The sequence below is a fragment of the Pongo pygmaeus genome, chromosome 9 (assembly GCF_028885625.2).
Source record: "Pongo pygmaeus isolate AG05252 chromosome 9, NHGRI_mPonPyg2-v2.0_pri, whole genome shotgun sequence".
Classification (NCBI taxonomy): domain Eukaryota; kingdom Metazoa; phylum Chordata; class Mammalia; order Primates; family Hominidae; genus Pongo; species Pongo pygmaeus.
Window position 1 is genome coordinate 109,655,530 of NC_072382.2, and position 129,440 is coordinate 109,784,969.

Here is a 129,440-nt window from a genome sequence, read left to right on the forward strand (position 1 = left end):
GTATCATGCTAGTAGCTTTTCTTAAGGCATATAATTCTCTACTATGGATGGAAAAACTATGATCCAGAAACCTAGGGCTGCTTGTGATTCTCCCATTGGGTCTTACCATAAACTCCATTGGGTGTCTTTCCCTACTGCCGACACGTTTAAGGCTATAGGATCTGCTGGTTGTTTGGTTCAAGCAGCAAGGCCACTTGCACGACAATACAGACCTGCTTCAGAGCCTTTTCCTTTTCTAGAAACCTGGTACATGGGTAAAACAGCATTGCCTGATTGGACTAACTTGCCTTCAGAATCTGAAGAGACCTAAGATTTGTTCTCCCTTCTTCATGACGGGAGATGTAAGATGCAGCAATTTATTCTTTTTTTTTTTTTTTTTTTTTTTTGAGACAGAGTTTTGCTCTGTCACCCAGGCTGGAGTGCAGTGGTGTGATCTCGGCTCACTGCAACCTCCACCTCCCGGGATCAAGCGATTCTCCTGTCTCAGCCTTCTGAGTAGCTGGGATTGCAGGTGCCTGCCACCACACTTGGCTAATTTTTGTACTTTTAGTAGAGATGGGGTTTCACCATGTTGGCCAGGCTGGTCTCGAACTCCTGACCTCAAGTGATCCACCAGCCTCGGCCTCCCAAAGTGCTGTGGATTACAGGTGTGGGCCACTTCGTCCAGCAGCAATTTATTCTTTACTTCAGGCGAAATATCCCAGCACGCACCTGATCACTTTTCACTCTTGTGTCAAGTTCCTGAGTCTTTATAGGGTTTATTTCACATCTCGGAAGTGAATGTAGCTTCCAGCATCATAAAGACTTCCAGCATTATAGCCACGTCTTGCTTGTTCCACCTGATAGCATGATATCATTTATCAAAATGATGTTGAACAGGATGTTGACATAGTCCAGATCTCTTTGGACTATAGGATGACAGAGGACAGGAGAGTTAACATAGCCCTAGGGCAAAACTGTACATTTCTGCTGTGGTCTATTACACATGAATGCAAACTGTTTCTGATCCTATTTTCTTATGGGGACAGGAAAGACTCTATCCACCAAATCAAAAGCCATAAGCCATGTACCTAGGACCATGTTAATCTACTCTAGCAAAGATACCTCATCTGGGACAGTGCTACGATTGATGCTATTGGTGCCACAATTGGTTGAGTTTGAGAGTCTACTGCCATTCTACAATATCTGTTTAGTGTTTTCAGGGGGAGGACTGGTAAATTAAATGAAGATATATGAGGATTACCAGCCCTGAATCCTAAAATGTCTAACAATAGTCTTAATTTTCACCATCTCCTCCAGTATATATTTATTATCTTGGCCAGGGAACATGTGCACTTTCGGAACCTACTACTTCGCCTTCCCCACCACGCTAGTTTTTACTCCACAATGAAAAGGGGAACAACACACACTGGGGCCTTTCAGAGTGTGGAGGGTGGGAGGAGAAACAGGCTAATGATCTAGTTTGTGCCAATTACCAGGCATAGTCACGTTGCTTAACAATGGGATATGTTCCAGGAAATGTGTTATTGGGCAATTTTGTCATTGTGTGACCATCATAGAGTGTACTTAACAAACCTAGATGGTATAGCCTACTACACACCCAGGCTGTGTGGTAGAGCCTATTGCTCCCAGGCTACAAACCTGTACAGCATATCACTACTGAATACTGTAGGCAGTTAGAACACAATGGTAAGTATTTGTATATCTAAACAAAAAAGGTACTATAAAAATATTATATAAAAGAGAAATAATGATATACCTGTATAGGGCACTTACCATGAATGGAGTTTGTGGCTGGAAGTTGCTCTGGGTGAGTCAGTGAGTAAGTGGTGAGTGAATGTGTCAGCCCAGGACATTACTGTACCTACTGTAGACTTCATAAACCCTATATGCTTATGCTATACTACACTTATTTTAAAAACTTTTTCTTCAATAATAAATTAGCATTAGCTTACTATAATTTTTTTACTTTATAACATTTTTCATTTTTTAAGAACTTTTTGACTCTTGTGATAACACTTAACTTAAAACATAAAATACATCATACAGCTGTACAAAAATATTTTCTTTCTTTATATCCTTATTCTATAAGCTTTTTTCTATTTTCAAAATTTTTTATTTTATTTTATTTTATTTATTTATTTATTTTGAGATGGAGTCTTCTCTGTCACCCAGGCTGGTGTGCAGTGGCGTGATCTCGGCTCACTGCAACCTCCACCTCCCGCTTCAAGATATTCTCCTGCCTCAGCCTCCTGAGTAGCACTGGCCTTTATTTTTATTTTTTAAACGTTTTAAACGTTTTGTGAAAAGCGAAGACACAGCTGGGCATGGTGGCTCATGCCTGTAATCCCAGCACTTTGGGAGGCTGAGACGCGCGGATCACGAGGTCAGGCGTTCAAGACCAGTCTGGCCAACATGGTGAAACGCCGTCTCTACTAAAAATACAAAAAATTAGCCAGGCGTTGTGGTGTGTGCCTGCAGTCCCAGCTACTCGGGAGGCTGAGGCAGGAGAATGGCGTAAACCTGGGCGGCGGAGGTTGCAGTGAGCCGAGATCGCGCCACTGCACTCCAGCCCAGGGGACAGTGCAAGACTCCGTCTCAACAAAAAAAAAAAAAACAAAAACAAAAATCAAAAATCAAAAAACAAAGACACAAACACACACGAGCCTAAGCCTACACAGGATCAGGTTCACCAATATCACTGCCTTCCACCTCCACATCTGTTCCCACAAGAAGGTCTTCAGGGACAATAACACATATGGAGCTATCATCTGTTAGGATGACAATGTCTTCTTCTAGAATAAATCATGATGGACAGAACATACCTGAGGCTACTTTACAGTTAACTTCTTTTTATATAAATAGAAGAAGTACACTTTATTTTATTATTTTTTGTTGTTGTTGAGATAGAGTTTTGCTCTGTCACCCAGGGTAGAGTGCAGCGGTGCAATCTCAGCTCACTGCAACGTCTGCCTCCTGGGTTCATGTGATTCTCCTGTCTCAGCCTCCTGAGTAGCTGGGATTACAGGCAGGCGCCACCTTGCCTGACTAATTTTTGTATTTTTAGTAGAGATGAGTTTCACCATGTTGGCCAGGCTGGTCTTGAACTCCTGACCTTAAGTGATTCACTCACCTTGGCCTCCCAAAGTTCTAGGATTACAGACATGAGCCACCATGCCGGACCTGAGTACACTTTAAAATAACCTTAAATATACTTAAAGTATACTATAGTAAATACATAAGCCAGTAAATACATGAGCCAGTATTATCATTATCAACTGTTACTTACTGTACATAATTGTATGTGCTATACTTTTATATAACTGGCAGTGCAGTAGTTTTGTTTATACCAGCAACACCACAAACACGTGAATAATGTTATGCTACGACATTATGACAACTGTGCCATCACAGGCAATAGGAATTTTTTACCTCCATCATAACTTTACGGTACCACATAACAATATAAGCATTGTTATGTGGCACATAACTGTATGTCTATTTCGATTATACATTTGAGGACTGAGGAAATGACCACTGGATGAGTCTCTGGATGCGGTGAACCCACTGTGAGCCGTAAGCTGTCCCTAAGCAGGGGATCATTTATTACCTGATCCCTGTATGCCCCTATTCTAACAGTGGACCCGTGATGACACTTCAGGTCTCTGAATGTCATCAGAGTCAACTTGGACCTTGTGTCCAATGGTCCTTGTGCATAGTTACCCAAGTAAATGGCTATAGTTCTCTTTGGAAAAGGATGGAGGCAAACATTACTATAATATGTACACTTGCTGAGGTTTTGCAGGGTCTTTCCTTCTGGAGACCTAACCTCTTCTTCTTCTTCTTTTTTTGAAACGGAGTCTCACTCTGTCGCCCAGGCTGGAGTGCAGTGGCGCCATTCGGCTCACTGCAAGCTCCACCTCCTGGCTTCACACCATTCTCCTGCCTCAGCCTCCCGAATAACTGGGACTACAGGCACCCACCACCACACCTGGCTAATTTTTTGTATTTTTAGTAGAGACAGGGTTTCACCGTGTTAGTCAGCATGGTCTCGATCTCCTGATCTCGTGATCCGCCCTCCTCGGCCTCCCAAAGTGCTGGGATTACAGGTGTGAGCCACCATGTCTGACCCTGGAGACCCAATCTCTTCTAAAGTCAGTAGACTCTGGATCTGAAAACTGGCTCAGTTCCAAAAACTGGGCAAGGGATTATGACTTTTTATTGGGGTGACTGTTCTCAACCTCCTGATCATACATCCTTGATTTCTTTTGATCATATAGATTGATTATACCAGTTTGGTGGCCCATCTATTTCATTTTTAAAATTATATTTATTTATGTATTTATTTTTGAGACAGAGCCTCACTCTGTCACCCAGGCTGGAGTGCACTGGCGTGATCTCGGTTCACTGCAAACTCCACATCCCAGTTTCAAGCGATTCTCCTGCCTCAGCCTCCTGAGTACCTGGGATTATAGGTGCAGGCCACCATGCCTGGCTAATTGTTGTCTTTTTAGTAGAGGCAGGGTTTCACCATTTTAGCCAGGCTGGTCTCAAACTCCTGACGTCAGGTGATCCACCCAGCTCAGCCTCCCAAAGTGCTGGGATTACAGGTATGAGCCACCACACCCGGCCTTGGTGGCTCATCTATTTTTATAACACAGACATGTATTAGTTAGGGTTCTCTAGAAAAATAGAACCAATAGGATGTTTACATACAAAGAAAGAGATTTATTGTAAGGAATTAGCTCACACAATTATAGAGACTAGCAAGTCCAAAATCTGAAGGGTGGGCTGGCAAGCTGGAGACCCAGATGAGCTTATGCTGCAGTTCAAGCCTAAAGCCTATCTGCCGTAGAGCCAGGAAGAGCTGATGTTGCAAATTAAGTCCAAAGGCTGTCTGCTGGAGAATTCCCTCTGTCTCAGGAGAGGCTGGTTTCTCTCTCCTATTCAGGTTTTGAATTGGTTGGATGAAGACCACCCACATTGTCATGAGTAAGCTGCTTTACTCAAATTCCATTGATTTAAATGTTAATCTCATCTAAAAACACCCTCACAGAAACACTGGGCAGTAATAATATTTGTGGGTACTCCTTGGCCTAGCCAAGTTGACACATAAAATTAGCCATCGCAAACACCACATTCTGTAACTATCTCCACAAATCTCTGCAAATAAGACCCCCCCCCGCTGACTGCCCCTTTGACCTTGACATACTTTATGATCATTGTGTCTGTATGGTTTCTAAGGATGAAGTGTCGCCAAGTAGACTCTGTTTTAGAGTCGTATCATTGCCAATCCTATCAGGGAGCTTAGTTCTCTAAGGACCTCTTCTAACATCAGCCCTATCCTCTGGAGGAGAGCCACAGTTGACCTTCTTAGTGAGTGACACAGATGCCCCTCTTACCAGGACATTCCTTATTGCCCCGGTAAATGATGTATCTCTGGGTCCTTCTGTGGTACAGAATCATCTAAAGGATTTTTCTACTTTTCTAGAATATCCATTTCAGCATGCCCACTTCTCAGAGCCATTGAACCCTTTCTTCTACTACCTGTCATGTCCCTTAGTCCAGGGTGCCCAATCCCTGGGCCGTGGACTGGTACTGGTCCATGGCCTGTTAGGAACCAGGCTGCACAGGAGGAGGTGAGTGGACGAGTGAGAATTGCTGCCTGAGCTCTGCCTTCTGTCAGATCAGCAGTGGCATTAGATTCTCATAAAAGCACGAACCCTATTGTGAACTGTGCATGCCAGGGATCTAGGTTGTGCACTTCCTATAAGAATCTAACTAATGCTTGATGGTCTGAGGGGGAACAGTTTCATCCCAAAACCATCTCCCCTCTCCACCATCCACGGAAAAATTGCCTTCCACAAAACTGGTCTCTGGTGCCAAAAAGGCTGGGGGCCGTTGCCTTAGTCCATAGCAAGCGTTTAAAAAAAAAAAAAAAGTCCAGGCACAGTAGCTCACGCCTGTCATCCCAGCACTTTGTGAGGCCAAGGTCGGGGGATCACTTGAGGTCAGGAGTTTGAGATCAGCCTGACCAACATGGTGAAACCATGTCTCTACTAAAAATACAAATAAAATTAGCCAGGTGTGGTGACACACAACTGTAATCCCAGCTACTCAGGAGGCTGAGGCAGGAGAATCACTTGAACCCAGGAAGCAGAGGTTGCGGTGAGCCGACATCGTGCCATTGCACTCCAGCCTGGGTGATAAGAGCAAAACTCCATCTAAAAAAAAAAAAAAAGAAAAACCCACCTGTCACAACAATTCTGGCATCTGGCATCTAACTTTAGTTAGTGTGGACATCATCTTTTCTATGTTTCTAGAAGGCATCAACAGGGAAAGTTGGCACTACCTCCTCAGGTTCTTGCCAATACATTAAATCCAATATCCTATGAGAGAGCTCCAAAATCAATAAAATTTTCCTCACTCAATCTTATATTCTGGCCTGCTGATCAAGCATCCTTCAGAGACCAATAGCATGCACAATACCCCAGCACATATTGACAGTCTTATAGCTCTTTTTGGAATACAGTCTCTTTCATCCCTTATCAAGCCGAACACATTCTTAACTGGGTTATACAGGCCCACCTCAGAGATATTGCAGGTTCAGTTGCAGATTGTTGCAATAAAGTGGGTCACAACATTTTTTTGTTTTGTTTTTTTGAGACGAAGTCTCTCTCTGTTGCCCAGGCTGGAATGCAATGGCACAGTCTCGGCTCACTGCAACCTCTGCTTCCCGCGTTCAAGCAATTCTCCTGTCTCAGCCCCCAGAGTAGTTGGGACTACTGGCTAATTTTTGTACTTTTAGTAGAGATGGAGTTTCACCATGTTGGCCAGGCTGGTCTGGAACTCCTGACCTCAAGTGATCCATCTGCCTTGGCCTCCCAAAGTGCTGGGATTATAGGCGTGAGCCACCGCACCTGGCCTTTTTTTCTTTTTTTTGTTTTTTGTTTTTGTGTTTGAGACAGGGTCTCGAGCTATTACCCAGGCTGGAGTGCAGTGGTGCTAGTCTCGGCTCACTGCAGCCTCAACCTCTTAGGCTCAAGCGATCCTCCCACCTCAGCCTACCAAGTAGCTGGGACTACAAGCATGTGCCACCAAGCCTGGCTAATTTTTGTATTTTTTGTAGAGGTAAAGTTTCATCAAATTACCCAGGCTAGTCTCAAACTCCTGGCTCAAGTGATCTGCCCACCTTGGCCTCCCAAAGTGCTAGGATTATAGCGTGAGCCACTGAATCCAGCCTTTTTTTTGTTTTGTTTTCCAATCCTGCGCCTTCTGTGACAGAATTTTTTGTTTGTTTCCCACTGTATATATAAAAGTTATGTTCTTACTATACTGTAGTCTATTAAGTGTGCAATAGCACTATGTTTGAAAAAATAATGTACATACCTTAATCTAAAATACTTTATTGTGAAAAAAGTGCTAATGAACCTAACCCTTCAGCAAATCTAGTCTTTTTGCTGGTGGAGGGTCTTGCCTGGAAGCTGATGGAAGGTGATTGTTGAAGGTTGGGGTGGCTGTGGCAATTTCTTAAAATAAGACAATGGTGAAGTTTGCTGCATCAATTGACTCTTCCTTTCATGAAAGATTTCTCTGAGGCATGCCATGTTGTTTGATAGCATTTTATCCACCGTAGAACTTCTTTCAAAATCAGAGTCAATCCTCTCAAACCCTGCTGTTGCTTTGTTAACTAAGTTTATATGATATTCTAAATCCTTCATTGTCATTTCAACAATGAAGGATTCAGCATCTTCACCAGGAGTAGATTCCATCTCAAGAAATCACTTTTCTCTGCTCATCCATAAGAAGCAACTCCTCATGCATTCAAGTTTGATTATGAGATTGCAGCAATTCAGTCCCATCTTCAGGCTCCACTTCTAATTGTAGTTCTCTTGTTTTTTCCATCCCATCTGCAGTTACTTCCTTCACTGAAGGCTTGAACACCTCAAAGTCATCCATGAGGGCTGGAATCAACTTCCTTCAAACTCCTGTTAATGTTGCTATTTTGACCTCCTGCCATGAATCACAAATGTCCTTAATGGCATCTAGACTGGTGAATCCTTTCCAGAAGGTTTTTGATTTATTCTGCCAAGATCTGTCAGAGGAATTGCCATCTATGGCAGTTACAGCTTTAGGAAATGTATTCCTTAAATAATAAGACTTGAAAGTCAAAATGACTCCTTGATCCATGGGCTGCAGAATGGATGTGAGCTAGCAGGCATGAAAACAACATTCATCTCTGTTCATCTCTGTCAGAGCCCTAGAAGCATTTTTGATGAACTGTAGCATTTTGAAAGAAATCTTTTTTTCTGAGCAGTGGGTCTCAACAATGGGCTTAAAATAGTAAACAATGCCACAAACAGATGTGCTTTGTCTATGCTTTATTGTTCAATTTCTGGAGCACAGGCAGAGTAGATTTAACATAATCCTTTTCTTTTTTTTTCTTTTTTTTTTTTTTTTGAGATGGAGTCTTGCTCTGTCACCCAGGCTGGAGTGCAGTGATGCGATCTCGGCTCACTGCAACCTCGCCAAAGTGCTGGGATTATAGGCATAAGCCATTGCACCCAGCCAATTTAACATAATTCTTAAGGGCCCTTGGATTTTCCGAATGGTAAATAAGTACTGACTTCAACTTAAAATCACCAGCAGCATTAGCTTCTAACAGGAAAGTCAGCCTGTCCTTTGAAGCTTTGAAGCCAGGCATTGATCTCTCTCTAGCTATGAAAGTTCTAAATGGCAACTTCTTCCAAAAGAAGGCTGTTTTGTCTACATTGAAAGTTGTTTATCGCAGTCACCTTCATCAGTCATCTTAGCTAGATCTTCTAGATAACTTGCTGCAGCTTCTACATAAGCACTTGCTACTTCACCCTGCACTTTTATGTTACAGAGACAGCTTCTTTCCTTACATCTCATGATCCCAACTATGCTAGCTTCCAACTTTTTTTTTTGCAGCTTCCTCTCAGCCTTCATAAAATCGAAGAGCGTTAGGGCCTTGCTCTGGATCAGGCTTTGGCTTAAGGGAACGTTGTGGTTGCTTGGATCTTGTATCCAGACCTCTAAAACTTCCTCCATATCAGCAATAAGGCTGTTTGGCTTTCTTATCACACAGAAACGGTGTGGCCTTGGGTAACGTGGCTCTCTGCCACTGAGGCAATCCCTGAGGAAACTGCTAGCTGAATGTTGCCTGTCAACAGCACTGCCAGAATCTGGGGCAATAAGTCTTTCGCAGAGCGATGATCAGAGTAGGGTATCTCAGTGTCCATCTTAGAAGATTATGAATTAGAAAGGCTTAAGGGATATATCAACCACCTGCATTGTGTTGATCATACGTTCCTGATTCAACCATAGAAAAGATTTATGTGGCTGAGCATGGTGGCTCACGCCTGTAATCCCAGCACTTTGGAAGACCAAGGTGGGAACATTGCTTGAGTCCAGGAGTTGAGCCTGGGCAACATAGTGAGACCCCATCTCCACAAAAAATACAAAAATTAGCTGGGAGTGGTGGAATGTGCCTGTAGTCCTAGCTACTAGGGAGGCTGAGGCAAGTGGATCACTTGAGCCTAGGAAATTAGGGCTGCAGTGAGCTATGATCACACCACTGCACTCCAGCCTGGGCAACCGAGCAAGACCCTGTCTCCAAAAAAAAAAAGGAATGATGTGATAGTCAGGGAAATTGGAATACTAAATAATGATATTAAAACATTATTGTTAGTTTTTCGGTGTGATAATGATATTATTTTTCTAAAGAGCTCTTATCCTTTAGAAATACATACTAAAATGTTTATGAATGAAATGATACGCTATAGATTACAAGTGGGTTGGAGTACACATGAAATAAGAGTGACTATGAGTGGCTGGTATGTGTAGAAGACAAACAATGGCCCCCTAAAGATGACCACATCCTAATTTCCAGAATTTGTGAACATGTTACCTTACATAGCAAAAGAGACTTTGCAGATGTTGTGATCAAGTTAAGGATCTTGGGATGGGGAGTTTAACCTTTTCCAGATGGCCGCAATATAATCACAAGGGTCCTTATAAGAGGAAGGCACAAAGGTTAAAGTTAAAAAAAAAAAAAAAAAGACCACGTGTAAATGGAAGTAGAGGGGAGCAGAGTCAAAGACAGAAGATGCTACACTGCTGGCTTTGAAGGTGGAGAAAGGAGCCACCAGCCAAGGAATTTGGGCAGCTTCTAGAGGCTGGACAAGGCAAGGAACACATTTTTCCTGAAACCTTTAGAAGGAGGTTTCAGCAGTCCTGCTGACACCTTGACTTTAGCCTTCTGACTTCCAGAACTATAAGAGAATAAGCTTGTATTGTTTTAAGTCACTAAATTTATTATTTATTTATTTATTTTGGAAACAGGGTCTCGCTCTGTCACTCAGGCTGGAGTGCAGAGGAGTGATCTCGGCTCACAGCAACCTCCGCCTCCTGGGCTCCAGCGATCCTCTGGCCTCAGCCCCCCAAGTAGCTGGGACCACAGGCACCCGCCAACATGCTTGGCTAATTTTTTTGTATTTTTTGTGTAGATGGGGTTTCACCACATTGCCCAGGCTGGTCTCAAGTGATCCTCCTGCCTCAGCCTCCCAAAGTGCTGGGATTACAGGCATGAGCCATCAAGCCCGGCCTTCTTCAACATTTTTTTAAGCCCATATCTTAGTATGTTCTTCCACATTTTATCTCCCTAATACATTTTCAATTTTCTTGTCAAGTTTCTGTTAAAAAAATGATTGAAATATTTTATTGAAATTTTATTGAATATGCAGATTAATTTGGCAGAATTAATTTCATATTAGAGGTGAATGTAACAGGCTGTTCCTGCTAGTCTAAGTTGATTGTGTATACCTAGTGGGAAGATTCAGGCTATCGTCCCTTCTAAGTTTCAGGAATTGAAGGGAGGTCTGTGGTTCTCCAGCCACCCCACCTATGACAGAATGCACAAGTTCTATTCAAAAAGAAGAGAGGGAAAAATGACCAGCTGGGGCCTGGCGTGGTTGCTCACTCCTGTAATCTCAGCACTTTGGGAAGCCAAGGTGGTGGATAACTTGAGTCCAGGAATTTGAGACAAGCCTGGGTCACGCAGTGAAACCCCATCTCTACAAAAAAAGCAAAAAATTAGCCAGGCTGCTCAGGAAGGCTGAGGTGGGAGGAACGATTGAGCCCAGGAAGCTGAGGTTGCAGTGAGCTGTGATCCCCCCAACTGCACTCTGGCCTGGGCAACAAAGCTAGACCCTCTCTCAAAAAAAAAAAAAAAAAAACCACTTGACCTTTCAAGATGCAATCTACAATACAGCTTTACTACCACAATGTAAATATTTTAAGCCCTGTTTGTTCCCTTATGCATATTCTCAATTGGCTCATAATTAGCATTTCTAATTATATTTTCTGAAATCACCAATATATTTTAGATAGCTGACTAAATTATGGAGCTCAGTGGAGCAGAAGAACATAAGCGGAATTGATCCTGAGCATTTTGAAGCATGCCTTGGAGACTAACAAAATAAAACAAAATTTAAAAGTGATGGGAGAAGTGAAGGCTAGTAAAAGGAGCAGCAAAATTTAGGTATTAATGTTGATGTGGGCCAGGAGCAGTGGCTCACGCCTATAATCCCAGCAGTTTAGGAGGCCGAGGTAGGTGGATCACTTGAGGTCGGGAGTTCGAGACCAGCCAGGCCAACGTGGTGGAACGCTGTCTCTACTAAAATTACAAAAATTAGCTTGGCGTGGTGGTGCACACCTGTAATCCCAGCTACTAGGGAGGCTGAGGCAGGAGAATCGCTTGAACCCTGGAGGCAGAGGTTGACGTTAGCCAAGATCACACCATTGCATTCCAGCCTGGGCAACAGACCAAGACTCTATCTCAAAAAAAAAAAAAAAAAAAAAAAGTTGATGTGACCTCATTGCCTAGACTTGTGAAGTCTTGCAGTATTTTAATTTTATAAGTAGTAAGTAGTTTACTAAGCAAAAGTATAGCACAATGCATCCTTTATACTATAACTATTAGATTGCTTTGGCACAGCAAAAATACTCTGACAATTTACTTCAGATATGAATCAATTAACAAATTGAATTTCATGTAAAAAGTAAATCTGTAAATTATATTACTAAAATCTTATTTTCAAATGGTTCATTTTTATCTTGCTAATCGTCTGAACTGAGCATATTTAAAAATAAGTTATGTCAGGCCCAGTGGCTCTCGCCTGGAATCCCAGCACTTTGGGAGTCTGAGGCAGGCGGATCACGAGGTCAGGAGTTCGAGACCAGCCTGACCAACATGGTGAAACCCCATCTCTACTAAAAATACAAAAATTAGCTGGACGTGGTGGTGTGCCTGTAATCCCAGTTACTCAGAAGGCTGAGGCAGGAGAATCGCTTGAACCCAGGAGGCAGAGGTTGCAGTGAGCCAAGATTGCGCCATTGCAATCCAGCCTGGGTGACAGAGTGAGACTCCATCTCAAAATAAATAAATAAATAAATAAATAAAATAAAAATAAAGTTAGATAAGGCTTTTAAGTAATAGTAGCATAAATAAAAAGTATTATTATAAAATTTAAAAATAAAATTCTAGTTAGATGAAGTCTCCCAAATGATAGCATTAATAAAAAGTGTCATAATTCTCCAATGGCTGCTCATTTTTGTTTCTTCTACTTAGTGCCACTTAGACAAGATAAATTGTTTGTCTTTTCTGGTATTTAAAAAGTGAACAGTCATGGATAATGAAACAAGTGTCAGAAGTGTTGGTGTGTGTGTGTTGTGTACGCGTGTTTCTTTGAGGGTCTGTCTGAAATTCTCCTTAAGCCAAGGCAACCTCATCTCAAGTAGATCTTGCCACTGTAGTTAACTGATATTCCACTGGGGGTAGCTGTTGAAATAGAGTTTTGAACACTCCCCATCCCAGCTGCTGCAAACCCGACAGTGGCCACTGAGGGGGCACCAAAGTGGGAGGTTAAGGAGCCTGGAGTTGAAAACCTCAGACTTGCATTCTTTCCAAGGAGAGTTTCCAGCGGCTGGAAAATCTATTTACTGACAGACGAAAGGAGAGGGGTGGGCTTGACTTAGTCACTGGAGCAAACAGGTCTAGAGGATAAGCAAACACGTCCAGTAAAAACATCAGAAAACCTAGAACCATCTCAGGTTAACCACCTGCCCCACGTGAAGAGTCAGGGTACATTGTGGGAGCGAGTCCACAGTTGTAGACCGGGCACAGAGGGACCAGGGTCGGTGGCAGCCACAGGAAAGGTGAAGTGAATGTTTAGAAGAGAAGGGTCCACCTCACAGTACAAGAGAAGCATGCCCTGAGCATTTTGGTCTCTGTTTTCTTTGATTTTATTCTCTGAAACCATCCTTCCGGCAGGAAAAGCCTTGGATCACAATTTGGAAGACCTGCATCTAGTCCCAGTTACATCCATCAATAACACTAGCTAATACAGTGGAAGATAACCCGGCCCTAAGCAAATCCACAGGGTGCAAGTTGGTCAGCCCATCGGGTTGGTTAAAATATCCATTTGTGGCTGGCTGTGGTGACTCCTGCCTATAATCCCAGCACTTTGGGAGGCTGAGGCGGGCAGACCACCTGAGGTCAGGGGTTTGAAACCAGCCTGGCCAACGTGGCAAAACCCCATCTATGCTAAAAATATAAAATTAGCTGGGCATGGTGGCACATGCCTGTAATCCCAGGTACTTGGGAGGCTGAGGCTGGAGAATCGCTTGAACCCAGGAGTGGGAGGTTGCGGTGAGCCGAGATCGCGCCATTGCACTCCAGCCTGGGTAATAAGAGCAAAACTCCGTCTCAAAAAAAAAAAAAAAAAAATCCATTTGTTCCAAAAACCATATACCTAAGCACTGTTTTTTTCAAGAATTGATAACTGGTGGTGCATAAGAATGCGGTTTTGCAATATTTAAAATTTTTAGACAGTTTTGTTATTTTTCAGTATTTGGGGTTGTTATATAAATAGAATAGTGTAAGCCCCATATTATTTTATTTTTATTTTTATTTTGAGACAGGTTCTTGCTATGTCACCCAGGCTGGAGTGCAGTGGCACAATCTTGGCTTACTGCATCCTCGACCTAATGGGCTTAAGTGATCCTCCCACCTCAGCCTCCTCAGTAGCTGAGACTACACCATGCACCACCACGCCTGGCTAATTTTTGTGTTTTCTGTGGAGATGGGGTTTCACCATGTTGCCCAGGCTGGTCTTGAATTCCTGAACTCAAGCGATCCTCCCTTCTTGGCCTTCTAATGTGTTGGAATCATAGGCATAAGCCACCATGCCCAGCCAAGCCCCATATTATTTAATTCATCCTTGAATTAAGTAATATATCATTATTTATAGAAAATATTTATAGCAAATATAATTGAGGCATAAGCTTTAGGCACTGGTTAACGATTGGTTAACAAATGAAGAATCTTGAAAGGGTAAGTGACTATACAAGAGTTAGAGAAGAATAGCTTCAAATTAGTCATTAAAATTTGTTCCCCAGAATTCTCAGTACCCCAGATAAACCCATGCTCTCCCTGGGTTCCCTGCCTCTTCCTGTAAGGATTAGGAGCATTCCCAAAAATCCTGTGGACTTGGGGTAAAAGTGTCCCTCCCCAGCTTCTGCACTTTCAACTATAGCAAAGAAGTCCATTTACTTTTTTATTCTAAGTGAAACTTGGTTCCCTCCTGAAGTCACTGCTTTTTCTGCATCTCTCTCACAAGACGGCTGATGTACCACTGGGCCTACAGTTCATGCATGGGTCCTCTTTGCTCCCACTGCCACTTCCAGATCATCCTCCCTAAAAACACTCAGCTCTGAGTCTTCTGTCAGTCAGCTACTCATGCATTAACGCTCCTTTTCAGTCACGTAATGACTTCCCAGGTCATATGCCCTCATTCTTTAATGAATTTAGATCTTGACTCCAATATCGTTCTCTCCAGCATTATTCCTGTGGTCATTCTTAGTGATTTCAACATCTATATAAAAGATTATTAGTTACTCGGGAGGGTGAGGCAAGATAATTGCTTGAACCTGGGAGGCGGAGGCTGCAGTGAGCCGAGATTGCGCCTCTGCATTCCACTCTGGGCGACAGAGCAAGACTCTGTCTCAAACAAAAAAAAAAAAAAAGAGAGATTATTAGTACCCTGGTGTTTTAGTAAGGTTTCTCCCGAAAGCAAGTCTGAAACAAGGACCTGGGATACAAGTGATTTCTTTGAGAGATAACCCAAGAAGCAGGAATGAGAAAGTAGGGAGAGTAAGATAAAGAAGGAAGAAAAGTGTGCCATCAAGGTCACCACCATGAACAAAGGGGACTCAAGTCCACTGAGATCTCTGGGAAGCATCCTGAGTGCCCCATAAAATTGTCCACCAATGGAACAGAGGTTGGGACACATACCCAGTGACTGCTAACTCTCCTGGTTGGCAGTTGTCCCTGAAAGCATTGTCTTCCTTGTGCTTTGCTGCACTTGTCTGTGGACCTAGCAGGTTCCTGGACCTTCAGAGAAGACCTTGAGGTGAAAGCAGAAAGGAGAGATGCTCTTTTCATGTGGGAAGGTATCGGGGACATCTGAGCTCACATAGAACGTTCATAGCCGCTGATGAAATCAGAAATAGGTCAAGAGGACGTGACTGAACACCGAAAGTGTCTGGTATGCCTGGCTTCTCCATTCCTTAACCTCCACTTTTCTAATGATTCTGCTCTCCTGTTCTCCAGCTCAACTACTCTCTCTCTCTCTCTTTTTTTCTTTTAGACAGAGTCTCACTCTATTTCCCAGTTAGTGGGCAATGGTGTGATATCAGCTCACTGCAACCTCCACCTCCTGGTTTCAAGTGATTCTCATGCCTCAACCTCCTGAGTAGCTGGGATTACAGGTGTGTGCCACCATGCCCAGCTAATTTTTGTATTTTTAGTAGAGACGGGGTTTCACCATGATGGCCAGGCTGGTTTCCAACTCCTGGCCTCAAGTGATCCACCCTCCTTGGCCTCCCAAAGTGCTGGGATTACAGGCGTGAGCCACCGCGCCCAGCCAACTACTCTCAATCTTGATCAGAGTGTAGCCTTTGTCACTACCCATAATGCTCCCAATAACAACCTAAGCTCAATTTCATTCTCCAACTGTCACCTCCTATCTTCAGCCTAGTACCTCTTGAATTTGACTCCGGCAATCCTTAGATTCCAATGTGAATGGACGGTACTTTGACCCTACTGTCTTTTCACTGTTCTTTGCCTCCTAATTCAGCTTAATTCCAAGTGTCAATCATCATACTCCCTTGTAGGTAGGCTCAATGCCCTCCATCATTCTCTCTCACAAAACCCCAACTTTGGTTACATCCAATTCTATGCCTGCACCCGAGTGGCTGACTATGTCTTTTGAATCAAACAGGTCCTGCCACATAGGAGCTGTGAGACCTTAGTTAGGCACATTACTTAACTCTGGTGAATGTTAATTTCCTTAGCTATGCTGAGAGACCTCAATTAAAATTTGGGATAACTAGTCTCAATCTGGCACTTAGGGATGCCCAGGAATCATTATATATTTCTCTTTCCTCTTCCACCATCGTAGATAACAATTTCCCATCTTCTCCTTTTCTCCTTTCTTCTTAAACCTCACAGCATCCTCACTATCAGCTCATGACCTGGCTTCCAACTTCAATTAGAGAAGAGAAGCAATCGGAAGAGAATCTTCACTTCCAAGAGCCTATCTACCATCTTGTGTCTATCCTACTAGTAGGTGTGACTGTCCATGATGCTCGCCAAGGTGCACCTCTCCCCATATGTGCCCTAAGTGCCATCCTCTTTCCTTATCAGGAACATGGTTCTAGCACATTTTCTCCTTTCTATCCTTTCCATCATCATTTTTCCCCTTCTAAATGATGGATCATTCACATCAGCTACCTGACTCTTCCTCTTCTCAGGTGTGAAGTTTAAAAGATACTTAAGGCCGGGCGCAGTGGCTCACGCCTGTAATCTCAGCACTTTGGGAGGCCAAGGCGGGTGGATCACCTGAGGTCAGGAGTTCGAGACCAGTCTGACCAACATGAAGAAACCCTGTCTCTACTAAAAATACATTAGCCAGGCATGGTGGCACATGCCTGTAACCCAGAAGGCAGAGGTTGTGGTGAGCCAAGATCGCACCACTGCACTCCAGCCTGGGCAACAAGAGTGAAACTCTGTCTCAAAAGAAACAAACAAAAAAAGATACTTAAGGTCTCCACAAGGAGGAATTAAATTCCTATGTCAAATGTATTCATCTATGTAAAGTGCATAGAACTGTGCCTGACATATGGTAAGCATTATATGTATTAGGTCTTATTATTAATACATTTACTGAGTGCTTACACGTGCAATACATTTTTTTCTTTTTCTTTTTCTTTCTTCTTTTTTTTTTTTTTTTTTGAGATGAAGTCCCACCCTCTCACCCAGGCTGGAGTGCAGTGGTGCAATCTTGGCCCACTGCAACCTTCAACTCCCGGGTTCAAGCGATTCTCCTGCCTCAGCCTCCCCAGTAGCTGAGATTACAGGCACACACCACCATGCCCAGCTAATTTTTGTATTTTTAGTAGAGACGGGGTTCCATCATGTTGGCCAGGCTAGTCTCAAACTCCTGACCTCAGGTGATCTGCCCGCCTTGGCCTCCCAAAGTGCTGGGATTACAGGTGTGAGCCACTGTAATACATTATATTACAGATACAGACAAGGAAACTTTGACTCATCAGGGTTAGGTAATATACCCAGTGTCTCGTAGCTCATAAATGGCAGGATCTGTTTGGTTCTAAAGCACACATTCTTAAGCATTCTATGAGAAATTCCGGGCCATTGATGCACAAGAATTATTGGACACTGGTGTACAAGAAAAGTCACCTGGGATGCTTAGGGAAAAGGTAGATTTGGGGCCTCACTCCTGACCTGTAGAATCAGAATCTTCAGAGGGCAGAGCCTAGAAATCTGCTTTTAAAATAAGCACCCCAGGTTATTTTGATGTAAATGATCAGCCACATTTGACAAACTCCTTTATATATGTTTTACTGCATACACAGAAAACAAATGAGAAGAATAAAACAAATGGCTAACAGCGGATATTTTAGGAGGTGGGAGAGAAAAGTTTATAGAGAACTTTCATTTTGTAAGGTATTATGGTTTAACATGATGACTAAATTTTCTTAAATTAGCAGGTGATTTTTTTTTTTTTTTTTTTTTGAGATGGAGTTTCGCTCTTTGTTGTCCAGGCTGGAGTACAATGGCGTGATCTCGACTCACTGCAACCTCCCACTCCCAGGTTCAAGTGATTCTCCTGCCTCACCCTCCCAAGTAGCTGGGATTACAGGCATGCGCCACCAAGCCTGGATAATTTTGTATTTTTAGTGGAGACAGGGTTTCTCCATGTTCGTCAGGCTGGTCTCGAACTCCCGACCTCAGGTGATCTGCCCACCTCAGCCTCCCAAAGTGCTGGGATTATAGATATGAGCCACTGTGCCCAGCCAGCAGGTGATTTTTAAAAAGATTTTAAATAAATAAAAGTAAAATTATCCCATTTTCTACTACTCACAAACACTGGTAACATTTTGAATATTTTTTCCAGTTTATCCACTATTCAGTGTAGGAAATAAAACTGTAGCTTTCTTTCTTTACAAAGTTGGAATTCTGGCACATATGTGGAATTTTGCATCCTATATTTTTACCTATTATATTCTGAGCATTTTCCCATGTAATTAATCACATAAGAGGCTATGAAATAAAAGAAGGAACGGTTGCCTTTTATATATGTCTTATATAAATATAAGAAGAAACATATGCTCATTTCTACTTGCCAACGTAATTTCACAAAACCCCTCTTACAACTTAAAAGCTTTGACTTTTAAGGTCAAAGGTGAGGTATGATGGCTCACAACTGTAATCCCAGCACTTTAGGAGGCTGAGGTGGGAGGATTGCTTGAGGCCAGGAATTTGAGACCAGCCTGGCCAATATGGCAAAACCCCGTTTCTATACAAAAATTAGCCGGGCATGGTGGCTCAGGTCTGTAATTCCAGCTATTCAGGCCGCTGAGGTGTGAGAATCGCTTGAACCTGGGAGGTGGGAGTTGCAGTGAGTGGAGATCATGCCCCCTCACTCTAGCCTGGGTGACAGAGCAAGACTCTGTCTCAAAAAGAGGAAGAAGAAGAAGAAAAAAAAGTGTGGAAAAAAAATAGGCACAAAATTTTTTTTCAGTAATTTATATCATACTGCTGAGTGAAAACAAATATGCTAAAGAATATATGTAGTAAACCATGATTTGTGGGGAGAGAAAAAATAATACCTACATGAATGCTTATACATGCACAGAATGTCCTAGGCACTCACAAGAAACATAACCGTTGTCTGTGAGAAGAAAGAATGGATGCCTGGGGGACTGCGGAGGAAGGCAGGCCTATTTAAAAAAAATTTTCCCCAAATATTTAATTATGAAAAATTTTAAACATGTAGATGAGCTGGTTTTACACAGGGAACACTAGCATAGCCACCACCTAGACTCTATCATTAACATTTTACTATACTTGCTATATATATACATATACATACATATATATATATATTTTTTTGAGACAGAGTTTCGCTCTTGTTGCCCAGGCTGAACTGCAGTGGCGCGATCTTGGCTCACTGCAACCTCCGCCTCCTGGGTTGAAGCTATTCTCCTGCCTCAGCCTCCCGAGTAGCTGGGATTATAGGTGCCCGCCACCACGCCTGGCTAATTTTTTGATTTTTATTAGAGACGAGGTTTCACCACGTTGGCCAGGCTGGTCTTGAACCCTTGATCTCAGGTGATCCACCTGCCTCGGCCTCCCAAAGTGCTGGGATTATAGGCGTGAGCCACCACGCCAGGCCCGCTTTATCAACGTTTCTACCCAACCATCAGTTCATCTTATTTTTTGATACATTTCCAAGTAAATTATAAATATAGATTCACTTACTCCTAAATTCTTCAGTATGGATACCATTAAACTTCAAATTTTGTTTACTATTTTGTTTTGAATTAAATGCATAATTTTTTTTAAATTTTATTTTTTTTATAGAGATAGCTACGTTGCACAGGCTGGTCTTGAACCCCTGGGCTCAAGTGATCTGCCTGCCTTCACCTCCCAAAATGCTGGGATTACAGGCCTGGTCCACTGTGCCTGGCTGAAATGCATAAATCTTAAGGGTATACTGGCTGAGTTTTGACAAGTGCATACACCTGAATAACTGAAGGCCCTACCACAATATAGAACATTACATCACCCCAGAAGGTCGAAGGAAGCCTACTTTTGATTGTATTACTTTTAGCACCTTCTGAATTTTGTATTATGTGCCTGTGCTATTTTAAAGAAATAAATATTTAAGCATTTTAAATATTTAAACATTTTTATAACAGTGGGCCGATTCTAAATTGGATGAGAAAGAGTGAAAACAGAAGGAGATGGCAGATAACAAGTGATGGGGGTCAATGGAATGGAGAACTTATTGAAGTCAGAGTTGTAGCAGTGGTGTTTCCAGAACAAGTGAGTTAGGAAAACTGGAATGCTTCGATTGACAGTGGGACGCTGAAATCAAGCTCTCAAAAGTTGTCCTAAGGTTCAGTTATAAAGTTCCTTTCATAAGCAAAGGGTGGCTTGGGTAGATGGAGATTAGGATACTAGTTTACTTTCCCCTCCTACACTCTCAAGTGCACACTGTATTTTTTTTGTTTGTAGTTTTTTTTTTTTTTTCTTTTTGAGACAAGAGTCTCGCTCTGTCGCCCAGGCTGGAGTGCAATAGCGCGATCTCGGCTCATTACAATCTCCACCTTCCGGGTTCAGGCGATTCTCCTGCCTCAGCCTCCCGAGTAGCTGGGATTACAGGTGCCCGCCACCACGCCCGGCTAATTTGTATATTTTTAGTAGAGACAGGGTTTCACCATGTTGGCCAGGCTGGTCTCGAACTCCTGACCGCAGGTGTCTCGGCCTCCCAAAGTGCTGGGATTATAGGCGTGAGCCACTGTGCCCGGCCTCTTTGCAGTATTTATCACAACTCCCACTAAGTAATATTTGACTTGTGTAACCATGCTTAACATTTGGCTACCTTATTAGGCCATAAACTCCAAACGGGCAGGGGTCTTCTCTTTTATTTAATCCTGTATTTCCTGTGCCTAGTTCATACAAGTGCTCAAACAAGTATTAACTACTTGATTGGATTTTTTAAGTAGGCCCATCCCTCTTCTCAGTCCAGAGCTCTTACTTAATTCTACGCATTATGGCCGTATGAAGGTTGTCTGTAAACATGCATAATACAATACCAGGTATCCTGCAGGTTCTACATGTAAATTATACTCTCTCATTGGCCAGTGGTTTGTGGTCTGAAGGGGTAAAACCTGGGGGCTTATGGTTTAGGATCTTCTAGGATAATGCGCCTTCAGAAAATCGAAGATTAATATTCATTCTCTAAACAATCTTTTTTTTTTTTTTCAAACTTTTTTGTAATGACGAGGGTGTTGAACTGGCCTCAAGTGATCCTCCCCCTTCGGCCTCCCAAAGCGCTGAACAATATTTTATCTAAGTGTCAAGCATTCCTGAATAGAAATATTAAGAGTCAACACGCTTGTGCACTCAACACATATTTACTGGGCTCATTCTATGCACGAGTTATTGAAGACAGCTGTTGTGAGCATTTCAGGACAATGCACCTCCCTTAACACCGAGTCCGGGATTTGGGGCGCGGTGCGGGAAAACGCCAGGTCCCGCCAGCAGAGGGCGCGGTCCCGGCCTCGTTGAGGCCTCGGGACCCACCGAGGCTTCCAAGCTCCCACGCTCGCTCCCGAGCGCGTCCCCGCCCTCGCGTCACGTGACGTGGCCGCGGAACCTGAGCTGCGGGGCCTAAGCTGAGCTAAATTCGTTGCAGGTGGCCGCGGCGGGTGCAACCACAAAGGCTAATCCGAAGGAGTCGGGAAGGCTCGTGGAGTCGATGCTTCCTCTTCCAAGTCAGGTCGGCTCCCGTTGCCTTCTCAGCATTCGCCGTTCCCGTCTTCCTGAGCGCGTGCATGAGGTCTTTCGAGTGGGGAAGCTCCGGTGACCATGTAGGGGACAAGAGTGAGGAAGCTCCTGGTGCTTGGGACGAGGTCAGCGCTCTCGGCGCGCTTCTCCAGCGCCCACCACACCCCGGTGCGGGCCGGCGGGCCCTGGGCCCTGGTGGGAACTCCGGCCTCCGGTCAAGGCCTGGCCGGGAGCGCCACGAATTCTCGCGTCGTCTCGCGAGAGTCCAAGTTGAAGGAACATGGCGACGTCTAATCTGTTAAAGGTAAGACCCTCCCTCCAGCTTTGGTTTTACTGTGGGGCCGCCGGGTTTGGCTCTTTGGGAAAGGCACGGTTCAGGTTCAGCTGCGAAATGTGGGAGTGTTCAGGGGTTGTCCACTGACAGGGAAGCCGCGGTGGCAGCCGGCGAGGACGGGAATGCGGGTCTGTGGCCTTGGGGTCGACAGGCTCTGGTGGTCGGTCCCGCCGACTGGCCGCTGGGAGAAAAGCCTGGCTGAGCGCTGGCGAGGAGCGATGCTTTCCAGGGACCAGCTGTGGCCGGGAGCGGGAGATGAATGGTCGTGCGGTGTCCTGACCAGCTGGGCCGTTAGTACTGCTAGGTCTCAGTTTCTTGTGAAGCAATGCCTAAGACGCATCAAAGGAAAAACCAAGAAAATGCTGCCTAACAGGTTTCAGTGACTCGACCCCCCACTTCTTCCATTTCTGTTCTCGTTCTGTCTGCACGAAATTCCAAGTCAGACCAGCAGTGCCTCCCACTCCACCCCCTTCCTCCCTTTACTGCGTGTTACACCTTCCCTCCTAATTCTCCCATTCTTGAGTTCATCTTTTTCCTTAGGAAACTGCTTCCTAACCCCCACCCCAGTTACAGGACACAACCAGATGACAACTGATGAAGCGATACTATCGTTTTAGGGCGCAGGAAAGTTACCTTGTCAAAGACAGTATTTAAAGTTAGTTTTATACAGCAAGGGAGATCTAGGCCCACAGGGGCAGATTCTCCACCAGTTAAAAAGTTTGGAGAAGAATGAGGAAGACTTAGAACTGGTCTGTTCTGTGTATGTGTCTGTAGTAGTTAATCATTTGCCTTAAAAGTACGGACAGAAATGGGGGTAGTGATTAGCTCAGGGAACATAATATTAATGGCAAAAACCGCAGTTACTTTTGCACCAGCCTAATACAAAGGATGAACCACCTCTTCCTGAGGCCTCTCATGCCTTCAGGCAATGCGGATGAATACTAGAAAATAATAAAAAAGAAAATATACAGGAACCTAACCATCATGTCTTCTTTAGACCACTGATATTTGATTGTCTAATAGATGGGACTGTCTCATAAAATGAAGAACAAATTTTACTAAGAGGCAGTACTGTATATCACCTTTTAAAAGGGAGAGGGGCCCTAGAATTAGACTCCCTGAATAGCCACCACTTAAAAGCTGTATGACTTTGGGCGAGTTTCCTTATGAGTAGGACAGCATTATCAGTAGCACCTGTATCATAGGAACATTGTGAAGATTAAATTAGTTAATATATCTGTAATGCTTAAAACCGTGCCTGGCACTTAATTAGTATAATACAATAAATTACTATAACTACTCCCCCTCTTTCTTTAAGAAAACTAATTCGGGGAATTGAGTAACCCATCCCACTCTGCTTTTCTCTTTTATAATGGTATAGCAAAATTCCCATGCTTTACTTCAGAAAGAAAATTTGTGGGCTGGGCACAGTGGCTCACTCCTGTAATCTCAGCTCTTTGAGAGACCAAGGTGGGAGGATTGTTTTAGATAGGTTAATCTTCACAGTGTTCCTACAATATAGGTGCTATTGATAATTCTGAGTTAGAGGTTATAGTTAACTATGATCACGCCACTGCTCTGTGAGACTCTAAATGAAAAAAGAAAAGGAAAGAAAATTTGTTTTATTTCTGAAGACTCCTATTAATGCGTCTGTGTGTTTACATAAACAGTATGCTATTAATTGAAATGTGTTTAAGAAGTAATTTTGTCCGTGATTCTGGGAAATTTTGACTTGTTGATTACCTGGATATAAAGCAAGGTCTTTTTCTCCCCAAAAATAACTCTCAGAAAAGAGTAAGTCACTGTTCTACTTACAAAACCTCACAAAGGATTGTTTGGAGGGGAAGCTACTTTGTTCTATATTAGTTAAGTACTTACCTGTGGAAGCTACTTTGGTCTGTATTAGTTAAGTACTTACCTGTGGAAGCTACTTTGGTTCATATTAGTTAAGTACTTGTGGAAATTCTGAATCTACATCCACAGCACAGACCTGTGAATGGGAAAACTGCCTGAATATACAGAAAACGGGGTACTTAGGGTTTAGGTTTAAAAGCTCACAAGAATTTAAAAAGTGTTTTAACTTGAACATTTACAAATAAAGGGAAGGTGATAATATTTTGAAAAAAAAATTAGTGAGTGACTCAGTCACTCTAGTGAACTTTCTTGATGTGTAACTTAGAAGTTAGAAGCCAATGTCATTAAAAAACCACCAGCTTTTCTTTCTTTTTAATTTTTTTTTTTTTTTGGGGGGACGGAGTCTCGCTCTGTTGCCAGGCTGGAGTTCAGTGGTGCGATCTTGGTTCACTGCAACCTCCGCCTCCCGGGTTCAAGCGATTCTTCTGCCTCAGCGTCCCGAGTAGCTGGGACTACAGGCGCACGCCACCACGCGCAGCTAATTTTTTGTATTTTTAGTAGAGACAGGGTTTCACCATGTTGGCTAGGATGGTCTCCATCTCTTGACCTCATGATCCACCCGCCTCGACCTCTCAAAGTGCTGGGATTATAGGTGTGAGCTACCATGTCCAGCTGCTTTTCTTTTTTAATATTGGAATTTGACTCTAATAATTTTATTGTCTGTTTAAAGCAAGTGGACTATTGCTGTATCTTAGAAGTCTTTCAGCTATGTAAAGATTTGTGTAGCACATTTTGACATATACAGTTAACTGCTTAGGGGTTTTATATCTCTGAAAACCTTTCCATATAACTACTTTATCTTTGTTGTTTTTCCTTACAGAGTGAGTCTGTAGAACATTTGTAGGGATCTGATATTATAATTTTATCTTCTGTTTTAGATTACTTTGAATGTGTAATTGTGATTGTTCCTTTTCTTTTGCAATTATCATCTGGGCCCTTAGTGCTCATTTTTTTCATTTCCAGTTTATTGTTCCACCCCAAACAGCAATTGTTTAAACCTTTTCTTGCTGAGCCTCACCCCTCTTAATTCTTAGTACATTACTTTACCCAGCTATTTGAAGTGCCCTTAACTTCCTTGGTCGATACCAAACATTTTTCTTGTTTCTCCTATATTCTTCTCTGTTCCATGCTACCTCCCAAATTGTCTCATTCTGCTTGTTCTTTTTCAGTCCTCATCTTCCCCCTAGGACTTGGTGGTATATCCCCTCTTACTTTTTTTTTTTTTTTTTCAGTTTCCCTTTTTTCTCCTATGCCGATAAGAAAGTTCATATGTCGCCTCACATAAACTTTTTTTTTTTTTTTTTTGGGAGATGGAGTTTCGCTCTTGTTGCCCAGGCTGGAGTGCAGTGGTGTGGATCTCCACTCACTGCAACCTCCGCCTCCCGGGTTCAAGCAATTCTCCTGCCGCAGCCTCCTGAGTAGCTGGGATTACAGGCACACGCCACCACACCCAGCTTATTTTTGTATTTTTAGTAGAGACGGGGTTTTACCATATTGGCCAGGATGGTCTCAGACTCCTGACCTCAAGTGATCCGGCCTGCCTCGGCCACCCAAAGTGTTGGGATTATAGACGTGAGCCACTGCACTCTGCCTCCTCATACAAACTTGTATTCTGCCTCTGCCTCAAACTTCTATTTCTCACTGTCGCACTTCTTAGAAAAGCAGCCCCCATTTGCTGCCTTTATAATTCTTTGCCCTTTAACTTACTGATATGGCTTACTCTTCTCTCCCACCCAATTGTATAGAACCTGTCAGTCGTAAAAGTACTAGCAACCTCCTGATTATCAAATGAGATTCTTCTCTGGTAATATTTATCCTCTTTTCTGGTATTCTTGCTCATTTCCTCTGCTTCTCTTTTGGTTTTTATGACATTCCCTCCTTGATCTGCTCGCTCTCAAATCACGTTTGTTTTTTTACTGGCTTCCCTCCCCTGTCCCCAATAGAATTATTTCTCAGGATTTTATCTTCAGCCCTTTTCTATCTTTGTATATTTTTTTCTGGGACAGTCTTAACTCCCATGATTTCACTATTTTTATCTCTTAGCTCTGATCTGAGCTCTAGATCAAAATGCAGTTTTCACCATATCACTTTCCTGTTCAGATACCTTTGACGATTCAAATTGTTTGAGATCTTTCCAGCTGGGTCTTCTCCTGATAACTAACTAGTATTCTCTCTCTCTGTCTCTTGTCTCTCTCTCATACGTGTGTGCACACACACCCCTACCTAGCTGGTTACTTGTTGGCTCACTAGCATGCCAGAGGTCGTCTTCTCCCTAATAACTAACTCTTAACTCTCATTCTCTCTCCTTCTAATTGGATCTAGTGAGTTGGAGGCACAAGAAGGCAGTAGTATATAACCGAACTACAAGATAAATCAAACTTTAAACTGAAATATGATTCATACTACTTTTCTCAGTGGACTTTTTTTTATCCTTTAAGAGGAAAGAAAATGGAAATGTAAAGCAGTGATTCAGAGTGTCTATAGAGGCCGGGCATGGTGGCTCATGCCTGTAATCCCAGCACTTTGGGAGGATGAGGTGAGAGGATTACCTGAGGCCAACCTGGGCAATGTAGCAAGACCCTGTCTCTATAAAACAACAACAATAAAAAGTGCCTGTAAAAGTTATTCATTATTAAAATAACTTTATTGACACCCGTATGCAAGGCATCATGGAGAATGCAAAGATATGTAGAACAATGTCCATGCTCTTTGGGAATTTACCATATGCTAAAGGAGAGTAAAAGGTACTAATGATTTATTATAAGGCAAAAGTTTCAGATGTGTTACCAACTGCTCTATGTTCCCTCACAGATTGAGGAAATAATTTCTGGTGGGATGATCAGTGAAAATTTTATGGAGAAAGTGTTGGAGCTGGATTTTGAATAATGGGTAAACTTTTTGTATTGGTAATTAGGAGAAAATTTGGTAGGAATCTAGGCTAGATCAGTTTGGCTGCAGTGTAAGCAGGGCTGCATGCTGTGTTAGATATTCTGTATGAATAGTGTTCCTTGGGATTGTTGCAGCATAGAAACCCAGAATACAGGGAAACAAGAAGAGGGATAGGAGTGAAAGGGAAGTCGGGTCAGATTACAAAGGGCCTTCAGTGCTAGGCAAGGGTTTTGAAATAAAGTTCTATAGTTACTGAGGAATATTTGAAAAATATGTGAGCAGAGATACTCTCAAGCCCTCAATCTGTTTTTAGCTTTTACACATAAAAGTTATTCTATTTTCTGTATATTTATAATCTGCTTGTGAGATTGGCCATGGATGAGGGGCATTTGTGCCAGTGACACCTTGTTCATTGAAACCGTAACCATAGCAGGAGTAATTAAGTCTATGGGAAATACATTTATTCATTGAACAAGAATTTAGTATTTCCTAATTCTAACTAGATAATGATGAACTAGGCAGACAACTCCTGCCCTTGTATAATTTACATTTTTGTTGGGAAGAGAAACAATAAACATAAACAGTTAAATACATACTGTAAGTCAAGTTGTGATAGGTACTATGAATAAAAACCAGGGTAAAGGAGAGAGTGCTCGATGCTATTTTTATTTTTATTTTTATTTTTATTTTTGAGACGGGGTCTCACTGTCTTGCCCAGGTTGGAGTGCAGTGGCACGATCTCGGCTCACTGCAACCTCCACCTCCTGGGTTCAAGCAATTCTCCTTCCTCAGCCTCCCGAGTAGTTGGGATTACAGGTGACCACCACCACGCTTGGCTAATTTTTGCATTTTTAGTAGAGACGGGGTTTCACCGTGTTGGCCAGGCTAGTCTTGAACTCCTGACCTTAAGTGATCCTCCCACCTCAGCCTCCCAAAGTGCTGGGATTACAGGCATGAGCCACCACGGCTGGCTTATTTTTGATAAGATAGTGAGGGAGTGCCTCTGAGGAGATAATATTTGAGGTAAAACCAGAATGAAGCACGGGAGCAAGTCATGTACATATTTAGAAGAATTCCTTGTAGAGGGAACAGCCAGTGTGAAAGCACAGAGTCAGGATCATGCTTGGCAAGGAATATGGGTGTGATACGAAGAATTGAATATTGTTGGTGAATGTGGTTAAGGTACATAACCAGAGAATTCTTTTTAATATGTCTAGTTAAACATAAATGAGAACCTTATTAAGAACTTGTCAGTATTTCATTGGGTTGATAGAAATTGCCCTCTTGAAACGTACATCTAAGAGGGGCATGGGCCTTAGAGCGTCTTTCCCTACTTCCGTGTACTGTCCTAGAGAGATGGTTGCGTTCGACACAGCCTAGGGAGGAAACAAATTTCAAGGGTGTCTGTGTTGGTCGTGGGTAGGAATGGGAGAGGGACTAGTGGACTAATGAGTAACTGTAAAACTTTGTGATACATGTAAATGGTGGAATCTTTCATGTTCTATGAAAATAAATGATTGAACAATTACCATAATCTGGAGGTGATGTATGTTCATTAAAACTTCTAAAAGGAAGTGGCAGCTCAGGATAAATTTTGATCAGTCATTTTTCAGTAGATTAGAGGAGGGGAATTTTAGACTGCCGGAAGGTAGAAAGGGGATACTAAGCATCTTTCTAGTAAAAAGAGAGGTTTTGTTTTTGTTTTTGTTTGTTTTGAGAGGAGGTCTTACTCTCACACAAGCTGGAGTGCAGTGGCACGATCATGGCTCACTTCAGTCTTGATCTCCCAGGATCAAGCGATCCTCCCGCTTCAGCCTCCTGAGTGGCTGAGACTACAGGCACATACCACCCTAGGTCTGGCTAACTTTTTATAGAGATGGGATCTCACCGTATTGCCCAGACTGGTCTCCACTCCTGAGCTCCAGTGATCTTCCTGCGTAGGCCTCCCAAAGTGCTGGGATTACAGGAATGAGCAAAAGAGCTAGTCAGCCAGAGAGGTTTTTCTTTTCTTTTCTTTTCTGTTGAGACAGGGTCTCACTCTGTCCCCCAGTCTGGAGTACAGTGGCGCAGTCACAGCTCCCTGCAGCCTTGACCTCCTCAGGCTCAGGTAATCCTCCCGCCTCATCCTCCCACACCACCATGCCCAGCTCATTTAAAAAAATGTTTAGAGACAGGGTTTTGCCATGTTGTCCAGGCTAGTCTGGAATTCCTGGGCTCAGGCAATCTGCCCCGTCCTCCCAAAGTGCTGGGATTACTGGCGTGAGCTACCACCCCTACCTGAGGTTTCTCTTAATAAATATTTTGCCTAGTGTCCTGGTGAACCCAGTTGTCATTAAAAGCCATTTGCCTCCTGCCTTGGTTAGTAGGTGGAGGAAATAGATGCCTCATATGCTCTGTAAGGAAAGCAGGGCTGGGTGCAGTAACTCACACCTGTAATCCCAGTGATTTGAGAGGCCAAGGTGAGAGTATTGCTTGAGGCCAGGAGTTTGATACCAGCTTGGGCAACCCCATTTGTACAAAAACAAACAAACAAAAAAACAAACAAAAAGCAGGATACAGCTCAGGTTAAAACTTTGGTCAAAGGCTGGTTGCAGTGGCTCATGCCCAACACTTTGGAAAGCGGAGGCAGGAGGATCATTTGAGGCCAGGAGTTGGAGACTAGACTGGGCAGCATAGCAAGACCTACCACCTCTACAAAAATAAAAATTAGAAAACGTTGGTCATATCCATGGAGTACATACAAATAATATCAAAGGTAATTGATCTGTGTAACTGCGGTTTGTTCATTCCATAAAAATCTGAGCATTTATGCTGTACTGGATACCATTTTAAATGTCAGGCTGGGCACAGTGGCTCACACCTGTAATCCAAGCACTTTGGGAGATTGAGGTGGGTGGATTGCCTGAGCCCAGGAATTTTAGCCCACCCTGAACAGCATGGTGAAACTCGTCTCTACAAAAAATAAAGAATAAATACCTGGGGGTGGTGGTGTACAGTTTTAGTTCTAGCTACAAAGGAGGCTGAGTTGGGAGGCTTGCTGGAGCCCAGGAGGTTGAGGCTGCAGTGAATTGAGATCGCACCACTGCACTCCAGACTGGGCGACAAAGCAAGACCCTGTCTCAAAAAAAAAAAAAAAAAAAAAGTATCAGTGATACAATAGTGAATATGACAAAGTTCTTAGACTTTGGGGCTTATATCCTGATGGATGAATACTGACACTAAAGACATAAAGAATACACTTGCATAGTTTTTACTGGTAATTAGGGCAGTACCGAAAACAACATGATAAGAATGTTCAAGGCCGGATGCGGAGGCTCACGCCTGTAATTGCAGCACTTTGAGAAGCCCAGGTGGGAAGATAGCTTGAGCCCAGGAGTTCAAGACCAGTCTGGGCAACCATAGTAAGACCTCGTCTCGACAAAAAATTTAAGAATTATCCAGGCATGTTAGTGCATGCCTGTAATCTCAGCTACATGGGGAGGCTGAGGCAGAAGGATTGCTTGAGCACAGATCAAGGCTGCAGTGAGCAGTGTTCATGCTGCTGCACTGTAGCCTGGGCGACAGAGTGAGACCCTGTCTCAAAAAAAAAAAAAAAAAAAAAGTGTTCCGGAAGGTGGAGCCACTATTTTACTCACTTATTTACAACAGAAAATAATTTTTCCCCAAAAAACTGCTTTTGACTATTTTTTGTTGAATGTTTTTTCTCTTCCTCATGTTGACATTTCAGCCAGATCCTATAGCTTTCCTGGGCTTTTCTTAAAAGCCTGGTTATTCCAAATTAAAATTTCAGTCTTATAGACAATCAGAGTGTCTCTTGTACCATCTCAAGACTTTGTCTCTGGATGTGCAGAGAGGAATGGAGGAAGGGCATTTTTCTTAGGCTGGTTTGGGAGGCCTCTCTGAGGTGGCATTGGAGCTGAGAACTGAATGATCTGCATTCTAAGGCAAAGGTCTTGAGGTGCAGTGATGAGCTTGGCCTGTTTGAGGAACACCTTTAAAAGGTTTCTGTGGCTGGAACATAGTGAGAATTGCAGTAGTAAGAATTACTGGTATTCAAATATATACAATCAGCCCTCAGTATTCATGAGTTCCATGTCTGTGGATTCAACCAACCAAAGATTAAAAATACTCAGAAAAGGCTGGGCGTGATGGCTCATGCCTATAATCCCAGCACTTTGGGAGGCTGAGGCAGGCGGATCACCTGAGGTCAGGAGTTCAAGACCATCCTGGCCAACATGGTGAAACCCCATCTCTACTAAAAAAATACAAAAATTAGCTGAGTGTGGTGGCACATGCCTGTAGCCCCAGCTGCTCGAAAGGCTGAGGCAGGAGAATCACTTGAACCCGGGAGGCAGAGGTTGCAGTGAGCCGAGATCACGCCATTGCACTCCAGCCTGGGTGAGAGAGTGAGACTGTGTCTTTAAAAAAAAAAAAAGAGAGAAACATCATATATATGCACTTGGTATGGCACCCGCACACATTTATTTTTATTAAGCCACCTCACTTTTGTTGAGATAAGAAAGGTTTTATGAATCCCTTATAGATGCAAGTAGTGGACTTGCAATGTAACAGTGGTTATGAGCTCAGCCTCTGGAGCCATACTGCTTGGGTTGGTCTCCAGATTCTGCCATTTGCTAGCTGTGTGATATTGGGCAAGTTACTTAACATTTCTGTGCCTCAGTTTCTATATCTATAAATAGCAGTAATCTCAAAAAAAAAAACCTCAGAAAAAAATTGCGTCTGTATTGAATATGTACAGACCTTTTATTCTTATAATTCCGTAAACAATACAATATAGCAGCTGTTAGCATTTACATTATAGTATGTATTATAAGTAATTTAGAGATGGTTTAAAGTGTATGGGAGGATGTGCATGGGTAATAAGCAAATGCTATGCCATTTTCTATCAGGGACTTGAACATGTATGGGTTTTGGTATCCCGAGGGGTGGGGGTGGGGTGGGGTGGATCCTGGAATCATTTCCCCACAGATACCAAGGGACAACTGTACAGTGGTTTGATTCTTTTGGTTAGTGGGGATTGGCAAATGGGGTTTTAAAATCACGTAACTGGGAGCAATAGTGGCTTCATAAATAGTAAGGGAACCCACACATTCAAATAGCTAACCTCATAATTCACATGAATTATCTAAAATATGCCAACTGGGTTCCTTTGGTAATTAGAGTGCCATTAATTGGATATACAGTCATTTACTGCATATTGATGTTTTGGTCAACAACGGATCACATACATAATGGTGGTCTTATAGGATTATAATGGGAGCTAAAAAATTCCTATTGTCTGGCAATGTTTATTGTAGCCCTTGTAACGTAGTAGTGCAATAACACATCACTCGTGTCTGTGGCGATGCTGGTGTACATAAAACTATTGTGCTGCCACTCTTATAAAAATCTAGCACGTATAATTGTATACAGTACCCAATCCTTGGATAATAGGATAATAAAATTATTGTCCTAATAATAATAAGTGACTGTGTTACTGGTTTATGTATATCTTAGTCCATTTGTGTTGCTATAAAGGAATACCTGAGACTGGGTAATTTATAAAGAAAAGATTTATTTGGTCCACAGTTCTGTAGGCTGGTGAGGTCCTCAGCCTGCTTCTACTCATGGCAGAAGGTGAACGGGATCCTGTGTGTGTAGAGATCACACGGCAAGAAAGGAAGCAAGAGAGTGGGGAGAGGTACCAAACTCTTTTTAACAACCAACTCTCAGGGAACTAACAGAGTGAGAACTCACTCACTGCTCACCACCCTGCCCCCACCCCCACTGGCATTCATCTATACATGAGGGATCCACCACCATGACCCAACACTTTTCATTAGGCCCACTTACAACATTGGGGATCAAATTTCAACATGAGGCTTGGTGGACAAACATCCAAACTGTAGCAGTACATTTACTGTTATATACTTGTTATTTTTTTTTTAGTGTGTGTACCCTCTAATAAATTTAAAAGTTAACTGTAAAATAGCCTCAGTCAGGTCCTTTAGGAGGCATTCCAGAAGAAGGCGTTGTTATCATAGGAGATGATAGCCCCATTCAGGTTAGTGTTCCTGAAGACTTTCCAGTGGGACAAGATGTGAAGGTTGAAGACAGTAATGTTGATGATCCTGACCCTGTGGAGGCCTAGGCTAGTGTGTATGTCTGTCTTAGTTTTTAATGAAAAAGTTTAAAAATAAAAAAGCTTTTTTTAATAGAAAAGTTTATAGAATAAGGATATAAAGTAAATATGTTTGTGCAGCTGAATGTGTTTGTGATTTTTTGTTTGTTTGTTTGTTTAAAATAGAGACAGGGTCTCACCATGTTGCCCAGACTGGTCTGAAACTCCTGAGCTCAAGTGATCTTTGTACCTCAGCCTCCCAGAGGGCTAGGATTAGAGGCGTGAGTCACTGTGCCTGGCCGTGTGTTTGTGTTTCACAATAAGTGTTATTTACAAAAAAGTCAAAAAGTTTTCCAAAAAGAGGAAAGGTTTTTAAAGTAAAAAAGTTACAATAAGCTGAAATTAATTTATTATTGAAGAAAAATATTTTTGTATAATTTAGCATAGCCTAAGAGTTTATAAAGTGTACCGTAATGTCCTAGACCTTCACATTCACTCACTACTCACTCACTGACTCACCTAGAGCATCTTCCAGTCCTGCAGGCTCCATTCATGGTGAGTGCCCAATTTAGGTCTACCATTTTTTATCTTTCATACTGTATTTTTACTGTACCTTTTCTATGTTTGGATCCACAAATTTTTACCATTTTGTCCTAATTGCTTCCAGCTTCAGTACAGTTACATACTATATAGGTTGGTAGCCTAGGATAATAGACTATACCATTTAGCCTAAGTGTGTAGTAGTCTCTACCATTAGATTTGTGTAAGTACATGCTGTTATTTTCACACAACGATGAAATTGCTTAACGATGCATTTCTCAGAACGTCATTAAGTGACACATGGCTGTAATCCACAATCAGTATGGTGGGAACTTCACAAATCTTAAAACAACTAAACTGGTTGTATGGTGTTCAAAATGTTATGGGCGTGTAAAAGTAAGGTGATAAAAAAATTGCCATTAATTCTATGGATGCCATTATTTCTTGCTTTTCCTTCAGCTTGTCTTTTCATCTTAACTTTTCTTACACCTTTGTCCTAAGCAAGATATAGCAAGATATACAGCAATAATAACAAATTCTTTGTTTCCTTGTATTATTTTTAAATTTTATTCATTCTTTAGAGACAGGGTCTTACTCTGTCACTCAGACTGGAGTGCAGTGGGATGATCATAGCTCACTGCAGCCTTGAATTCCTGAGCTTAAGCAGTGCTCTTGCCTCAGCCTCTGGAGTAGCTGTTGGGACTACTGGTGTGTGCCACCACACCCAGCTAATATTTTATTTTATTTTATTTTTGTATTATTTTATTTTATTTTTGTAGAGATGGGGTCTCACCATGTTGCCCAGGCTGGTTTCAACCTCGTGGCCTCAAGTGATTCTCGTGCCTTGACCTCCCACAGTAATGGGATTATAGGCATGAGCCACACCGCCCAGTTATTTATTTATTTATTTTTCAGAGACAGGGTCTCACTTTGTTCCTCAGGCTGGAATGCAGTGGCATGATCATAGCTCACTGCAGCCTTGAACTCCTGGGCCCAAGCAGTTGTCCCGCCTCAGCCTCTGGAGTAGCTAGGACTGTAAGTGTGCCCCACCATGCCCATCTATCTATCTGTATCTATCTACCTATCTATCCATCGATCCATCCATTCTTAGAGATGGGGTCTTGCTTTGATGCCCAGGCTGGTCTTGAAATCCTAGGCTCAGGTGATCCTCCCACCTTGGTCTCCCAAAGTGCTGGGATTATAGGCATGAGCCCTCTCTGTTTTCTTTTAAATGCAACATTTGACATCATTAAAATATTGCCATAATATTGTTTCTATAATTTGCTGTGGTATGTTTTGTCCCATGTGTTATGTAGGGATTTCTGGGTGTTTTTGGGGCAAACCAGTAGGTCAACATTTGTATTATTTTGTTGTAAAGTAAGTGAATTATTTAAAAATGATTCTATTTGAATCATTTTGCAAGCCAGTGGATTTTTCTATTTTTGTTTACATTCTTGTGTTTAAACATTTTTATTTTTTAACATGATACCAAATATTGTATTTCTACACCATTATATATCTGTTCTTTTACTCATGACCTAGTAAAGTGGGATTGTTACAGATACGCTAATTGCTTGAAAATGCACTCCTAAATTTGAATGGGGGATATGCATTTTTTTAAAGCAGTAATATGTTCTAGAAAGATCTATATAACATCTTATATTTCTGGCTGATAACACTTACCCCCAGCCCAAACACATTTTCTTTTTCCTAAGCCAATTAACACAGGACCCAAACGCATTTTTAAAAATTAAGTTATTCTTCTGTAATCCACCCTCCCTCCTTGGTCTGGGCAAATGATGGTACAGTATTTAGGCCTGAAGCCTTAGCTGTGTGCTTTTGAGATATAAATTTTCTAACTTTCTCTGAACCAGTGGTTCAAGACTACAGTGAGCAGTGATGGTGCCACTGCACTCCAGCCTAGGTGACAGCAAGACCCCATCTCTAAAAAAAAGTCAATTATAAAATTGAGTTGTTCTGCTTTTCTTACGGATTGTTTAGTTCCTTACATATTCTGGATGAGAGCCTTTCTTGGATATACATATTAGAAATATCCTTTCTTGGCCCGGCGTGGTGGCTCACGCCTGTAATCCTAGCACTTTGGGAGGCCAAGGCAGGTGGATCACCTGAGGTCAGGAGTTCGAGACCAGCCTAATCAACATGGTGAAACCCCATCTCTACTAAAAATAAAAAATTAGCCAAGCATGGTGGCACACGCCTGTAATCCCAGCTACCTGGGAGGCTGAGGCAGGAGAATGAGAATCACTTGAACCAGGGAGGCAGAGGTTGCAGTGAGCCAAGATCTTGCCATTGCACTCCAGCCTGGGCAACAAACAAAACTCTGTATCAAAAACAAAACAAACAAAAAAAACGCAGTATCTTCTCCACTTTGTGGGCTGCCTTTTCACTCGCTGAATGGTGTCTTTTAATGGCTAAAGTTAATTTTAATATAGTGCAATTTATAATTTTTTTTCCCTTTATGGTTAATGCTTGGTTTTAAGGTCATATGAGCAGTTCAGATTTCTACTTGTATTAATATTTTGTTAGATTTTTAAAAACGAAAACAAAATTTTAAAATTCTTTTTATAGATTGAGTCTTAAGAATGTATCCTGGGTGTCTGGTTGAAGTTGGTGTTTTGAAAAAAGAAAAAAAACAAAGAATATATCCTGGGACCCTTCGGGAGTCCACGTACTACAGTTTAAGGAACACTATACTAGAATGTGAGTTGCTTGAGGACTTTTCATTTATGTGCCCCAATACACAGTAGAGTCTCAGATGTTTGTTCAATGAATAAATGTAATAAATGACAAGCTCCCCAAAATAAGTTTAAACTCTTTTATCAGTTTTATTATTCTTGCTTTTTCCTTAAAATTATTTGTTTGGGTTTCAAAAAATACAAGTATTGCTAGAATTTGTTTGAAATTTTTTTCCTTTATAAAAGGAACCTAAAAGTTTAAAGAGAGTGTGGTATGAAATTTTTTATTTCAGTGGAAAGAGATATTTAACTTCTTGGAAAACAGTGTCCTCTTCCTTCTCCTCCACCATGTTTGAAAAGAAATGTCTTTTATGTAGTGATATTTCCGCTGTATGGTTTCTAGATAATTGTCACTAAATTTTTATAATCATAGATCTTTGCAGTGTACTCTATAAGCCTGATGAAATTAAGCCAAGGGCTGGATCTGGCCCATGGATTAGAAGCCCATTCATTCCTTATCCAGGAAAGGACCGGAGAATAGTTAATTAAGAATGTGGCTTTAACAGAGCTAAACTGCTTGGATTTGATTTCCTGCCCTGCCACTTATTGCCTGTAATTTTTGACAAATAATCTAACTTAATCTCAGGTTGTACAGTGTGCATAAAATGGGAATAGGCCAGGCATAGTGATCATGCCTGTAATCCTAGCAGTTTGGGAGGCTGAGGCAGGAGGGCCACTTGATCACTTGAGGCCAAGAGTTTGAACATGCAGAGAGCTATGATTATGCCACTGCACTCTTGCCTAGGCAACAGAGCAAAATCCTGTCTCAAAAAAAAAATTATTAATAATAAAGGAATAATATCACTGAACACATAGGATAGTTGTAAAGATTAATTCATACTTGTAAACTATTTGGAACAGTACAGCACTTAACACGTAACTAGCAGTCAGATATTATAAAGTAAAATAATCACAGTGATGCAGTGATGTACACATCTATGCTGAAGATTATAGTGAAGTTAATAGAAGATACAAATGCTGAACTAAAATTTGTTTACAGATGTCAGATATTCAAACCATTCGTGGAAATGTAAGGAAAATCAAAAGAAGTCTTTTGTACAACAGATACCACATGTACAAAATTTGTTGGCCTTTATAATCCCCAATTAGTGAAATGCCATATATTTGCAATAAAAAAAAATAGTAGAAAATCTTGCAGTGGAATGGTTAAACAAAGACAATAGAAATGAGAAACTTTTGCTAAATTCCATCCTTCCATAATCTCAATTTCAAGCATCCTACTTGATTGCCTGTTACCACCCTGTCTTTCTGACTCTCTCTAGTGCTTTTATTCCAACAGTCCACCTCCACTACTAAAGCCTTCAGTTCACTGACTCTGCTACGTTATTGTTTAATGTCTTATATCTGTGGTTTATAGTTCTTATCAAATTAGAAAACATTTTTGCATTTTTCTTCAAATACTGTCTACACCCTTACGTCAAGATTCCAATTATGTGTAGGTTAGGTCGTTTGATGTTCCACAGCTTACTGATACTCATTTAAAAAATATTTCTATGATGTTCATGCCATCCCATACCTTTTTGGTTATATAGCATATGTGTAATAGCTGACTTAATGTCCTTGTTTACTGAATGTAACACCTGTGTCATTTCTGGGTCAGCTTCTTTTGATGATATTTTTTCTCTTGGCGATAGGTTATATTTTCCTGTTTCTTTCCATGCTTGGTAGTTTTTAACTGGATGTCAGACATTGTGAGTATATGTTTTAGGGGCTTGATTTTAAAGATTTTCTCTAAATAGTTTTGGATTTGGCTGTGATGCAGTTAGGTAACTTGGAATCAGTTTGATCCTTTTGAACCTTACCTTTAAGTTTTGTTAGAGTGTGTCCAGAATATCACTCGGGGTAGGGCTACTTTGGCTCCACTATAGACTCAATAACTTTCTGTGGACTCTACCCAATGCCTGGCACTTTAAAGGATGTTTCCACTCTGGCTGGTAGCAACACTGTTTCTGGCCCTGTGTGCGCTCTGCTGATTGTTCTGCCCATTCCCATTCCTTCCTAATGGTTCTTTCCCCAGTCTCTTATAGTTTTCTCACACCCAGGTACAGGTTAGTACTCAGCCACAGGCCTCAGGGACCTTCTCTATAGATATCCAGAGCTCCCTTGGTGCCACAAATTCTAGTCACCTCAGCCTTTTCAAACTCTGAACTCTGCCTCTTAAACGTAGTAAAATCCCTAGCCACTGTTTGGGTTTCCCCTCGTTGTGACGAGGCCTAAGAGACACTCTCTAGGCGTATGTTTGGACATTTGTAGCGCTCACCTCGTTTGTTTTTCTTTTCTCAGGAAGCGCTGTCCTGCACTGCTTTTGGTTTTCTAGTTTGTTTAGGCAGGAGGGAAAATCTGGTTCCTGTTATTCTGTCATGATGGGAAGCAGAAGTCTCTTTCTCTTTTCACCTTGAAGTCCATTTTCTCCCCCTTACCCAACATAAATTCTCTTCTCAATCATTATAGTTGTTCCCTTCAATACACTTTTCGCTTCCTTGCCCCTGTCTTGTTCTGCTTGGGAAAAGTGTACAACCCTGGTTAAATCTGTCTCTTCACTTTTCAGTGCCAGTACCTGTGTAGCTGAATGTCACTCGAGAAAAAGACACAACCGTGCTATTTGCACCTTAAATTCATGATCACAATGAGGCCAGTCATACTGCATTTCCAGAGTCACTTATTCTTCCACTTTCCTAGATGTATTTTTCACATCTTTTCTGTCAACATTCTAGCATTTCCTCCCCCATCTTCTCAGGCATTGTCCTTATTTCCACATCACTGGGAAATTAAAGCAATAAAATATGAACTTCTCAGAGTCATACGACATCTGTCCTTGTACCAGCACCTACATGTACATTCTTTTGCCTTCTCCTCTTAGCCTGTAGTCACTTCCTCCACATATGTGCTAGATCCCATTCCCTCTTGCCTATCCAGTGCAATTTAAATTCACTAGCAGTTTCTCTCCCTTTCCCCACATCATCAACATCTCATTATATCCTGGAATGTTCCTGTCAGCATACAATCATACTGTATCCTAGCTTTAAAAAATTATTATTTTGGCCAGGCGCAGTGGCTCACGTTTGTAATCCCAGCACTTTGGGAGGCTGAGGTGGGTGGATCATGAGGTCAGGAGTTCGAGACCACCCTGGCCAATGTGGCGAAACCCCATCTCTACTAAAAATAGAAAAATTGGATGGGCTTGGTGGCAGGCACCTGTATTCCCAGCTACTTGGGAGGCTGAGGCAGGAAAATCACTTGAGCTCGGGAGGCGGAGGTTGCAGTGAGCAGAGATCATGCCACTGCACTCCAGCCTGAAAGACAGAGTGAGACTCTGTCTCAAAAAAAAAAAAAAAAATTATTATTTTTTCACTTCCTCTCACCCTATCAATTACCATGCCATTTCTTTACTCTCTTATACAGGAAAAATTGTGAAGGGTTGTCTGTACTCTTTCTAGTTTTCTTCTTCTCTATTTATTTATTTTTGTTTTTATTTACTTATTTATTTTTTGAGATAGGGTCTCACTGTCGCCTAGGCTGGAGTGCAGTGGCGCCATCATGGCTCATTGCAACCTCCGCCTCCAGGCCTTAGTAGCTGGGATTATAGGTGCCACCATGCCCAGCTAATTTTTTTTTTTTTCTTTGAGACAGAGTCTCCCCGTGCTGCCCAGGCTGGAGTGCAGTGGCACAATCTTGGCTCACTGCAAACTCCGCCTCCCAGGTTCAAGCAATTCTCCCGCCTCAGCCTCCTGAGTAGCTGGGATTACCGGGGCCCACCACCACACCCGGCTGATTTTTGTATTTTCAGTAGAGACAGGGTTTCACCATGTAGGTCAGGCTGGTCTCGAACTCCTGACGTCAAGTCATCCACCCACCCCGGCCTCCCAAAGTGCTGGGATTACAGGTGCGAGCCACCGTGCCCAGCCAAATTTTTTGTATTTTTAGTAGAGACAGGCTTTTTCCATGTTGCCCAGGCTGGTCTCGAACTCCTGGGCTCAAGTGACCCGCCCGCCTCAGCCTCCCAGTGTTGGGATTACAGGCATGAACTATTGCGCCTGGCTCCTCGTTTCTCTTAATTCCACTCTTTATTCCACTCTAATCTGGTTTTTGTCCTTACTACTCTGCAAAAACTTCTGTGGACAAAGTTTCAGTAACTTCCATATTGCTGTTTCAGTGGTTATCTTACCTGATCTGTCAGGAGAAATTCTTAAAATTGATTATTCTGTCTTTCTGACACACCTTATTTACTTTTGTCCAGAATACCGTATTCTTGGTTTTCTTGCCACCTGTGCTCTGGTTGCTCTTTTTGTCTCCTTTGCTAGTTCTTACTTCTCTCTCTGCCTCAGTGTTGGATATCTAAGACCTCAGGCTTGGGTCTCCATCTTTATTTATCACTTCTCTCACAGTGATCTCATCCAATAACAGGTTTTAAAACCCAGCTGTATTCTGATGACTTCAAGTTTTTATTTTCTGATAGGCCTTTTAAATTCTAGATTTCCATATTGGACTGCCTATTCAACATTTTCATATGAATGTCTAATAGATATGTTAAATGTAATACATCTAAAGCCAGTCTCACAAGCTTTCCTTAATAAGCCTGTCAAATCTTCTTTTACTCTAGTTGATGGTAGTGCCACACTTACTGGACAAAAGCCTTAAAGTCATGCTTTACTCCCATTTTCTCATATCTCAGATGCTGTTAGGAAGTCCTGTTAGTACCACCTTTTGGGCATCTAAAATTGAACCACTTCTCATACCTCCTACCTCCATTGCTATCACCTCAGTCCAAGTCACCGTCAGTGCTTCCTAATCCTACACCCAGTTTTAACCCTTGCCCTTATAATGTATTCTCAACATAGTAATGAGGGAGATTTTAAAATGTAAATAAGATTATGACACTTCAGGCCAGGTGCAGTGGATCACGCCTGTAATCCCAGCACTTTGGGAGGCCGAGGCGGGCGGATCACAAGGTCATGAGTTAGAGACCAGCCTGGCCAACATGGTGAAACCCCGTCTCTACTAAAATACAAAAATTAGCTGAGCATGGTGGTGCACACCTGTAATCCCAGCTACTCGGGAGGCTGAGGCAGGAGAATTGCTTGAACCCAGGAAGCAGAGGTTGCAGTGAGCCGAGATTGCCCCATTGCACTCCAGCCTGGGCAGTAGAGTAAGACTCCATCTCAAAAAAAAAAAATAAAAAAAATAAAAAAGATTATGACACTTGTTGCTCAGAATCTTTTAATGGCTCTTCATCTCACTTATAGTAGAAACCAAAGTCTTTATAATGGCCTTCAGGGTCCTACAAGATCCAGCTCAGTAAGATCCAGTAAGCTAAGTTACTTCTATGACCTTATCTGCTCTCTCCACTTTCTTTACTTTGCTCTACCTTGAATACATTAAGCATGTTTCTACCTTATGTTCTTTGCATTGGCTGCTTTCTCTGCCTAGAATACTCTTTTTCCAGATATTCCCCCATTGTCAACTCCCTGTTGGCTTCCCCACGGCCCATTTGTGTGAGAAGAAGAGTGCCTGTGAAGGGATTAGTTGTGCTGTAAGGAGTGAAGGATAGAGGGGCAGGAGTATGGCAAATGTTGAAGTTCTCTAAAGAGCCAGTGAATGAGAGAATTGTAGACCTACTAGCAACTGTTGAGTCCAGCCTATTTGCTGTTCTGAATAATAATGAAAGAATTCAAGAGACTTTGTAGCAAGTTAATAGAGATGAGGCAGCCTTCAGTCAGTCAATGAAAACGTACATAAATCAAGGTTCATAGTCTGAAGATTCTTTTTCTTATTAATAAGGCATTCTCTTTTGTAGATAGTGGATTTGGTGTCCTGCCACTTAGTTATGATTTAATGATATGCTCTTCAGTTTAATAGAGAATAGGTCAAAGAACTACTTGAGCATCATTTTTGGAATTTATTATAAAAGTTTAATAGAAAACAATTATTAAATTCCTTTTAAAATTGAGTACTAGGGGAAAGTGTTTATTATGTGTTCCATCAAAAAGGAGAGCAAAAATATGTTTCCTGGTACTTAACAATATCTATTAGGAGATTTCAGAGCCTAACCAGTGTTTAATTTATCTCTAGTACCTCTCTACTCTGGTACTCTGCACCTTTTATTTTTAATTGCAGGACTTACACTATATTTAATTTTATGAATTACCAAAAGTGCTTGTGGAAATAGACTTAATTGAAATTAGAAAGTATCCTCTTATTAAGAGGGTATTCTTTTTTTCCATGTCAGTCAAGAAAAGTGTGTTCTTTCCATGGTTCTTTCATATTTGTTTATTTGCACACCTCTTCCTCATAGGGAAGAATAAAAGAAGAAAATGAGGGTTACAGGAAAATAATAAAAAGTAGAAAAAGTAATGTGAGGCCAGGCATAAAGTTATTATACAAAGTATATGCCACAGCATCACAATTCTGACTGAATTTCCCAGTAGCCAACACTAAGAGGAGTGCGAAGTTACTTACATGATTCATTTAAGTCCATAAGGTAAAAAGAAACTAGTTGTTCAGGAGAGAAGCATAGCTAATCCCAGTACTAAGTTTTTGGTGGATATCTCCCGCGGGTCCTTATGACAAGAATACAGAGTGGCTGGGCGCGGGGGCTCATGCCTGTAATCCTAACACTTTGGGAGGCTGACGTGGGCGGATCACCTGAGGTCGAGAGTTTGAGACTAGCCTGATGAACACGGAGAAACCCTGTCTCTACAAAAAATGCAAAATTAGCCAGGCTTGGTGGCGCATGCCTTTAATCCCAGTTACTCGGGAGGCTGAGGCAGGAGAATCGCTTGAACCTGGGAGGCGGTGGTTGCGGTGAGCTGAGATCGCGCCACTGCGCTCCAGCTTGGGCAACAAGAGCGAAACTCTGTCTTAAAAAAAAAGAGAGAAAAGAATACAGTGTGATAGAAGCAGGCATCTGGAGCAAGACAGTATATTAACTTTTAGGATGAACTATGTTCGTGAATATAAGCAGCATTTATAAGAGTATGATGTTAATTTGTGGTTCTTAACCTAGTTTGGGTCATAGACCATCTAACATTATTTTTATGTAATTTTATCGTGAATTTGATAAACATGCAGATTGTGGACTAACTTCAAGAGATTCTGATCCAATAGGCCTGAGGTAGGTTTTAGGAATCTGTATGTGTAATCACCACCTCAGATGATTTTCATATAGGTTGTTGTCAGATCATATGTTGAGAAACTGTTTCAGTGTTATAATTTCAGGGAGTTTGCATATTCCATACAATCACTATATGCATCTCAGGTTCTTAACCTGAGCAATATCAACAGATTTGTATAACTGAAAAATAATCATGAGTCTGGGCCTGGTGGCTCATGCCTGTAATTCTAGCACTTTGGAAGGCTGAGGAGGATGGATCATATGAATCCAGGAGTTCGAGACCAGCCTGGCCAACATGGCGAAACCCCGTCTCTACTAAAAATACAAAAATTAGCCAGGTGTGGTGGTGCATGTCTAATCTCAGCTACTCGGAGGCTGAGGCATGAAAATCACCTGACCCTGGGAGGTAGAGGCTATAGTGAGCCAAGATTATGCCACTGCACTCCAGCCTGGGCAACAGAACGAGACTCTGTCTCAAAAAAAAAAAAAAAAAAAATCATGAGTTTCATGGGGTGTTTGGTGCTGGTGTACTAGAAAGTTAGGTTTTACATTTAAGTCTTTAATCCATCTTGAGTTAATTTTTGCATATGGTATAAGAAAGGGGTCTGGTTTTACTTTTCTGCATATGGCTAGCCAGTTATCCCAGCACCATTTATTGGATAGGGAGTCCTTTCTCTGTTGCTTTTGTCAGGTTTGTTGAAGATCAGATAGTTGTAGGTGTGTGGTCTTATTTCTGGGCTCTATTCTGTTCCATTGGTCTGTGTATATGGTCTTATATCAGTACCATGATGTTTTTTGGTTACTACAGTGCTGTCGTATAAAGACACATGCACACATATGTTCATCACAGCACTATTCACTCTAACAAAGACATGAAATCACCCCCAATGCCCATCAATGATAGACTGGATAAAGAAAATGTGGTACATATACACCATGGGATACTATGCAGCCATAAAAAAGAACAAGATCATGTCCTTTGCAGGGACATGGATGGAGCTGGGGGCCATTTTCCTTAGCAAACTAATGCAGGAACAGAAAACCAAATACTGCATGTTCTCACTTATAAGTGGGAGCTAAATGATGAGAACACATGAACACATAAAGGGGAACAGCACACACTGGGGCCTACCAGAGGGTGAAGGGTGGGAGGAGGGAGAGGATCAGGAAAAATAACTAATCACTTAATCCTGGATAATGAAATAATCTGTGCAACAAATCCCCATGACACAAGTTTACCTTTGTAACAAACCTGCATATCCTACACATGTACCCCAAACTTAAAAGTTAAAGAAAATTATGACTTTTGTTGAAATTTATTGTCCAAAACAAATCAGATGGTCCTAGTTCAGTGGCTTACTCCTATAACCTCAGCATTTTGGGAGACTCAGGTGAGTGCATCAGTTGAGCCCAGGAGTTCAAGACCAGCCTGGGAAATATAACAAGACCCCATCTCTACAAAAAAATACAAAAATTAGCTGGGCATGGTGGTGCGCACGTGTAGTCCCAGCTACTTGGGAGGCTCAGGCAGGAGAATTGCTTGAGCCCAGGGGGTCAAGGCTACAGTTAGCTATGATCACTCCACTGCACTCCAGCCTGGGTGACAGACCGAGACCCTGTCTTAAAAACAAACAAAAAACAAATCACATGGTCACATTTAACTTGAAAAGGAGTACTAATGACTAACACATACGGGGTCTCTTTCTCTCTCTCTCTTTGGTAATGTAATTGATTATTATTTTTCCTAATATTGCACTACTTTTACATTCCAGAGATAAACTGTATGATTATGAGGTCTGATTGTTTTGATATGCCACTTGTTTGATTTGATAATATTTATTTAGATTTTTGCATCTTTGTTCTCTGGTAAGATTGGCCTGGAGTTTCCATTTCTTATGCTTTTCTCAACAGTTCGGTGTCAGGGTTTTTTGTTAGCATTATAAAAGGAGATGAGTATTTTTCTGTTTTTTTTTCTCCTCAGTTTTCAGAGTTTGTATAGATTTCCAATATACTTTTTGTGAGGAGTTTAGGACAACTACAAAATTAGATGATACAGTCTCCATATAAAACTATTCTCACTTCTGACACCAACTGTAAGTTTGGGGGATTCCCAAAGCCACTCTCAGGTTTGATAATTCATTAGAAAGGCTCATAGCATTTAGTGAAAGCTGTTGTACCCATAGTTATTTGTTATAGGGAAAGGATTCGGATAAGATCAGCCAAAGGAAGAGACTCATAGGGCTAAGTTTAGGAGAGTTCCAAATACGAGCTTATCTTGCCCTCTCCCCATGTGGTCAGGACACATTTCTCTCCCGGCATCAATGTATGACAGTATGCACGAGTACCACCAAATAGGGAAGCTCACCCAACCTTTACTGTTGAGTTTTGATGGAGCTTATCCACATAGGTGTGATTGATTACTTGCTTACAGGGATTTCAGTCTCCATGTTGACTGACCCCCTGTGACCCCAAACCCGTATCTCAAGTTATATTGTTCGTCTTCCCAGTTGGTCAGCCTCTACCTAGGATTATATAGGTGTGGACAGTCCCCTCCCTGAATTGCATTATTAGCCTATCCAGTATGACCCAAGGCCTCCCAAAGACATACTTTTTAGACGTAACTTTCTAAGTGTCCAGAGATTATCTACTAGAAGCCAAGAAGAAAGACCAGACTGTCTCCTTGGACAAGGCCAAATTCTTTACTAAACACATTTGTACAATTAATTATTCTCTTTTATGATTGTCTTCCTGTGATTCCTCAATAACAGATTAAGCCTGTAGGGATTCCATTATGGAAAACTGGTTCATTTAAATTTGAGCCCTTCATTTCTCTAGCTGTCGCATAAAAATTACAGGATACTTTTTATTTAACTGCATTTAAATTAAACTTCCTTTTATCTTTTTTTTTTTCAAGAATAAAGGTTCTCTTCAGTTTGAAGACAAATGGGATTTTATGCGCCCGATTGTTTTGAAGCTTTTACGCCAGGAATCTGTTACAAAACAGCAGTGGTTTGATCTGTTTTCGTAAGTACCCCACTAATTCTGTTTGCTAGCATAAAGGAAATTTTGGTGATGTCTTTCCATACCCAAATGGAATGTGTAACTCTAAGTTGGTCTGTTTACCTATTAAAAAGTATTACTAGTTATATTGAGGGTCTCCAAGACCTCTCCCAGGTATGAAGATTTGCTAGGGGGCTCACAGGACTGAACATACAATCATACTCACAGCTATGAGTCATTACAGTGAAAGGATCCAAAGCAAAATCAGCAAAGGGAAAAGGTACATGGGGTAAAGTGCAGGAAAAAACAAGCACAAGCTTCCAAGAAGAGTCCTTTCCCAGGGGAGTCACACAGGACACACTTAATTTTTCCAGCAATGATTGACAGCGTGTGATATGTTGTCTACCAGAGAAGCTTATTGGAGACTCAGTACTCAGGGTTTTTATGGGGGCTGGTCACATAGGCAGTCTCTCTCAACATGTACCAAAATCAGTGTAAACCATATTGTTTATATAAACAGTTTAGGTACAGTGAGCCACTGTTATTTCAGGAAAGTGTAGGAAACTGTTGACCATTCAAGTTCTCAGATGCCAGCCAAGGGCTAATCTTACAAGCAGGCATTTCTAGGGGATGCAGTCTCAGGGGTGCTGGTTTAACTTTTTGCCATTGGCCAACTTGTCTTTACAGCAAAATTATGTCAGCATGCCCCCATGTAGCAGGACAAGACCAACCTGTAGTATTGATTTCAGTTGCCCCCAACCCCCCCGCCACCTTTTTTTTTTTTTGAGATGGAGTCTTGCTGTGTTGCCCAGGCTGGATTGCAGGGGTGCCATCTTGGTTCAGTGCAGCTTCTGCCTCATGGGTTCAAGTGATTCTCGTGCCTCCGCCTCCTGAGTAGCTGGGCTTACAAGCGTGCGCCACCATGCCCGGCCAATTTTTGTATTTTTAGTAGAGACGGGGTTTCTCCATGTTGTCCTGGCTGGTCTTAAACTCCTGACCTCAGGTGATCTGCCCATGTTGGCCTCCCAAAGTGCTGGGATTATAGGCATGAGCCACTACGCCTGGCCAGTTATCCCTTTTTAGGGGTCCTAGATTTAGCCAGTTAAACTCCGTTAATCATAAGGTTTATCTTAGAAAACCATGTAGCTTTCTCTTTCAGTTTCTGTATAGGCCTTTTTTTAACATGGTCAACTCAGGCACAGTATAACTCAGGGTGGTAAGTTGAAGCAGACCTGAAAGCCTTCCAGGATTGAGACAGTGACATGCTAGGGTACATATACTAACAAATATAATCCCAGAGGGCACATGTAGTACTTCTAGAAACAAAAAGTTTAAAATTGTTAAGATACTCCAAGCAAGATATTAGGTAGTACAGGTTAACAAGGCCCCTGTTGTGGCCTCCCACCCCGTGGGGCCTGACATTCTGGGGTTCCCGATTCAGTGTAGTTGATTTATAATTCAGTTCAGGCCTTGGTTTCAGATGGACTGCCTGAAGGCAGTTAGTTCCAAACAGAAGGTGTTCTACATGGAAAATGCAGAAGCTGAGGCTGTTCCTTGCCATCTCATAGTTGGTGCTGTTAGGTATGATTGTAAGTTCAGCAGTCAGGTTGAATTAAAAGGACTCATGGCAGCTTGGAAAGGGAAAACATCATGGATTCTGGCTGGACCTGAGAGATTTCCTTTAGGAAAAGGGGGAAAGCTTTCAGGAATAGTTGTGAAAAGCAAAAATCATTAATGTCCTCCTCCTCCGCTGTCCCTTCTCAGCTGCTAGGTTTTGTTTTTTCTTCCTTATAAAATCAGTGTATCCCTTTCAGTAATGAAAATTTCATGTCTTCTCAATCATCCAGACCTGCATGAGGGAAAAAAGTCTTTTTTACTAAAGAACATTTTTATACAACTTAATTAGAAAGACGTATTATATTTAGGAATTGGTCAGGATGAAATCCTGAATTTTTAAAACTTTTCAAAATGGGCTTATGTTATCTCCCACCCCTTTTGTCCTGATCATTTATCTAGTGGGTAGCCTAGAAAACATCAGTTCCTTTCTGGGGACAGCTGCGTTTAATAACCAGACTGACTTACTAAGGTGTGTGTGTACCAGGAGGGGTGACAGGAAAGAGAGAACTAGAGTCAGGTTATTAAATCTGTTGTTGCAAACTGTAACCAATCCAGAAAGGCAAACACAAGTCAGTAGCAGTGAGACATCTCAAGAAGGGGTCAAAATCTAATCTGTAAGAAGTGGGTGAAGGGGCTACACTCCTTGTGATGTGCCCCCTCCCAACTACAGCTTTTGGTAGGAACCACCAGTTGGGAATACTGTTAGTCTCCATATCAGATACATAAGACCAATCAGCAGCTTGATTTTGGATAGTCCTATCAGAGAATAAGCCTTTTTCTTTGGATATCTGTGAGTGGTTGAGGTGGTCCAGCCAGAATCCATGATGTTTTCATAGTTTCTGGCTCCACAGGAGGATATCTTTTAAATATTCAGTAATCTTTGATGGCCAGGCAAAGTGGCTTACGCCTGTAATCCCAGAACTTTGGGAGGCCAAGACAGGGTGATCACTTGAGCCCAGGAGTTCAAGACCAGCCTGGGCAACATAGTGTGAGACCCTGTCTCTTAAAAAAAAAAATTTATCTGGGTGTGGTTGGCACATGCCTGTAGTCCCATCTAATTGGGAGCTGAGGTGGGAGGATTGCTTGAGCCCTCAAGCAGATTGCTTGCTGCATTGAGGCTGCAGCAAGCCATGACTGTGCCACTACACTCCAGGCTGGGTGACAGAGCAAGACCTTGTCTCAAAAAAAAAAAAAAAATTGAGGCAAAGTCCTGTTTATTGAGTATATGCCTGCTTTTGGTTCAGCACAGCTTGTGTTGAGGTTGAAATAGCCCAGTAGCAGAGTGTCAGGTTTCAGCCTAACGTCAGATCCAGGTAATTGAGATCTGTGATTTCAGGATTCCAAAACAGTTAGTGTCTTGTCTTTGGCAGCAGCAAAGCCAAGATACTGCAGGCTCGCAGTCGTATTTCAAGTCCGAGTGATCAGCGAGACTGTCCTAAGTCCTTTTTACCTTGTCTTAGGATCCAACTTGATCTGCTCAAAAAGATGCACATCAGGCTGGAAAATCATCAGCTTCTAAGGGTCAGACATCTAATTTCACAAGAATTCAATAGCAATGAAAAACTGCATTTAAAATTCCAAAAGTGTATTTCTTTCATCTGGAGATTTCGTTTGTTTTCATATTGTCTCTCTTTTTCCAGGGTCATCAGTAGTTAAAAAAGTCATAGTAAATATCATCCATTGTGGAGATTTATTTTGTTACCAATACTCAGAGAGTTTAAATTCCAGTCCCTTCAGCAGAAAAAAGCAAGAAATTTTGTCTCACTAACTCTTCCTGATTGGGACAATCGTCTAGCATTTATGAAATGACTAGCAGCATATTACATATTATGTCAGTTTTGATTATACATCTAGATGCAATAGCTGCAAAGTACAAAGTCATCTCTCAACCCCCCACTTTATTTTAAATTTATTTATTTATTATTGAGACAGAGTCTTGCTCTGTTGCCCAGGCTGGAATGCAGTGGCACAATCTCAGCTCACTGCAACCTCCACCTCCCAGGTTCAAGTGATACTCCTGCCTTGCCTCTTGAGTAGCTGGGACTACAGGTACCCACCACTGTGCCAGGCTAATTTTTGTATTTTCAGTAGAGACAGGTTTTCACCATGTTGGCCAGGATGGTCTCGAACTCTTGACCTCAAAGTTATCTGCCCACCCTGGCCTCCCAAAGTGTTGGGATTACAGGCGTGAGCCACCGTGCCCAGCCATCCTTATTCCTTATTTTAAATTTAATCAACCCCCAGCAGTAAATTCAGTGTTTATAAGAGTAACACATTACAGCTGCTGGGAGATCCTGACTGGAATGCAAGGTGTAGGGAGGAACTGCAGCAGCAGCAGCTAGGCTGAAGAAACAGCTGGAGAGGTTCACTTTCCCCGCTCCTGTTTCTCCCCTAGTTTATCTAAAGCTTTGCTCCAGCCCTGGGCTCTGATCTTGCTATTATTTTTTCCTATTCAGAGGAGAGAGCATACAAACTTTTAACATTTTTGGTCCACCCAAAATTCACCTTTGGGAACTTTTGGGCCTTTTCCCACCTGGAGGCAAGAAAAAAAAAAAAAAAAAACGAAAAAAACAAAAACAGAGACATCATCCAGGCTCTGTTTTTTCTCCCTTCACTTTAGTCAGCATGGCCAGAAACTGCCAGGGGAATGAGGTAGCCAATTCTCCTGGATTAGAGCTATCATTTTCAAATTTCATAGGTAATTTTTACCTGTCACAACAGACAGAAGCTCAGCTGCTGTTTCATACTATGAATGATTTTATAGCCACCCAAGCAGCAAATGTTTGTCATCCTACTGCTTCTTCCCTCTTCATGAGTCCAACTTCTAACACCAGCTGTGTCGGCAATCCCAAGGTCATCCCTAGGCTCAGTGATTGCTGGGAGTATTCATGGGACTCACCATGTAGTTGTATTCATGGCTATGAATTATTACAGTGAAGGAAGCAAAGCAAAATCAACAAAGGGAAAAAGTGCATGTGGCAAAGTCCAGGGGAAACGAAATCCAGACTTCCCAATGTCTTCTCACAGAGGAGTCACACATTAAGCTTAATCCTCCAGCAACTGACGGTGACAACACATATAAAATATTGTCTACCAGGGAAGCTAACTAGGGACTCGGCACCCAAACTTTCTACTGGGGGCTGGTCATGTAAGCAGCTTCTGCCTGGCACATACCAAAATTCGAGACTGGAAGAAGAAAAGGAAGTGTTCAACGTAAGTCACACTGTTTGTGTAAACAGTTTAGAAACGTAAAACATTCTCATTAAGGAATGATGGGAATCCTCCCAAAAATCCAAATTGCCATATCCTAGCCAAAGGCCAGTCTTGTACACAGGTCTGTCTTAGGATAGGAGTCTCAGACACACTATTAAAATGCTGTATCAATGAATTATAGATGTATAATTGCATAAGCTGTACACATTGGGCTATTGTAATCGTTTTCTCTCTTTATCACTTAAAATATTCTAATTTCCGAAATGATGTAGGACCTTGTTGCATACTATCAATTAACTTATACTTCTGGCCTTTGGGAAATTAAAGTTCAGTCAGAAACAGCTGAGGCCTTTTAAAGCTTTATTACCTTCATGTATACATATGTTTTTTGTAAATTATTTGATTAAATTATTTTATGAATGCTATGTTGGGTGTGGTGGAGTGTTTTGTTGTTATGTTGTTTTTGCCAATTTCTGTTGATAAGATTTATTATCGAGAATAGTGCTTGTTCTCTGAGCACTCCTGACTTAGAAAAGGAGCATAGAGTGATGGTGTTCCCTACTAAAAGGGGACTTCAAAGTAGAAATCGTCAATAACCTTGTACTTGCTACAGTTAGTGGCCTCAACATGATGTTTTTAAAGATCTTTTGGCCGGGTGTGGTGGCTCACACCTGTTATCCCAGCACTTTGGGAGGCCGAGGTGGGTGGATAACCTGAGGTCAGGAGTTCGAGACCAGCCTGGCCAACATGTCTACTAAAAATACAAAAATTACCTGAGTGTGGTGGTGGGCCTCAGTAATTCCAGCTACTTGGGAGGCTGAGGCAGGATAATCACTTGAATCCGGCAGGCGGAGGTTGCAGTGAGCCAAGATTGCACCATTCCACTCCAGCCTGGGAAACAAGAGCAAAACTCCATCTCAAAAAAAAAAAAAAAAAAAGATCTTTCATCTCCTTGGAGTACCTAAAGCAGTTCAATGTGTCGTCCTTTTGGGTAAAGGGATTTCTGTATATCACCAAAATTGCAAGACTGACAATAATTAAAACCCTTGTAAATTTTAGCCATATTTTGGCCATGTTAATCATTAACATTTAGGTTGCTTATGTCTTTCTAAATCTTAGTTACTAAATAATGTGTTGATGTTAGGGTACATTGACTATCTGAGATTTTCCCCCCTTTTCTCCTAATCTATATTCTTTCTCAATTGAAGTACTCTTGGTATTTTGGGTGGTATAAGAGATTGTTCTGAATATTGTGCAATATTTATCACTTCTGTCCTTCACTCTTTTTTTTATTTTTATTTTTTTTAATTGAGATAGAGTTTCATTCTTGTTGCCCAGGCTGGAGTGCAATGGCGCAATCTCGGCTCACTGCAACCTCTGCCTCCCAGGTTCAAGCAATTCTCTTGCTTCAGCCTCCCAAGTAGCTGGGATTACAGGCATGCACTACCACACCTGGCTAATTTTTTGTATTTAGTAGAGATGGGGTTTCATCATGTTGGTCAGACTGGTCTTGAACTGCTGACCTCAGGTGATCCACTCACCTTGGCCTCCCAAAGTGCTGGGATTACAGGCATGAGCCACTGTGCCCGGCCTGTCCATGCTTATAAACTCCAGTCATGAACACTCCTTCTGTGTCTTTCTCCTCACCCTTCTGTGTCTTTCTTCCCACCTTGCATTATAAAAACAAAAGATTCTCCCATATTTCCAGATACCCTTCTAGGGGAACAATACCGTCCTCAGTTGAGAGAACTGCTGCTCTAGATCCATTTACAATTTTAGCCATTTTTAAGTGTACAATTCAGTGACATTAATTATATTCACAGTGTTTTGCAAACATCAACACAGTCCGTTCCCCAAATGCTTCATCATCCGAAACAGAAGCTCTGTACCCATTAAACAATAATTCTTCATTCTTCCTCTCCTCAGCTCCATTTAATTTCCATCTATGAATTTGCTTATCTAGATAACTCATATAAATGGAATCGTATAGTATTTGTTGTTTTGAAAGACATACTGTTTTTTAATGGGCTTGGTTATTCAGTTCAGGTTTAATGTTATGACTGATATTCTTCCTTTTGTTGCTTCTATAACTTTATCATGGATCTGATGTTATTGTTTCTTCATTTTCCCTTTCTTTGTTTTTATTAATTTTAAAGTTTATTTCCATTAGTGGTTGCCTTCATGTTTCTTGCTCTTAGTTAGAAGCGTGTGATAGTCCTACTACTTGGAAACAAAATACATATCATTTTATCACACCAAGGTCACACTATTTCTTCTTCTCTTCTACACAAGGAAATCAAAACCTTTGGAATAGTTTTTACTTCTTGCTGCTTTTCCTGTCGCTTCTGTCTGCCTCCTTAAGACTTTTGAGAAGCTTCTATTTCCTCCCTCTCCTATTTCCCAACTCCTAGATTTTTCTAATATAGTTAAGTTTTTAAAAAGATTTACCTTTTAGCATGTTCCCTTTTAAAAGCACTTTGGGGCTGGGTGTGATGGCTCATGCCTGTAATACCAACACTTTGGGAGGCCAAGGCTGGAGGATTGCTTGAGGCCAGAGTTCGAGACCAGCCTGGGAAACACAGTGAGATTCCATCTCTACAAAAAATTAGCCAAGGCTGGGTGTGGTGGCTCATGCCTGTAATCCCAGCACTTTGGGAGGCAAAGGCAGGTGGATCACCTGAGGTCAGGAGTTTGATACCACTCTGGTCAACATGGCGAAACCCTGTCTTTACTAAAAATACAAAAATCGGCTGGGTGTGGTGTTGTGCACCTGTAATCCCAGCTACTTGGCCGGCTGAGGCACGAGAATTGCCTGAACTCAGGAAGCAGAGGTTGCAGTGAGCCACGATTGTGCCACTGCACTCCAGCCTGGCTGACAGAGTGAGACTCCATCTCAAAAAAAAAAAAAAAAAATTAGCCAGTCGTGGTGGCACATGCCTGTAGTCCCAACTACTCAGGAGGCTGAGGCAGAAGGATCCTTGAGCACAGGAGTTTTAAGTTATGAACTCATCATGCCACTGCACTCCAGGCAGGGTGACAGGGAGACACCCTGTCTCAACAACAAAAAAAGTACATTGGGAACATTCTTCCCTGATATAGCAATGCAGAGAAGTAACTGGTGATTGAGAAAAGAGAGCTGGAGAAGATGTACCAAATCCCTTCTAAATTTGACTCTTCTTTTGATAAGATTTCTAGGGAATTATCTAACTCCACCCCCTTTACCACACCATTCCCTATTATCCTATGAGACTCAAGTCCTGTTTGAACCTTTCTGACACATATGCAGAAGTGATTTGAGTACGGCAGGGTTACAAAGGTAGGTTTGTTTTTGGGATGCACAGGTCTCCTCTGATGGGTGACTTTGGCTCCAGAATTCTTCAACAGCCTTACCAACCTTTCTTAGAACTGTGCTGATTCTTACTGCTCAAACTTCCTTTCTTGTCTCCTCTACGGGATCACACCTACACCCAGCTTTCTCTAGCCCATTTTCCATTTTCCTTCACAGGTGTTCCCTTAGTAAATCTCTTACATTAATAATCTCATTGGCTTCTTTTGTTTTTGTTTTTCTTTTTTTTTTTGAGACAGAGTCTCTGTCGCCCAGGCTGGAGTGCAGTGGCATGATCTCGGCTCATTGCAACCTCTGCCTCCCAGGCTCAAGCGATTATCCTGCCTCAGCCTCCCAAGTAGCTGGGATTACAGGCGCCTGCCACCGCGCTGGCCAATTTTTGTATTTTTGGTAGAGACGGGGTTTCACTATGTTGACCAGGCTGGTCTCGAACTCCTGACCTCAGGTGATCCACCCACCTCAGCCTCCCAAAGTGCTGGGATTACAGGTACGAGCCACCACGCCCACACCCAGCCTGGGTTTTTTTTTTTTTTTTCTTTTTTAGACAAAGTTTTACTCTTGTTTCCTAGGCTGGAGTGTAGTGGCGTGATCTCGGCTCACTGCAACCTCTGTCTCCTGGGTTCAAGCGATTCTCCTGCCTCAGCCTCCCAAGTAGCTGGGATTACAGGCACCTGCCATCAAGCCTGGCCAATTTTTTGTATTTTTAGTAGAGATGGGGTTTCATCGTGTTGGCCAGGCTGGTCTCGAACTCCTGACCTCAGGTAATCCACCTACCTCGGTCTCCCAAAGTGCTGGGATTATAGGCGTGAACCACCGCACCAGGCCCCATCAGCTTCTTAAAAGGCTTCTTGAACTAACACGAGTCAATGTGGAATGTCTGGCACATAGTAAGCAGTTAATACATGTTGCTTTTGTTATAGTAAACTAAGTAAAAGATGATGGTGACTATCATTATGGTAATGGGAGGTAATGAGAGGGAAACGTCCACATTAGAGAGACATTTGCATGATGAATATAATAGGACTGTGATTGAATATAAGAGATAAAAGGGGGTTGGGTTGCCCAATTTTTTTCTTATCACTTCACATTTTCACATTTCACTTTACAGGGTGGCCACATTGATCATTGATGTGCTTATAGTCCACTGCAGTTACCTTAGTCATCCACAATTCTTTTTTTTTTTTTTTTTTTTTTTTTTGAGACAGAGTCTTGCCCTCTTGTCCAGGCTGCAGCGCAGTGGTGCAATCTCGGCTCACTGCAACCTCCACCCCCGGGTTCAAGAAATTCTCATGCCTCAGCCTCCCAAATTGCTGGGACAACAGGCGTGCCTCACCACACCAGGCTAATTTTTGTATTTTTTTTAGTAGAGACGGGGTTTCACCATGTTGTCTAGGCTGGTCCTGAACACCTGGCCTCCAGTGATCCATCAACTTTGGCTTCCCTAAGAGCTGGGATTACAAGCTTGAGCCATTGTACCTGGCCCACAATTCTATATACTGTCGATTTTTTTTCCATAAAATATCCTCTCTCCTATTTTTGTAGACCTTTGCCTGGCAAACTCCTATTTTTGGAGATTAAGCTCAGGAACCAACTATTCCAGGAAGCCTTTCCTTTTCCTCTCTATCTCTCACTCGCCCTTACCCTGTCCTTGAGTTCCTAAACCATCTTTTGTTTATATGCATAAAATAGTTATAAACATATTATAATCAATCAATTTTTCTATCAGTTTCTTTTTTTTCTTTTTTGAGACAGAGTCTTGCCCTGTTGCCCAGGCTGGAGTGCAGAGGTGTAATCTTGGCTCACTGCAACCTCCACTTCCAGGGTTCAAGCGATTCTCTTGCCTTAGCCTCCTGAGTAGCTGGGACTACAGGCGCACACCATCACGCCTGGCTAATTTTTGCATTTTTAGTAGAGATGGGGTTTCGCTGTGTTGGCCAGGTTGGTTGCGGACTCCTGGCCTCAAGTGATGTGTCCACCTCGGCCTCCCAAAGTGCTAGGATTAAAGGCATGAGCCACCATGCCCAGCCTGTTTCTTTTTAAAAAAAAATTGTTTCTAGAGGCAGGGCATTACTCTGTTGCTCAGGCTGGAGTGCAGTGGCACAATTGTAGCTCATTGTAACCTTGAACTTCTGAGTTCAATTGATCTTCCCTCAGCCTCCTGAAAAGCTAGGACTACAGGCATGTGCCACCATGCCCAACTAATTATTTTATTTTATTTTTGTATAGATGTGGTCTTGCCATGCGGCCTAGGCTAATCTTGAACTTCTGGCCTCAAATGATCCTCCTGCCTTGGCCTCCAAGAGTGCTAGGATTACAGGCATGAGCCACTATGCCTGCCCCGGCCTCTTCTTTTAGACTCTAGATTCCTTTAGTCATTAGATGAGACTGTATAGGTATGCAGGAGTCATTTAATCATTTTGTAATTTATTCTAAGAGTATTGGGAAACCATTAGAGAATTTAAGTATGGGGTAATATGATGTGACTTGAGTTTTGTAAAGATCACTTTAGCTTCTTGTTTAATAGATTGGAAGGTTTCAAGAGTAGATTTGGTTTAGTGTGAGTTCTGGGGCCTGATTTCCTGGCTCCACCATAAACTAACTGTATAATCTTGGATTGTTTTTCATTCAATTTCCCCATCTGTAAAATAAGGATAAAATAGTAGTACTTTAGAATTGCTATAAAGATAAAATAAGTTAAAAGAACTTAGAATAGTATCTGGCTGGTGCCTCATGCCTGTAATCCAGCACTTTGGGAGGCCAAGGCAGGTGGATCACCTGAGGTCAGGAGTTCGAGACCAGCCTGACCAACATGGCAAAACTCCATTTCTACTAAAAATACAAAAATTAGCCAGTGGTGCATGCCTGTAATCCCAGCTACTTGGGAGGCTGAGGCAGGAGAATCGTTTGAACCCAGGAGGCGGAGGTTGCAGTGAGCCAAGATTGCGCCATTGCACTTCAGCCTGGGCAACAAGAGTGAAACTCCATCTCTAAATAGATAAATAAATAGTATCTGGCACATAACAGGCAGTCAGGTGTTACCTTTTATATTGTAATTTAACAAATATTTGTGTGCTTATAGCATCCTAGGCACTGGACCAGATACCATTATCAAGCTGAATTGAACAAGTGAAAAAAGCATTCAAATTAATATGGAGACAAAACTTTGGGCTCTAATAATGTCTCTAAAAATTGGAATATAGGCCAACCCCAGTGGCTCATGCCGATATCCTGGCCCTTCTGAGGCGGGAGGATCACTTGAGTTCAGGAGTTCATGATCAGTCCAGACAACATAAGGAGACCGTGTCTCTACAAAAAATAAAAAATTAGCCAGACATGGTGGCACATACCTGTGGTCCCAGCTAGTTGGGAGGCTGAGGCAGGGTTGAGCTCAGGAGGTTGAGGCTGCAGTGAGCTGTGTTCATGCCACTACACCTCAGACTGGGCAACAGAGTGAGACTGTCTCAAAAAAAAAAAAAAAAAATTAGAATATAAAACAATTTGATTATTGACATGTTGTAATTCTGGAGTTGTTTTATTTGGATTTCTTTGACTTTTTTTTATACTAGAGGCTCCATTATGAATTGAATGAATCACTAGGGAACATTTTTTGAAGGAATGATTCTTCAGTATGACCCTGTCCTTTCGTTGTAAGTTTCTCTGATTTACAACTTGGTGATTTGATTTACAACTTGGTAATTTTTTTACTTTTTTTAATTTTAATTTATTATTATTTTTTTTTTGAGACAGTTTCACTCTGTTGCCCAGGCTGGAGTTCAGTGGCGCCATCTTGCCTCACTGCAACCTCCGCCTCCCAGGTTCAAGTGATTCTCATGCTTCAGCCTCCCAAGTAGCTGGGATTACAGGTGCGCACCACCACGCCTGGCTAATTTTTGTATTATTAGTAGAGATGGGGGTTTTACCATGTTGGCCAGGCTGGTCTTGAACTCCTGACTTCAAGTGATCTGCCCACCTCAGCCTCCCCAAGTGCTTGGATTACAGGCTTGAGCCACTGCCCCTGGCCTACAACTAGGTAATTAAGGAATTAATTTTCTGAACATGCTGTACTAGTATTAAATATATTTCTATAATGAAGGACTTTTTTGTAAACTATGTCAGCTTTATAAGTTCTGAGTTTTTGTATATCAATTTATGATAGCTTTTGTTTTGGTTTTTTTGTTTAAAGGAGAAACAGTAATTGATGTGTAAATGGGTAATACATGGGGAAGCTAGGAGATTTGCTTTACTGTGATTTAAGTGACTAATTTTTTTAAAAAGACAGAATAGGCTGGCCCACAATCCCACCATTTTGGGAGGCTGAGGCAGGAGAATTGCTTGAGGATTTGAGTTCAAGCCCAGACTGGGCACATAGCAAAACCCCATCTCTACCAAAAATTTAAAAAACTAGACAGGTGCATGCTTGTCGTCCCAGCTACTCAGGAGGCTGAGGCGGGAGGATCCCTTGAGCACAGGAGTTTGAGACTGCAGTGAGCTATGGTTGTGGCACTGCACTCCAGCCTGGGTGACAGAGTATATAACAAAGCTGGGCATGGTGGCTCACACTTTTAATTCCAGCACTTTGGAGACTGAGGCAGGAGGATTCCTTGAAACAAGGAGTTCAAGACCAGCCTGGACAACATAGCAAGACTGTTTCTACAAAAAAATTTTAAAAAAAATTAGGCTTAGTGGCATGCTCCTATAGTCCCAGCTCTTGGGAGGCTGAGGAGGGAGGATCACCTCAACCCAGGAGGTCAAGGCTGCAGTGAGCTGTGATTGTGCCATTGCACACTAGCCTGGGCAACAGAGTGAGACCCTGTCTCTAAAAAATAAAAATAAAAAAATTTTTTAAAATAGTTAAAATAAAAAGGACAAAATAATATACATCTATTGTGTTAAAGAATTAAAAGGATTTGTAGTTGTTTTTGCACAGGAAAATATTAATAGCAGTTAACTTTGGGCAGTGACATTGGGAGATGGAGACATGCTTTCATAACTAAATTTTATGTGGTAAGTAGCAGAGAATTAAAGAGGAAAACAATGGCTAAAGAAAATAAAAATAGAAACAAATGTATATGTGAGGCAATTTACAAGTGTACTTGGTTTATATGAGTGAATTCAGACACCATTTGCTTGGTTCTAATATGGTCCGTGGAAACTACTGAAATAGAATTTAAGATGTTTTGTTCAGTTGTTGTTTCATTATTAATGTTTGTTTACCTACTTTATATTTACAGGGATGTGCATGCAGTCTGTCTTTGGGATGATAAAGGCCCAGCAAAAATTCATCAGGCTTTAAAAGAAGATATTCTTGAGTTTATTAAGCAAGCACAGGCAGTAAGTTCTACGTGCTTATTTTAGACTTGTTTTAAAACTACTCAGATAATATCAAATTTTATTATTTTGAGAGTAGAACTTCTTGAAGTAATTTCAAAATATTGCGTTGACTTTTGACACATTTGTTAAATAAATTTATTAATGAAATTATTGTCATTAGTTGGATTTTTTTTTCCCACAGTGATACTTCTGTCAAGAGAGTACATATTATATTTAATTAAAAGGTGCTATAGCGAATTCAGTTTTTTATATTTTTTAGGAGTCCCCACCACCATTATTTTTTGGCTACACATCAGTCCACACAAATCTTTTTTTTCTCTCATGACTAATATCTCTTCTCAAGTTGACAGTAATTTCTTCAATTCCAGATCCTTCTCCAATTGTAATTTCTTTAGACTGTCCTTTGTATTGCTGTTGCTGAGCTGAAATTCAGCACTCTTGTTTTGCTGTTATGTATAAATCAAAAATTTTGATCAAAAATCAAAAGCTCATTTAGGCATTAGATCAGTTATGCAAGAGTTAGTTTTTTTTTTTTTTTCTTTGACACCTTGTAATGTTGTTTCAAATCAGCCACGGCCTCTCTTATGAATAAATCCCTTACCATTTTGAGGAGGACCCTAAGGACATGAGTTTATTTTCCTTTCTATAACATGAGGTCTGGGGCAGGGCACAGTGGCTCAGGCCTGTAATCCCAGCACTTTGGGAGGCTGAGGCAGGCAAATCGCTTGAGTCGAAGAGTTTGAGACCAGCCTGGGAAACATAGTGAGACCTTGCCTCTATACAAAATAAAAAATTACCCAAGCGTGATGGTGCACACCTGTGGTTGCAGCCACTCGGGAGGCTGAGGCAGGAGAATTGTGTGAGCCCGGAAGGTTGAGGCTGCCGTGAGCCGTGATCATGCCATTACACTCAGCTTGGGCAGCAGAGTGACACCCTGTCTCAAAAGCAAAAAAACAAAAAGGTCTGGTCTGATGGCTAGAAGGCTAGGCTAGAATTTCTTATTTTTTAGTTGGATCATTCCATTAATGTCTTGTACAACATTAGTAAAAGTTGTTTGTTAAATCGTGTTATTAAATACTAAAAGGTGCTCAGCAGTTGAAAATTAAAACTGAGTTTTTTCTATATATGACTTAAGATATTGAAATCAAGTATATGATTGGTGTATATTTTAATTTTGCTAGTAGCCACTACCATGATGGAGTAAGACTAATCTATTGGATATTACTTAAGAAATTAAGTGTTTTATTGATAGTTTCTTGACAAATTTTTTAAATTGTAGTTTTATAGGAAGTTATCTTTTAATGAAAATCTGTTTTCAAGCACTTAGAAAATTAAATGTTTCAATATCACAATTTAAAACTATTTTCTTAGAACTAATTTAGAGATACAGTTTCTACTTGCATTGGGAAATGTACCACGTTTTCCTTTTATGACTTGATAAAGATAAATTATGTTCATTTCAGATTGATAGAGCTTTATTCAGTTTCTGGAAATAAACTTATAAAGAATTACCTTAGATTTTCTTAACAGATGTTAAAAAATATGCTGAACACTGGCAAAAAAAAGTAGGGGAGGGTTTCACTGTAACATGACTGAGTAAAAAGTCTGGAAATGTAGACCTCAGCAAGAACCCAAGAATGGGATTTAGCACCACTAATTTTGAGCAGTTAATAGGAATAGCAATGTCAGACATGGGTCTTAAAAAGACCCATCTTAAAAAGATTTTTAAACGCTTAAGAAATTTTTTTTTTTTTTTTTTTTTTTTTGGTGAATCATTTTACTTAGGCAATCTTCAGTTCAACATACCTTGTTAGGATGGACCAAATCTCCCAGATGGTTGAAACGCAATATGCATTGAAAAGTTTATAACATTTTTTAAAGAACAAAAAAAAAAGTAAAAATAATAAACATAGGTGGAGTCTTTTTTGTTTAACCTGCATTAACACAACTGTTTTATTTGTTCACAATTCTGTGGCTTAGCAATTTGGGCTGGTCTCAGCTGATTTTGCCTAAGCTTATTAATGCAGCAGCAGTGGCTGTTGGACATGGTGGTCTAAGAAAGCATTAAAACACATACATGGTTTTTGATGTGGCTTTCTCTTCACTGTGTGGTTTGTCATTCTCAAGGAGACCAGACTTTGAGATGAAAGTGGAATCTACAATACCTATTCATGGATAGGCTGAGAAATCTTACAGTGTTACATCGGTGGCATTCTGTTGGTCAAAGTAAATCACAGGACCAGCCCAAATTCTAATAGTGGGGAAATAGACTCCACCACCTTTTTTTTTTTTTTTGAGGTGGATTCTCACTCCGTTGCCCAGGCTGTAGTACAGTAGCGCGATCTTGGCTCACTACAACCTCCGCCTCCTGGATTCAAGCGATTCTCCCTCCTCAGCCTCCCGAGCAGCTGAGATTACAGGCGCATGCCACCATGCCTGGCTAATTTTTGTATTTTTAGTAGAGACGGGGTTTCACCATGTTGGTCAGGCTGGTCTCAAACTCATGACCTCGTGATCTGCCCACCGCAGCCTCCCAAAGTGCTGGGATTACAGGCATGAGCCACCGCACCTGGCGTGACTCCACCACCTTTTAAAAACTTGAGATATAATTAATATACCATAAAATTTACTCTCTTAAAGGATATGATTCAGTGAGTTGTAGTATATTTCATAAAATTGTGCAACCATCACCCAATAATCCCAGAATATTTTCATCACCCTAAAAAGAAATCCTATACCTATGAACAGTCACTCCCTTCTCCCAACCCACTAAATCACTGATCTGTTGTCCCTATGGATATGTCTATATTTGACATTTTCTGTAACTGGAATCATAATATGTGGCCTTTTGTGACTAGTTTCTTTCACAATATTTGTTTCTCTTTATGGCCGAATAATATCTATTATTTGGATATACCATATATTGTGGGGTTTTTTGGTTTCTTTTTTCATTTGTTTAGTTTTTTTTTCTTTTTGAGACAGGGTATTGCTCTGTCACCCAGGCCAGAGTGCAGTGGTGCAGTCACAGCTCACTGTAGCCTCAACTGCTGGGGCTTAAGTAATCCTCCCACCTCAACCTCCTAAGTAGCTGGGACCGCAGGCACGCACCACCACACCCAGCCAGTTTTTTGTATTATTTGTGGAGATGAGGTCTTGCTATGTTGTCCAGGTTGGTCTCAAATTCCTGAGCTCAAGCAATCCTCCTGCCTCAGCCTCCCAAAGTGCTGAGACTACCGTATGAGCCACCACGCCTGGCCCATATATTGTTTATCCATATTTCAGCTAATGGATATTTGGGTTGTTTCTACTTTTTATCTATTTTGAATAATGCTGCTATGAACATTCATATACAAGTTTTTTTGTGAACATGTTTTAATTTCTTTTGGATATAAGAGCTTGTACAATAATTTAAAAATTATGTACAATTTAAATTTTGGCATGAATATGTTTTGTTCTTAATTTTTCAAAGCAACTGCATTTATTTCAAATTGGTACACCTCTTTTTTTCAGCGAGTACTGAGCCATCAAGATGATACGGCTTTGCTAAAAGCATATATTGTTGAATGGCGAAAGTTCTTTACACAATGTGATATTTTACCAAAACCTTTTTGTCAACTAGAGATTACTTTAATGGGTAAACAGGGCAGCAATAAAAAATCAAATGTGGAAGACAGTATTGTTCGAAAGGTAAGACGATTTTTCTCATTGTTTTCCTAATATTCTTCAGAAAGAGGGTAATTTGGAAGCATTTGAAAGTAATTTGAACTTTTAAGTGGGTTTTTCTACTTCACATGTCAATTGCTTTTCAGCTCTTACTAGATTTTATTGAATAATATTCTTTTTTTATGTCTTTAGGTTCAATCTTTCATCTTTTTATGTGGTCTTAAGCTATAGATCTGCATCTTCAACCATTATCTCCTTTACTTTTCCTTTTTACTTTCTCCTTTTCCTGGTGTTATCTTCAGTATTTTATTTCTCTATTCTTTCTTTGTACTCTTTTTTTTTTTTTTTTTTTTTTTTTAAAGAACTGGAGTGTCACCTGTCGCCTAGGCTGGAGTGTGCAGTGGCGCAATCTGCTTACTGCAACCTCCGCCTCCTGTGTTGAAGCAATTCTCCTGCCTCAGCCTCCTGAGTAGCTGGGGCTACAGGCACGTGCCGCCACACCCGGCTATTTTTTTGTATTTTTAGTAGAGACCAGGTTTCACCATGTTGGCCAGACTCGTCTCGAACTCCTGACCTCAGGTGATGCGCCTGCCTCAGCCTCCGAAACTGTTGGAATTACAGGCGTGAGCCACTGCACCCAACCTATACCCTTACTAGAAATTAAATTACTTTTCTCCCTCTCTCAAAAATCTCCTTTTATTAGGTTACTTCTGATATCTTTTTGTTTAATTGTGGCTAAACTGCTATCTTTATAATTTCCCTTTTACTTAATTCTTCTATTATAAATTCAGTATATACTGTGCTTATTTTCTGTTTAAAAATTGTGTCAAGTAACCAGTCATGATTTAATGGAAAGAACTCAGTGCTGAGTATGAAGGGTCCTAGGTTTCCCTTTCATCTCTTCAAACTCTGTCCTCATTTTCCATGTATCTTTCCACTGGTAAGAATCAAATGGAACCGTAGATTTGAAAAGTAAAAAATGCCATTTGAACTTTAGTCAATTTACTGTTTACTGTGATTTTTATAGTAAAACACTCAGGCATTACAATAGTGTAACCTGGGCATTGTTGCCCCGTCCCAGCCTTAAAATTTGCTCTGATGTTGACAGGGATACTGTAAATTTAGATACCCAGTGGTTCTTCAGTGATAGAAATCACTGCAATATGGGAAATTTGTGCCAAGGAAAAAAAAAGTGAAAAACACTTCTGGCTGCCATTTAATTTGTAGTCTCATAATCTTGTCCTCTTTTTCTGGCCATTCTCTATTGGTTGTGGGAAGTTTTGCCATTCTCTATTGGTTGTGGGAAGCAGCATCCACTTAGTGATTAAGTGTATCAATTCTGGGACCACAGTTTTTGGATTCAAATCTCAGTGTTGCCGCTGATGAGGTGCATAAATGTGGAAAGTTAGCTTTGCTATCTGTACCCCAGGTTTCACATATCTAAAGGGGGGATAATCATAGTACCTATATCAAGATTATGAGGATTAAATGAGTTATATGTGGACAATACATAGAGCAAGCAGTCCCAGGTACAGAATGAGTGTTATAAAACTGTTAACTCTTGTTATTGTTGCTGTCATTAAGGTATCTCCTACATCTGACCAAGTTTCTTGGAGTACTGATATAATCACCAATGTTTATATACCATTTTTATCATTTTAATGGAACATCTAAACAGTAGATTTTGCATACTGTTTTATAAGGTCCAGTATCAGATTTTCAGTTGGTCCTTTTTGCATTTTTTATGTGTCTTTACAAACATATGCATATGTCTATTTCAAACACACCAATATATCTGAAATTCAACCATGGAACTATAGGAGAATAAACATTTTCCATGTATTATAGTTAATTTTCACAACCACTGAAATTTGCACTATTATTTTGACCGTTTTACACATAAGAAAGCAGATAAATAAGTAACAGCTGGGATTCAAATCCAGTTGGATTCTGAAACACTTGTTCTTTATTTACTTTTGTTTTGTTTGAAATGGGGTCTTGCTGTGTTGCCCAGGCTAGAGTGGAATGGCGTGATCTTGGCTTGCTGCAGCCTTGCCCTCCTGGACTTAAGTGAGCCTCCCACCTCAGCCTCCCAAGTAGCTGGGACTACAGGCGCATGCCAGCATGACTAGCAAATTTTTGTATTTTTTGTTGTTGTTGAGATGGGTCTTACTGTGTTGCCGAGGCTGGTCTCAAACTCCTGGCTTCAAGTGATCCTCCCACCTTGGCCTCCCAAGGTTTTGGGATTAGACCACGCCCAGTCGACCCTTCTTTACCATTATGCTAAATATACTGCTTCCCTGAAGTATTCAAGTGAAGGCAACCTAAGTTATTTTGAGACAGGGTCTTACTCTGTCACCCAGGCTGGAGGGCAGTGGTGTGGTCTTGGCTCACTGGGACTACAGGCGTGCACCACCACACCTGGCTATTTTTTTTGTATTTTTTTATAGAGACAGGATTTTGCCCTGCTGCCCAGGCTGGTCTTGAACTCATGGACTCCAGCGATCCACCTGCCTCGGCGTCCCAAATTGTTGGCACTACAGGCGTGAGCCACTGCACCTGGCCCAGGCCTACAAATTTGATTTCCTTTTTTGGTCTTTGTACATGATACTTTGTATATTAATAATTGAAAATTATGTTACAATTTGTTCTTGTTTTCGTAGCTTATGCTTGATACATGGAATGAGTCAATCTTTTCAAATATAAAAAACAGACTCCAAGATAGTGCAATGAAGCTGGTACATGCTGAGAGATTGGGAGAAGCTTTTGATTCTCAGCTGGTTATTGGAGTAAGAGAATCCTATGGTATGTTCTGAAGTTTTATGTTCATAATTTCTGTTTCATGGAAATTGTAGAACAATTATAGAATAGCACAATCAAAGTTATGTTTATTAGTATACAAAGTTACATCTACTTTTTGTACTAGATACTTTTTTTGAGAGTACGCAAATGATAATTCTGCTTAAAAGAATGTATATAAACATTCATATTAATGTGGTTAATATTTTCTTCATGCCATTAATTTCTTGGCAAGTCCTTTTAGTGAACTAAATTAGATATATAAATTTGAATGTGTAGCTCATAAAAGGTAACTAGTTCATTAAAAGGTTAGGTATTTATGTTTTCAAGAAGTAAGTTACTTCCATGAAAAGTAATGAAAAGGAGAGCATGTAGGAGTACATTCTCTCTTACTTCTAATTTGTTTCCTGTGACTTAGAGTATGCTTCTTCCCCACGCTTCATCCTCCTCCTGGAGGCCTTTCTTAATTCCCAGAGTAAGTTAACTTCTCTCATTTAGTGCTTCACAGTACCTGTGCCTCCTTGGCGTAGTACTTTTGTTAAATTGTGTTGTTAGCACCATGTCTTTACTGAACATAGAACGCATGGCACAAAATCACTCTAGATAGGTATTTATTGAGTTAATGAACCTATAGAGTTACTTTTGACTGGCTTTTCTTCATGGCCCCCATATTCTTTTAGTTATCAAGCCTTTAGATTTTCATTAGCAGTGCTCCTGAAATTTCTTTTTAATTGAACTGCCACCAGACATTAAACTTCACGTGCAGAGTTTTGAAACAGTCCTCTTATAATGATCTTATTGCTGTTGTATAACCCATATGCTGTTCATAAGATGAATGTTTAAGCACTATTTTATTGGTATTTTTTCTACTTACCCCTTAAGTGGTATACCATGCTTTTTTTTTTTTTTTTTTTTTTTTAAAGAGGTGGGATTTTGCTCTGTTGCCCAAGCTGGAGTGCAGTGTCATGATCATGGCTCATTGAGCCTCTACCTGTCAGGCTCAGGCAGTCCTCCTATCTCAGTCTCCTGAGTAGCTGGGACTGCAGGCATGCACCACCATACCTGGCTAATTTTTTTCTTTTTTTTTCTTTTTTTGAGACAGAGTCTCACTCTGTCACCCAGACTGAAGTGCAGTGGCATGCTCTCAGCTCACTGCAACCTCCACTTCCCAAGTTCAAGCAATTTTCATACCTCAGCCTCCAGAATAGCTGAGATTACAGGTGTTTGCCATCACGCCCAGCTAATGTTTGTATTTTTAGTAGAGACGGGGTTTTGCCATAGTGGCCAGGCTGGTCTTGAACTCCTGACCTCAAGTAATCTGCCCACCTTGGCCTCCCACAGTGCTGGGATTACAAGTGTGAGCCATTGTGTGCAGGCTTAATTTTTCTGTAGACACATATTTTACTATGTTGCCCAGGGCATCTTCACAACCATTTGTAATTTACCATTCTACCTTACCTTCTATTAACCTTGCAATCCACTTAGACAACCTAGTCATATTTTCTTGTGCTTTTCTGCTTCTGAATATTTACTTACCTTGCTAATCTCCATTTATGCAAATTGTAGTTTATTCTTTAAGGTTCAGTTTAAATGCCATTGCTTCTGTGAATGTTTTCTTGATTATTCAGTTAGAAGTCAGTTTCTTACCTATTCAAAAATAGTCTATATTATCTGTATTATTTATTTGTTACTTTACTGCTTTATGCTGTTATCTTTATAAGTTTCTTATGGAGAAGGATTTTGTCTTATATAATTATATGTTCTCTTGAGCATTGTTACCTTGCACATAATGACTCCTCAATATTTATTTCATTTATTATACTCAAAATATTGATTTTGATCATAATTGGAGTAATACTTTATTTTCTGTTTTTCAGTTAACCTTTGTTCTAATCCTGAGGATAAACTTCAAATTTATAGGGACAATTTTGAGAAGGCATACTTGGATTCAACAGAGAGATTTTATAGAACACAAGCACCCTCGTATTTACAACAAAATGGTGTACAGAATTATATGAAATATGTAAGTTAGAACTTAGTATATGTGATAATTTGAGCAATTCCCTTGATATTCTTAAAATGATTGCTATTTTGCTTCTGGACAGGCAGATGCTAAATTAAAAGAAGAAGAAAAACGAGCACTACGTTATTTAGAGACAAGACGAGAATGTAACTCCGTTGAAGCAGTAAGTAATTTTGTAATTGTACATTTTATGGGATTATTTGAAATACAGAAGCATAGGAATGGCAAATAAACAACACAAATAATATTATTTAACAACCAACGTTGTTAATTGATTTTAGTTCTTTTTGCCTATGAGTCATAGCACAACGTCATAGGAGGTATCTTGTTCAGAACACATTGTCCTTTGGAGCTGGTATGCAAGATCAAATCTATTTGCCATACCTGTTCTAGACTTTATTTAATATAATTAATTTTTGGTAAGTTTTCTTTTATTATGTTTTATGCATATCTAAAGTTAACCATTTTGTGATTTTCATGTTGCAAGTAATATATGCTCCCTTAGGGATACAGTTGACTCTCTTTTTTTGTGCTAGTTATGTTCTCTGAAGTGGCTGCAAACACCAAATTAGTGAATAATGAATCATTTATTCCTAGGGGATATTTCTTCTCCTTCTGGGAAGATGTTTCAAACTTCATTTGTCATGAGGTAAAAATATTAATTATTATTATTTTTAGAAACAAAGTCTTGCTCTGTTGCCCAGGCTGGAGTGCAGTGGTGCAGTTATACCTCACTGTAACTCCTCGGCATGAGGGCCCCTCCTGCCTCAGCCTCCTAAGTAGCTGGGACTACAGGCACACGTCACCATGCCTGACTAATAAATATATATATATACTTTATCTTTTTTTTTGAGACAAGGGCTCTCTCTGTTGCCCAGGCTGGAGTGCAGTGGTGCAATCTCGGCTCACTGCAACCTCTGCCTCTCAGGCTCAAGCAGTTCTCCTGCCTCAGCCTCCCAAGTAGCTGGGACTACAAGCGCATGCCACCATGCCTGGCTAATTTTTTTATTTTTAGTAGAGATGGGGTTTCACCATGCTGCCCAGGCTGATCTTGAACTCCTAAGCTCAGGTGATCCACCTGCCTTGGCCTCCCAGAGTGTTGGGATTACAGGCGTAAGCCACTGCACCCGGCCACCTGGCTAATTTTTTTATTTTATTTTTCATAGAGAGCAGGTCTTGCTATGTAGCCCAGGCTGGTTTTGAACTCCTGGCCTCAAGCAATCCTTCCTGCTCAGCCTCCCAAAATGCTGGGATTATGGGCAAGAGCCAGCATACCTGGCCTCAAAATATTAAAAAACAACTGGTCAGTGGTAGTACCATGGTAGGTGTTTTCTTTTACTTGGAGGACTGACCTTAGGGTGCTTCAGTATAAGGAAAATTAGAATCTAGTTGGGACAGTCTTGGAATTGTTGAAACACAACAATAGTATTTCCTCTGGTTTTTTTCAGTCTTTGGAGCCTTGATTTAGATTTGCATTCTCAGGAATAACATTCTAGCTTGCCCATAATCAAATATTTTTCAACTATGAATGGGATTCAAAATTTTTTTTTACTTTTGACTTTTCTTTGGCTTTGTCCATCTTAAGTGGTAGTCGTGTTTATTTTATTCTTTGTTCAGAAATCACGCCGAGTTGGATGTCTTTTCCCTTTGGTTCTTTTAGTTTTTGTTTTGCTTGTCCTTGATTTGCAGTATGTATCCTCTTCGAGTGGTTGAAATAGTTTTGATATTGGCAAAAGGAAAGGTAATTTAGTGATTATTTATAAAAGTTCTCTATAGTGATATAAATTCAGGTTTGGGCTACATTCAGAAGGCCGAGAAGGCTGACTTTTTTTTAAACAGGTGGGCCACAGAGTTGTCCCTTAGGAAGATTAATCTGGTGACAGGAGAGATGGAAGACTGGAATGGGGAGGAGCTGGGAATAAGAAGTAGAAAGCATTTGCAGTAATTCAGGCAAGGTATTAGGCAGACCAAGTAGAGTTACAGAAGTGGGAATGGAAAAGACAAGGGAAGAGAGAAACTTCTTAGAGGTGGAACATTGTATCACATGGATGGGGCTAGATATCACAGAGAATCAAGCCAATAATGTTTCTGAGGTTTCAGCCAGGGAGAAGTGTGCTGCTACTGAGAGATTAGGTATAAAAATAAGTCTTAGTGAGGGAGAAAAGATGAGTTCATTTTGGAGGATTTGGGTATTTGTTGTAGATTGACGTACCTGTAGCACCTGGATGGGGATGTTACAGTTTTATAAGGTGAAATTGTTCTGATCTCCTACTGCAATTTATATGTTAGTCATATCATAGCCACATTAAACTTATGAACTTTCAACTGTAAAGGGCCGACTAAAAGAATAAGTCCAGAGTAGCTGGGACTACAGGTGCATGCCACTACACCTGGCTAATTTTTTATTTTTTGAGATCGCGTCTCACTATGTTGGTAAGGCTTGTCTCAAACTCCTGGGCTCAAGCAGTTCTCCCACCTCGACCTCTCAGAGTGCTGGGATTACAGGCACGAGCCACGGCACTTGGCAGTAACAGTCAAAAGTTTGAAATGAAATAGGATATTTGCATAGTTTCAAAGTATCTTCCCCAAGATATTTACTAAAGGAGAAGCCTGAAGACACCATCTTAATTAAGTGATCAAGGTGAACATCACCAGTAGTAGGACATGCTGACATACCCCGTGATATGATGCACTAAGAAGAATACAATATTATTTCTGTTTTATTCTTGCCAAAAATGTATAATCTTACCGTAATAATGAGGAAAGATTAAACAATCGCAAATTGATAGCCTACAAAATGACTAATATTCTTTAAGGTGTCAAGACTGTAACAGACTGAAGGACAAAGGAACTGCCACAGATTTTATGAGAGTAGGAGAAATAACAACTAAATGCAACATGGGCTTGTGGATAAGATCCTGGAATAGGAGAAGGATATTAGTGGGAAAACTGGTGAAATGAATAAGACCTAGAGTTAAATTGATAGTATCGTACCAATACTATTTTCCTGGTTTTGATAGTTGTCCTATAGTTATGTAAGATGTTAATGTTGGGAGAAGTGAGGTGCTATTTTTCTGCTAACTTTTCTGTAATCATTAATCAAAATAAAGAAGTTGAAAAAATAAAGAATATTGGCTGGGCGCAGTAGCTCACGCCTGTAATCCCAGCACTTTGGGAGGCCAAGGCAGGCAGATCACGTGGTCAGGAGTTCGAGACCAGCCTGACCAACATGGTGAAACCCTGTCTCTACTAAAAATACAAAAATTAGCCGGGCGTGGTGGCATGCACCTGTAATCCCAGCTACTCAGGAGGCTGAGGCAGGAGAATCTCTTGAACCTGGGAGGCAGAGGTTGCAGTGAGCTGAGATTGTGCCACTGCACTCCAGCCTGGGTGACAGAACAAGACTCCATCTCAAAAAAAAAAAAAAAGAATATTATGAAGAGTGCCTTTTTTTTTTTTTTTTTTTTTTTTTTTTGAAACATAGCCCCGATGTGTCACCCAGGCTAGAGTGCAGTGGTGCAGTCTCCGCTGACTGCAACCTCTGCTTCCCAGGTTCATGTGATTCTTATGCCTCAGCCTCCCGAGTAGCTGGGACTACAGGTGCCCATCACCACACCCGGCTAATTTTTTGTATTTTTAGTAGAGACAGGGTTTCACCGTGTTAGCCAGGATGGTCTCGATCTCCTGACTTCTTGATCCGCCCGCCTCGGCCTCCCAAACTGCTGGGATTACAGACATGAGCCACCGCACCCAGCCAAAAGTGATTTTTTTTTTTAAATGAAGTAAGAGTAATACTATAGAGTGTGTTGGTGGTGGTAATGCTTCTCCTGCTGCTTTTACTTTATGGAATATGGTCAGAAAAGTTCTCTTTGAGGGAATGATATTGGAGTTAAGACCTGAATGATAGGGAACTACCCTTGTGAAGATCTGAGGCAGTTAAGTGTTGCATTAGATGTCTGAAGCCCTACTCTTACAGTTTTATTTTTACTTATAGGAGAGCCACTTAGACCCTACTTAGATCTGATTTTACATACAATTCTAATAAGCTTGATTATCACTGGCTGGGCCTATAGCAGATGAACAGGAATGTATTTAATGTATTTAATGTAAAACAAGGTAAGAGACTTCCGACCTGTGCTGCTGAACAGGCATGTTGACAGCAAAAAGTAACACAACCATAAGAAAAGAGCAAGAAGAAAAATTAAGCCAAAATGCCTTTTGTGTTTTAAGAGGCAGAGCCTCGCTGTGTTGCCCAGGCTGGAGTGCAGTGGCTGTTCACAGGTTTGATCATAGTGCACTGCATTCTCGAATTCCTGGCCTTCAGCAATCTTCCCACCTCAGCCTCCTGAGTTGCTGGGACTGTAGGCGCATGCAACCACACCCAGCTTTAAGCCAAAATGACTTAAAATTTGTGTTTGGTTTTTAGTTTTTAGGTGCTAGTCCTGCATACCTTAGTATTTCCTGGGGAAATTCAATTAGTATTTATTATATACCCACAGTGTGTCAGGCGTTATGCTAGTTGCGGATAATAAGATAGACCTAGTCCCTGTCGTCAGGATGACACTAGAATAAAATGGATTGTTTATACAATAGAGGAATAGAAAAGTGAATTGGTAGTGTAAGTCTTGATCACTTCAGAATGATCAGGGCACTGATAGGGAGGGAGTGTATTACAGTGGTTAGGGTCATACATGTTGGAATTAGATGAGGATTTGAATCCCACAGATGTTATTTTACCAGCTGTCTGCGTTTTGGCAAGTTATTCAACCTTTGTAGTCTCTCTTTTCCTAACTATAAAATGGAATAGGCCGGGCGTGATGGCTCACGTCTGCAATCCCAGCACTTAGGGAGGCCGAGATAGGTGGATCATGAGGTCAGGAGTTCAAGACCAGCCTGGCCAACATGGTGAAACCCTGTCTCTACTAAAAAAAATACAAAAAAATTAGTTGGGCGTGGTGGCACGCACCTGTAATCTCAGCTACTCGGGAGGCTGAGGCAGGAGAATTGCTTGAACCCAGGAGGCAGAGGTTGCAGTAAGGAGAGATCACACCATTGCGCTCCAACCCGGGTGACAGAGCGAGACTCTGTCTAAAAAAAAAAAAAAAATTGAATAATACCCTTTTGTATTAGCAGAATTAAATGAAATACGATATATTAAACATTTGAGCACTGTGCCTGGCATGATAGCTTTTACTGTTAGGCACTGGTTCAGAGAAAACTGCTTACTAATTCTAAGACAAGTAAAAACTATTTTACCATCTGTGCAATACTGATTTAAAAAGCTGAATAAGCAACTAGGTCACAAATTATAAATTATTAACATTAAAATAAGCACTTATTAACCTTCAGTATTTTGGTATTTCAGGCATGGTATCCTCTCCACAGAGGAGGTCTAAAATTAAAAAAAAAAATTAAGCTTGGTGTTCAAAAAGGCAAGGTGATCCAGACTTTTGTAGTGCCACTAATCATAGTAGTACAGAAAGAATCTTAGTCAAACTAGAAAGGCCAGGAAATTAATTATTGAATACATTACAGATATCCTTGTATGGTTAAGGGCCTGATAATGATAGAGTAGAATCATAAAGTGGGGGAACTTAAAATAATTTTTAGTTCAATTCTTACGTTGTAGCTGAGGCAAAGCAAACTATTCCTTATACAGAGCTATATAACTAATGAAAATCAGAAATGCTTTTTTTTTTTAAACGAAATTTGAGCAAGGTAGAAATAATTATGCAAATTAAATACCACTAAAAGAAGAATCTGGCCGGATGCCTGGCCCACGCCTGTAATCCCAGCACTTTAGGAGGCTGAAGCGGGTGGATCACCTGAGGTCAGGAGTTTGAGACCAGCCTGGCTAACGTGGTGAAGCCCTGTTTCTACTAAAAATACAAAAAATTAGCCGGGCATGGTGGTGCGTGCCTGTAATCCCAGCTACTTGGGAGGCTGAGGCAGAAGAATCGCTTGAACCCGGGAGGCGGAGGTTGCAGTGAGATCGTGCCATTGCACTCCAGCTTGGGCAACAAGAGTGAAACTGCCTCAAAAAAAAAAAAAAAAAAGAATAAGAATCTACCATGTCTCGTAGCCTACCTGTCTCACCTTTCATTTTCCAGACCTATGAATTCATTCATTCAACAGGTACTTATTGGAGTGCCTGCTGTGTTTTATGGCAGTCATTATTTTTGAAGAGTTTATAGTCTTGCTATAGAGGAGGTTAAAACATCAAGCACATTGATAGTTAAAGTGTTTCACCTTGCAGACCTCTGGGGAGAGATTGCTATGGATTTAGAAGTTGTGCTCATCTCAGGCAAACATACAGGAGTTGATGACATATGGCAAAAAGTTTTTTTCTTCACGGAATCTAGCAAAAGGAGACAGAAAGGGAATACAAGGTGAGAGAGATGGCTTATCACTATACTTTCCATTCAAGATGTATTTTCAAATAACAAGTTATATATTTAGGATCAACTATGTATATAGTAATTTGGTAAGTGGGAAGAAATACAAAAGAGGAATAACATGATCTCTGTCCTCAAGAAACTGACTCTCTTGTTAGGACAAGACTCATTTGAAATAAGGAGAGAATTCTATCTAGCAATCTCCCTTCTTTTTGCCTAGGTAAAATAATTTTCTGGAGGATTTTTTAATATATAGAAATCTATACCATAATTTTTCTCTTCATTTTTTAAAAAAGCTTTGTAATGAAAGTTTTAAAATATTTACACAAGTAGAAAAAATACTATAATGAACCCTACCCCCATACCCAGTCTTCCAGATTCAACAGTTATCATTATTTTGTCATGCTTGTTTTGTTGATCCTTCTTTTTCTGTTTTCCTTTCTTTTCCATTCCTTCCTATTTCCCTCCCTGTTTTGCCTCCCTTCCCTCCTGCATTCCTACATTTAAAAATAAATTTATGATGTTGCTCATTTTTACTCCACACACATTGTATTAGTCCATTTTCACACTGCTATAAAGATACCTGAGACTGAGTAATTTATAAAGGAAAGAGGTTTAGTTGACCCAGTTCCACATGGCCTGGGAATCCTCAGGAAACTTACAATCATGGCGGAAGGCAAAGGGGAGGCAAGGCACATCTTATGTGGCAGCAGGAGAGAGAGAGAGAGAGAGAGAGTGTGCAGGAGAAACTGCCACTTTTAAAACCATCAGATTTTGAGAATTCCCTGTCTATCACAAGAACAGCATGGGGGAAACCATGCTGATCTAATCACCTCCCACCAGGTCCCTGTCTCAACACGTGGGGATTACAATTCGAGATGAAATTTGGCTGGGGATACAGAGCCAAAGCATATCACAATCTATATTATAACGTAACCTATATGCACTGTAGTATTACTAGCCAGTTCTCTAATGATGACCATTTTCATTGTTTATTTATAAGTTATTTATAAGTTTATTTCTTATAAATAGTGCTTTCTGGAATATCCTTAAATACCTCTGTCTTTTTAACATCCTTGTATATACATCTTTTCTCACATTTGGCTTCCTCTTGGAATAGAATCTCCTGGAAATTAGATAGCTGAGGTAAAAGTCCCTGAACCTTTTACAAATTGCTACACAATAAATACCAAACTGACTTTCAGGAATGTAGTCCCATCAACAGTGTGCTTGTTTATCCATATCGTTGCTGATCTGAGTTTTGTCAGTCTATTGATTTCTACCAATCTACCAGTATCATAGATTTTAAAATATTTTTTGTGTGCTTTTAAAAATTAATGAATATTAATAATTATAAATATTAAATATAAGTATGAATATATATAATTATAAATAAATATTTTATAAATATAAAAATATTTTGTGCATACATACATGGTGTATGTAGTTGTAGGTGTTTATGGGTTACATGAGACGTTTTCATATGGGCATGAAACACATGATAATCACATCAGGGCAAATGGTATCGATCACCTCAAGCATTTATCCTTTGTGTTACAGACAATCCAATTATATTCTTTTATTATTTTTAAGCGTACAATTAAATTATTTTTTACTATAGTCATCCTGTTATGTTATCAAATACTATGTTTTATTCATTCTGTTTTTGTTTTTTTGTTTTTGTTTTGTTTTCTTTTGTTTTGAGACAGAATTTTGCTCTTGTTGCCCACCCAGGCTGGAGTGCTATGGCAGGATCTTGGCTCACCGCGACCTCCACCTCCTGGGTTCAAGTGATTCTTCTGCCTCAGCCTCCTGAGTAGCTGGGATTACAGGCATGCACCACCACGCCCGGCTAATTTTGTATTTTTAGTAGAGACGGGGTTTCTCCGTGTTGGTCAGGCTGGTCTCGAACTCCTGACCTCAGGCAATCCACCTGGCTCAACCTCCCAAAGTGCTGGGATTACAGGTGTGAGCCACTGCACCCGACTGTTCATTCTGGTTTTTTTGTACCCATTAACCATCCTATTTCCCCACCACCACCTCACTACCCTACCCAGCATCTGGCAGCTATCCTTTACTCTCTATCTCTGTGAGTTCAATTGTTTTAATTTTTAGCTTCCACAAATGAGTGAGATCATGTGAAGTTCATCTTTCTGTGCCTGGCTTATTTCACCTAACACAGTGTTCTCCACTTTCATCCGTGTTGTTGCAAATGACAGGATCTCATTCTTTTTTAATGGCTGAATAGTACTCCATTGTGTTTATGTACATTTTCATTATCCATTCATTTGTTGATGGACAGTAAGGTTGCTTCCAAATCTTGATTATAAATAGTGCTGCAGTACATGTATACATATGTAACAAACCTGCACGTTGTGCACATGTACCCTAAAACTTAAAGTATAATAATAATAAAATTTAATAAATTAATTTTATAATAATAAATTTAATTTAAAGTATAATAATAATAAAATTTAATAAATAATAAAATTAATAAAATTTAAAAATAAATAAAAATAAATAAATAAATAGTGCTGCAGTAAACGTGGGAGTGCATCTATCTCCTCCTTTCTTCCTATGCTTATTTCCTTTCTTTTTGGTATATAGCCAGCAGTGGGATTGCTGGATCATAAGGTAGCTCTGTATTAGTTTTTTGAGGAACCTCCAAACTGCTCCATAGTGCTTGTACTAATATTACATTCCCGCCATCATTATACGAAGGTTCCTTTTTCTACACATCCTCACCAATATTTGTTATTGCCTGTCTTATAGATAAAAGCTACTTTAACTGGGATGAGATGATGTCTCATTGTAGGTAATATCATCTGCAAACAAGGGTAGTTTGACATCTTCCTTTCCAATTTGGATGTTCTTTCTTTCTCTTGTCTGATTCCTCTAACTACAACTTCCAGTATTATTTTGAATAAAAGTGGTGACAGTGGGCATCCTTGTCATGTTTCAGATCTTAGAAGAAAGATTTTTAGTTTTTCTCCATTCAGTGTGATACTAGCTACGAGTCTCTCATGTGGCTTTTATTATGTTGAGGTATGTTTGTTCTGTACCCGTTTTGATGGTTTGTATCATGCAGGAATGTTGAATTTTATCAGATGCTTTTTCAGCATTAATTGAAATGAACATATGGATTTTGTCTGCCATTCTGTTGATATGATGTATCACATTGATCAATTTGTGTATGTTGAACCATCCTTGCTCCAGAGATAAATCCCACTTGGTCATGATGAATGATTTTTTTAAGGTGTTGGTAAATTTGGTTTGCTAGGCTGGGCTCAGTGGCTCACGCCTGTAATCCCAGCACATTAGGAGGCCAAGGTGGGTGGATCACTTGAGGTCAGAAGTTTGAGACCAGCCTGGCCAACATGGTGAAACCCCATCTCTACTAAAAAAATACAAAAATTAGTGGGCGAGGTGTCGGGTGCCTGTAATCCCAGCTACTCCGGAGGCTAAGGCAGGAGAGTTGCTTGAACTTGGGAGGTGGAGCTTGCAGTGAGCCAAGATCATGCCACTGCATTGCAGCCTGGGCAGCAGAGTGATACTCTGTCTCAAAAAGACAAAAACAAAACAAAACAAAAATTTGGTTTGCTAGTATTTTGTTGAGGATTTTGCATCAATATTCATCAGTGATATTGGCCTGTAGTTTTCTTTTTAAAATGTGTCTTTGTCTGCTTTTGGTATTAGGGCAATACTGGCCTCATAGAATGAGTATGGAAGTATTCCCTCCTCCTCTATTTTTCAGAACTGTTTGAGTAGGATTGATATTAGTTCTACTTTAAATATTTGGTAGGATTCAGCAGTGAAGCCCTCAGGTGCCAGGCTTTTCTTTGTTGGGAGAAATTTTATTTCATTTTATTTATTTAATTAATTAATTTATTTTTTTTGAGACGGAGTCTCACTCTGTCACCCAGGCTGGAGTGCAGTGGCGTGATCTCGGCTCACTGCAAGCTCCACTTCCTGGGTTCACACCATTTTCCTGCCTCAGCCTCCCAAGTAGCTGGGGCTACAGGCACCTGCCACCACGCCCAGCTAATTTTTTGTATTTTTAGTAGAGATGAGGTTTCACCGTGTTAGCCAGAATGGTCTCTCTCCTGACCTCATGATCTGCCTGCCTCTGCCTCCCAAAGTGCTGGGATTACAGGCATGAGCCACTGCGCCTGGCCTGTTGGGAGAAATTTTATTATGGCTTCTATCTCGTTATTTGTTATTGCTTGCCTAGAAGTTACAGTCCATGTGGCCTAGACTGCCTTTCAAGTTTATTTGGAGCCCCACAGTACTTTAGCCTACAGTGCAAGGCTTGCTAGAACTCAAGTCCTTACCGCTGGAATGGGCGATTTCCCTCTGTCTAGGGCTGGTCTAAATGCCCCCTCCATGGGCATGTGTCAGCTGAGTTCATCCTACTTTTGTTTTCTGCTGTGAAAGGGTGGCGGTGAGTTCAATGCAATATCTCACAGTCGCTGCTCTCTCCCTCTCCCAAGCACACAGATTCTCCATGCCATACGGCTGCTGCTGGGGGATGAGGGAGGGGTAGCATTGGCAATTCAAGACTATCTTTCCTACCCTCTTCAGTGCCTCTTGCAGTGACATGAAGTTAAAACCAGGTACTATGAGTGCTAACCTGATTTTTGGTTCTTATGAAGGTGTTTTTTTGTGTGTAGATAGTTGTTAAATTTGGTGTTCCTGCAGGAGGAATGATTGGTGGAGGCTTCTATTTGGCCATCTTGCTCCACTCCTCTATTTTTTATTATTTTTTTTAGAAACAGGGTCTTACTATGTTGTCCAGCCTGGCCTGCATATTTATTCTTATTCCTGACCATTTGTATTTATTCTTTTGTGAATTCAGGATAATCTTTCATAAACATCACTTTCATTGTTTTACTTTTCTATTCAAAAACCAGAGTACTGGCTGGGTGCGGTGGCTCACGCCTGTAATCCTAGCACTTTGGGAGGCTGAGGCAGGCGGATCACAAGGTCAGGAGATCAAGACCATCCTGGCTAACACGGTGAAACCCCATTTCTACTAAAAATACAAAAACAAATTTAGCCGGGCGTGGTGGCGGGCGCCTGTTGTCCCAGTTACTCAGGAGGCTGAGGCGGGAGAATGGTGTGAACCCAGGAGGCAGAGCTTGCAGTGAGCCAAGATCACGCCACTGCACTCCAGCCTGGGCAACAGAGCGAGACTCTGTCTCAAAAAAAACCAGAGTATCATTATTTCATACCCCTGATATTTAAGACCCTACATAATTTGACCCTAACCTATTTTTCTAACTTAATATTGTCCAGCAAGAGTCACTCTACTCCAATAAGAAATATTTTCTTATTCATATAACTCACTCTGTTACTTTTTTTTTCTTGGATTCATTTTAGCAATGTTTTCTTCTGCCTACCCAAAATCTTGCAAGGATTCTTTTAACTCATCTTGTAATAAAGTTGTAATAAAGTAGCTCAGATCATCTAGCCTTCATCAGTTTCTTCCTATTTGAATTCCCCTGGTAACTATTGTTTCTACCACTAGGTTTAGGAGCAAATTATAGACTGCCTTGTATTTCTTATCAAGCACCAGCTGTGTGCCAGGACACAGCACAGTCTTTATAGCTGTGGACAGAGCACAGTCTTTGTCCTTAAGTTTATAGTATAGTAATGATGCTTTTTCCAGTTATTTGCTTACTAGTGAAGTTGATCTTCTTTTCATACACGTCTGTACATATGAACCATACACATGTTTTTAGGTATATAGTTTATGGGTTCCCAACTGGATTGTAAGATCATTGAGGGCATGAACCATGTTTATACTTCTCTATTCCTTAAAACATGTAACTCAGTTCTGAGCATATAGCCATTACTAAGTATGTACATTCTGTACTTCTGTAGTAAGAAAAGTTGGTGGCTATGGAGATACACACCTGGCCTCAAATTATAACTCAAGACCTTATGAACCAACTGTGCAACATTTGCAAGTTATGTAGCTACTCTCAGTCTATGTCCTCATGAAGTAAATATCTGCCTCATCAGGTTGCCATGTGGGTTAAATGAGATCTATATGTAAAGCATTTAGCATAATGCCTGCTACAAAGTAAGTGCTCATTAAAAGATACCTGTTATAATAATTTGTTTAACCTCTCAAGCTAGAAATGGATTCAACAACCTTTTATTTCCCTAATCCCTTTCATTTAAGCATTTACCAAATTCTTCTCAGTTTACTTTAATTATGTTGTCAATTTAGCTTCTCCTTTTAATCCTAGTTGTAACCCACAATAAGAAATACATTTTATATTGTGGCTTAGAATATACTGTTTATTTGTACATATCTGAAACAAAAGTCTTATGAAATAATATTCATTGTTACAATATGTGATACGCTCTGATATTTTTTGTTCTGTCCTATGTACATTTTTTTTTTTTTTTTAAACCTGGTCACAGCCATTAAAACTGATTTCACAACATACAGTCTGAAACACACTGGTCTGGATTTTTAGAATCTGCAAAATTTCAACTACTGCTGAACAGGATAATGTTCAAGTGAAAGTTTTCAATGAAATAGAAAACACAGAGCTTAGAGTTTATTAAGATTCCACTTTGTCTTTGTTCTCTGTTAGTTATATATTGTTAGATTTACCTAGGCTCAATCTGGTTTCACTGCTGAAGGTGGAAGTGTTTAGTTGGGCCTATTTCAGTGATGTTATAGAATAAGATTACTCAGCATTTGGGGCAGAGATTTCCACCTTGCAAGGAAAGAGTTTCTTCTTAACCATTTTATATGTGTATTCTTTTCTTTCTTTTTCTTTTTTTTTTTTTTTTCCTTTTTTGAGATGGAGTTTTGCTCTTGTTGCCCAGGCTGGAGTGCAATGGCACGATCTCGGCTCACTGCAATCTCCGTCTCCCGGGTTTAAGCAATTCTCCTGCCTCAGCCTCCCGAGTAGCTGGGATTACAGGCGCTCACCATGCCTGGCTAATTTTTAGTAGAGACGGGGTTTCTCTGTGTTGGTCAGGCTGGTCTTGAACTCCTGACCTCAGGTGATCCGCCCGCCTTAACCTCCCAAAGTGCTGGGATTATAGGCTATGAGCCACCACGCCCAGCCATGTGTATTATTTTCTTAGGACAGAAATATACATGGATATATGCATTTAAAAGTCATCAGCATCATTCTTGTAGAGGAGCCTGAAAAATCCTTTTTTTTTTTTTTTTTTGGTGACAGTCTTGCTCTGTTGCCCAGACTACACTGCAGTGACATGATCAAAGCTCACTGCAGCCTTGACCTCCTGAGCTTAAGTGACCCTTCCACCTCAGCCCCCCAACTTGCAGGGACCACAGAAAATTCTTTATTTGGAAAATTTTAAGCATTTTTACAATGTAGGAAGAACAGTATAATGAATCCCCATTACCTAAATTCAACTTTAGTAGTTATCAACATTATGTGAATTCCAAAGGAATTTTTAATAAAAAACTTTTAAGGAACACGTAATTCCCTCCCTTAATTTACAGATAGATGATCTGTTTTTCAGAAGAAATATATCAGCCTTATTGTACTTAGCTTTAGTCCTCACAACCTATTAATTTCATCTGATCCCCAAAAGAGAAGTAAATAATTACATGACATGAGGGAGCAGAGATGACATGATATCTTCTGCCTCATTTAGATTTTCCTGATGGCCTCCTAGAGCACTAGACCCTTGCTATCTTACCTGAAATAGTTCAACAGCCTCGTTACCATATCCCAACCACCCACTCCTTACCACCTGCCTTACTACCATTACACTGATCTTTAATAATGACTTGAGGAGAGGAGAATCTCATTACGTTTATCCTCTGTTTAAAACTTCCTTGGGGCCAGGCCTGATGGTTCACACCTGTAATCCCACACTTTGGGAGACTGACAGGGGGATCATTTGAGACCAGGAGTTTGTGACCAGCCTGGGGAATATAGCAAGACATCATCTCTACAGAAAAGTTTAAAAAATTAACCAGACTTGATAGTACATCCCTGTAGTCCTAGCTACTCGAGAGGCTGAGGCAGGAGGATCACTTGAGCCTAGGAGTTCAAGGCTGTAGTGAGGTATGATAGTAGCTATGTAGTAATGCCACTGTACCCCAGCTTGGGCAGCAGAGCAAGACCCTGTCTCTTAAACAAACAAAAAAACCTTCCTTTGTTCTTCCTTCCCTACCTATGAAATACAACCCCAAATCATAGATTTTCTTTCATAATCTGGTTGCAGCCTATCTTTCTAGCCTTCTCTTCCACTGTCTGTCTCTTCTCTACCATTTTAAGCTTCCTGGTATTCCTAGAATACATAACCTATTTTAAGGCCTGTACTTATTTTACAGGATCCCATTTAGATATCAACTTGTGGATGAGGCCATTTTAACTATCCTAGAAAAAAGTAGTTTCTAAGTTTTTTTTTATTTTGTGTGTGTGTTTGTGTGTGATGCCACTTAACTGAGTTATATTTAGTTAGCAGTGTAGGTTTACTGCCCTCCTCACTCTCAATTAGACAGTGATCTCTTCAAGAGCAGGAATTATATCTTATTCTTGTCTCCTAAATACTTCCTTAGTGCCTGCACGTAGTAGGCATCCAATAATGGTTTGTTGAATGAATGTATTCACACTTCTAGAATTTTATAACCTAATTTTAAAACAGGTTCTCTCCAGATAGGAAGAGTTAATCAAAGTTTGGTTTGTATATGTTTCTCTCCCCTCCTTGAGGACTTTTGTTAAAATTTCTAAAGAGAGTCTAGTTCTATAGTTTTTTTCCTTAGGGGAAAATATACTTTGGTAAACTAGTATAGCATATCCAACTTCAATAATCCTATAGTTAAGGTAAGTGAAATCTACTTTCTGTATAATTTTTTTTTCTGTTGAACAATATTGTTTTATTTTGTGAGTTGGAATAGATTTGTGCTATACAGCTTATAGTAGCCTTGACTAATTTTTGATATATTTCAGCTCATGGAATGCTGTGTAAATGCCCTGGTGACATCATTTAAAGAGACTATCTTAGCTGAGTGCCAAGGCATGATCAAGAGAAATGAAACTGAAAGTAGGTAAAACATCACATAAAGTTATCATAATCTTCTAAGAGGGTATCTTTGAAACAAATCACTTAGTAAGTTGCTCTTAGATAATTCTTTTCCACATAGGTATATGTGGAACTGTTAGAGTGAACTATACTTAAGGAAATAGATAAAATATTTAACACAGAGGCACTGCTAAAGAGTATATAAATTTTAGCATTTTCCCTCTTGGCTAGCAACATCTGTGTATGTATATGGTGAATTTCTACTTTTTTCTCAAAAGCAAGACACTGCTTTTAAAAGCCAATTTAAACTGGAAACATATGTTATAGATTAGAATCAGGTATTTGACTTTTGTGTGGAACCTTGTGATGAATCTTTTTAGAATGTAATAAAACACTCCCTGTTAATAGTCTTTATCTCTGTCCCCCAAAATACTTCGTAAGATTTCTAAAGGATTTTTTTATTACTTCAGTGTTTTCTTAAAAAGATGTGTTTTGAGAGGTAGCAAGTATATAACAAACTAAAAAAAAAATTGTACATATACCTACTACCCCAGTAAAACTGCTTTTAACATTTTTTTGCTTTTGTTTTTTAAATAACTTACTTCTGCTGAGTTTCCAGATTTTATTATATCTAACTGCAAGGTCCTGTTTAATCTCTAGTTGCATTTAAAGTGCATATTTCAATTCACTTAAGTTCATACACTTTTTAGGAGTAATTCAGTAGTAAAAAGCAAGCTGCTTTACTGGCATAAACAAAATACTTGTATTCTGTGTGCCAGTCTAATTAGAGTTATGTCTGATCTATGTTGTACTCTTTTCAAAAGGATTTATTTAGTGGTAATCAGTACCATGAGGTAGGGTTTTTGTGAAGGTCAATAAAATGGCATAACATGAAAAAGTGCTTTGTAAATTGAAAAATTCTTTATGAATACAGTTTTATATTCTAATCTCTAATACAGTTGCTTTCGTAATTATTACTCATGTTATTTTTTACCTTTTGATGATGTGGCTGTGTATTTAATATTACAACTACCTTATGAAATACACTAATCTTGTGTGTAAATAAATATTCCTTTGCATTGAAAATCAAATGACTCACCTTTTCTTTTGAGACTGGGTCTCGCTGTGTTGCCCAAGCTGGAATTTGGTGGCACGATCACAATTCACTATAGCCTTGACCTCCTGGGCTCAAGTGATCCTCCCACTTCCCAGCCTCCTGAGTAGCTGGGACTACAGCCGTGTACCACCATGCCTGGCTAATTTTTATATTTTTTGTAGAGGCAGAGCCTCACCTTGTTGCCCAGGCTGATCTCCACTGTTTCTGGCCAAATGACTGACCTTTTAAAGAAAGGAGTTGGGTTTTGCAGTATTTGATCACTTTTTTTATTTTTATTTTTTGAGACTGTCTTGCCCTGTCGCCCAGGCTGAGTGCAATGGTGCAATCACAGCTCACTGCAGCCTCAGCCTCCTGGGCTCAGGCAATCCTCACACTTCAGCCTCCCAAGTATCTGGGACCAGAGACATGCACCACCACACCCAGCTAATTTTGTTTGTTTGTTTGTTTTTGTTTTTGTGTGTGTGTGTGTAACAGTGAGTTTTGCCATGTTGCCCTGACTGGTCTTTTTAACTCCTGGGCTCAAATGATCCTCCCACCTTGGCCTCCCAAAGTGCTGGAGTTACAAGCATGAACCACCACACCCAGTCTGATCACTTTTAATTCGATTTTTTTTAAACATAATTTTTAGACCAAGTACAGTGGCTCATACCTATGATCCCAATACTTTGAGAGACCGAGGCGAGAAGATTGTGTGAGCCCTGAAGTTTGAGACAAGCTTGAGCAACATTGGGAGACCCTGTCTCTACAAAATTACAAAAAACATTAGCCAGGCGTGGTGACATGTGCCTGTGGTCCCAGCTACTCAGGAGGCTGAGATGGGAGGATTGCTTGCGCCCAAGAGGTTAAGGCTGCAGTGAGCCTTGTTCGAGCCACTGTACTTCAGCTTGGGTGACAGACTGGGACCCTGTCTCAAAAACTAAAAAACAACAACAAAAAAACAAACAACTACTCCTAATGGCATTGTATCCACAGAATACTATTAACATTACAAACTTCTAACTAATATTTCTCTAAACTCTTATTCTAGTAAATGAAATGATTACGTGAATGTGTTCTCTCCTTCCAGAATTACATTTAATGTTTTCATTGATGGACAAAGTTCCTAATGGTATAGAGCCAATGTTGAAAGACTTGGAGGAACATATCATTAGTGCTGGCCTGGCAGATATGGTAGCAGCTGCTGAAACTATTACTACTGTAAGTTTTTTTCCAATGGCAATGATAGATATATATCAAGGCTATTTTTTAAATGTAGGATTATTGAAAATAGTGAGTGGTTACCAGAGGCTGGGGGTTGGGGGAGCAGAAGAGGTTGGTTAGTGGGGTATAAAGTTATAGTTCAATAGGAAGAAAAAGTTTGGTGTTCTGTTACCCAGTAGGGCGGCTATAGCAAGTAACAATGTAGTGTATATTTCAAGATAGAAGAGATTTTTTATGTTGTTACCACAAAGAAATTATACATGTTTGAAGTGATGGATATAGTAATTACCCCAATTTGATCATTATACTGTATATACGTGCATTGAAATATAACATTGTACCCCATAGTATGTACCATTATGTGTTGATTACAAATAAAAACATTAAATTTTTAAAAATGCAGAATTGAAAATTGAAAATAGTAATTGAAATTACTATTTTCTCTGTAAAACAGGGAGCTGGGCGCGGTGGCTCACGCCTGTAATCCCAGCACTTTGGGAGGCCGAGGTGGGCAGATCACAAGGTCAGGAGATCGAGACCATCCTGTCTAACATGGTGAAACCCCGTCTCTACTAAAAATACAAAAAAAATAGCCAGGTGTGGTGGCGGGCGCCTGTAGTCCCAGCTACTCGGGAGGCTGAGGCAGGAGAATGGCGTGAACCCAGGAGGCGGAGCTTGCAGTGAGCTGAGATGGCGCCACTGCACTCCAGCCTGGGCAACAGATCGAGACTCCGTCTCAGAAAAAAAAAAGGAAGAAAGAAAGAAGTGGCAAAACAGTAATATTGGAACACCTTTTAGTTTTATTTTTAAGAAAAAAATCCCCGGTTTTAAATGAGTTTTATTAAAATTATGTTTATTTTCTCTTTTTTTGTGTTATTCTTTTTCTTTTAAAAACTTAATATAAAACCTTTTGTTTCTAGGACTCTGAGAAATACGTTGAGCAGTTACTTACACTATTTAATAGATTTAGTAAACTCGTCAAAGAAGCTTTTCAAGATGATCCACGATTTCTTACTGCAAGAGATAAGGTATATATTCCTATATATATATATAAAAAACACTTTTAAAAGTTTTATTCTCATAATTTACTTCTAATAATCAATTTGCATTATTTTTCTATTATAAACTTAAAAACCCAGCAACTGTTATTTTTCATCAGTGGAGAACAACTATTCGTTTTGTTTTGGTTGTAAGCATTCGTTAAACATTAGATAGCCTTGTGAATTAGAATTTAGTTAGGAAGTTGCTTTTTTCTCATTTTTCCAAGAATGTTTTTCTGTTTTTGAATATTACTGATCTATTGAATTCCTATTCATCCTTCCATTAAGACCCAGCTCAAAGAATACTTCCCCTGGAGCTTCCTTGATATCCTGCCTCCCTCCGCAGCTCATCACCAGCAGAGTTGATTCCTCCATCCTCTGTCCTTTCATGGGACTCCTTCGAGAGTTACGTTATACTTATCCTTGTTTCCCAGGGAAGCATTTGTATTGCATACCGTCTTTTTCCGTCCTCACTAGTATAGGATAATGATAATAAAACACCATACTGTCCTTAGCATTGTATCTTTTTTAGTGTAATAAACCTATAACAAGAAATTGCTGTTGGTTTTTTCTCTTCTTTGACTACCTTTCATTACTTCCCAAGTTTGATTCTAAAAAGACAACTTTCTCCATTCTCCAGTAGGATTTTTTTCTCACTCTTTTTGTCTATTTTAATTTTTTTTTTTTTTTTTTTTTTTTTTTTGAGACTGAGTTTCGCTCTTGTTGCCCAGGCTTGAGTGCAATGGCGTGATCTTGGCTCACTGCAACTTCTGCCTCCCAGGTTCAAGCGATTCTCCTGCCTCAGCCTCTTGAGTAGCTGGGATTGCAGGCACCAACCACCATGCCTGGCTAATTTTTGTATTTTTAGTAGAGATGGGATTTCACTGTGTTGGCCAGGCTGGTCTCGAACTCCTGACCTCAGGTGATGGGCCCGCCTTGGCCTCCCAAAGTGCTGGGATTACAGGCCTGAGCTACTGTGCCCAGACTCTTTTTGTCTATTTTGAAACAAATAAATAGGCCAGGTGCAGTGGCTCACGCCTGTAATCCCAGCACTTTGGGAGGCCAGGGCGGGTGGATCACCTGAGGTCGGGAGTTCGAGATCAGCCTGACCAACATGGAGAAACCCCATCTCTACTAAAAATATGAAAAATTAGCTGGACGTGTTGGCGCATGCCTGTAATTCCAGCTACTTAGGAGACTGAGGCAGGAGAATTGCTTGAACCCAGGAGGTGGAGGTTGTGGTGAGCTGAGATCGTGCCATTGCACTCCAGCCTGGGCAACAAGAGCGAAACTCTGTCTCAAAAAATAAATAAATAAAAATAAAACAAATAAGTAGGTAAAGTAGGAAAGGAGTTAAGGGAGTATAGACATGGTGAGGGTGGTGTGAAGTCTTAAATTGAGTAGCCTGCAAAGGCTTCATAGGAAGCCAGATCATATAAGACTCTGAGCCATGGGAAGGAGTTAGTTTTTACTGTGAGTAGGATGGGAAGTCATTTAAAAATTTTAAACAGAATGGTAGGATGTGATTTATGTATTAACAGGATCATTCTGGCTGTTGCAAAATATATACTGAAGGGAAGAAAGAAGGAAGAATACCAGTTAAGAACTTATTTAAATAATTCAATTAAGTGATGATGGAGGCGTGTCCCAGAGTGATGGTAGAGGTGGTCAAAAGTAGTTCGATAATTCTCTCTCTTTTTTTTTTTAATGCAAGTAGCTTATTTGGGAAATGCAGGGACGATAGCGTGGCGTATTAGTAAGTCAGATCTACAGTGAGCTACTTGAACTTAATTCTGCAAGGAAACTTATTAAAAACCCTGCTCAAAATTACCTCACCTATCAAGTGTTGAGTTCTTGAAATTTCCTGCCTGCCACTTGCACAGGCAACACATATTTCTGCAGTTTTAGGAAAAAACAGCTTTGGGTGCACGTGCAGATACTAATAGTGGGAAAAGTCTAAGGGATGTGGGAAGGTTTGACAGCATTTGTTACACCAGGTATGTGGCTTGGAATTGGAAAATAAAAATGACAGCAGGCTCTACAAGTGACTTGTCAGGGAAGTTCGCTGTGTCGCCCAGTGTGGAGTGCAGTGGTGCAATCATAGCTGACTGCAGCCTTGAACTCCTGGGCTCAAGCAATCCTCCCGCCTCAGCCACCTGAGTTTCTGAGACTGTGAGCCCACACAACCACAGCTGGCTAGGTTTTTAAAGTTTTTCTGTAGAGACAACATCTAGCTATGTTGTTGGGGCTGGTCTTGAACTCCTGCCTTAGCCTTCCAAAGTTCTGAGATTATAGACGTGAGCCACCACCCTGGCCCCCTTTCCCTTTAAATCATGTTCTTTGAGAACTCTTCACCCGCACTGATGCTGTCTCAGTCCTGTCATCTCACTGGTGAAGGAAATAAAGATATCCACCATCTGACATAGTTATCCATTTTCTTGTTTTGTTTTGTTTTGTTTTTGTGGCAAGAGCACCCAAAGTCTGCTTACTTAGCATGAATCCAATATACAGTATAATTTTAATTTGTTTTGTTTTATTTATTTATTTATTTTGAGACAGAGTCTTGCTCTGTCACCCAGGCTGGAGAGAGTGCAGTGGCACAACATGGCTCACTGGAGCTTCGACCCCTCTGGGCTCAGGTGATCTTTCCACCTCAGCCTCCCGAGTAGCTGGGACTACAGGCATGCACCACTGTGTTTGGCTAATTTGTAATTTTTTTTGTAGAGATGAGTTCTCAGTATGTTGCCCAGGCTGTTCTTGAACTCCTGGGCTCAAGCGATCTATCCACCACAGCCTCCCAAAGTGCTGGGATTACAGGCATGAGCCACCATGCCCAGCCCAGTATAATTTTACTACCTATAGTTCTCATGCTGTACATTAGCTCTCTAGACTTTTTCCATCTTGTGTGTCTGCTACTTTGTATCATGTGACCTACATTTCCTTGTTTCTTTCCCACCCATTTTGCCACTGGTACTATTCTTTCATTCCTCTCTCTGTATATTTGAATTTTTTTAAGGTTCTACATGTAAGTGAGATCATGCAGTATTTTTCTTCCTGTGTCTGGCTTATTTTTAAGGTCTTCCAGGCTTCCGTCATATATATGTACCAGTTTCTTTATCCATTGATGGACGCTGAGGTTGTGTCCATATTTTGGCTATTGTGAATAATGCAGTGAATTTCGGAGTGCAGTTATCTTTGTGAAGTGGTGATTTCATTTCCTTCGGGTATATGCCTAGAAGAGGGATTGCTGGGATTATGATTATATTATGAAGATAGACTATTCAGGATTTGCTATTGAATCAGATGTAGAATGTGATAGACTAGTCAGGGATGACACTCAGATTCGTGTTCTGATCAATCAGAAGGATATGTTCACTGCGATAGGGAAGAGACTGTAAGAGAAATAGTTTTTGGAGAGATGGTTGCAGAGAGATCAGAAACTCAGTATTGAATAAGTTAACTTTGAAATATCTGTTAAACATCCATATGGTAATGTTGAGTCTGGAGCTTAAGAGAAAGAATGGAGCTGGAAGAATATGTTTGGCAGCTTCAGCATCTAAATGGTTTTTAAAGCACGGACACAGGCTGTAATCACCAAAGTAATGAGTGGAGATAGAAAAGAGGACAGATCCAAGGATTGGCCTAGGGCATTCTGATATTTCATTGTTAGAAAAATGAGGAGTCATCTTTCATGAGAAGGGAGAAATGATCAAGAGAATGTTATGTGCTAGAAGACAAGTGAAAAAAGTACTTTCAGGAGGAGGGTGTGATCCGCTGTTTTTAAATGCTGTTAATAAGATGGAGATAAACCATTGTCTTCAGCAACATGGAGGTTGCCAGTGACTTTAACAAGAACAGTTGTGTAGGCTGGGTGTGGTGGCTCACGCCTGTAATCCAGCACTTTGAGAGGCTGAGACGGGTGGATCACTTGAGGTCAGGAGTTCAAGACCAGCCTAGCCAACATGATGAAACCCTGTCTCTATTAAAAATACAAAAATTAGCTGGGCATGGTGGTGCACACCTGTAATTCCAGCTACTCAGGAGGCTGAGGCAGGAGAATCACTTGAACCCAGGAGGCGGTGGTTGCAGTGAGCTGAGATCAGCACCACCGCACTCCAGCCTGGGCAACAAGAGTGAAACTCTGTCTCCAAAAAAAAAAAAAGAAAAAAAAAATCTCACTTGAGGCCAGGCATGGTGGCTCACCCCTATAATCCCAGCACTTTGGGAGACTGAGGCAGGCAGATCACCTGAGGTCAGGAGTTTGAGACCAGCCTGGCCAACATGGTGAAACTCCGTCTCTACTAAAAATACAAAAGTTAGCCAGGTGTAGTGGCGGGCACCTATAATCCCAGCTACCCAGGAGGCCAGCTAGACAGGAGAATCACTTGAACCCAGGAGGCGGAGGTTGCAGTGAGTGGAGATCACGCCACTGCACTCCAGCCTGGTCGACAGAGTGAGACTTCATCTCAAAACAAAATAAAACAAAACAAAACAAAACAAAACAACAACCTCACTTGAGAATATTGATAATTATAATACGACAAAGAACTTGCTAAAGTCTTTGAATAGGCAAATTCTGTTTGGCCAGATATACCATTAGAAATAAAAACTAACATATTTTTATGTGTTTTGGGATGTATAAAAATTTATCTGTATATTTTAAATATTAAAAATATTTTATTCCAAATTATTTTTTACAGGCATATAAAGCAGTTGTTAATGATGCTACCATATTTAAACTTGAATTACCTTTGAAGCAGAAGGGGTAAGTTTTTTAAAACCATACTTTAAAAATACTTAAATTTTCTTTAGTGTAATAGGGGTTAACTAGGTATACAAAGTACCCTGTTAGGTTTATTTTTGTTATTGTTAGTTTTGTGAGTTTTGCAGCTTTTGGCTGTTAAAGTTCATTTATAATTTTTTATTAAATTATTTTACAATACAAAAATTGACTTTATTTTTTCAGGTAAAAAAATATTTGTAATCTTTTAGGTTCTCTACTTGTTTTTCCCTCATTAGTCACTAAAAGTATTCTATTACCCCTAGAAGCAGAGAAAATGACTCAGTTTACCATAATGTTATAAAAACTCAGTTTTAATGTAAATTTTCCTATTACCATTTTAAAAAATTGTTCTATAATTGGTAAGATGAATATGCCTGTGCTAAGCATAGCTTATAGAAAATCTGACAACTGAAATCTGAGCTAGTTATAGTACTTTCAGAGTAGTACTAAATAGCAATAAAGGTTAATTGAAAAAAGTCTTTTGATGTACTTCTAGCTAAGAATTACCATTTTAAAGAAATTTTCTATATAATGCTAAAATATTTGAAAAATACTGAAAAATAACGTTTCTTAAGAAGGAAAAATAATCAGGTATTTTTCATTTAGTGTTTTCATTTTGTCTTTTTTGAGCAGTGTATGTTGCTTGAGTAATATTACAATGGAAGACATCTGAGTCATACCATATTATAATATTGATATATTTTAGAAAGGAATATGTTCTCTTTTATAAACTGTGAAATATGTGAAACATATAGCACTACATCTTGGCCATCTCTTCACATGAGTAGATAGATCTTCTTCATTCTCTTTCACCCAAGTATTTTTTGTATTATTTATTAATTTAATTTTATTTATTTATTTATTTATTTGGGACAGGGCCTCACTCTGTCACCCAGGCTGGAGTGCAGTGGTGCGACCTCAGCTCACTGCAACCTTTACCTCCTGGATTCAAGCAATTCTTCTGCCTCAGCCTCCTGAGTAGCTGGGATTACAGGCACACGCCACCAGGCCCGGCTAATTTTTTTGTATTTTTAATGGAGACGGGGTTTCGCCATATTGGCCAGGCTGGTCTTGAATTCCTGACCTCAAGTGATCCGCCCACCTCAGCCTCCCAAAGTGCTGGGATTACAGGCGTGAGCCACCGCACCCAGTCCCAAGCATTTTTTAAATGAAAATGTTCAAACTTACAATAGAGTTACTATGGTTGCTTTATCAAATATGTATCTCCCTATGTACATCCATCAGTCAACTTTTTAAGTGTATTTCTAAAGAGGTTGAAGGCATCAGTAACCTTTAGTCCCTAAACACTTCAGCATACAGTCATTTATTGAATTTAATGTTTATGTTTTTAGGCAAAATTTATATACAGTTCCATGCATAAATCTTAAGTGTACATTTGAGTCAGATTTGACAAATGCCTATACCCCTATTAACATGTATGATGTCTTTATCGTCGTACAAAGTTACTTCATGTCTATTCCCAGTTGGTCCCCCCACCACCTCCTTCCAGAGGCATCTGCTGTCCTGATTAATTCCCTCAATATAGATTAGTTTTGCCTAATCTAGGACTTTGTATAAATAGGATCATACACTGTGTACTTGTTGTGTAAAGCTTCTTTCATTCTGCATTGTGTTTTTGAAATTCTTTGATGTTTTGGCATGTAACAGTAGTTTGCTTTCCAAAGTGGTTATTCTGTTTTACACTTCCACCAATAGCGTATGAGAGTACCAGCTGATCCTCATTCTCATCAATGTTTAGTGTTCTTTTAACTTTAGTCATTTGGGATGTATGTAGTAGTATCTTAACGTTTTAATTCCGTCTCCCTCATGAGTCTTGATGTTGAGCAATTTTTCATCTTTTTTTTTTTTGTATTCGTATATTTTCCCTTATGAAGGGTGATCATAGCTCACTGCAGCCTCCACCTCCTGGGCTTAAGCATTCCTCCTGGTTCAGCCTCCTGAGTAGCTGGGAGGACAATAAGCACACACTACCATACTTTACTAATTTCTTTTAGAGATGAGGTCTTGCTGCGTTGCTCAGTCTGGTCTCAAACTCCTGGCCTCAAGAGATGCTCCTGCCTCAGCCTCCCAAAGTGTTGAGCTTACAGGCATGAGCTACCATGCCCAGGCCTTTTGCCCGTTTTTTTTGGTTGTTTGAGAAGGGGCCTTGCTCTGTCGCCAGGCTGGAGTGCAGTGGTCTGATCTTGTCTCACTACAACATCCACCTCGTGGGTTCAAGTGATTCTCTTGCCTCAGCCTCCCGAGTAGCTGGGACTACAGGTGTGTGCCACCACGCCCAGCTAATTTTTGTATTTTTAGTAGAGATGGAGTTTCACCATGTTGGCCAGGATGGTCTCGATCTCTTGACCTCGTGATTTGCCCGCCTCAGCATCCCAAAGTGCTGGGATTACAGGTGTGAGCCACCATGCCTGGCCCTTTTGGCCACTTTTAATTGGATTCTTTCTCTTTGTTGTTGAGTTGTAAGAGTTCTTTATATATTCTGGTACTGGATCCGTATCAGATAGATGATTTGCTAATGTTTTCTCCCATTCTGTAAGTTGTCTTTTCATTTTCTTGATACTATCCTTTGATGCACAAAAGCTTTTAATTTTGATTAAGTTCAGTTTACCAATTTTTTTCTTTTGTTGCTTTTGCTTTTGGTTTGGTTTCATATTTAGATCATGAAGATGTATTGTTATTTATTTATTTATTTTTTTGAGAGTTTTATAGGGCCGGGCACAGTGGCTCACACCTGTAATCCCAGCGCTTTGGGAGGGCAAAGCGGGTGGATCACTTGAGGTCAGGAGTTCAAGACCAGCCTGGCCAAGATGGTGAAACCCTGTCTCTACTAAAAATACAACAAATTAGCCAGGCGTGGTGGCTCATGCCTGTGATCCCAGCTATTTGGGAGGCTGAGACAGGAGAATCGTCGGAATCTGGGAGGTGGAGGTTGCAGTGAGCCGAGATCATGCCATTACACTCCAGCCTGGGTGACAGAGTGAGACTTCGTCTCAACAACAACAACAAGAAAGAGTTTTGTAGTTTTGACTTTTACATTTAAGTCATTGATCCATTTTGAGTTAGCTTTTGTATATGGTGTGAGATACAGGTCCAACTTCATATTTTTGCATGTGGATACCCAATTGTTCCAGCACTCATTGAACAGTCTTTGCTCCATTATCAAAAATCAGTTGGCTGTCAGGCGTGGTGGCTCACACCTGTAATCCCAGCACTTTGGGAGGCCGAGGCGGGCAGATCACGAGGTCAGGAAATCGAGACCATGCTGGCTAACACGGTGAAACCCCGTCTCCACTAAAAATACAAAAAATTAGCTGGGCGTTGTGGCGGGCGCCTGTAGTCCCAGCTACTCGGGAGGCTGAGGCAGGAGAATGGCGTGAACCTGGGAGGCAGAGCTTGCATTGAGCTGAGACCGGGCCACTGCACTCCAGCCTGGGTGACAGAGCGAGACTCTGTCTCGAAAAAAAAAAACAGTTGGCTATGATGTATGTGTTTATTTTTGAATGCTTAGTTCAGTTCTATTGGTTTCTATATTTGTCTTTATGCTGGTGCCACATCGTTGTGATTTACTGTAGCCTTGCGATAAGCTTTAAAAGCAAGATGTGTGCATGTTTCAACTTTGTTCTTTTTCAAGATCATTTTGGCTATTTGGGTTCCCTTCTAATTCCATATGAATTTGAGAATCAGCTTTTCCATTTTTGTGAAAAAGACCTTTGGAATTTTGATAGGAAATGCATTGAATTGTATTAATGTTATGTCTCCCAATTATGAAAATGGAATTTCTTTTTATTTGTTTTTTGTCTTTCTTTCTGCAGTGTTTTATAGCTTTCAGTGTACAAGTCTTCCACATTCTTGGTTAAATTTATTCCTTGGTATTTTCTTTGGATGCTATTGTAAATTGAATTGCTCTTCCTTCCTCTCTCTTTCCTTTCTTTTCCTTCCCCTTCCCCTTCCCTCCCTTTCCCTTCCCCTTCCTTCTTCTTTCTTTCTTTCTTTTTTTTTTTTTTTTTTTAAAGACAAGGTCCACTGTGTCACTGAGGCTGGAATGCAGTGGCGCAATCACGGCTCACTGCAGTGTTACCCTCCTGAGCTCAAGTAATCCTCCCACCTCAGCCTCCTGAGTAGCTAGGACCACAGGTTCAGGCCACCACACCTGGCTAATTATTTTTTGTAGAGACAGTCTCTCACTGTGTTGAGCAGGCTGGTCTTGAACTCTTGGGCTCAAGTGGTTCTCCCACCTTAGCCCCTCAAAGTGCTAGGATTACGGGCAGGAGCTACCATGCCCAGCCTGGAATTGTTTTCTTAATTTTCTTCTGGATTGTTCTTTGCTGGTGTATAAAAACACAACTGATTTTTTTTTCTGTTTCTTTTTTTTCAGACAGGGTTTCACTCTGTCACCTAGGCTGGAATGCAATGGCCTGATCACAGCTCACTGCAGCCTTCGCCTCCTGGGCTCAAGCCTCCACCTTCTGAGTACCTGGGACTAAGGGCCATACCACCATGCCCAGCTAATTTTTTTTTGAGACAGGATCTTGCTGTGTTGCCCAGTCTGGTCTTGAATTCCTGGGTTCAAGTGAGCCTCCTGCCTCTGCCTCTCAAAGTGCCAAAATTACAGGCATGAGCTACCATGCCCAAACACAAATAAGTTTTATGTGTTGATTTTGTACTTCGCAGCTTTCCTCAATTTATTTATTGGCTCAGATAGCTTTTTTGTAGATTCTTTCAGCTTTTCTATATATAAGATCATGACATCTGCAAATAGAAATACTTTTACTTCTTCCTTTCCAGTTTGGTTCTATTTTCTTTTCTCTGACTAATTGCTCTGACTAGAACGTCTACTATAGTAACAAATGGCAGGGGTGAATTCAGGCATCCTTGTCTTATTCCTGATTTTAGGGTGCTCACTCTTAGTCTTTTGCCATTATATTGTTTTATGCTGGTTTTTCATAACCTCACTATGCTGAATAGCAGCTTGGCACTCTGTCTGGTAGATGTACTATAGCTTATTTAACTGGTCCTTTACTGCTGCATTAAGTAGTTTCCAATGTGTTGCTATTACTGTTAGTGCTACAGAGGATAATATTGTACACTGAATATTTGTGAATCTTTATCTACAAGATAGAGTCCCAGAAGTGAGGATTGCTGGGTTTCTCTTAGTTTTCTGATTCTAAGGTGACTATGTCCTACTTTTAGCTCCACATTAAAGTAGAACATTTCTAGGCTGGGTGCCATGGCTCATGCCTGTAATCTCAGCACTTTGGTAAGTCAAGATGGGAGGATTGTTTGAGGCCATGAGTTTAAGACCAGTCAGGGCAATGTAGTGAGACCCATCTCTACAAAATGTTTTAAAAATTAGATGAGCATGATGGCGGGTACCTGTAGTCCTAGGTATTCAAGAGGATTGTTTGAACCCAGGAGGTCAAGGCTGCAGTGAGCTATGATGGCACCACTGTACTCCAGTCTGGGCAACAGAGTGATACCCTGTCTCAAAGTAGAAAATTTCTGTGGAGTAGAGTAAGTATCATTAGCTGATTTAGGCAGTAGAATAGGTGGTGTGGCTATTGGAGGTGTGGAGGAGGTGATGTTCTAGAACAAGCTTGTCCAACCCCGCGGGCCGCATGCGGCCCAGGACGGCTTTGAATGTGGCCCAACACACACATTTGTAAACTTCTGTAAAACATTATGAGATTTTTTGGCGATTTTTTTTTCTTTAGCTCATCATCTGTCATTAGTGTTAGTGTATTTTATGTATGGCCCAAGACAGTCCGTCTTCCAGTGTGGCCCAGGGAAGCCGAAAGATTGGACACACCTGCTTTAGAAGAATAAACTGATAGTAGCATCCAAGTTATTTGGGAGACTTGCTTCTGAGGAGGAGTGGAGTAGTTTGTGGTAGACCAATGCTGCTGCTGAGAACAACTAGCAAATCAGGTAAATGTAGAAAATAGTAATTTCATGTTATTTAAGAGCTATAGAAACAGCTATGACAAAGGATTGAAATGTACAGAAATGCCAGATAAACCTTTCAGAGGTTACTTGAGGATTTGTAACTGTGTTTCCCTAAGGAGAAGCAGCAGCTGAGAATGTAGTTTTGGCCTAGGCTAAGCAATACTGCTGGGGGGCAGATGTTTTGGTGGTCACACAGGACTGGAGTAACAAAACCCATTGGACACTGAATTGAAAGTCCAGGAGGGACATATCTTCGATTCAGTGGCTAACCCTGGAGATGGACTGATTCCCTTTCATAGCAGAACAAAGGGTGAACCCATTCTTAATGCAAGATAACGTCATCTTGTTCTTGTGTGATTCTTTTATGTACAGTGTCCAGTATTCAGTACAACATTACTAGTCCTATGAAGACAGATAAATTAGTGACTTAACTAAAAGAAAAATCATTTTAGAAGCGATCTCAGGTGATCCTGATGTTGGAGTTAGCACATAAGGACTTTAATTAATTAAGATTAATAGCTTAACCACAATGAGCTATCACTTCATACCCAGTAGGATGACTAAAATAAAAAGGACAGATATAACAAGTGTTGGTAAGGATATGGAAAAATTGGAATCATATTGTTGGTGGCACAGCTGCTGTGAAAACAGTTTGGTAGTTCCTCAAGAAGTTCAACATAGGCTGGTCCAAGTGCAGTGGTGTTCACAACTAATTGATCACAACCATTTACAGATTTAGTTGTTCCTTCTCCACTCCCACTGCTTCACTTGACTAGCCTTTTAAAACAAAAGAAGTTCAACAGAGTTGCTGTATGGCCCAACTGTTCTACTCTGAGGTGTATACCAAAGAGAAATGAAAACATACTTTCATTCAGAAACATGCTCATAAATGTTCATAATAGAGTGGCGTTACTCTTAATAGTCAAAGAGTGTAAACAACCCAAATGTCCATTAGTTGCATAGATAAGCAAAGTATGCTGTATCCATACAGTGGAATATTATTCAGTTCTAAGAAATGAATTATTATTCTGCTATATGCTACAAGGTAGATGAACCTTGAAAACATTATGGTGATTCAAATAAGCCAGACACATAAGGACAAATTTTGCATGAATACGGTTGTATGAGGTATCAAGAACAGGCAAATCCATTGAGACAAAAAGTAGAATAAAAGTTACCAGGGGATGGGGAAGGGGGGATGGGAAGTTACTGTTCCACGTATACAAGATTTATGTTTGGGATAATGAAGAAGTTCTAGAAATAGATAGCGGTGATGTTTGTACAGTATTGTGAATGTACTTAATGCCACTGAATTTTACACTTAAAAATTACTAAAATGATAAATCTTTTTTACTCTTAATAAAAGATATGTGTTAAAAAAGGGAATGAACTACTGGTACATGCTGTGACCCATGGATGAATCTTGAAAACTTGATGCTAAGTAAAAGAAGTGGGTCACAAAATACCACTTACTGTATGATAACATTTATCTGAGATACCCAGAATCAGCACATCCGTAGAGTAGACTAGTTGTTGCCCAGGCCTGAGAGGTGAGAGGAGGATAGCTAGAGAATGGGATTTGACTGCTAGCAGGTGTGGGGTTTCTTTTTGGGGTAATGAAAGTGTTCTAAAATTTTATTGTGGTGGTGATTACACAACCCTCTGAATATACTTTAAAAGCACTGAATTGTACATTTTAAGTGAGTGAATTGTGTGGTTTGCGAATTGTATATCAGTAATTATTAATAAGCTTAGATAATAAATAGCAATGAAGAAATAATACATATTAATGGATAAATAGATGGAAATTGTTATCTGAGGAAAGAAAGTGTCTAAAACCATATATAATTGGAGTCATAGAGCATAGAAAAGAGGGTATTAACCAATATTTGAAATGGTATTGACTAAAATTTTCCAAAATTGATCTAAGATTTAAGGGTTTCTGTGAATCCCAAGTGGGATAAATACAAATTAAACCATTCCTAGGTACATTATAGTAAAACAATAATAAAACTTTTAAAACAGCCACGGGGGAAAAATAACACACTACCTTCAAAGTAACAATGTAAGACTAATAGCTAGCTTGTAATCCCAGCTAGTTGGGAGGTTGAGGAATGAAGACTGCTTGAGGCCAGGAGTTCAAGACCAGCCTGAGCAACATATCTAGATGTCCGTATCAAAACAAAAATAAAAACTGATAGCTGTCCTCTTGATAGGTTGAATGAAGGAGGGAGGTAGATCACTTTGATTGTTACAGTAGTTCACACCTGAGCCAGGCATTGCAAGGAGAGATGGATGGATTCTCAGTAAGTTAGTGGAGTATGGCTACCTAAGGGAATACAGAAAGACTTCCCTGGAGCATGCCAGTATGGATACTTTCAGGGAAATCCATTTCTAAATTTTCAACTTCCACATTCACTCTTTTCTAAAATTCCACCCTGTGATGGAAGTATCACAGCAGTTTTTCCTTTCTGTTTCTTTCACAATTACCCATTCCCGGTTTGCAAAGAAAGGCATACCTCTCTTGATTCTTACTGTGGTGCTTTGCCTCAGAATGTAGCAGCCTTCAGATGGCCTAAGACAGGACTATTTTGAAATACTGGTATTGATGTACATAGAATTAATTTTTAATGAGTTAGGTATCAGATCCTAGTCAGATAGTTTCTACTTCTTTGCTTTCAGCACAGCTAATGTTAGCTATTATTTTTGTGTTCTTTTTTTATTTTATTGTTTTCATTCCTCACCTCGCTGGTAGATGTTAGCCATTCTTTAAAGATGAGAATAAGATTTCTCAGGGCAAAGACATAAATTTATACAAATAAAAGAAATTAATCTATGCTGATTCCTGGATTTATAATTGGGAGGAAAAAAGTTTCATCCACCCCACTAAGAGTTGACACATCCAGTAAAATTTTACATATGCATATATTTTATGTATGTGTATGCATGATATAATTGTTGTTTGAATTATTTGTATACTTAAAATTTGGATAGCTCAATCCTTGGAAAACAATACTTGAATTTCATAAGCACGAGAAATTTCAAAATCTTCAATTTAAATTTATTTACATATATTTTTAGAGAAGTAGGATTAAAAAATAAATGTAAGACTTTCAAGCATAAAAATACAATATACTGCTGGGTGCAGTGGCATGCACCTGTAGTCCCAGCTACTCGGGAGGAGTCCAGCCTGGACAATATAGATAGTGAGACCTTGTCTCAATTTTTTAAATTTTTTAATTTGTGTGTGTTTGTGTCTCAGTTATTTTTTAAAAAAGCAACAATATGCTGTGTTTAAATTGTTATCAGGAGCCAGGTATGGTGGCTCACGCGTATAATCCTAGCACTTTTCTGGGAGGCCGAGGCAGGTGGATCACCTGAGGTCAGAAGTTTGAGACCAGCCTGGCCAACAGGGCAAAACCCCATCTCTGCTAAAAATTTAAAAATTAGCTGGGCATGGTGGCAGGCACCTGTAATCCCGGCTGCTCTGGAGGCTGAGGCAGGAGAATCGCTTGAACCCGAGAGGCAGAGGTTGCAGTGAGCCAAGATGGCATCATTGTACTCCAGCCTGGGGGTCAAGAGCAAAACTCCATCTCAAAAAAACTGAAAAAAAATTTGTATCAGGAAAGTGAAATGGAGATACAAATTCTTTATTGCTTAGGAAGAATTCATTTATAGTTTTTTTTTTAATGCATGATGGTATATATATCATCATTATGGAATGTAGGTTATATTGGATTCATTTTAAAGAGTGAAGTAACAGTTTTAATGTATTAATCATAAAAAGTTTTAAATGTTAACATAAATATCCAAGAATTTAACACTTTTTCTAAAGTATTTTAACAGATTTCTGAAAAAGATATTTTAATTATCATTGCCAAGGTCAGCACTAGGGTGAGGCAAGAAGGCACCTAGAGTGCAAAATTGAAGAAGGTTCTTACTCTCAGGGTTCTGCAAGGGCAGCATCAGCACTTAGGGGAACGTAAAAGTGAGTGCCTCCCTAAATTAGGCACCCTAGGATGCTTGCTCATCCTAGTTCCAAACCTGATCACTAGATTATTTAACATAAGAAATTCGCTTGTGAATAATTGACTTTAGAAAAAAATAATTGCAAACATTAATAATTTTTCCATCAACTGCTTTTAATTTGTTTTTTAGGGTGGGATTAAAAACTCAGCCTGAATCAAAATGCCCTGAGCTGCTTGCCAATTACTGTGACATGTTGCTAAGAAAAACACCATTAAGCAAAAAACTAACCTCTGAAGAGATTGAAGCAAAGCTTAAAGAAGTGGTACATGAATTTTTTGTATTTCAACTTTTAAAATTACCTTACTTTGAATTTGTGTTTTGCTTACAGGACTTTCTGTGATAGTATCAATTTAAAACTGCATTATCTGTAAAGAACTAATGTTATGAAGTTTTACGGTGCAAGACCTCTCGGGGGGTTATTTTTCTTTCTGAAAATTTTTATTCTACAGCTTCTTGAAAGGAATACCATTTAATTCCTCTCCTTTCTTGGTTATTTTTAGGAATTAAGTTCTAGCTACTAATACAGGACATATCATTCCAACAAATTTGGAATGATAGTTGACAGATTGGGAGTTTTTCACTCCTCCTTTTTGTGAGAGTCCAAGATAGATAGCAAGGGATGAATGAGAGTAGATTAAGTAGTTGCTTTAGTCTTTGTCACCCAGTTGTTAGTGTAATGATGTAAGCCCAAGAATACAAACAAGAAAAAAAATAAGATATTGGGCAAGTGTAGACAGAAAGGCCGAGAGAGATGATTAGTGTCAGAAAAAAAAGTGAAAAAGATAAGTAGAAGAGACACTTTGCCGGGGGGACATTGATTTTTTTCATGTAAAGTATATCGTTGCATTTTATACAAAATCTAAAAAACTGATATTTAGAACAACTAAAAATTTGGTTATAGTCTCAGTTTTGCTAACTTTTAAAGTAGTGTATCAGGACTGGATATTTCTCAGAGATGGATAATTCAATAGGCCTCTATCTGTATGTGCTTATAAAAATTTCTGACTTGTGACAATTGGTGGATATAGAAAGGTCTAAATTCGAGAGATGGTAAGAGTATATAAGAACTGAAAGTAACTTTATTTTTCATACAGCTCTTGGTACTTAAGTATGTACAGAACAAAGATGTTTTTATGAGGTATCATAAAGCTCATTTGACACGACGTCTTATATTAGACATCTCTGCTGATAGTGAAATTGAAGAAAACATGGTAGAGTGGCTAAGAGTAAGTAAATGTTTTTAAATATTTGGTTTTCTAATATATTACATCATTTATATGTGTGCTTAAGTAATACATTTTGGAGATACTGTTAATGTCAAAGAAGTAGGAAACATTTTATAAGAATATAGCATCAATTAGGCCGGGCGCACTGGCTCATACCTGTAATCCCAGCACTTTGGGAGGCCGAGGCAGGTGGATCACCTGAAGTCAGGAGTTCAAGACTAGCCTGACCAACATGGCAAAACCCCATCTCTACTAAAAATACAAAAATTAGCTGGACGTGCTGGTGCACTCCTGTAATTCCAGCTGCTTGGGAGGCTGAGGCAGGAGAATCGCTTGAACCCAGGAGGTGGAGGTTGAGTGAGCCGAGATCGTGCCATTGCACTCCAGCCTGGGTAACAGAGTGGGACTCCATTTCAAAAGAAAAGAATATACCATCAATTATATAAAATAAAGTGATATCTAATAAATGTTCTTAATACTTTCAGTAAAGTATCTTTGTTCTTGAGTTGTTTCTACTGTTTCACTCCCATTTGTACCTCAACTCTCATTTAAACTGACCTTATTAATAAATAGACTACAGGGGCTGGGCACGGTGGCTCACGCCTATAATCCCAACACTTTGGGAGGCCAAGGCAGGTGGATCACAGGGTCAGGAGATCGAGACCATCCTGGCTAACACAGTGAAACCCCGTCTCTATTACAAATACAAAAAAATTAACCAGGTGTGGTGGCAGGGGCCTGTAGTCCCAGCTACTTGGGAGGCTGAGGCAGGAGAATGGCATGAACCCCGGGGGGCGGAGCTTGCAGTGAGCTGAAATCGAGCCACTGAACTCCAGCCTGGGTGACAGAGCGAGACTCCATCTCAAAAAAAAAAATAAATGGACTGCAGGACAAATTATTATATCTTTAAGGTATTTTCAGTACTAAATGCTTAACTTTAGAGATGTTTATAAATGATAACAATAAATACTTCTATATAGCAAAAAGAACCTTTAAATGATGGCCTATTTAGGGTAATCAATGCTGATTATAACTAAATTCCCATATAAAATATTTTGAGTTCTTTTTTTGTTTTAATTATTAAAGTAAATGTCTTTAATTTCTGTGTATGTATATAACTCTCTCCATATATATATATGGAGAGAGAGAGAGTGCGAGCAAGCACACACGAGAGAGACCTACAGATATTTTAACTTATAGCTAGCCCTTCGCATGGCACTGTAGGATAGTAAAAATTACTGTGCTAACTGAAACTGCTTAGTAGGAAAAAGAATGATTATTCTGTGACTTTTTAGAACTATTGTCAAAAGACTCAAAACTCTTACTGTCACTTATAAGTATACAGGGAAAAGGGGGAAATAGCGAAACTAATACGTATTTACTACGAGAAACCTTTAGAATTAAATTTCTTTTTTTCTTTCTTTTTTTCTTTTTTTCTTTTTTTTTTGGAGATGGAGTCTTGCTGTGTTGCCCAGGCTGGATTGCAGTGGTGCAATCTTGACTCACTGAAACCTCTGTCTCCCAGATTCAAGCAATTCTCCTGTCTCAGCCTCTTAAGTAGCTGGGACTACAGGTTTGTGTCATGACGCCTGGCTAATTTTTGTATTTTTAGTAGAGACACGGTTTTGCGTGTTGGCCAGGCTGGTCTTGAAATCCTAGTCTCAAGTGATCCGCCTGCCTCGGCCTCCCAAAGTACTGAGATTACAGGCATGAGCCACCACACCCAGCCTACGTTATTTCTTTGTTAAAAAAAAATATCAAGACCCAACGGTAAAATGACAAATAAGGCTAGGCATGGTGGCTCACACCTGTAATCCCAGTATTTTGGGAGGCTGAGGAGGGCAGATGGCTTGTGCTCAGAGTTTGAGACGAGCCTGGGCAACGTGGTGAAACCCCATCTCTATACAAAAATTTAAAAAATTAGCTGGGTGTGGTGGCATGCACCTTAGTCCCAGCTGCTTGGGAGGCTGAGGTGGGAGGATCACCTGAGCCTGTGAGGTGGAGGTTGCAGTGAACAGAGATCTTACCACTTTACTCCTGCCTGAGCAACAGAGTCAGATCCTGTCTCTCTCTCTCTCACACACACACACACACGCACACACGACAAATAATTAAAAGCAGGCAAAGGGTTCGAATTGACATCTCTTCACAGAAGATAGACAAATGGCCAATAAGTGCATGTAAAGATACTCAACATCATTAGTCATTAGTTAAATGCAAGTGAAATGCTCAACATGTTGGCTCCTGCTTATCCCAAATATTTTGAAAGGCTGGGGTGGGAGGATCGCATGAAGCCAGGAGTTAGAAACCACCCTGGGCAACATAACAATACCCCATGTCTACAAAAAATACAGAAATCAGCTAGGCATGGTGATGTGTGCCTGTGGTTCTAGCTAACTCAGGAGGCTGAGATGGGATGATTGCTTGAGCCCAGTTCAAAGTTATAATGAGCAGAGATTGTGCCAGTGCACTGCAGCCTGGGCGACAGAGTGAGACCCTTTCTCAAAAACAAACAAAAAAACCGCAAAGAGATACTACTTTATTCCCACTAGGGTAGCTAAAATAAAGACAGACGATAACAAATGCTAGTAAGGAAGAGGAGAAATTGGAACCTTCGTAAGTTGCTAGTGGGGACATAAGATGGTGCAGACACTTTGGAAAACTATTGGGCAGTTCCTTAAAATGTTAAACATAGAGCTGACCCAGCAATTTCACTCTCAGGTAATTCATTTGAAGAGAAATGAAAACATATGTTTCATGTAAAAACTTGTAAACAAATGTTCATGGCAAGATTACTAATAATAGTCAAAAAGTGGAAACAACCCAAAATGTCAGTGAGCTAATGAATAAAATGTGATTTATCCATACAATGGAATATTTTTTGCAATAAAAAGGAATGAACTACTAATACATGCTGCAATATTAGATGAACTTTGAAAACATAATGCTAAGTGAAAGAAGACAATCCCAAAGACCATATCATATGATTCCACTAACGTGAAGTGTCCAGAATAGGCAAATCCACAAATTCCAGGAGTTGGGGCCAGGAGGGGAAATGAGGAGTGACTATAAATAGTATGGGGTTTCTTTTTGGGGTGATGAAAATGTTCTAAAATTAGATAGTGGTGATGGTTACACAGCTCTGTAGATATGCTAAACTTCATTACATTGTATATTTTATTTTTATTTTTATTTTTTATATTTTTTTGAGACAGAGTCTCACTTTGTTGCCCAGGCTGGAGTGCAGTGGTGCGATCTTGGCTCACTGCAACTTCTGCCACCCAGATTCAAGCGATTTTCCTGCCTCAGCCTCCTGAGTAGCTGGGATTACAGGCACATGCCACCATGCCCAGCTAATTTTTGTATTTTTAGCAGAGATGGGTTTCACCGTGTTAGCCAGGCTGGTCTTGAACTCCTGACCTCAGGTGATCCACCCGGCTCGGCCTCCCAAAGTGCTGGGATTACAGGCGTGAGCCCAGCCAAATTGTATACTTTAAAATGGTAAATTTTATGGTAGATAAATTATCTGACACAGTAAAGCTGTTAATAAAGAGTAGTTTGAATAGCTTTTGCCTTGTTTTGTAACTTGACAGAGTAAGCATCTTATCTTTGCCTTGGAGAGTTGTCACACCCCCTGTAATTTGGATCATCTTCTAGCATTTTATCTTTTGGGCTTTCAGTGTCATGAAATACTGCAAATTCCTTTATAGCATTTTTGCCAGGATCACTTCCTCTAGGGTATCTTATCTTTTTTGTCACTTACCACTTTTATCTTTTATGTTGATAATTTGCTTTTACTAAGTTCCTCAACACTGGCATTGTCAGCTTTACAATCACAGTCAGCTTTCTTCTATAACTCCATTTATGTTCTATTTTATTTTCATTTCCAGCATTATCACTTTTCATTTCCTCTGTTTACTTTTATTATCTTTGCCAATTATCTTGTTTGATTATTCTTTTTTGTAAGTAGTCATGTGGGTTTATTACTGGAAGACAAGGAGGCAATGAAACTGCATACTTTGCTGTCTGTGGTTTAACTGAATAAACAAATGACTAATAGGTTGTGTTTACATTTTAAAAAAATTTATTTATTTAATTATTTTAAGAGACAGGATCTTCTGATGCCCAGGCTGGAGCACAGTGACACAATCAGAGCTCAAACTCCTGGGCTCAAGCAATCCACCCACCTCAGCCTTCCGAGTAGCTGGGACTATCTCGGCAGTATGCCGCCATATCCTGCTAACTTTTAAAATTTTTTTGTAATGATGGGGGTGTCACTGTGTTGCCCAGGCTGGTCTTAAAATCGTGGCTTCAAGTGATCCTCCTGCCTCAGCCTCCCAAAGTGCTAGGATTACACAGCATGCCAACTAATAGATTTTGAAAGAAGTATTGTGGTTAGTCATTGTTACTTTTGTCATGATTTGTGGATCAAAGAGTTAGAAATAAAGTTTTTACTTCATGCAGTTACATTTATTATATAGTGTCAACTGACAGTTGAGCTTTGTTCTTGGAGAATTGGTATTATTTAACTGTACTGTGGTAACTGAAATTCATACATACTAAAATTGCGCAAAGCAGGGACCCCTTGTAATACCGTATTTTGTTTCTAAGTAGCAAATTTCATAGGTATTAGACAATAAAATTCTAATAAATGAGAAAAATTTTGTATTAAAACATCTAAGACTTAGTTTTTCCACTAAAATTTTTCCCAGTAGTATATCAGATTATGTATGTATTACCTCTTCCTTCTTTGGTTTATATTTATAGGAAGTTGGTATGCCAGCGGATTATGTAAACAAGCTTGCTAGAATGTTTCAGGACATAAAAGTATCTGAAGATTTGAACCAAGCTTTTAAGGAAATGCACAAAAATAATAAATTGGCATTACCAGGTATTATTTTATAATTACATGTATATATTTTTTAAACTTAGAAGAATATCTTTGTTTTCCAGTAAATTAAAAATAAACCTCAGCAGTAATAGATCGAAAGATGTTATGAAGTCCGTTTCCGTGGAGACAGCTATCAAAGCAGTGTGTTAGATTTACAGATCTTTATTTCACAACAAAAGGACACTTTTAACAAAATCTTTATAGTCTTATTGATTTTTCACCCAAAGTTACCCTGTATTTATTTTGAATTTTATCCATTGTTAATTTACTTTATATTCCTGATATTCTTCTCTATAGCTGATTCAGTTAATATAAAAATTCTGAATGCTGGCGCCTGGTCAAGAAGTTCTGAGAAAGTCTTTGTCTCACTTCCTACTGAACTGGAGGACTTGATACCGGAAGTAGAAGAATTCTACAAAAAAAATCATAGTGGTAGAAAATTACATTGGCATCATCTCATGTCAAATGGAATTGTAAGTACATAGTGTGTTTGTTATTTCAGCTTTCAGTTTGGATGAAAGTAGCAGGACTCCACAGAATTGCTTAAACAAAATAGATTTTTGCCTCTCTCACATGTAAAAGTTTGAGCAGAAATAGTGAATTTTTTTCATGAAGCTATTAGGGACATAGGCTTCTGGTTATACCATCATGCTTAAGATACTGCCCTTGTCTACAGAATTCAACATGATCTCAGCTATCTCAGTATTCCTGGCAACAGAAAGCAAAAGGTGAGGGTAGCTTATACCTTTCATTAGGGACAACTTCTAGAAGTTTCCTCTGTCATTTCCATTTGCATCGGCCAGTACTCAGTCACTTGGCCACATTTTGTTATATGGAAAGCTGGGAGATGAGCATGTATTCTGGGCAGTCATTAACGTCTTCTAAAATGTTTATTACTGTGAAAGAAAGAGTAGATATTGGAAGACAGCAACCTTTTTCATATATAAATTCATGTCATAGATATTAAGAGATAATCATCATGAGATTCTTATTTATTAAAAATCTATTTTATCTATTATAGATAACATTTAAGAATGAAGTCGGTCAATATGATTTGGAGGTAACCACATTTCAGCTCGCTGTGTTATTTGCATGGAACCAAAGACCCAGAGAGAAAATCAGCTTTGAAAATCTTAAGCTTGCAACTGAACTCCCTGATGCTGAACTTAGAAGGACTTTATGGGTTGGTTTATGTTTTTTTGTTTTTAAGACTGTATCCTCTCGTGTAGCAGAAAATATATGATTGGCTTGTAATATATTAGTAAAATTCATAACAGTTTCAGAATGTCTTATCAAGAAAAATAGAGGCCGGGCACAGTGGATCATGCTTGTAATCCCAGCACTTTGGGAGGCCGAGGTGGGCAGATCACTTGAGGTCAGGAGTTCGAGACCAGCCCAGCCAACATAGTGAAACCCTGTCTCTACTAAAAATACAACAATTAGCTGGGCCTGGTGGTGCCTGTAATCCCAGCTACTTGGGAGGCTGAGGCAGGAGAATCGCTTGAATTCAGGAGGTGGAGGTTGCAGTGAGCCAAGATTGCGCCACTACACTCCAGCCCAGGCGACAGAGTGAGCCTCCGTCTGAAAAAAAAAAAATTATACACACACACACACACACACACACACACACACACACACACGAGATATTTATGGAAAAAATAAATTGCAAATAGGCAAGTTACCAAGGCAGAGAAAAGTGCTTGAAAAAAAAGGAGAGGCCAGGGGCAGTGGCTCATGGCTGTAATCCCAGCACTTTGGGAGGCCGAGGTGGGAGGAGAGGATTGCTTGAACTCAGGAGTTTGAGACTAGCTAGGCAACATAGTGCAATCCCATCTCTAAAAAAAAAAAAAACAAATTAGCCAGCTTGGTGGCTGTATCCCCAGCTACTTGGAAGGCTGAGGTGGGAAGATTGCTTGAGCCCAGGAGGATGCATTGAGCCACAATCACACCACTGCACTCCAGCCTGGGCAACATAGTGAGACCCATCTCAAAAAAATTCTTTTTAAAAAAGAGAAAGATTGAGTTGGTTTTTAAGTGTTACCTGTGAGGAATGTGACCAGCTATGTACTTTTTTTTTTTTTTGAGACACTCTTGTCACTCAGGCTGGAGTGCAATGGCGCAGTCTCAGTGCACTGCAACCTCCACCTCCAGGGTTTAAGCGATTCTCCTACCTCAGCATCCCAAGTAGCTGGAATTACAGGCACGTGCCACCACACTCAGCTAATTTTATATTTTTAGTGGAGACGGGGTTTCACCATGTTGGTCAGGCTAGTCTCAAACTCCTGACCTCAGGTAATTTGCCTGCCTCGGCCTCCCAAAGTGCTGGGATTACAGGCCTGAGCCACCGTGCCTCAGATACATACTTAATTTTTATACTGAGAATGTGTTCAAAGATTTTATGATAATCAAAAATCTAGAAGAAAACTTTGGTCTGTTTGAGGACTTGTAGATTGTATTCATTAGCCCCCTGCTCACAACTACATTTTATTCCTACTCCATAGACTTCTTAAAAGTTCCAGTTTTTTTTTTGTTTTTTTTGAGACAGAGTGTTGCTCTGTCCTGCAGGTTGGAGTTCAGTGGCACAATCTCAGCTCACTGCAACCTCCACCTCCCAGGTTCAAGCGATCCTCCCACCTGAGCCCCCAAGTAGCTGGGACTACAGGTGCATGCCCCACGCTGGCTAATTTTTGTATTTTCAGTAGAGACGGGGTTTTGCCGTGTTGCCCAGGCTGGTTTCAGACTCCTGAGCTCAAGTAATCTGCCTGCCTCAGCTTCCCAAAGTGCTGGAATTACAGGTGTGAGCCACTGCACTTGGCCTGAAGTTCCAAAATTAATTATTACCTATGGAGGAAATAGCTGGTATATAACTGGCAGATGGGGTTTACTGTGGTCCTGTGTGACCAATCCCAGTTTCTTGTCTTACTGTAAAGAGAGCATTTATTGCTTTCCCATAACCAACTCTTTTCACCTCCTCTCTTTCCTCATTATGCATTCAAATGTTATATTCATGGACGTACCAAACATTTTAAGTTTGTGTTTGTAATCTTTTTCTTGCCTATGTTGATTATGTGGGAGAATTGATCTTAGTATTCCATACTGTTTATAGATGCTGATTGTTTTCTCCTTATTCTTCATAGTCTTTAGTAGCTTTCCCAAAACTCAAACGGCAAGTTTTGTTGTATGAACCTCAAGTCAACTCACCCAAAGACTTTACAGAAGGTACCCTCTTCTCGGTGAACCAGGAGTTCAGTTTAATGTAAGCTCGTTAGTTGATCTAAAATAAAAACACCTTGTTTGAATTTTAGCACTTTGTTTTTTGAAAAATAATTGTTTTCCTTACATTATATTTAAAACATTACATACTGTCATCAGTCTAAACTTAGATCATTTAGTTGTTTATGGAAAATATTAATCAGATGTTTACTTCTTTTCTATATTTTTCATTGATACATTTTTGGTCTCTGACATTATACTGTATTGCATTTCATCTTTCAGGTTGATATCTTTTTGTGCTCTAAAGCAACTTTATTCAGAGAAAGTGTTTTTTGCATTTTTTGTTTTGTTTTTGTTTTTTTTGGTTAAGACCCAGTTAGGCGGTAACACTGAATCATAACCCATATATCTTCAATTAGCTAGTCACTTTCATGGCAATATAAAATATTAACTTTTGTTTTTATAGAGAATGTAATCACTGGTTTTGTTAACAGGTTAGTTATCATGTTTAAGGAAAATACATAGAGTTTGTTTTAAAGCAATATGTAGGTTATTTGTCATTTAACCTTTAAACAGTTCTGATATTTTAGCATATTTTTAAATCTTTTCTCTCAGACATTGTTGCTATAATAGGATTTTTAAGGTGTTTTTCACCATAAAATATTTGATTCAATTCTTTTTGTAGAAAAAATGCAAAGGTTCAGAAAAGGGGTAAAATCAACTTGATTGGACGTTTGCAGCTCACTACAGAAAGGATGAGAGAAGAAGAGAATGAAGGAATAGTTCAACTACGAATACTAAGAACCCAGGTTTGTAATGTTGACAGAATGTCTGAAGTTTAAAAAAAACCTTAGTTTTTTTTTTGTTTTTTAAATTTTGAAATCTTTTTTGAATTTAAAAGCATGTAGGGCCTAAGTGCAGTGGCCCACACATAATCCCAACACTTTGGGAGGCTGAGGCAGGAGGATTGCTTGGGCAACAAAGTGAGATCTTGTCTCAATCAATTTTTTAAAAATATATTAAAAATTTCCATTCCAGTTGAAATATGAATTCCAGTTTCACATTCCATTGTAATGTGAAATTAGGAAACTTATTTAGAACCAAAAAAGTTCTCTAATATTCATTTCTTCTTTTAAAAATAGTTTAAAACTAGGATTAGGATTAAGACCTTCTGAATATAATAAGTAACACCTGCCCATGATTATTTTTAATTTTAGAAATAGTCCTTTTAAAACCAAATTTTTCAACTTTTACTATTTTCATTTAATACTATTTGAAACTTCTGGCCAGTGTACTTTTTTTTTCTTTCTTTCTTTCTTTCTTTTCTTTTTTTTTTTTTTTTTTTTTTTTGAGACAGGGTCTCACTGTGTTACCCAGGCTAGAGTGCAATGGCACCATCTTAACTCACTGCAGCCTCAACTCTCTGGGCTCAAAGGATCCTCCCACCTCTGCCTCCAGATTAGCTGGGACCACAGGCATGTGCCACCACACTCAGCTAATTTTTATATTTTTAGTGGAGACAGGGTTTTGCCATGTTGCCCAGGCTGGTCTTGAACTCCTGGGCTCAAGCAATATGCCTGCCTCGGCCTCCCAAAGTGCCTGGATTACAGGTGTGAGCCACTGTGCCTAGCCCAGTGTACTTTTTAAAATATGAAACAAGACGAAAAGATTAAAAATGCGTATTACCTATAGATCATGTAATAGGATAATGTAGCAGAGAAAAGATGAATGAATAAAAACCAATTGCATTTCTATGTAGCAATAAATAAAAGGAAAATAAAATAAGAAAAATACATACACATTTTAAAAAGTACTGTGTAGGAGCTGTATGAAAAGAGTGGCCCTTTACTGGGAGATTCAGAAGGAGAGTTGAATAAATAGAAAGGTTGAGCTCTTTTTTTGTTGCTAAAATTTTTAGTTGTAATTTAGACACAATGGAATGTATCTTTCAAAGTATAATTTTCAGTGAGTTGTGATAAATATATATACCTGTGTGAACATAACCCAATTAAGATATAGAACATTTGTGTCACACCAGTCATCTCCCCATGCTTCCAGGCAGGCTCTCCGCCTACCCCAGCTGATTCTTATTACCATCACTTAGTTCTGCCAGTTCTAGGTCTTCATATAAATGGAACCAGACAGTATGTACTTTTATGTCTGACTTTTTTTGCTCAACATGAAAAACTATATTCTTTCATTATAAGGCTGAATAACTTAAACAAAAAAAAAATTTTTTTTTTTTTTAATGGACTCAAGCGATCCTCCTTCAGCCTTCCCAGTAGCTGGGACTACAGGCACATGCCACCGCACCTGGCAGCTAGGCTGAATAACATAAAAGATTGGTTTTTCTGATATTAATATCAAGTTCAAAATTTTAAAATTTCATATGAAAATTCAACTAGGAATATTTTTGGAATTTTACAAATTGAGTCTCAGTTTTTTATCAGAATAAGTAAGAATGATGGAGAAACTTAAAAAAATAAGAAAAAGGTGGTAGTGGTGGAACTTGCCCTGCCAAATATTAAAATATTTTAAAAATCTGTAGTAATAAAATAAAACAGTATGGCAAGAAGATTAATTGAAGTAAATAACTTTAGGCTCGGTGCGGTGGCTCACACCTGTAATCCCAGCACTTTGGGAGGCCGAGGCGGGCAGATTGCCTGAGGTCAGGAGTTCAAGACCAGCCTGGCCAACATGTTGAAGCCCTGTCTCTACTAAAAATACAAAAACTAGCCAGCTGTGGTGGCGCACGCCTGTAATCCCAGCTACTTGGGGATGCTGAGGCAGGAGAATTGCATGAACCTGGGAGGCAGAGGTTGCAGTGAGCCTAGATTGCGCCACTGCACTCCAGCTTGGGCAATAGAGTGAGACTCCATCTCAAAAAAAGCAAACAAAAACAACCAAAAAACCTTACTCTGTAAGTATAGAAGAATTTATACAATAAAGGAAATAATTTCTATGACCTATGGAAAGAAAATGAATTATTCACTAAGTGGTGTTGGGAAATTTCTCTGTTTGGAGGAAAAGTAAGAAGATATTCATAGCTAGGCCAGGATAAACTCCTGGAGTAAAGAGTTGAAATGTGGCCAGGCATGGTGGCTCACGCCTGTAATCCCAACACTTCGGGAGGCCAAGGCGGGCGGATCACAAGGCCAGGAGATCGAGACCATCCTGGCCAACATGGTGAAACCCCATCTCTACTAAAATACAAAAAACTAGCCAGGTGTGGTGGTGCATGCCTGTGGTCCCAGCTACCCAGGAGGCTGAGGCAGGGGAATGGCTTGAACCCGGGAGGCGGAGGTTGCAGTGAGCGGAGATCGCGCCACTGCACTCCAGCCTGGCAACAGAGCAAGATTCCATCTTAAAAAAAAAAAAAGGAGTTGAAATGTATAAGCGGGTGTAGTCGTATGGTAAGATGTGCAGAGAAATTGAAGTCCTTTTGTTTTGTCTTAATGTGACCCATAATTATGTACAATCCAATAATCTAAGGTGTCTTTAGGTAATGCTCAGACTTTATTTCCTCCTGATCCTACTCCACTCATCCCCATTGATTGCTATTTGCATAGGTGGCATCTGGATATATTGTTTATCATCTTTGGGAATTTGGCTTTCTGTTGGTAACTGCTGCTGTTGTCTATAGCAGGTGAATTTATGGTTCATTCTTTTTCTAGTTGCTAAGGGCCCCATGGCCTCTTCCCTGCTCTCTTTCCCCTGCTCTTACTGAGCTCTTGAAGCCTCTGAGACTCCACTACATCTTCTGTGTGGCTCCTTGGCCTACATGGCACACTGTCACTGTTCTCTGCAGAATAATGGCAGGATCACCTTGCCCTGTCATTAAAGGCCCTGCGGCAGGTCCATTAGCTCGAAACTCTTGCTGTCACACTTGGGAACTGAGGGAGAGTCAGAAGTGCAGATTATTTCCCTCATACTATGCTACTCTTTAAGTGACCTCCAGCATATTAAATGGGGACCAGGGCCAGTGTCCTTCTGCTCTCTTTTCCTCTTAGGTTCTCTAACTACCACCTTCACCTCTATCTAAGGAGAAACTGGGATGTTTACAAATGCCTCTGCTTTTCCTCTGGGTTCCTGTAATCTTCAGGTGCCTGAAGGAACACACTTTCCTTCTTCCTTCTTCCTCTCTGAACCCCTGACATAAACCCCAATTTATGATGATCAGGAGCCTGGTATCTGAATACCATCAAGGGTGAGAGGAATTCACTTGACCTTCTGGTGTCATCATATCTTTTATTTATTTTTGTTTTGTTTTGTTTTTTGAGACGGGGTCTCACCCTGTTGCCCAGGCTGGGGTGCAATGGTGTGATCTTGGCTCACTACAACCTCCACCTCCCAGGTTCAAATGATTCTCCTGCCTCAGACTCCTGCGTAGATGGGATTAGAGGTGCTTGCCACCACGCCAAGCTATTTTTTGTATTTTTTGTATTTTTAGTAGAGATGGGTTTCACCATGTTGGCCAGGCTGGTCTCAAACTCCTGACTTCGTAATCTGCTCCCCTTGGCCTCCTAAAGTGCTGGGATTACAGGCGTGAGCCGCCATGCCCGGCCTATTTTTCTCTTCTTTTGAGACAGGGTCTCATTTTGTCACCCAGGCTGGAGTGCAGTGGCGCAATTTCAGCTCACTGCAACCTCTACCTTTCAGGCTCAAGTGATCCTCCTGCCTCAGCCCCCTGAGTAGCTGGGACCACAGGCGCATGCCACCATACCCAGCTAATTTGTTTTTGTATATTTTGTAGAGATGGGGTTTCGCCATGTTGCCTAGGCTGGTCTCAAACTCCACGACTCAAACGATCCGCCCACCTCAACCTCCCAAGTTGCTGGGATTACAGGCATGAGCCACCCTCCCTGGCTGGTTATCATATCTATACAGGGGAAGTTGAAGGAGTTTTTCTCTTACTGAATAGTGCCTGACTCCCAAGTCTGTTGATTTGCAGCAAAATTATATTTTTAAATGTTAAAAGCAAATGTTACTTCTTTTTCTATTTTGACATTTATTTTACAACAAACTCTAATCTGTGCTAAGATAGATATATGCCTTTTGTTTTGGAGACAGGGTCTCAGGCTGTGGTGCAGTGGTGCGATCTCAGCTTACTGCAACCTCCACCTTCCAGGCTCAAGCAATCCTCTTTCTTCAGCCTCCTGAATAGCTGGGACCACAGACACACGCCACCATGCCTGGCTAATTTTTGTATTTTTTGTAGAGATGGGGTTTCGCCATGTTGCCCAGGCTGTTCTCAAACTCCTGAACTCAAGCAATCCACCCACATCACCCTCCCAAAGTGCTAAGATTACACACATGAGCCACCACACCCGGCATATACATGCCTTTTGTTGGGTAAAGAGAGAGCTTGTACTGGAAAAGGTAAAAGAGAAAAGAATATTTAATGATTTTCTGATAACTCTTATTGTAAACTTAACAGTAATTAAGGAAATCATCAAGAAAAATTTTGATAAAATGACCTAGATGAAAAAGATTTATTTCTTTAGAAACTTAAAAACGACTGGGCATCGTGGCTTACACCTGTGATCCTAGCACTTTGGGAGACCGGGGCAGGGGAGTATTTGAGTCTGGGGGTTCAAGACCAACCTGGACAACATAGCAAAACCTTGTCTCTGTATTTAAAGAGAAGAAGGAAAAAAAAAACCTTAAAAACATTTAATTGAGTCAATATAAACTGAAGATAATATTTGTAGCAAATATAATTAATCTGGTAAATATATAAAGAGTACTACTTAATGACTTTTAAAACAGACCCCACCTGACCTGTACTGCCATACAAAGAAATAACTGAATACAAGGGAAAAATTCGGTGTAAGGGGTTTGTTATATTTTAATTAATGTTTAACATGATACCAGGTTATATACACATTGTTTTCACAGGTAAGATAACTTTTAAGAATGTGAATGGCATGGGAAAAAAGGAATTGAAGGAAATAATATTAAAACGTTAGGTGTAGTTTTCTTTCAGCAGAGAAGCAGAGGTAATTTTGCTTTTCCTTATTTTTCAAAATCTCTATAGTCAGATTTTTTAAAAATATATACTTTAAGTTCTGGGATACATATGCAGAATGTGCAGGTTTGTTACGTGGGTATACACGTGTCATGGTCGTTTGCTGCACCCATTAACCCGTCATCTACATGAGGTGTTTCTCCTAATGCTATCCCTCCCCTATCCCCCCACCCCAATAAGCAGATTTTCTTTTATGGGGCATGAGAAAATAAAAGATGTTTTTATTTGTTAAGTAAAAGATACTAGTCTCAACATTAATCCCCTACTGATTATTATTCATTTGGGTAGATGTTGGATAGAGGATGAATATGCATAAAAAGTCATTTTTCGGTTTGTTGTACTTAAAATAATTTCATATATTAATGCACTTTTATTTTTATTTTTTCTTTTAGGAAGCTATCATACAAATAATGAAAATGAGAAAGAAAATTAGTAATGCTCAGCTGCAGACTGAATTAGTAGAAATTTTGAAAAACATGTTCTTGCCACAAAAGAAAATGATAAAAGAGCAAATAGAGTGGCTAATAGAGCACAAATACATCAGAAGAGATGAATCTGATATCAACACTTTCATATATATGGCATAATTTTGAATATCATGGACAATATTTAGAACCCAAATTTTGGAGTGCTTGGGCAGAAAGTTGTAAAGTTTGTGCTGGAGAAAGGTGTATTTGGACTTTGATTACATAAATATTAAAATCTCTGCCTTACCTTACAAAAACAACTATATTTTGCCAATCACATTAGTTAGCATGATGGCATTCCCTTCATGTTGCACACTCTTTAACAGCATGCTGTTTTGTGGAGAAACTTGCATTCATGAAGAGCCCATTATCAACTTTTAAAAGTGAATTTGATTTGTACCCACCAGGAGAAATATAGTTGGGAAGGGTGAGGGCGGGGTTCTTGTTGCTTTTTTCTCTTTTTTCCTCTCTTAAAAAATGTACTTGCACAAGGAAGGATCTTCAGATATTCATGCACTGAAAAATGCTGTTATCTTTTGTTTTTAAAAAATGCAATTAAAACTAGAAATAGCACTCTTGGTTTCTTTTGATGAAAAGAGTGAGCTGGTCAATGCAACATTGGGAAACGGCAGATGTAGGTGAGAAGTTAAGTATTTAATAGTATCAAATTGTTCAAACATTGCTCAGTATAATAACTGGATTTTAATGGTGACCTAAAAATGGTATTAAATATTTTCAACTTTCAAATGTTGGTTTTCTTTAAGCAGGAGACTGCTATTTTAGTTGTTGTTAAATGATAAGGATTTTTTTTTTTTTAAATATGGCTGGAGAGCTTGTTTTGAAAAGTGAAGCTTATATTAATTGTTGCTTCAATCGTTTAAAAAATTTATGGAGATAGGTAGGTCATTATGATTGCAGAGCCAAAATAGCAAAACAAACATATTAAGTGTGTTTACTAAACATATTGTGTGTTTACTAACACACTTAATGTTTATATACCTAATATTTATTATGCCATATCTGAATTTATTAAAAACAACACAGAAAGCTCCTGCTCTGATATAGTTACGTAACTGATCTCTTCATCTGTAGCATAGAAGTATTTTGGTATTTTAAGGTCTCATGATTAGGGATTTGTAGCCTCAGGTTTGAATCAGTCACCTAGGGGTAAGAGAAAAACCACAACATAAGACCTGAAAAACAGAAGCAAAATTGTTGCACTCTTAATACGAGCAGTAAACTTGCCAAATATATGTACATATATATTTATATATTTTAAAAATAAACATTTTTAAAATCATCAGAAGGCAACATTTACCATGTTCCTTTCAGTCTATCCAAAGTAGCAACTTACCTAGTTGCTGGCAACTGAATACCCAGAGTAGTGGAAATTTTAGGACTTGAGGACGTGAACAACTTGAAAGAGAAAATTTATTCCCCTTGGGGAAAGAATGGCTCAATGTGGGTTTTTATTCATTGTGGTGCACGTTTCAAATTTTCTTGCAAATTATTTTATATCTTGTTTGATGTTAAGTAATATTTTTAAAGTATGGTTTTTGAAGATAGTAGGAAACGGAGTACAGAAAGGCATACAGTATTATGTTACAGTGGAGTGCTTTCAAGAGCATTTCATAGGATCTGTCCCCATCCGAAGAGGCTTTGTCAACTGCCTGCTGAATGGAAGGAAAGCAACTTTAAAACATTTAGAGTTTTGCTGAGTATAGCCGAATGCCTGTTCTGAAACTCATAGGAAATTAGAATTTTGTTTAAAATTTTACACTTTAAGGTAGCAAATGTCAATTATTAGACCGAGCATATTGTGAAGAATTAAACTAAAATTAGTACGTACAGTTTTCTCTAATTAGGTGACTGTTCATAATGGGTATATTTGGAATTTAGAAGAAATAATTTTGTAGTAATTGTGGCCCTTATATTTAACAGATAATTCAGCATTGGCGTATTTGCTTGTCCCAATACAAGAATGCCAAAGGAGTAAACAGGAAAAATTGCCGTCCATTTAAAAAATTTAGGTTTGTTGTTTTAAACCATAATTGTTCTCAGAACTTTTTTGGAACTTCTAATTTTGGGTCATTTAATTTAAGAATGAGAGTCATGATGTTTTGATTTATGAAGGCGAATTTAATGCAAAAGTGGGTAACACTACATTCATAGCAAAGTTTTTTATTAAATTTTGTAAATTTTTAATAGCGAATTATGTCCTAATTGTATTTTGGGGAATGAACAGCAGCAAATACTGTAAACGTACAGTTTTCTTTTTTTCTTTTTTTTTTGGTTATGTATACAAAAGTTTTAACTACTTTTTGGTGTTTATGAAAACCATTTAGTTGACAAGGTGCCTATGCCATTGTTAAATTTTCTTTAAGTAATTTACTTAATTTAAATTACTTAAATTAGATTTAATTTAAATTAAATTACTTAGATTTGCTAATTTAAAAAAAAATGAAAAAAAATCTTACCAGCAGTTTGTAAAGGTCTGGAATCACAGTTGGCATCCTTTATTCACATCTCTTCTCTCCAATGTGCACTTAAAATTGGTGCCGAGCAGGGATAAAACCTGCAGTTAAGGGAAAAGAAAATCCAGCCTCCCCCTCCAAAAAAAAAAAATACATTTAATTTTTAAAAATTAGTGGTATGGCAATAAGACACTTCAGAGGCTATCTTAACCTCTGAATACCCATTTTCTAGTTTAAAGACGGAGACATCCCATCTGGAAAACGTTAACTTGTGTTGCCATCTCGTTGCTGGAGTAAGTAGACATAAGACAGAGTTTAGGAAGTAAAAATATAGAAAAATTTTGATGGTCACAATGAGATAAATATTAGAATATTACTATTCCAATGATTAAATGAGAATCTTGAAATAAATTCTGAAGTCTTCCAATTTTTACATTTATTGGAGGGGTCCCTGAGTTCTGTCAACTTTTTTATTTACGTCTCTTGCTCTTATTTTGTGCATAAATGTTAAACCTTCCAAAAATGAAATGTTAGCTTTCTTTCTTTTACTTTTTATTAAATTTAATAGAAAATATGACCTGAGTAGTTAAAAAGTATTTTGCATTATTTGCAGTAAGATGTCTCTAGCACTGCTTAAAGGGCAAATTTTAAAACTTCAGTCTGGGTGAAAGATTTGCTAGTTTTACAGAAAGATTTGCTATCTTAAACTCAAGCTGGTTTTTCTGTTCTCATGTAAGTGACTGGGATGCTGTCTTATGAATTCTTCCAAGGTCATGTTTGTGAAATAAACATTACATGAGAGCTTTCCTGTCATCTACACTATATGTTGTCTGGAGTGTTGAACAAATTTATTTTAGTTCCTAAGTTGTAATCTATCCTCATATGGTCTATACGATTTTGAATGTGTGCCACTACATACTGAGATGATAATGCTGTACAATTTTAAGTGGTAGCAGTTTCTGTATGCAGTAGGCTGAAATATTTTGATGAACTGCTTAATTTTTGGATTTTATTTTTTAAGTTGTATAATTTATTTTCTTGCAAAATAAAAATGTAATATAAAAGCTTTTACCTATCCAGAAAATGTTGATGTTGTATTATAAAATAGTTACAAAGAGTTTAATTAAAATTTTTATAGTAGGTATATTTTTAAATTTGAAGGTAAATTAATCTCAGCCAGCCTTAGGAATCAGAAATATGACAAGTAACCCACTTATTTATATTAGACTTCAAATTCTAATTCAAAATGAGAGCAGTCAGGAATGTAGCTTTTCCACTGATGATAGCATGTGGCTATATGCCTGGAAGAGGTTAAAAAAAAAAAAAAAAAAAAAATTCCAACCTGAAAGTGATTAATATATTCATCAACTAAGATAGGCTATGTCATAACAAAATTCAAATTTTATAGCAGATAAAAGTAAAAAATGGGCCGGGCTCAGTGGCTCACGCCTGTAATCCCAGCACTTTGGGAGGCCGAGGTGGGTGGATCACCTGAGGACAGGAGTTGGAGACCAGCCTGGCAAACATGGTGAAACCCTGTCTCTACTAAAAATACAAAAATTAGCCGGGTGTAGCAGCGCCCACCTGTAGTCCCAGCTACTCGGAAGGCTAAGGCAGGAGAATCGCTTGAACCTGGGAGGTGGAGGTTGCAGTGAGCCAAGATTGTGCCACTGTACTCCAGCCTGGGCGACAGAACGAGACTGTCTCAAAAAAAAAAAAAAAAGTAAAAAATGTAAAACATATCATTTCACATTTTGGATATATTTGAAAATTTGTGAAATACTTATTTTTGTTTTTATTTATTTTTTTGAGACAGAGTCTCACTTTGTCACCCAGGCTGGAGTGCAGTGGCGCAATCTCGGCTCACTGTAAGCTCCGTCTCCCAGGTTCATGCCATTCTCCTGCCTCAGCCTCCCGAGTAGCTGGGACTACAGGTGCCCGCCACCACACCTGGCTAATTTTTTGCAGTTTTAGTGGAGACAGGGTTTCACCATGTTAGCCAGGATGGTCTCGATCTCCTGACCTCGTGATCTACCTGCCTCGGCCTCCCAAAGTGCCGGGATTACAGGCGTGAGCCACCGGGTCCGGCCTGAAATACTTATTTTTAAGCTAGAAATAGTTAGCAATAAGGTTGTGAAACTGGACAGATAATAGCGATTAGTTACTGATCAAGTGAACAATTTAATAATAAAACTCTGACTATAAGAAACTTGAATTGCATACAGGGACTTAATTACACAGAGGAACTAAGTTTAAAAGAAATTTCAGGCTGGGCGCGGTGGCTCACACCTGTAATCCCAGCACTTTGAGAAGCTGAGGCGGGCAGATCACTTGAGGTCAGGAGTTTAAGAACAGCCTGGCCAACATGGCAATACCCCGTCTCTACTAAAAATACATACCTGTAATCCCAGCTACTCAGGAGGCTGAGGCATGAGAATCACTTGAGCCTGGGAGGTGGAGGTTGTAGCGAGCCGAGATCGCACCACTGCGCTCCAGCCTGGGCAACAGGGCCAGACTCTAATTCATTCATTGATTCATAAATAAATAAATGTTATAGAGCTCCTTTACATTGAGGGATCATTTCTTGTTCCTACTGTAGTAGTCACTAAATGTTTTGGACAGCTGGATGGAGGAACACATTTGACTTCATAAGGACTCTAAACTCAACCTTGAACTTAAACTGGCATTTGGGAATTTGGGGTTGGGGGAGGAGTTGACTTGGAAATGAAGCTAGAGAAGGTATTTTCTCAGTGTAAAATTTCGTCTGAAGCAAGAAACAGATTTCATTTAAACCAAGAAACTAAGCTTAAGCTTTTGGGCCCCTTGTACAAGGCCCTGGGAGGGGGAGCCCTACAAGTTTTGTATTTTTAATTTTGTATTTTCTTAAAGAGGGTCCTCAAAATATCAAGTTGGATTCAGCCCTGTTAAACCTCAATGTAAAAAGGGCACATAATAGGACTGAATGAATGATAGCACATGTGCCTGAGAATATAGTTCAATGTTTTAGTTCTTTTTTTTGTTTGAGATAGAGTTTCTGTCACCTAGACTGGAGTGCAGTGGCACAATTGCAGCTCATTGCAGCCTTGAACTCCTGGGCTCCAGTGATCCTCCCACTTTAGCCTCCTGAGTAGCTGGGACCACAGGCACACACCACCATGCCTAGGTAATTTTTTATTTGCAGAGAGGAGGTCTCACTATGTTGCCCAGGCTGGTTTTGAACTCCTGAGTTTGAGCAATCCTCCTCCCTTGGCATCCAGGAGTGCTGGGATTACAGGCATGAGCCACCGCACTCGACCAATATTTTACATTTTAAGTGTGGAGATTTTATTTCCCATTCCCCATTCTGGGCTATACAATAGAATATGGACTTTTTATGTCACTGAACTCCTGTTTTGACAGTGTACAATCCAGAGCAGGGTGACAATTGAGATTAACAATTGATGGTGAGAGTTGAGTTCCAGACTTTGGTGAACATCTGATTAAAGCAAAATACATGCATACAAAAATATAAACAATTGCATATATAAATGTTAAGAGTTAACACACCCAAGCTTAGAAATCTTTAATAGTGATGTCCTAGAGTGAGTAAAATGAGTAACAGCTTGCTTTGTGGATTGGTCATGGCCTAACTTCAGGAGTGCTGATCCAAACTTTGATTTGCTCTACTTATCTTGAGAATAACAGAAGACTTCTCTGAGTGTTAATGGCGTCTTGCTATTTTACTTAATAATAAAGGAAATAGAGTATTTCCTTTTTTCCTTTATTATGCTGTAATTACTGAGCCAGACTGATACTGTTTAGATTTTTCTTCAGCAGTGCTTGATGGTCGAGGTGTGGCTCACACCTCTAATCCCAGCACTTTAGGAGACTGAAGCAGGAGGATCACTTGAAGCCGGGTTCAAGACCAGCCTGGGCAACATAGTGAGGCCCCCATCTCCACAAAAATGTAAAAATAGCCAGCGGTGGTTGGTTGCACAAACCTGTAGTCCCAGCTACTCAGGAGGCTGAGGCTGCAGTGAGCTGTGATTGTGCCACTGCACTGCAGTCTAGGCAACAGAGTGAGACTCTGTCTTAAAAATAAGTGGAACTTGGGAATACTTTAACATGTTTTTTTTCCATGGCTGCTAAATGCATAATTATTAATATTTTCCCCTACTCTACCTTATCTCCTAAATTCTCAGTAGATGATATTGCTTTGAAAAAATAAACAGAGAAAATAAGGCCTTCAGGCATGAACTCTTAACTTGCCTTTTCTCCACCTGTAAACTTTACCTCTAATCATGTACATCTTCATCTGCCTGCCTGTCTCAGAGGAAGAGATGACCTCACTTGTTGCTCAAGACCAACTATTTTACCTTTTTCTGAATTCCATCCTCTCCTTCCCGCTGTGTTTTGCCTTTTAAATATCTCCATCGCCTAAATGTCTCAAGACATTCTTCTTTTGGATATTTTTTTCTTCGCCTACTCCAGTGGCTCTCCATTTTGGTCCACAGACCAGCAGCATTGTCATTTGTTGGAATTGTAAGTTCTTGAGCTCCACCCTAGACCTACTCAATCAGAAACTTGTTCAGGTGAAGCCCAACAATCTGAATTTTAAGAAGCCCTCTAGATGATACTGATGACAGTCAAGTTTGAAAATCACTGGCCTATATACATACTGAAGTACCCACCATGCTTGAAAAAAATCCCCTCCCCTTACCTCGGTCATGCTATGGCCTTATTTTCCCCCTTCCCTTCTCTGCTAAACATGTTGGAAGAGCATTCCACAGTCTTACTGTCTATAGATCTTTTTGAGATAGGGTCTTGCTATGTTACCCAGGCCAGACTAGAGCATAGTGGTGTGATAACAGCTCACTGCAACCTCTATCATCTGGGCTCAAACGATGCTCTCACCTCAGCCTCCCGAAGTACCTGGGACCACAGGTACATGCCACCGTGCCTGGCTTTTTTTCTTTTTTAATTTTTGCAGAGATGGGATCTTGCTGTGTTGCTCAGGCTGATCTCAAACTCCTGGCCTCAAAGGATCCTCCCATCTCTGCCTCCCAAAGTGCTGGGATTATTAGGCATGAGCTACCATGCTTGGCCTTCGTATTTTCAATATGGTAGTAATTGGCTCATGTTTTCACTGTCCCTCTTACCAAGGTCATCAGTTACCTCATTAGTGCTATTAGAAGTTCATTTCTGGCAAGGTGCAGTGGCTCATGCCTGTACCATCCCAACACTTCGGGAGGCCAAAGTGGGAAGATGGCTTGAGACGAACCTGGACAACAGAGCCAGACCCTGTCTCTACAAAAAAAAAAAAAGTTCATTTTCAAGCTGCTTCTTACTTGATCTTACAGCATTTGCATCTTGAACACTCCTAGTTACTGAATTTGTTTCATTCCCTGGCTTCAAAGACACTATTCTCTCTTGGTGTCACTCCTCTCTCTCTGCTTTGTCTCGTTCTCTGGTTCTTCTGCCTGCACATCCCATGATTTCATCTCATAGTATGTATACTCTCCCTGGGTGATGTCATCTGCTTCCCTGGCTTTGACGCTGTCTGCATGTGGATGCTTCAGACTGTCTCCAGCCCAGGTTTCTCTTCTAAAGTCAACATGTATTTCCAGCTACTTCTTGAACATATCATCTGTCACTTGATCCAGTTAATACTATCTCAGTCGCCCAGGTTAGCAACCTTGATGTAATTCCCTATTGTGCCCCTGCCCCACACTTGATTCCACTTCTGTGTTATCTCCAGAAGCTGGCCTTTGTTTACCTCTGCTTCTCCTGTGTTCACTGAACACACACACTCTGTAACATGCTTATACCATTTGAGGTAGGGAATGATGCACCTTTACTAGCTGCTGGGTTACTTCTGGCTTACTTTTTTTTTTTTTTTTTTTAATTTTTTCTTTTGCATGCTTCTCTATTCTGGGCTGGCCTACATTTTTGAAGTGGATTACCTGAATGTACAGAGTGGTTAAGTCATGGTCAGTAAGATTATGTTTGCTTTTGGCATTTTTGAACCATTGACCTAACCTCAAGTTTTCTCTTAATTGAGCTTATAATTCAGTGCCTGAGCCCCAAGACCCCAGAAGGTTTGAATGGAGTATTTCTCTTTAGCCTGTGGCTGAGTGATCACTCTAAATCTAAAACATAAAAGCAGGGCAAAGACTTTTATCATTTTTAAATTCCTCACACTTTCTAGTACAATTCTACACTTAATTATGGACCCACTATGTGTGAAATTGAGTTGATAGGTTTGGGAATCACTGTTGAATAGACCACATCATCTTCTAAAGTAGAGGAACATGTAATGAGTCTGAAGGCATTCTCTGGGCAAGTAGGACTAATGTCTTACACTTAAGAACTTCCTAGCCTGGTGTGGTGGCTCACACCTGTGATCCCTGCACTTCGGGAGGCCAAAGTGGGAGGCTCACTTGAGCCAAGGAGTTTGAGCTGACATGGTGAAAACCCATGTCTACAAAAAATACAAAAAGTAGCTAGGTGTGTTGGCATGTGCCTGTAGTCCCAGCTACTCAAAGGCTGAGGTGGGAGGATCACTTGGGCGGGAGAGGTTGAGGCTGCAGAGAGCAGTGATCGCGCCACTGCACTCCTGCCTGGGTGACAGAGTGAGACCCTTTCTCAAAAAAAAAAAAAAAAAAAAAAAAACTTTCCAAAATACCCTCTTGGATCTTTTTGTTTTTGTTTTGTTTTGTTCTAAGAGATCCTGTCAACATTTTAAAAGAAGACACTAGGCCAGGTGCAGTGGCTCACGCCTGTAATCCCAGCACTTTGGGAAGCCAAGGCTGGCAGATCACGAGGTCAGGAGATCGAGACCATCCTGCCTAACATGGTGAAACCCCATCTCTACTAAAAATACAAAAAATTGGCCAGGCGCGGTGGCTCACGCCTGTAATCCCAGCACTTTGGGAGGCTGAGGCAGGTGGATCACAAGGTCAGGAGATCGAGACCGTCCTGGCTAACACGGTGAAACCCCATCTCTACTAAAAATACAAAAAAATTAGCTGGGTGTGGTGGCATGCGCCTGTAGTCCTAGCTGCTGGGGAGGCTGAGGCAGGAGAATGGCGTGAACCTGGGAGGCAGAGCTTGCAGTGAGCTGAGATCGTGCCACTGCACTCCAGCCTGGGTGACAGAGCAAGACTCCATCTCAAAAAAAAAAAAAAAAAATTAGCCAGGCATGATGGCATGCACCTGTATTCCCAGCTACTCTGGAGGCTGAGGCAGGAGAATCGCTTGAACCTGGGAGGCAGAGGTTACATTGAGCGGAGATTGTGCCATTGCACTCCAGCCTGGGTGACAGAGCGAGACTGTCTGAAAAACAAAACAAAAACACTAGAGAAAATTCTCTCTAAATATGTTGAGTTTACTTGGGGATAAAAGAAAAATTACAGTCTGTAATGCATTAATGGCAAGCATCCAATGTGTTCTGTGTAAGGGGAACTTTTATTAGCAAAAAAAGATTTTTCATAAGCTGCTTAGAAACAGAGTCCATGGGTTCCATAGGTTCAAAGCCAGAGTTGTTATCAGTTCATTGATGGAGATGCTGTTACTGGGCAGGTGTTCTTTGGAGAATGTCTTGTTTGAATTATTGCCGTCCTAAAGAATGTTTAATGAAAAACCTTATTAGAGCAGAAGCATGAAGCGCGTGAAGCAGTTTTTAGTAAGTCCTTGGAAGCAGTTCTTACCTCAGACATGCATGCATGTGCCTCCTTCTCGGCCCTATTTTGTCTGGGTCCAACAAAAGTGACTATTCTGGTATCTGCAGCTTTCACAATCCCAGGATAAATCATTTGAAGGTTTTTAGGAACACTCTACTGTTGTCTTTTGCATCTTTCTGTTTATATCGTAATAATTTTCTTATTCTGATACAGAGGGTACAAACATTTCCAAGTGCCCACTGAAGAAGCTCTGTTGACACTTTGTACCTGTCTCAGGATTTCAGTGAAGGAAGCGTCTTATGGCATAAGCTAGTAAACATAAGGAAAAGCTATGTTCATCCCTCCAGGATGAGTATTAGTTTTCTAGAGTTGCTGTAACAAAGTACCACAGATTGAGTGGCCTAGAACAACAGATTGATTGTTGCACAATTCTAGAGGCTGGAAGTCCGAAATCGAGGTGTTGCCGGGAACATACTGCGCTCTCTCTCTCTGAAGACTCCAGGGAAGGGCCCTTTCTTGCCCTTTTCTAGCTTCTGGGGGTTGCTAGCATCTGTGGCATTCCGTAACTCATTGCTGCAGCGCGCCAGTTCCTACCTCCACTTTCCCAAGGCCATCTTTTTGTCCATCTTCTTATAAGTACACCACCAGTCATATTGGATTTATGGCCCAGTGTACACCAGTGTGACCTCATCTTAACTAATCACACCTTCAAAGACCCTGTTTCCAAACAAGGTTACATTCTGACGTTTTGGTGGATGTGAATTTGGGGGGAACACTTCAACCCAGTACAGTCAATCCTCTAGCCCTGTAAAATTCACATTCATCCCACATGCAAAATACACTCGCCTTATCCCAACATCCTCAAAAATCCTGTTTCAGCATTAACTATAAATCCAAAATCTCATCTAAGTATAGTCAACTCAAAACATTGCGAATCTCATTATCTAAATCATGCAAACCAGGTATCACTGAGACTCTAGGTATGATAGGATACATTCTAGGGCAAAATTCCTCTCCTAACTGTGGACATGTGAAACTAGGAAACAAGTTATCTGCTTCCAAAATACAATGGTGGGTGCAATGGTTTGAATGTGTCCCCTCCAAAATTCATGTTGAAACTTGTGGTGGTATTAAGAGGTGGGCCCCTTAGGAGATGAGGCCACAAGGGCTCTGCCCTCATGAATGGATTGGTGCCTTACAAAAGGGCTGGAAGGAACCTGCTTAGGTGCCCTTTTGCCCATCTGCTCTTCTGCTACATGAGGACGTAGCAAGAAGGCCCTCACCAG

At 40.2% G+C, this 129,440-nt stretch overlaps 1 protein-coding gene across 1 annotated transcript; it reads left to right on the forward strand.

The window, feature by feature from the left end:
* Window positions 1–21,579: 21,579 nt before the first annotated feature.
* CUL5 (cullin 5) lies at window positions 21,580–121,577 on the forward strand. Its single transcript, XM_054438734.2, is given in 20 exon segments — window positions 21,580–22,236; window positions 22,239–22,265; window positions 46,562–46,671; window positions 60,055–60,154; window positions 63,665–63,841; window positions 66,481–66,622; window positions 68,494–68,639; window positions 68,722–68,802; window positions 83,989–84,082; window positions 86,245–86,375; window positions 87,299–87,406; window positions 92,119–92,183; window positions 102,324–102,456; window positions 103,289–103,420; window positions 108,188–108,311; window positions 108,609–108,784; window positions 109,333–109,494; window positions 111,449–111,567; window positions 112,210–112,333; window positions 117,945–121,577. Coding segments are annotated over 20 exon segments (2,574 nt in total). The 5' UTR covers window positions 21,580–22,008; the 3' UTR covers window positions 118,140–121,577.
* The last annotated feature ends 7,863 nt before the right edge of the window (window positions 121,578–129,440 follow it).